General features: G+C 43.3%; 4 protein-coding genes and 1 long non-coding RNA gene across 18 annotated transcripts; 3 read left to right on the top strand and 2 right to left on the bottom strand.

Annotated features, from left to right (window-relative positions):
• Nucleotides 1–2,654: 2,654 nt before the first annotated feature.
• Nucleotides 2,655–3,794, bottom strand: Fpr2 (formyl peptide receptor 2). The gene has a single exon (XM_052712996.1). It carries the CDS (start codon nucleotides 3,749–3,751, stop codon nucleotides 2,702–2,704), a length of 1,050 nt encoding a protein of 349 aa, XP_052568956.1. The 5' UTR covers nucleotides 3,752–3,794; the 3' UTR covers nucleotides 2,655–2,701.
• An 11,417-nt stretch (nucleotides 3,795–15,211) lies between these two features.
• Fpr1 (formyl peptide receptor 1) lies at nucleotides 15,212–23,401 on the top strand. The gene is made up of 2 exons (XM_052712840.1): nucleotides 15,212–15,454; nucleotides 22,297–23,401. The coding sequence occupies exon 2, from the start codon at nucleotides 22,308–22,310 to the stop codon at nucleotides 23,397–23,399; it is 1,092 nt and encodes a 363-aa protein (XP_052568800.1). The 5' UTR covers nucleotides 15,212–15,454; nucleotides 22,297–22,307; the 3' UTR covers nucleotides 23,400–23,401.
• Nucleotides 23,402–23,423: 22 nt separating this feature from the next.
• Nucleotides 23,424–100,127, bottom strand: Spaca6 (sperm acrosome associated 6). Of its 14 annotated transcripts, XR_008212959.1 has the most exons (11): nucleotides 91,302–91,992; nucleotides 82,608–82,676; nucleotides 82,027–82,050; nucleotides 80,990–81,255; nucleotides 80,540–80,696; nucleotides 80,257–80,467; nucleotides 64,848–64,920; nucleotides 62,058–62,240; nucleotides 60,352–60,459; nucleotides 45,686–45,761; nucleotides 24,468–24,569 (listed from the first exon to the last, which is right to left on the bottom strand). XR_008212959.1 is itself a non-coding variant. In XM_052712845.1 (9 exons), exons 1-9 carry the CDS (start codon nucleotides 92,276–92,278, stop codon nucleotides 64,818–64,820), a joined length of 1,035 nt encoding a protein of 344 aa, XP_052568805.1. In that variant the 5' UTR covers nucleotides 92,279–95,953; the 3' UTR covers nucleotides 64,814–64,817. The 14 variants fall into 14 exon arrangements, 4 of the variants coding, with proteins under 4 accessions (XP_052568802.1, XP_052568805.1, XP_052568803.1 ...); XR_008212962.1 differs by lacking the exons at nucleotides 24,468–24,569; nucleotides 45,686–45,761 and adding an exon at nucleotides 23,424–23,533; XR_008212958.1 differs by having other exon boundaries at nucleotides 24,325–24,569; nucleotides 45,686–60,459.
• On the top strand, nucleotides 62,805–71,793 carry Has1 (hyaluronan synthase 1). Its single transcript, XM_052712837.1, has 4 exons — nucleotides 62,805–63,951; nucleotides 65,784–66,009; nucleotides 66,521–66,653; nucleotides 70,477–71,793. Exons 1-4 carry the CDS (start codon nucleotides 63,247–63,249, stop codon nucleotides 71,150–71,152), a joined length of 1,740 nt encoding a protein of 579 aa, XP_052568797.1. The 5' UTR covers nucleotides 62,805–63,246; the 3' UTR covers nucleotides 71,153–71,793.
• A 23,468-nt stretch (nucleotides 100,128–123,595) lies between the features above and the next one.
• Nucleotides 123,596–132,034, top strand: LOC128094450 (uncharacterized). The gene is made up of 2 exons (XR_008212967.1): nucleotides 123,596–130,519; nucleotides 130,898–132,034. It is a non-coding gene; the product is annotated as an uncharacterized LOC128094450 (long non-coding RNA).
• The last annotated feature ends 12,145 nt before the right edge of the window (nucleotides 132,035–144,179 follow it).

The following is a 144,179-nucleotide window of genomic DNA, read 5'->3' on the forward strand; positions in this document are numbered from 1 at the left end:
CAAGTTTGGCGAACTTCTGTTTCTGCATGAATGGGTCCCTCTTATTAAAGTGCCCTGAATCCAGATGAGATAAAGAAAAAAGGACTCGAGTTTAACTTATCTTTCTTTTAAAAACACTTATACATAGCTATTCTGATCATGGTCATGTACCCAAAGGTCTCCATAGCCTAGTATAGATACTTGCTCATCCATGCTTATTTCTGCTGTATTCAAAATAGCAAATAAAAGAATACAGCCTATATGTATGCAACAACAAATAACAGAGAAATAAATTAGAGGCCACAAATTTGAAAAAGGTCAAGGAATGTGTGGGAGAGTTTGGAAAAAGGAAGGGGAAGGGAGAAATGATATAATAGTATTATAATATCAGGAAGAAAAGAAAAAATGTGGGGAAGGAACATATGGGGAAATAGAAGGGGTAGTGGGTGAGACTGTCCAATGAATTTAAACAGTTTAAAAAAAAAGTGTAGGCAATGATTATAGCAAAAATTCAAAAATTATTTAATTTTCTTTCTCATTGACTCTTCTTCATTACCAAGAGGACAATTTAAACTCCTTTATTTTTTTGAAATTTTTGAGTTCTTTATTACAGCATTTCCACTACCCTGACACACAGTACTTTTTATGAGTTAAGGAACAGTGGAGAGTCCCACCTCTCAGCCTTTGTTGCTAAAACTCCTTCCCTGGGGAAACATAAACAATTTCTACCTCTTCTCTTAAGGTCTCAAACTCTCTTCAGGTCTACCCTTCTCAAAAGGTCCCAGGGCATGAGTCAGCCAAAGATAACATTGGAGAAACGATGCATGTATTGAACTTCCTCACAGATCATAGCTAATGGGCTCCTTGCAGGAGTACAGTTACTCTTTGCCCAGCCAACCTCACCTAAAAAGCCTTACCCAGCAGAGCTGAGGGTTTCCCACCACAAAATATATAAAGACCATGTTCGAGTCTTCTCCAGCCTCTGCATATTCTAGCACCTTCTCTAGGCCACATGAAGAGTTGCCAGGTGTTTAGGGATAGCTGGATACTCAGATGAGAATTATATTTCCTACTCTGCCCCCCTAAGCAGGATGTAAATTTGCCGACAAACCTAACTGGGATTATCTTATGTGTGGGGTAGCAGCTAAACTCTCCAAGATGGCAGTTGCTTGCCCAAGATGACCATGGCAATCTTCTAAGTGATGTGCATTATATCTAGACAAACCAAAGACCTGGAGACATGTTTGAATATTTTTCCACCTCTTCTTTCTTTGTTCCTTTATTTTGTCTATGTTATTGTTTCATTTGTTTTGAATTTCAAGCTTTTGTACATGTGTACATTGTTTGTTTCCTATATTCTCCTTCAAGCCCACCACCCTCCTTTTCTTACTTATCCTCACTCCTGTTACTCTCCTTCGTCTCCCTAGAAAGGCTTACACACACACACACACACACACACACACACACACACACGCACGCACGCACGCACACACGCATGCACGCACGCGCACACACACACACCCCACAAGTATAATTTTATGTTTCTATATAAAATCTAAGAACCACAAGTGAGAGATGACATATAATATCTGTCTTTCTGTGTCTGATTTAATTCATTTAATGTGCCTTTCTCCAGGTGCATCTGTTTCCCTTCAAACCACATAACTTTGTTTTGGGGGCAAGTCTTGAACTTTTCTCTCCTGCCTCTGCCTCCCAAATGAATTTGTATTATAAAATGATATTATATTATAAAATATTATTATAGGCACGCACCACAAAGCCCAGCAAAATTTTACCTGTTAATGATAAAATAATTTTGAAGGATTTATTTTATTTTTAATTATTTGTTTATGTGTGTGTGTGTGTGTGTGTGTGTGCGCGCGCGCGCGTGTGTGTAAGGGTATGTACATATGAGTATAAGTGCTTACAGAAGCCAGTGCTGTTGAATTCCCTAGAGATATCATTTCTAGCAGATGTAAGTTGAGTGATGTGAATACTTGGAACTGAACCCAGATCCTCAGCTAGAGCAGAAATTTCTCTTAGCCCCTGAAATAATATAATTTTGATTTTAATATCTACTATCTTATCTAATCCTTGCAAGTATGCATTATTATTTTTTGCTCTTGTAATTGTTAAGTTTAGCCTCCTGAAGGCCTCTCCGCCATCATCGCAACAAACCGAATCAGACCAAATCAGGAAAAGCCCAGGTTTAATGGATAAAGTGCTCCTGGGAGATTCCCTGGCCCCACAGAGAAGAGACGGGGATGTGAGACCAGAAGAATCACCAGTATGTTTTCTGAGATGCTGCTTATATAGCCCCTGTGGGAGTCGTCCTGAGCCTCCATGGGGGAAGAGCTGTGTTTGGCAGGCTCTGAAGGGGTGGGTCCAGGGAATGAGATGGGGAGGGAAGCCAAGGTGGATCTTCCACCAGACTCCTTCCAAACATTCCAGTGTCTTTGGGTATAGGGATGCCAGAATGGGTTGAGGTGGAGCTCCCACCCAAACAGTAATGTTTGGCCATCTTAGTCTTATTCCAGGCTATAAGCTTAGTTGAAAAAGCTCCAAAAGGACAGCAATGTTAGCTTTGGTTTTTATTTCTTTTCCCCAATTCAGGGGACAGAGAAATTTTTTTCAGATTAATAATGCTCTACATGACAATATAAGGTCAGGTAAAAGTGAAATGGGACTAGCATGAAACAAAAAGCATCCCCCAGCCTTCTCTTCATATTGCTTTTATTTCAATGTCTTCAGGAAGTGAATTGGTGCCTGTACCACTGATCTGGGCAGGTTCTTCACTCAGGGCTCTCTCCAGACTGGAAGGCAGGGAATGAATCAGTCGTTTTCTAAAGTCCTGGCCCATGAAAACATAGACCATCGGGTTGAGGCAGCTATTGAAGAAGGCCAATGAACTTGTTGGGTGAACCAACATGTCAAGAATTTTATAACCACCACCTAAAATCATCTCTTTGAGCCAGACTGTGCTTAAAAGGGCCACCAGTTGAAAGGGAAACCAACAGATAAAGAAGGAAGCCACAACTGCAGTAAGGACACGTAAGGGACGGCTGGAATTAACAAGGTCTCTTCTGCGGATCTTGGCAGCGATGAGTCCGTAGCAGATGGCAACAATGGACATGGGCATGCTGAAGCCAATAATGAACCTGATGATCCCTCTAGCTGTTAGCATAGTGATAGCTGTGTTCAATCGGTCCACATCAGTGTCACCCCACGACACAAAGCTGAATGTACAGTACACGTTCCCTCTTGGATCTTTAACTGTAGTCAAGAAGAGGAAAATGGGCATTGTGAGGATGAGAGCAAGAATCCAGGGTCCAATGATCACCTTCCTAGCCAGGCTCACAGTGCGGTGGTTCTGAGCCCAGACTGGATGCAGGACACAAATACAGCGGTCCAAAGCAATGAGAGCAATCAAGAAGACACTTCCAAATAGGTTTATGTCCACCACAATGTGAATTAATTTACACAAGAACCAGCCAAACGGCCATTTTTCTTTCATGGCCATTGAGGTGATGAGGAATGGTAGAGTAGCCGTGAAAGAGAAGTCAGCCAAAGCCAGGTTCAGATAACAGATAGTTGTGACAGTGTGTGCCATTCGGAATCCAGCTACCCAGATCACAAGCCCATTGCCCAGCACCCCGAGGAAAAAAGTGATGGAGAGGACCACCATTGAGAGAATCCAGAGAACTCTGGAGGTAGTAGAATCATAGACCACCAGTTCTGATGCATTCAGAGGGATGGAGTAGTTGGCTTCCATTTTGTCTGCACCTGAAAAATTTCAAAAACAGTCATTTCTCAGATGTGGCTCCATCTTACATCACCTCTATTCAGAATCCACACCACCTGCCACCATAGGAGATCCATTCTACCAGTAATATTATGAATAATAATAATAATAATAATAATAATAATAATAATAATAGTAAATAATAAGCCCCCGTGTTCCAGCAGCGACTGAACTGAGAGTGAACAAACAGCAAAACATGGGCGATAGGAGTTTAGCACTCCCAGCAAAGCAGTGGACTCAGTAGACAGTTCCTTGGTGAAGGCTTTCCCTCAGTTCTTGTGTTCACAAAAGAAATAATTCAGCTGAGAGATGCCAAAAGTTTAATTAAAAAAATTTGTTTAACAACGCAAATACCTGAACACTCCAGAGAGAGAGAAAAAGACACAGACAGACACACAGAGAGAGAGAGAGAGACAGAGACAGAGATTGAGAGAGACAGAAAAAGGCAGACAGATAGACAGAAGAGAGATATTAGAATGGTCTGAATGAAAGAGTGAGTATCAGCCCATTGGACTCTACATTGCGGATTTCAAAGAGATTTTTTTCAAAGATTTATGAGATGGGCGGTATATATACACAAATAGGGTGACCAGTTATTGTTCAAACTTGTGGTAAGCCAGATGCCAATTTCTGAGTACTGATTACTATGATACTCTTAAAATTTTACAAAGATGGGAGGTAAAAACACAGTCCAAGGATATCATAACAAAGCTGAAGTCACATTCCTACCCATTGCTAATGTGTAAGTTTAGTAACTGGTGATGCTTCTTGGTGTCTTGATTTCTTATATAGTAGAAATACCTTAACTGCAGGATAAAGAATGTTTAAACACAAAGGGGCATTCTGGAAACAGCTTCATGACAGCACAGTTTCCTTCACATCTAGCTTCTTACTTACATGTTTTCAAGTTCAAATAAGATTCTAACCAGGACTTGGCAAATGGTGCCAAGATCTCCACTTTCTAAGCTCACTACCTCCTTCCAACACGAGAATTATACAGTTTTCAAGTTTCTGTTTCTCTTCACTGTGAGGATCCTCATCCCAGTGTTTGCCTATTAATTCTGTTCATCTAAGGCATTGGCTTTAGCCCACAGTTTAAGAGGAGGTTGAATGGTTGCTACCACTGCTTGGTAATGTATACTTCCTTATGATTCTGCAAAGGAAGGAAGCTAGTGAGGGGTGGGTAGCATCTCTACCTTCAGACTAGTGCCTTCCATTGTTACTTCTTGTTATGAAGTTCCTCATTCCTTTGTATACAAAGAGTGTGCATGACTACATAGTTTAGTGTTATATGGGATATAGGGTAAGACCTAATGAATTTTGGTGGAGTTTGTGGACTTCTCTGTAAAGACCATGCATTGTGTAATTATGATGGAATTTATATTTATTTATATAAGAATTATTAAAGGTTCATTATTTTTAGTTTTTGTAAGACTAGAATGATATAAGAGAATGTAAAACCTGACATCTACACAAATAGTGATAGGACAGATTTTAGTCTAGCTGGGTCTGACCTCTGAGTCCTTCCTCTGCCATACCAAATGTGACAGATATTGCTAAATTCTCCCTCCCCAGCATCTGATCACTTGCTTCTCTCTGCTAAGCAAGTCATGTTTGGATCACGGAGGTTGTCCCTCCATCTACGCTTGAGTGTAAATCCTGATTGGTCTAGAGAGTACTTTGACTCTTCACTGCTTCATAAGGAATTGCTGAAGACATGCACATAGGACACAATTCTGGATGATAATACAGTGGGAGTAAGTCCTCAGGGAGCCTCTGTGATGGCTTTTCTAGCTTCTTAAGAACAAGACTTTCTTTTTCTATGTTGCCTGACTTCTGGTCAGATCATGTCTGTAGCCAGTTCAACCAAGAAGTCTCTGTGTCCACCCCCACCCAGGTTCAGGAAACTTGGAATATTTTCTTATGCTATAATGTGTGGGCTACAAAATATGTATACATGTCATCTGTTGAAATTTATTTATAGGCCTGAGGATGTTGTATCAGTGTAGCTATAGTTTTCCTGCCTGGCCCACAGTCAGGACAAACTCTCTCACCTGCCAGTCCCACAGCCCCTCAGACCCGACCAAGTAAACACAGAGACTTATATTGGTTACAAACTGTATGGCCGTGGCAGGCTTCTTGCTAACTGTTCTTACAGCTTAAATTAATCCATTTCCATTAATCTATACCTTGCCACATGGCTCGTGGCTTACCGGCATCTTCACATGCTCTTTCTCATCATGGTGGCTGGCAGTGTCTCTCTCTCTCTCAGCCTTCCACTTCCCAGCTTTATTCTCCTCCTTGTCCTGCCTACACTTCCTGCCTAGCCAATAGCCAATCAGTGTTTTATTTATTGACTAATTAGCAACACATTTGACATACAGACCATCCCACAGCATATCAGTAATAGAGTGCTTGTCTAGAATCTCCTATGAGGGGATGGGAGCACGGCTCAATGGTAGAGTATCTACCTGCTTAGAATCCTCCAGGGAGGAGCTCAGGCTGCAGCCCAATGGCAGAGCACTTTTCTAGTATCCAAGAAACCTTAGGTTCAATCCCCAGCAGCACCATAAAATAAAAATGCAGAAAGAATCATCTCTATTATTTATGAATCCTGCCTTAAAATGTATTTGCATAAAATCTGGGGTAATTTTGCACAACCATATAGTTTTTGACTTATCAATTCATCTTTGAAAAGGAACAATAATACTGAGCTCTTCTTTGGTTGATTGGTTGGTTACTCGGATACATGGTTGGTTGAGATAGGGTCTGGCTATGTAGCCAAGCTAACCTCATACTCCTAACCCTTCTGCTTCAACTTCCAGAATGCTAAAATTACAGATTTCTGTGAAGAAATTTCCTTGAAACTCAAGCATTCCCTTCAGAAGGCAGAAGGGAACTTCCTAGGTTCCAGAAAGTAAACAAGCTTCACATGTCTTGGAAAGTTGAAACTTAGAAAATTCAGAATTGCTTCTCTCCAAGGTTATGGAACAGTAAACCTCAGCTGGGATAGGAGACTCTGACCAGCATTGCTACCTAGAAGAGACTCCCTGACCTGTCAAGTGGTCTGTAAGTCATGTAGGATGTTGCAGAGATACAGTTTCCACAAGTCTTCACCCTTATTGGGGTGGGCTTTTTGGTGATACAACTGCATCTGAGTCATCTCTGCTCCTGTAACTCCTTACCCATACTCCTGTTGGTAAACCCAATAAAAATTGTAGATCCACCATGTTGCACTTTGATGTAATCATTACTTTGATCTGTCATGGGTTCTCTGGGGTGAGGAGACATGTGCGTGTTGTTTCCTCAGGAAAACTTACACAACACACACCCAGAAGTTTCTCACTTTTAATTCTCATAATAATATTGAGAAAAAGCAACATCCTTCTTTTATCAGGCCAAAGCCACACTCTAAGGATTTCGGTAGGGGTTTTGCTTTTGTCTGTTTTCATTAACAGCAACAAGCATTGGAACCCTAGTTAAACTAATTCCAGAGCTCCCAAATTTGCCTCACTGGTGTGCTTAATTTGACAGGACCTGCCACAATAGCTGACTATCCTCACATATGATATGAGTGATTTCCCTCCTCAGTTTCCTATTACACTTCCTTATTTTCTTTTCCTCACCTGTCACTTTTACCGAGGTCCTATGCAGAACATTGTGTAATGGAATTCAGGATTTCTCAACCCTGGCACTGTTGACATCTGCCCCTACTTAATTGTGGTTGGGTGTGGTGAAGTCCTGTACATCACAGGATGTGTAGCAGCTCTTTGACCTCATCTACTAGATTCCAGGAGCAACCCTCGTCCAGCTATAATAACCAAAAAGTGTATGCGAAAACATCCTCTGAGAGACAAAACTACCTGAAGTGGAAAACCATTGCTGTAGTATAAAGTTTTCTGGGCTCTACAATCAGATAAATATATTTTCTTTTTTTTTGTTTGTTTGTTTTGTGTGTGTGATCCACACTGGTGAAGCTGTGTACATCCATGTGCCTGTTCTTGTACTTGTGAATACCACAGGCCAATGTTTGTTATCTCCATCAACTGATGCTCCACCTTATTTTCTGAGATATGGTCTCTCACTGAACCCAAGGCTTACTGACTCAGTGCTTGCTGTCTAGTGAACTCCAGACCTCCTGCTGTCTCTGCCTCCCTAGAACTGGGGTTACAGATGGGTGTTGTTGTGCCTGGTTTTTGTTTGTTTGTTATTGTTGTTGTATTTTTTTTAATGTGGGTACTTGGGATCCAAGCTCAGATCCTCATGTTGTGAGCCATTTACCCACTAAGTCATCTTCTCAGTCCTGATCAATCTGTTTTCTAATCATATCCCGAATACTGCCAATGTCATTTCTTTGAGCCTTAGTTTCTTCATCTGCTGATCAGGAATGGTTTTATGGTGGAGAATGAATTTTCAAGTGAGGATAGAATGAGAATAAACACAGAAACTTTCCAGGTGAGTCTTTAATAAATGTCATCCCTGTCTTCACCATGTTCTGTACCGTGTTTTAGGGCTCATTTGTGGGCTATGCATTGTAGAAGTTCACATTCAGAGAAGAGCATGTTTCTGTGGCTGAGGATGTGCCTCAGTTGGGAAAGTACTTGACTAGCAAGTACTTGTCTCTGGGATTGATCTCCAGCACTGCACAAAACTGAGTATGATAGTATATATTTTTAATCCTAGCAACCTAGATGTGTAGGCATGAGGATCACAAGTTCAAGGTCATCCTTGACTATATTGAGTTCTAGAGCTATACAGAGAAGAGATGCATAGAGAAGAGCATGGTTCTGACAATAGTAACTAGTTCTTTGGACATTGTCCACACTTAAACAAGTTCATTAAGACTTTACAACTCATCCTAGCTCTTGCAGATTACAGAAATTAATGTAAAGCACTGTGTGTATTCTGAGATGTTGGATGTTGTGAGTATTGAATAATATGATTTATAATGAGAATAACCATTGAACAATTAAATGAGTTAAGATTTAGACCAATAACACTCATTATCTAAGCTCCTAGTTAGAGAGTTAGGGCCATCATTTGAGCCCAGCCCTGCTCTTACACCTGTCCCACCCTAAGTTCCTCACTGTATTCAGGTTTCCCCCCTTTCCAAGTATCTTACAAGCCACTTACAATATATGATGCACTTCATAATTTTTATATCATTGCTATAAAAATATTAACACAACAAGAAAGGACCAATGGAACGACAAGGGTGCTAAATGGTGAGCCCATCGCCCTCTTTTTGCAAAGTGGAAGACCTGTGAGACACAGAAGAAAATATGTGCTGGTTAGGATGGTCCTTGTGTGGTGAAACACTAACATATGCCAATCATTATGTTGTAACATCCTTATCTTAGAACACACATCACCTCTCTGTATGAAATGACGAAACCATGGCTCTGAACCAGAAGTGACTTTGGAGAAAGAGCACTTTTTTTCTAATTATCTCTACTATTTATTATGCTCATTTCCTGTATACAAAGTGAGTACTCAGGGCTGGGGAGATGATTCACTGTAAAGCATTTGCCATGCAATGAGGATCTGTGTTCAAATCTCCAGCATCCACATAAAAACCAGGTGTGTTAGCATACATCTTTGACTCCAGCTGTGAGAAAGAGCAGAGAGAGGAAGATCTGTGGAGCTTCCTGGACAGACTGTCTAGCCCATTAGTAAGTTACAGCCTCAAGGAGAGACTTTGCCTCAAAAAAATAAAAATAAAAAAGGCAGAGAGTAACTGAGTTAGATGCCTAATGTTGACCACTGGCCTCCATTGTGTACACTCACAAACATACATGAACACATACACACGCAAACACATATACATCCTGATTATTCTGTCCCTTTGATTTCTCCTGAAGCTATATCTTTTCCTCTGCCATTCCCAGGCTCTGCTCTTAAAAAAAAAAAAAAAAAAAAGGTACCAATTAACTGGGGAATTTTTACTGTACTATCAGCCAATTCTCTAAGCTACTACATGTGTGAGTTCCTGAGGAGAAAGAGTTGTCATTCATTTCAAATGGCCTCTCCACACACACTGTCTCTGGATCCATCTCTCACTGTCTCAGAAATTAGAATCCTGAGTTTTTCCTTCTCTTTTCTTCCAAACCAAGAAAAAACACCAGGATATACTTTCCAGTAGACCATTCTCATTGACATATGAATGTGTTGATGTCACTTCCCTTCAAGAATAATTAATTCCCAGCCAACCCTTGTCTTTCACACCAGTAATCCCAACTATTTTTGAAGGCTGAAATAAGAATTGCCTATTCAAGGCCTGGCTCAGTTACAAGACAGGTTCTAGTTCAGTAATTTACAAGGATCATGGCTCACAATAAAAAGTAGAAGGAAGGGGCCTGGAAAGACTACTCAGAAGTTAAGAGAATTGCCTGCTCTTCTAGTGGATCTGAGTTCAGTTCCCAACACTGTCATATAGGCTTATAGCCACCTGTAACTTCAATTCCAGGGGACCCAATGGTCTCTTCTGGCCTTCTCATGCACCAAGAAAGCACATGACATACAGACACACATTCATGAAAAATATCCATACACATTAAAAAAAAAAAAAAACTTTGAAAAGGGAAATACAATGGGATGTAGCTCAATGGTAGAGCACCTGCCTAGAATCCCTCAGTAGTGAGGGACCTGGCAGAGCACCTGCATATGATCCCCAGTGAGGTGCACGGTTCAGCAAGACAGCATCTGGCTAGCATATGAGAGACATTGCATTTAGTTGAGAATGGAGGAGAGAAGGAGAAAGGAGAAAGAGATCAGCTCTGTCTCAGAGAAGAGACTTCTTCCTGTGAAAAGAATTTATAGCCCAACCTTAGAACCTATAAACATTCTTTGTACTTTTCTTATCTCACCGCTTGTCATTAACCCACTACATATTGACTTGGGCCCTTGGTACTGCACAAAACTGCCCCCATCAAAGATGTGGACCCCAGGCAGCCAAACCCAATGAGCCATTCTCAGTTCTTATTCTGATATTTCCCATGGCACAGTACCAATTAGATCCCCTTTCCCTTCCTGAGTAACATTTTCCTTGTGCTTTAACATGACAAAATATGTGTATATAACACATTCTTGGTTGCCTTTATAGCTAAATGGCTGCATGTAATAATAGCCCAAGGATCAGTTTGCCTCCACTTAACTTTTTAAAGTGGCTTCAGTTCAGGCCTACATGCTTGCAAGGCACACACTTACTGACAGAGTCATCTTCCCATACCTCCACCTGTATTCTATTCTCAGCATATTCTAAATCAAGAACTGAGGAGTCATCTATTGAAAGTAAATGTGATACTGCACATCTCTGCACATAATTTTAGAAAGTGTCTATCCATATAACAGGCATTCAAAAAGGAAGTTTTCAGTTGGTGGAGTACAACTTACCACTAGCTGAGGTCCCCTTCTTATAGCTGACTCCTGTGCTCCTGTGGTGTAAGTGATGCACTTGGCTCTCATCAGAGACTTAAGAAAACACAGAGAGGAACAAGAAAGCCGGAACCAATCTGATGGCAGAAATCTAGGGTTTCTTAAGATTTCCAGAAGATATGCAAATGTGACACATTGGAGTCATTTTGTTTTACTCTAATTTATGTGTGTGGAGGTTTTGCCTGTTTGTATGTTAATGCATCCACCACACACAGGCCTGATGTCCTCAGAGGCCAGAGAGAGCACTGGATCCCTTGGAACTGGAATTAGAGGCAGTTTTGAGCCATCATGTGGGTTCTAGGAACTTAACCTGGGTCTTCTAGAAGAACAGTCAGTACTCTAACTGCTAAGTCATCTCTCTAGCCAAAGTGGAGTTCTTAGAAACATAGAAGCGTAAATGTTCTCCACCATTGATCTGTGAAACACATGAGGTCAGTACTGTCAACCTCAGGTTTCAGGCATCTGTGAACATTCAGAGTTCTAGTTCTTTGGATCCCCTGATCTGAAGTTACAGACAGTTGTGAACAGCCTTACATGAGCTTTGGTAACCAAAGTCCTTTCCTCTACAGGAGCTGTACTTGTTCTTAACCATTGAAACATCCCTCCAGGCCCTCTTTTAAAAAGGGGGGGGGGGGGGGACTTGATCGATGGCTCTGAAATTCAGAGGACTGAATGCTCTTAAAGAGGATGCAAGTTGGATTTCTATCATCTACATGGTGACTCACACCATCTGTCACTCCAAGTCTATGGGATACAATGTCCTCTTTTGGCCTCTGCAGGTACTAGACACAAACACTATGTGAAGTTATACATTTGTGCAAAACACTCATGCATTTAAAAATAAGTAAATAAATCTGCTTTTAAAACACAAAGATGAGTAGCTGAATAAATGCCTCAGTGGCTAAGAGCATTTGTTGCTCTTCCAGGGTACCCAACTTCATTTCTCAGTGCCCAAATAAAACAGCTCACAACTGCATACAACTCCAGATCCAGGGAGACTAGACATCTCCTCTTGCCTCTGTGGGTGCAGGCACATACATACATGAAGTGTGAGATGATAACCAAACAGAATCTTGCCTCTCTGTTTATTACCAGAGTTCTAACAGCACGTGTATGGGTTTCTTTCCACACAAAGAAATTCTCTAGTTTTCTGTGGACACTAACTGGATGGCCTAACAATTCAGTTCTTTAATACACTATGGGAACTGAGTAGATTTGAGGTCATCACAGAGATAGGAATCCCTGAACTAAAGCAGAATGGGTTGGTTTTTTCTAAGGCTGGCAATACAAAGCACCACTCACTGGGTATCTTAAAGCATAGCAACTGATTTTGTCACAGTTATGGATGCTGGTAGTCCAGATTGTGATGATGGTCCCAGGGCTTCTCTTTGGCTTGCAGATGGCCATCTTCTCCACTCTGTGTCCTTTCATATAAATCTCTGTAAATTTACCCAGCCCTGGTGTTTCTCTCCTCTCAAAAGGTCACCATTTATATTGGATTAGGGCCCCACCCTTATGATCTCATTTAGTTTTAATTAGTCCTTTAAATGCCTGAACTCCGAACAGCCACATTCTGAATGGAATGGGAATTCGAAATTTAACTTGAGATTGAAGGAGACCCCAGTTTATGACAGGATTAAGTGAAAAGCTGATGAGAGAAAATTCTAGAGGTGGGCCTGAAGGGACAAGTAATCCTAAAATGTGTGTGCAGTTCAAAAGCAAGGTCTGAGCTGCAGACAGTGAGTGGAGGGAGGTGTGATGCAAACATCCACACAGACAGCCTGTCAGGAGACAAGAATGTTTTCCAACTAAGATGTAGATAATATTTATTACACTGGAATCTGTGGTACGTGCTCTGCATCGGTTATCTTGTCTATTCTACTCAAATAAAAATTATTTTTGTAACTATTATGATTCTCAATTCACAGGTAAAGTAACTGAGCCTCCTAAATCACAGTCACATCCAGTCACCACCTGTTTGGTTGTTGTGGTGGTCTGTCAGAGCATCAAGTGCTCTTAACCATTTAGCCCTCTTCTCCAGTCCAACCAACAATAGGCTTAGTACAGCCTGCAAGCCAGCAATAGTTTTCTTATTAGTTATTTGTGGGTTTTTTCTGTCTGAAGAACAACAAAAGAAGAAAATATGGTCTGCAAAGTGATGTGAAAACCAATTGTTGTGTTCTTAAATGATGTACTGTTGGCAATTATCTGTGTACTCATGTAGAAAGCAGAACAGGGACCCTGAAGACTACCAGGTATTAAATATTAACTTTTTCACCGTTGATAAAATAATGCTCAGTGCTGGTTAAGTGGCTTGTCTGGTCCCCCAACGAGTGACCAAGCCAGCCCAGGTTCTAACTGAGAATCTTCACAATTCCCAAAGGGAGTTGCCTACACTACTCTATTTTCTGACAGAATAATTTGGCGTCTCAAGCAGGAATTCCTCCACCCCAGCACAGCCCAGTACCATTTTCTTTGGATTTGCCTAGATTGTGCAAATGAGGCCCATACAAAGCAGAAGTTCACCCTGGGACTTTCCTGCTTTACTTCCCTCTCTAAACTCTACCCTACACACACATGCCGCTGCATTTCCACAGGTGCTGTGTGGTAATCATAGGCCATTAGACAGCAAAGAAAAAGCCATCCTGTGCTTCAGTAAGAGGTGTGGTGAGCTGTGGAGGAGTAGGTGGGGGATTCCCATCAAACCATCTTTGAGCAGAGCAATCAGACTTCAAATGACCTCACACTCTGTTCAGCAGTTACTCTCTACCTATCCCTTTCTTGTTTTCTCTTGGGATCTGGGACCTTCACTATGTAAAATAATGTTCTTTCCCACTCAGTTCCTTGTGAGTTTGTATAACTTCACTTGCACGCTCCGTCATATTGTGGAGCAATATTTCACCTACTGAGACATTCCATCGTGAAGAGAGGATCCTTAAGATTCTGGGAAGTTAAAACTTGAAACATTTTCCCCTAGGAACAACACGTGTCAGGGAAAACAGAAACTTACACAATAAATAGGGCCCTCTACAAGGTTAAGAAAGCAGTAAGCAAATGCTTAGGAGAAGAGAGGAGGCAACGCTGCCTGGAGGAGGTTCTCAGACTAACCAGCCTACTTCTGAGAGATTCTCCAATCTGATGAGCTGCTGCAAGTTCTGCAGAGAGCTCCAGGTTTGCTACTTCACTGTCACGCAGGCTGAGGTGGGCTTTTTGGTGATGCGACAGCCTCTGAGTCAGCCTGGTTCCTGTAAGCAAACCCTCACGCACGTATACTTCTGTAAGTATCCCCAATGAGCTCACTGGTTTGTCAAATTGGACTTGGCGTGTTCATTGCTTTTCTTTGTCCCTGGTATCCGGTCTGGGGTGAATAGACATCTTTTTATGCCCTTCCAGGAAAAGTCAACTTCCTTCCTTGGAAACTTTCTAAAAGGTGCCTGTTATGAATGACCACAAAGGTGAGTTGGCAGAAGTGTAGGCTATTATGCAGTTGATCTTGGCGATTGTGGCTAAGTGTAGAATGTTTGATCGTTTCTGACTGTCTGAATTATTCACATTTATCTTCCTTTCTCTGGGTCTCTGGTTTCTATTTCTCTCCTTCCATCTCTGCATTTCACTGCTTCCCATAGGTTCTCCTTACCACAGCCTCCTCCCCTTTCTTTATGCTGACAAGGTTCCTGAACACCCAGATTCCCTCGTCTCTTGGACCTACATATATATCCCACCAACGATGAAGCAGAGAAAACTTTTCAGGCTCTTGCGGGGGTTTTTTAGTTTTGTTTTTTGTTGTTGTTTTGGTGGGCGTTTTTGTTTGTTTGCTTTGGGGGGTTGTTGTTGTTATTTTTGTTGTTGTTTGGTTTTTTGATTTTTTGAGACAGAGTTTCTCTGTGTAGAGAACTGTTCTGGAACTCGCTCTGTAGACCAGGAGGGCCTCGAACTCACAGAGATCCACCTGCCTCTGCCTCCCAAGTGCTGGGTTCAGCTCTTGAGTTTCTATAAGGATCCAGTCCAATCATCAAATGCTATTAAGAAAAAATATGATTTGGTATAATCTCAGGGTCAATGCAAGTCACAGGAAGTCCTGGTTTCCTGTTTCCTGTTTCCTAATTCTTCTCTGCTCTATTACCCCTCCCCTGTCCCTTTGTATATTTTCCATTGAGACCATTAGAGACAGCCAGCTCTCTCCAGGAGATCAGACTTAGAGCTGTCTGGAAGAAGACCCACAGCTGTTGGAAAGTGCAGGTGAGAAAACTTTGCCTGGGGGTCTGCATAACTTGGTGAGGTTGCTTTCAGCAGATTGACCTGAGTAATAGAGGGCTGGGTATGCAGTTTCGTAGGAAGTGTGCTTTCTTAGCAAGCACAAAGCCTGGGTACTAATACCACATAAACCAGACACAGTGGCCCATTCCTGCAATCTCAGCATTGGAGTTGTAGAAGCAAGAGAAGCAGAAGTCTAAAGTTATCCTTGGCTACTTATAGTAAGTTCAATGTCAGCCTGAACTACATGAGAGCCTGTTTTAAAAGATGAAAGAAAGAAAGAAAGAAAGAAAGAAAGAAAGAAAGAAAGAAAGAAAGAAAGAAAGAAAGAAAGAAAGAAAGGAAGGAAGGAAGAAAGGAAGCAAGAGAAAAAGAGAATAAGCTCAGTTGTGGAGAAATATAACATAAAGAGGTGAATACAGCAATACATGTCACTCAGGATGTTTTGCTGCAAAAGAAAGTCAAAGTCTTTTTAGTTGAGAACTAAAGGGTGGTATGAAACTGGATAATAACTTGTATGCTCAGTGTTCTGGAGCATATTGATATGCTCATTCATTGGGAGGAATCAAGAAAAAATGTTGAATGTGCACTAGTGAGGCGTAGCACTCCTGGAAAAAGTAGGTTGTGAAGGATTTGAGGGATGAGAAGAGGGAAAGTCTTAGGCTGGGATACTTGTCTTCTGGTCACAGATGTGAGGCCAGAGAAAGTGCCTCAGGAGTGTGGAGGGCAGTGGCTGTGTGAAGCATGAAGAAAGGCATGGGCTGTGTTTGGGTGGGTGGAGAAAGGGCTCAAAGCTTTAAACAAAAGAAAAAAAAAGAAGGAAGAAAATTGTTCTTATAAGTCATAAGAAATGCAAGAAAAAGGGCAAGGTTGAGGGCAGAGATGAACCTGCAAGCAGACAGGCTCACATACTTCGTGGATTCTGTTGCAAAATTCACCTCTACCTCCTCTGGAACTGCTAGTTTTGGTTGTTTTCCCATTTAGTCAAGTTCAACTTTATCAGGGTCTGAAGAAGCTGGTGATGTGGTACAGTGATTGGCAGGTTTAAAGGCCTCTCCCAAAGGTGGCTAACAACATTCCTATTCAATCCAGACCACGTTCTTCTTCCTCCAACCACAGGTGGGGCCTTATCTCATTGTTCTCCTGGTCTTGCATGTTCTGACCTGTCACTGCAAAATCTTCCTTGTTTGTTTTGTAAACTTTTTAATCATTGCCTCAATGATTCTTGAGAACAAACAGCCCTCAGAATAGCTTGGTGGTTGGTAGTTGGTGGAATGTAGGGAAAGAGAAGACAGTTCCAAATTGTTTCTCTGTTGTATATTGGGTATGGGTTCAGGAGGGTCTGTGCAATCATTACACAGAAGCACCTTAAGGATGAAATTAGCCTTTCCAGCTGCAGGGGACCAGCCTCTCAGGACTGACTCCTGCAGTTTAGCAAAGGGCTTTTCTATTGTTCTCCAATTTACATCTTTAGCAAGTTAATTTCTGTATCTCAAAATCTCTTATCTAAGCTTCCCAAAGGGACAATGCCAAATGCAAATTCTCAGTTAAGGAATACCTGTGGTTTTCAAGGTTGTCCCTCAAGCAAGTGTGCATTGGCTATGTACTTTTAGAAAACTCTCAGACAAGATTCACATAGAAGGTACCAGAAAACAAAAGATAGCAATCACAAAAGGCAGATTAAGACTAGGTGTTAACACTCCCAGAATCAAACCAGCTGCAACTCTGCAGGAATTCCCCCAACATTTCTGAAACTATAAAGCATTGAGATTCAATAAAATGTGAGCTACAGGTCTGATTTTAGACTGTCCTGTGGGTGCTTTAAAGAAATAAAGAGAATCACAGGGCTAGGGTTGTAGCTCAGTAGGAAGGGTGTGTGTCTAGCATACAAGCTCTGGACTCAAAACCCAGCATAATGTAAACTGAGTGTTGTGGATACGTGAAATCCCAGAATTTGGGAGGTGGAGGAAGGAGGACCAGAAGTTTAAGTCTGTCCTTGGCAAGTTTGGGATTCATGAGACTTTATCTCAAAAGTCTTCTCCTGTCATCAGATTGGTGACTACCCTAATTGTCATCATGGAACCTTCATCCAGTAACTGATGGAAGCAGATGAAGAGATCCACGGCCAAGCCCTGGGATCCAGTGGAAGAAAGGGAGCGGGAATTATATGAGCAAGGGGGTTCAAGATCATAATGGAGAAACCCACAGAGACAACTGACCCGAGCTATTGGAAGCTCACAGACTCTGTACTGACAGCAGGAAAACCTGCATGGGACTGAACTAGGCCGTCTGAATGTGGATGACAGTTGTGTGGCTTGGGCAGTTTGTAGGGCCCCTGGCAGTGGGACTAGGATTTATCCCAGGTGCATGAACTGGCTTTTTGAGCCAAATCCCTGTGGAGGGATCCCTTGCTCAGCCTTGATACAGGGGGAAGGGCCTTGGTCCTGCCTCAACTTGATAAGTCAGGCTTTGTTGACTCCCCATGGGAGAGGCCTTACCCTCTCTTAGGAGTGGATGGGGGTGGGGTGGGGGAGGGGTGTGGGGAGGGATCAGGAGAAAGGGAGGGAGGGGAACTATGATTGGCACTTAAAATTTAAAACAAAAAATTTAAAGGTAAAAACAAAACAGAGGAGGAGAATAGATGGAAAATCACAGCTATCTGGGCTCAACAGCACACATCGTAATCCCACCACTTGGGAAGCAGAAGCAGGAGGACTGTTATAAGTTCAAGGCCAGCCTGTTCTGCACAGAAAGTTTCACGTCAATCAGGGATACAAAAGAACTTATGTGAAACAGGAGGAAGGGAAGGAAGAGGGGAAATGGAGGAGAGAGGGGAAGGGAAGTGATAGGAAGGAATTAATTTTAATCCACTATTTGTTCAACAATTACATCAAGGACTGTAAACATTTTTAATGAGGCATTACAAGCTGCTTCCCTCACAGACTTTCAAATGTGATGGTCACTGTTGCTCTTTCCCATCTCATATTGGAGTTGATACTGTGTGAGTCAGCCCCACTTCTAACAAAGGTAGTGTGACAGAGCAGGGTCAGAAAAAGACCTTTGCTGAAATTTCAGACTGAGAAACTGAGTGACTATAAGAAGTTGATTTAATGTTTCAGGTATGGTTCCTCATTTTCACAAGTGTCAATGATAAAAAGAGTAAAACTTCTGCCTGAAGAGATGGCTCAGTCAGTTAGACCAGTGAGGACCTGTGTTCAGATCACCAGCACCCACACAAAAGCCAGGTGCAGCAGTGTGGGTCCTCACCTTCAGCACTGGGAGGAGGAGAAGAGAGGGGCAGATATCTGGAGTTCATGGCCAACCAGTGTAGCTCTAAGTTTACTGAGAGATTTGTCTCAAAACCACTAGGTGAAAAGTAATCAAGGAAGACATCCAACACTGACCTCTGACTTCTGTTCACATGTACACACACACACACACACACACACACACACACACACACACACACACCTGTCATTATTCAGTACATGCTACTTGTCAATCACTTATTCACATTCAAGGTTATTAACTCATTTTGCCTCTCTCCTCCATTTAAGGAAGTCTACAGTTAATATTAGGGAAAGCCATTTTTGACATAAGCAATACTTTGCATACTTAATCCTATGAAATCTCATACCCTTCACATATTGGAACCTCATTTCTCTCTTGCCCTTCCCCACCCTCATGCGTCTTGAGGAGATCTCATAACCAGAGAACATTCTTTCCTTCCACTAAGATAATCTCAAAGAAGAGGCTGGAGAGACAGCTCAGTGAAATACATACATATACACATGATTATATTTAATTTAAACTTTGATTTTTAAAAGATAATTTCAATTGGTTATTCAATACTAAATTGTTTGCCTTGAAAACATATAAACAAGTCACAACATATGGACTGAGCGGGTTGTATTTAAGACTGTGTGTGTGCGTGTGTGTGTGTGTGTGTGTGTGTGTGTGTGTGTGTGTGTGTGTGTAACAACAATTAATGAAAAAAGAGACTATGCATTTGAAAGGGGCAGGGAGGGGGTGGGGGAGCATATGGGACAGATGGTTTGGAGGGAGGAAAGGGAAGGGAGGAGTGATGAAATATACTATAATATCAAATATAAAAGAAATAATGTAAAAGACAATTTCAGAGATGTCACCTGAAGCCATTACTCATGTAAATGTCCTCCCTGAGCAGAAGAGAGGGGCCTGTATTGAGCCTATAGGAAAGAAGGAGGTAGGTGTGCAATGAAGTGCTTATGCAGAGTGATAGGTTCATAACTGACTCTGGGCCACTGAAGCTATCTTCTACCAATTCCCTAATGTCCACACACCATATTTTTGTGTGTGTGTGGTAAAATACACATAATAAGAAGTCTACCTGATACTTTTTTCTTGTTGGTGTTGTTGCTTGCATGAAAAAGGCCACCAACCTTAGTTTTTGAGACAAGGTCTCTCACTGGACATGGGGGTCACACACTTAGTTTGACTGGTTGCCCTAAGGAGCCTCCTCTTTCTGCTTCTCCAGCACTGAGATTTTTATATAGGCACATGCCACCTTACCAGTTCTGTATGTAGGCTGGGCATCCAAACTTAAGTCCTCGTGTTTCTGTGGCAAGCACTTTACTGACTGAGCAATTTCCTCAGTCCCTTGTTTGTTTCCCAAGACAAGGTCTTGCCATGCCTTCCAGCCTGGTCTTAAACTTACTATGGAGCCCATGCCAACCACAGAGTCAAGATCTTTCTGCCCCTGTCTCCCAAGGGCTGAGGTGACAAGGTTACACCCCCACCACACCCAGCTTACATTTTACCACTCGAAAATTAAATGTCATTAAGTGCATTTAAAATGTTTTGCAACCATACCCCTATCTAATTCTAGAATTATTGCATCACTCAAAGGAAAACAAATTCCATACCCTTTGAGCAATAATTCTTCTCTCTTCCTCCATCAGGCCTCTGTATCCACAAATATGCTGTTTCCTGTAAACTTACCTATTTTGGATATTTGTTATAAGTTGGATAATGCATCATATGACATTTTGGGTCTGGATTCTTTTGTGCTATAGCTTTAAAGTGTACCTGTCATACCATGTATTAGTTCTTCACTATTTTGTTTTGATTTTTGAGAGAGTCTCGTTGTATATCCTCTGGAATACAGGCCTCAAACTTAGCCACCCTCTTGTCATAGTACCCCTCTTCCTACTGAGAAATTGCCTCATCAGATTGGCCTGGAGACCAGTATGTATGGCATTTTCTTGATTAACAATTGATGTAGGAGGACTGGAGAGATGGCTCAGAAGTTAAGAGCACTGGCTGCTCTTCCAGAGGTCCTGAGTTCAATTTCCAGCATCCACATGGTGGCTTACAACCATCTATAATGAGGTCTGATGTCCTCTTCTGGCATGCAGGCATACATGCAAGCAGAACACTTACACATAATAAATAAATAAATCTTAAAAAATTGATGCAGGAGGGCTCAGCTTACTGTGTGTGATGCCACCCTTGGGCAGGTGGTCCTGTGTTGTAAAAGAAAGCATGCTGAGCAGCCAACAAGATCTAGCCAAAGCTCAGCACTCTTCCATGGCCTCTGCTTCAGCTCCTGCCTCCAGGTTCCTACCTCAACTTCCCTTCATTATGGAGTATAAAATATTAACTTCAGTAAACCCTTGTCTTCCCAAATTGCTGTTGGAAAATGAACTAGAATAGGTTGTCTTTATATTCTAGCTATAGTGAGAAATGCTGCTATAAAATTTGTGCACAGCTTTTGTTTGAACACAAGTTTTTAACCATAACTTTTATTTAATTTTCAACAGCTGCATATACAATTATCCTCACACTCTTGCCTCCATAACATCACCCAGCACACACCCCTCTGCCACCATGTCCTTTCCTTCTCTTTTTAACAGTCCAGTGAGGTCTGCCTGCTGGAATATTGACCCATCCTATTCACTTGTTCTTGTACTGAAATGTTGAACACAAGTTTTATTTACATACTGTTTGCCCGGTTTAGGGTTTTGTATTTTTCCTCTTGCCAGTTAAGTATCTACATCAGCTAAGTAGTTGCTTTATGGGCAGAGTGCATATTAGTAATTGTGGAAACAGAGGCACAACCTTCCCCTACCTGATAAGAGGTTGACAACATGGGTGAGCATGTCAGGCAATGGGGAGCTTGCTCTAGCTTGGGTGTGTGAGACTAGGGGGAAGGAATAGATTGGGCACAGCAATAAAAGCAAGGAAAACTGTCTTTTTTTTTTTTTGGTATTTTCAAAAACAGGTCTTAAAGAGACCACTCAATGGTTAAGGTGCTTACGCGCAAGTGTGAAGGCCTGAGTTTGTGTCCCCAGAAACCCATGTAAATGTCAGTTGGGCACAGTGGTTCACCCATAATTCCAGTCTCAGAAGGTGGGGAGAGTCAATCCCCAGAGTAATCTGACCAACAAGGTTAATTATTGATGTGAGTGCTGGATTTGACTGAGATACCCTGTCTGGATGAATAAGATGGAAGAGTAGTAGAGAATGATGCCTGACATCAACCTCAGGGCTTCACATATTGCACCTATGTGCAGAAGCATTCACACACAGGCATGAACTCATATATGCAAAGAAAACATGCACTCATGAAAAATGGGAAAATGAAGCCAGGCATGATGGCGTACACCCTTAAACCCAGCACTCAAGAGAAAGGGGTATGAAGATTTCTGTGATATTACAGCCACTTTTGTCTATAGAGAAAATTCTAGGCTAGAAAAAGGATGTGTAATGAGACCATGTCTCAAGGAGAAAAGAAAATTTAAAATAAATAAATAAATAAATAAAATCTCTGTCTCTTGATGTTCTAGGAGTGAACAAGATGGACACCAACATCTCTTTCCTCATGAACATGTCTACAGGGAACTTCATGAATGTGTCTGCAAGGACCCAGTCAGCATCTGCTGGCTACATTGCTCTGAATGTCTTCTCATATTTGATGCTTGCAGTCACCTTTGTCCTTGGAGTGCTGGGCAATGGGCTTGTGATCTGGGTGGCTGGCTTCCGCATGGTACGCACAGTCACCACCATCTCTTATTTGAACCTGGCCATTGCTGACTTCTGCTTCACCTCCACTTTACCATTTTTCATCGCCTCCAGGGCCATGGGAGGACAATGGCCATTTGGTTGGTTCATGTGCAAGTTCATATTTACCATTGTAGACATAAACCTGTTTGGAAGTGTCTTCCTGATCGCCCTCATAGCACTAGACCGATGTATTTGTGTCCTGCATCCAGTCTGGGCTCAGAACCACAGAACTGTGAGTCTGGCCAAGAAAGTAATCATTGGCCCCTGGATGTGTGCTTTCCTACTTACCTTGCCAGTTATCATTCGTGTGACTACAATCCCTGATAAACTTGGGCCAGGGAAAACAGGCTGCACTTTTGACTTCTCCCCCTGGACCACAAACCCTGTAGAGAAGCAGAAGGTGGACATCACTATGTTCACCATCAGAGGAATCATCAGGTTCATCATTGGGTTCAGCACACCCATGTCCATTGTTGCCATTTGCTATGGGCTCATAGCCACTAAAATCCACAGGCAAGGCCTGATCAAATCCAGCCGTCCCCTGCGGGTCCTCTCTTTTGTCGTGGCTGCCTTTTTCCTCTGCTGGTGCCCATTTCAGGTAGTGGCCCTCATATCCACAATCAGAATCCGTGAACGCTTGAGTGGTATGACTCCAAACCTCCAAATTGCAGTGAATGTCACAAGTTCCTTGGCTTTCTTCAACAGCTGCCTCAATCCAATGCTCTATGTCTTCATGGGCCAGGACTTCAGAGAGAGACTAATCCACTCCCTGCCTACCAGTCTAGAGAGGGCCCTGACCGAGGACTCAGCCCAGACCAGTGACACAGGCACCAATTTGGGCAACAACTCCTCTTTACCTTCTGAAGACAATGTACAGGCAATGTGAAGAGAGGGCTCCAACTTCAAGCTTCATCTGCTTTGAGTTCCACTGTGCTATAGACGTTCCCTGTTGACCTTTGAGCTACGCACTCAACTGAAAAACTTGAGATGACTTTTTGGACTTTTGTACCTCAATCTGAGCTGGTCAATAAAGAGAAAAGACAAAAAGACCATACATTTTCTTGTTAGTCTGAGATAGTTGCAAATGACAGCTAGTGCTGTTACTAATACTGTCCACTTCTAATCTCACAGGCTGAAAACTCACAATTGTCATAAGTGTCTTTCTGTGGGTAATATGTGCATGTTTCCTTTAGTAAATGAGGGAGGAAGGGGAAAGACTCCTATCCCTTGAGTTATGCAATTTCCTGATCCCTTGTGTTGAAATATTTGTCATATAGTTTGCCTTTAAAAGACAGTGTTTTCACTTACGGCTCTCAGTGTAGCTACAGCCAAATTAGTCCGGTTCGTATAGTATCTGGTATTTGAGTTACCTGCTCCAAAGTGAATGAACACAGAATGGTACTCCAGGTTTTACTCCCAGCAGCAGTCAATAAATGCCACCCACCATCCACCACTCCCTGCCCATCCCCCACCCACCCACCCACCCCCACACACACCTGCGCACATGCCAGGATTTGTAGTCATTTGGGTTCTTTTAATCTTGACCACTTTGATTATAGTAAAATGAAATCTCAAAATGGTTTTAATATGCAGTTTCCTACTGGCTAAGGATTTTTAACATTTATTTAAATGTTTTGCAACATTAGTAATTCATCCTTTGAAAAATCTGTCTTCTCTATTGCCTGTTTTTTAATTGGGTTGTTTGTTTTCTTGATGTTTAGCATTATTATTATTATTATTATTATTATTATTATTATTATTATTTAGTTATTTGTATATTTTAGATACTAACCCTCTGTCAGATATCCAGCTGGTAAAGATTTTTTTCTATTCTGTAGACTGCTTCTGGACTTGAGTGATGGTATTCTTTGCTGTATGGAAGTTCTTTTAGTGTCAATGAGTCCCATTTTTTAATTGTTTATCTTAACATCTGTTCTTTAAGGTCCTATTTAAAAAGTCTTTCCTTATGCCAATGAGTTCAAGCGTATTCCTTGCTTTATCCTATATCAGGTTCAGGGCACCATGTCTGATGTTGCAGTCCTTGATCCATTTGGAGCTGAATTTTGAACAGAGTAATTGTCAAGGTTAGCCAGCACCATTTGACGAAGATGCTATCTACTGCAACTATTATTGTGGGAGTGTGTACTTATATCTAGATCCTCAATTCTATTTCAGTGATCAATGAGTTTGCTTTTAGGCCAGGGACATGCTGTTTTTTATCAGATCTGTAGAGATCTATAGCATAGTTATATAGTGCTAGGAGTTGCTATGCATGCTACCAGAAAAGGAATCACCAGTCTTACCCATTTGTGAACACATTGAGAGCTACAGTAACAACCATCCTGGCAAGACATATCCATTGAGACAATATTGGCATAAGCATCATGAGATTAACCAACCACTTTCTTGTTGGATTTAAGGCCCACTCCAAAAATCAAAACCCATACCTGCCACCATTATCGGAGCCATGAGCCTATGACTAGAGAGGTTATAGGCCCTAGTGGAGAACCTTCTACTGCTATTCTGCTAACTGGACTTAGTGCTAACCAACTAGTAATGACTTAGTACATCTCTCACCTCTAATCAGAGAAGGAAAAAAAAAGGGAAAAAAATAAAATAAAATAAAAAAAAAGAAAAAATCAGAGAAGGTTCAGTTTCCTGGAGATAATAATGAACACAGAGCCGGGCGGTGGTGGCGCACGCCTTTAATCCCAGCACTCGGGAGGCAGAGCCAGGAGGATCTCTATGAGTTCGAGGCCAGCCTGGACTACCAAGTGAGTTCCAGGAAAGGCGCAAAGCTACACAGAGAAACCCTGTCTCGAAAAATCCAAAAAAAAAAAAAAATAAATAAAAAATAATGAATACAGAGATCCACAGTTGGGTAAGGTGTAGAAAACAAGAGATTAATGCATGCTCAGCCCTAAATGGAAAATGTATATCACACACAATCCCTCCCAGGGATCATTATGAAACAGCACAGAAAGATTGTAAGAGCCAGAGGTAGCAGCTGGCTACAAGGAAATGTGTTTTCTGGGCACAACCGTGCAGTTGCACATACAAATCCACAGGGGTTATGACAGTGTGAACAATGCCTGTGCAAGCTCAAGCCAAACCAAATCTTGGTATAGAAAGGAGGTGAGCATGAAATACCACGCCTAGCTGAGGAGCTATTAACAATTGGAAACATGTGGAAGAGTGTCTTTTTTTTTTAAGGGTATCGTATCTGGGAAATCAACCCTGCTCCACTGGAAGGCCACCCATCACAGAGTATGTGGGTGGCACAAACTTTATTAGATGGGTTTTTTAAAAGAAATAAGAGGGTGCTGGAGAGATGGCTCAGTGGTTAAGAGCACTGGCTGCTCTTCCAGAGGACTCGGGTTCACTTTCCACACCCACATGCCAGCTCACAACTGTCTGTAACTCCAGTTTCTGGGGATCTGACACCTCCACACCAATGCACATAAAATAAAGTTAAATAAATTTTAAAAAAAAGAAATAAGAGGATACAAACCAAAGTAGGGAAAGGAGGAGGGAGTAGATCTGGGAGGGGTTGTGTGAGGAGATTAATAAGATCAAAATACATTGTATGAAATCCAAAGAACTCATAAAGAAATGGGAAAAATAAAATTTTCAAAGAAAAAACATCTGAGGAAATCCTTGATTTGCAACCAAGTCAGACAGATGTGTAAGTAACTCTGTGAAAGCCCCCCCTTTTTTTTGAGACAGGATCTCATGCATTCCAAGTAAAGGATGACCTTTAACTTCTCTCTCTCTCTCTCTCTCTCTCTCTCTCTCTCTCTCTCTCTCTCTCTCTCTCTCTCTCTGTGTGTGTGTGTGTGTGTGTGTAAATGTCTGTGTCTGTGTCTGAGTCTGTATGTGCATCTGGATACCAGAGGTCAATGTTGGGTGCTTTCCTCTATTGTTTCTGCCTTATTTCGAGAATGAGTTTCTCAGTGAATCCAAAGATTATCAACTCAATAGACTTCCTAGACTTTCCAATTTACCAGATGGTCAGTGCACTCTGGAATTCTACTTGTCTCAGCCATCCCTAGCTCTGACATCATGGATGTGCTCTGTTGTCTTATCTTTTAATTGGGTTCTGGAGATCTGAAGTCAGGACCTCATGCTTCCATAGCAAGCACTTTACACAACAAGCCTTATCGCCCAGCCCATGAATAGGTCATCCTGCTTGTATGCTAGGATTATAAACATGTCACCACACTTGGTTTGTATGGTACTGGGGATGGAATCCAGAGCTTTCTTTCTACTGGGAAGCAGGCTACTAAAGGAACTATATCCCTAGCCAGAGGCTACCGAGCTGTTAATCCAGAGTAATTAGCATCTCTGGGCTGTACTAACCTAGAGTACAGTATCAGAATTGAATCAAATAGTAGGACTCTGAAAAGGTATCCACAAAAAAAAAAAAAAAAAAAAAAAAAAAAAAAAAAAAACAACAAAAAAAAAACTGGAAAATTACTTAGGACATACATCTGTTTTCACAAGTGCTATAAATAAATAGGTTTTTCCTTCAGTTCCCAACCCAAAGGATAACAAAACAACCACCAAGGTGAAGAATAAGTTGAGAAGGGAGCTACCATTATGGTGAAATTGGGAGTGTGAGGAGCTTAGGCCTGAGGGAAATGGGCAGTACCTGAGTTCCAAGTGGTTCTGTCTCAACTACTAGTTGTACTGACGCAGTAAAACCACATCCTTTCCCATTTGAAAATCAGAAGGAAATCTACTTCCTGTTACTCAAGTAGCCCCAAGCCTACTTCCCCCTTCTTTTCCTCAGTTCTGTTCAGAAATCCCTGAAGATTGAGACACACTCCACAGATGACCAGAACCCAGAGAAACCTCAGAGTAAGATCAGGAGGAAATTGCCTGTGTCAGAAATATATATTTCTAGAGTAGGGAATCTGGAAGGCCAGAAAAGAGCTGAGGGTAGAGCAGAGTCCCAGACTCTTGTATAATATTAGAAGGACCAGCCTTAATATTATACTTCTCAGGTGCTCAGTCAGGAGAGAGAAATATGAATGGCGAAGACTATTTTCGGGAAACAGAATCTTAGCACACCAAGCTCTTTAGTCCACTTGCTTTTATTTCTCTAGGATAAAATCCTATCTACCCAGCTTCAGTTCTGTTCTCATGCCTCATTCCTTTCTTGCCTGATTTCTCTCTATATTTATTTACAGTTCACCCTAAATTCTATCTTAATTCTCTCGTCTTAATTCTGCCTCATTTAGGTCCTTTTCATCTCGTTCTTACCCAGCTAGTACTTCCCCATCTGGCTCTTCCTCATCTTCCATCTCGTCCACAAGTTCTCTCTGGTCAAAATCCTCCTTATCCCTCTCAGTTCTCCGCCTCTAAGTTCTCTATGGTCCTCCCAAGTCTCCCAGGAATCCAGTTATAAACCCAAGCAATAGCAATCTTCTGGCAGAGCAAGGTCACCAGGCTTGAATTCTTACGGGGTCATAAAGGCAGGTAAGAATTTTCCTCAGGCAGTGACCACCATGCTTTCTTTTACAATCCAAAATGGGAGTGGTAAAAGAGGAGGTCAAGTGAGTGCTAATGACTGGTTAGTATATAAAAAAGGGATCTATGTGCTCAGTCTACATTCTGAGAAGTGGTTAGATAATAAGTTAGGGGGTCTATAAAGTTAGCAAACTGTAAGAAAGGAGGGACCGAGCTAAATTGTGTAAAGCTATTATTTAAAAGGTCCAGTGTCTGACCTAGGCAGTGTCTCCTTGTGGAATTTACCTTAAATCAGGAGACTTGCATGTGGACTGTTATTACTGCTAGTCCTTGAAAGTGACTAAGGGAGATATCTGATTCCAGTGCTGAAAGGGGAGAAATGGATGGGCTGGGGGGAAGGAAGCCTTTCCTGAGGCTGTTCTCCAAATACCTTGAATGTATATGTCCAGAGAGTGATCAGTCCACACTGTTAGCAATTCTTAGGGAAAAATCAATTGGGAAAACTATGAAGGCACACATGATTTTCATAACAGAAGACAGCTGATTTATAACAAGCCAAATAACACCAAATGCTCCTTGGAATTTGGCTTCCTCTGAAGGAATTCCCTGATCCCTTCAGGTAGTGGCTTTGCCATAACCAGCTGAGTTACCAGACTCCTGGGATTCAAGGCTTCATCTCTCTGAGCTTCCGTCTTCTGGTTTGTGAAATGAGTGATTGACCTATAGGTATGTCTGTAGGGTATTTTCTTAATTGGTGATAGATGTGGGAGGGCCCAGCCCCAGCCCACCATGTGCAGTGCCATCCCTGGGCCAATAGTGTTGCATTGTGTAACAGGCAAGCTGTCAGGCTGGAGAGACAGCTTAGTGGTTAAGAGCAGCTGACAGCTCTTGCAGAGGTCCTATGTTATGTTTCCAGCACCCACATGGTGATTCACAAACATCTATAACTCCAGTTCTGGGAGATCCAATGACTCCTTCTGGCCTCTGCAGGTGTCAAGCACACACATGTGATACACGTACATACATGCAGACAAAACACTCACATACATAAAACAAAATGAGTGAATTTTTAAAGAAGAAGAGATGATGGCAAGCTGAGCAAGCCATGTGAAGCAAGCAGGCTAGTATGCAACACTCCTCCATGGTCTCTGTCTGCCTCAGTTTCCGCCTCCAGATTCCTGCCTTGAGTTCTGGTCCTGAATTATTTCCCTTCACGGTGAACTGAAAGTTTTAAGATGATGGTTGTGGTGTTTATCACAGCCATAGATATGGTGATATTTTATTTGTATTAAAATGTTATTTGTATGTTAATAAATAAAGTTGCCCGGGGGTCAGAGCTATTAGCAAGCCATAGGAAAGCAGGGCAGTGGTAGCGTATGCTTGTAATTCCAGCACTTAGTAGGCAGAGCTGGGTAAGTCTCTGTGTGTTCAGGGATACAGCCATTATTGGATACACATGCCTTTAATCTTAATACCAATCATGGAAAACCTGGAGGCCTATATAGACAGGCTGTGAGGAGGCGGTCATGTGGTTGGGTTTACAACCAATGAGAAGGCAGGACAGGAACTCTATATAAAGACTTTAACACAGGGGTAGCTCTGGTTTGGAGAGGTAGGACCACTGCAGGAGGAAGGGTAAGGTTTTGGCTCTTGGCTCTGACCTCTTGGCTTTCTTCTTTGCATTGGTTCTGTGTTTATTGTTTGATGGGAAGGTTGGATACATCTACATTTGGCGCCCAACGTGACAAGAATTCATTAAAAACCGATTGGCTTGGCTTGGCGGCAGGTCCGGTTTCCAGCCTGGGCGGCCCGGCTGCCTAGCTTGGGCCCAGGCCTGACTGACCCGCAGCTGGAACTGCTACAAACAACTCAGACCTGCCCTGCTGAACAGGGCCCCTGCCTGTAAAGCCAAGGCTTGACTCGGCTCAAGCGGCTACACTTTTCTCTCTCTCTCTCTCTCTCTCTCTCTCTCTCTCTCTCTCTCTCTCTCTCTCTCGCTGGATTCACACCTCGAACACCAGGTGGCTGTGAAATTCCCTGGGATTCTACTGTTCTACCCAGACTTGGTAAGTCAATTAACATATCTATTTAAAAGAGAATTTTTTTCTACATTAAAAAAAAAAATGGGCTTTATGTGTACATTGGAAGAAAATTGGGCTTTGTTTGAAATTTTAGGCACTCTGACAATGGAACAACTATATGAAAAGATTAATATTGATCGAATTATTCAGTTTATTACTTTTCTTATCCTCATTTTACTATTTAAAAAGATCGTCAACTTAAGTGCCAGGATAACAGTCTTAGAAAAACTTGTTAAACCGGTAAAAATGAATTATAGAGAAATTCAAATTCAGACAGAAGAAATAAATAGTGAAGTTGTTTCAAAATTGGATCGTAAGGTTACAGAAAGAAAGCCAGTTTTCACACAATCACCCTTAATTTATCCAGTAGCCGTACAGCAGCTACCTGATGAAGAGAATGAACAAAATACTTGGGTTCCAGTTGAAATGTTAGACTTACGAAGATTTAAGGAGGCAATAGCATCTTATGGCATGCACTCCCCATATGTAAAGCAAATGTTAAACACCTGGTCAACTTGTAATAGGATTATACCAAAGGACTGGCGGGAATTGGCACAGGCTGTTCTTGAACCCGGACAAAATCTCCAGTGGAAAATGTGGTTCAGTAATGAGGCTAAAAATATAGAAAGACAATGGAGGGATAGCGGAATACAAGTCTGCCAGGATCAGCTTATTGGCGAAGGCCAATATGCTTCAGTACAAACACAATGTTCATATGATGTCCAAACCCTACTTCTATGTAAAACGGCAGCTTTGAATGCATGGGACAGAGTTGAAGAACCAGGAAAAAAAACTGAGTCATTTACAAAGGTTATACAGGGCCCCAAAGAATCTTTCACAGACTTCTTACAAAGATTGACTTCAGCAGTACAAAAAATGGTCCCGAATTCAGAGGCTAGTCAGATAATAATTGAATCTTTGGCCTTTGAGAATGCAAATGCAGCGTGCAAAAGAATAATTAGGCCGTTAAAGGCAAGATCTGCACCTTTGGAAGATTGGATTAGAGATACAGTTAATGTAGAGGCTTATGACCATGATGATATGTGGGTAGGAAAAGCAATTTCAAAAGGTTTGAGCAATGTTAGATGTTTTGGATGTGGAAAGCAAGGACATTTGAAAAGGGATTGTAAACAGGTCATTCCTAGAAATAATGTTTATTCAAGGAACACTGGCAACAGAATGCCCCTTCCTTCTGGAGTATGCAGAAGGTGTGGTAAGGGAAAACACTGGACTAACGAATGTAGATCAACAAGGGACAGACAGGGTAACCCTCTGCCTCGACCTTCGGGAAACTCCCAGAGGGGCCTCAGGCAGGCCCCCACAGTAAATCCAGTTCAAACCTTTCCTGCAGTTGTAGAGGAAACCCCTACTCAAAGCAACTAAATAACCAAATGTCTATTGGAATAAATCATGTTAGTCGAGATGATGAAACAGAGAAAATAGGAAATACAGGAAAAAACATAAAGAAAATTTTTTGGCAAACTTCTATTAATGAACAAAGACCAAAACTAACAATAAAAATAAATGGTGTTTTGTTGTCTGGTCTGGTAGACACAGGTGCTGACATTACCATAATTGCACCAGAATTTTGGCATCCAACTTGGCCTCTTCAGGAGGTAAACATTCAACTCTTAGGAATTGGGACATTATCTAGAGTGAAACAAAGTGTAAGATGGCTTGAATGTATAGGTCCAGAAGGACAGAAAGGAAAATTAAAACCATATATGGCTAACATAGCTATGAACCTGTGGGATCGAGACTTGTTACAACAGTGGAATACTCAGATTAATATCCCTCCAATCTCAGAAACAAATCATAAATTAGTACGTGTTTCTGAGAGAAATATTAAAAGATATTATTCTAATGAGTGCTCACCAGCCATCCATGTCATACAAGAACAGGGCACAACAACTGATAATCTTCCAAAAACATTAACAGCTCTACCTTTAAAATGGTCAACAGACAAGCCTGTATGGGTTCAGCAATGGCCTTTAACAACAGAGAAACTCCAGGCTTTACAAGAGCTGGTGGAAGAACAGTTAAATGCTCATCATATTGAAGAATCAACCAGCCCTTGGAATTCTCCTGTATTTGTTATAAAAAAAAAAAATCTGGTAAATGGAGAATGGTAACAGACCTTAGAGCAATTAACAAAGTAATTCAGCCAATGGGCTCTTTACAATCTGGAATTCCTTTACCTATTCTGTTACCAAAAGGCTGGCCTCTCATAGTTATTGATTTAAAAGACTGTTTCTTTTCAATACCCTTACAAGAAAAAGACAGAGAAAGATTTGCTTTCACAGTGCCTACTTATAATAATTCTCAACCGGTTAAAAGATTTCAATGGAGGGTTCTCCCACAGGGAATGTTGAATAGCCCAACTTTGTGCCAATATTTTGTAAAACAGCCATTAGAAGTGGTACGTAAAAAATTTCCTAAATCTATAATTTATCATTATATGGATGACATTTTATTAGCTGATTCAAATGCAGATACTTTAGAAAGAATGTTTGAAAAAGTAAAGAAAATTTTGCCTTGCTGGGGATTACAAATTGCTTTAGAAAAGGTACAAAGAGGAGATTCTATTAATTATTTAGGATATAAAATAGAACTTCAAAAAATTAGACCTCAAAAAGTGCAAATTAGGAGAGATCGACTACAGACTCTTAATGACTTTCAAAGATTATTTGGAGACATTTCTCATCTAAGAACTATTGTTGGGGTAAAAAATGATGAACTGAATAATTTGTTTAAAACCTTAGAAGGTGATAAGGACTTAAATAGTCCAAGAGAATTATCACCTGAAGCTGAGAAAGAATTGGCCTTGGTAGAAAAGAAAGTACATGAAGGGCACGTAGATCGTATTGATCCAAAGCTGGATTGCATTTTGGTTATTTTACCTTCTAGGCATTCCCCAACAGGAATATTAATGCAAAGGGAAGATATTATATTGGAATGGATATTTTTACCAAATAAACCAAATAAAAAATTAAAAACTTATGTGGAAAAAATCTCTGACTTGATTTGGAAAGGAAAATTGAGACTTCGTCAATTAGCAGGAATAGACCCAGCAGAAATTGTCGTACCTTTAACTAAGGAGGACATTGAAAAATTATGGATAGAAAATGAAGCTTGGCAAAAAGCTTGTAGTAATTTTTTGGGAGAAATTAACAGCAAATATCCCAAAAGCAATAGAATTGATCTTATAAAGAGAGCTGATTGGATCTTGCCTCAAATTGTGAGGAAAAAACCCATATCTGGAGTTCGTACATTTTATACAGATGCCAACAAACAAGGAAAGGCAGGTTACAAATCAGAAAATTTAAGTAAAGTGGTTCAAAGTCCTTATAATTCAGTTCAAAAATCAGAATTGTATGCTATTCTGTTGGTATTAATGGATTTTTCAGAACCTCTCAATATAGTAACTGACTCTCAGTATGCTGAAAGAGTAGTATTACATATTGAGACTGCAGAATTTATCCACGATGCTTCAGAATTAACTTCATTATTTATTCAATTACAAGATACAATCAGAAAACGGAGTCATCCTTTATATATAACTCACATCCGATCCCATACTGGTCTGCCAGGCCCTCTAGCACAAGGCAATGATGAGATTGATAAATTATTGATAGGAAATGTGCTGGAGGCCTCAGAATTTCATAAAAAACATCATGTAAATAGTAAAGGTTTAAAAAAGGATTTTTCCATAACCTGGCAACAAGCCAAAGAAATAGTAAAGAAATGTCCTACTTGTTCCTTCTACAATCAAACACCATTACCAGCAGGATGTAACCCAAAGGGTACTCAGAGGAATGAAATCTGGCAGATGGACGTGTTTCACTTTGCAGAATTTGGAAAACTGAAATATGTACACCACACTATCGATACTTATTCAGGATTTCAATGGGCAACTGCTTTGAGTTCTGAAAAAGCTGATTCTGTAATCACTCATTTGCTAGAAGTTATGGCCATTATGGGTATACCTGCACAAATCAAAACTGATAATGCTCCATCATATGTCTCTGTTAAAATGAAACAGTTTTTTGCTTATTATAATATAAACCATGTTACAGGTATTCCACATAATCCTACAGGTCAAGCAGTTATAGAAAGATCAAACAGAACTCTAAAGGATATGCTAAATAAACAAAAAGGAGTAACAAAAAACCCCAGAAATAGACTACATAATGCTCTATTAACTTTGAATTTTCTCAATGCCAATGAGAAAGGAACAACAGCTGCAGAGAGACATTGGATAATAGAAAAAACTACAGAATTAAATCAACCTATATACTTTAAGGATGTGCTGACCTCAGAATGGAAACCAGGGTATGTGTTACGTTGGGGACGAGGTTTTGCTTTTATTTCTACAGGAGAAGATAAGCTGTGGGTACCATCAAAATTGATAAAGGTTCGATTTGAACAAGAGAGACCTCTTAATTAGAGGAGGTGATAGTTCATCAACTATCGTAAACATCCAATTTAAACTAACTTACACCAGTAACACATGCCTTTTCATTTAATCAGATAACTTGTCAAAAAGGAACATCCCCAAAAAACCTTGGGGAAAGGTTTTTGTTTTTGTCTTTTAGGAGAATGAAGGTTAACGAATTTGAAGAACACTGGACAAATGAGACAACTGAAGAAAAGGAACAAATCATCTATCCTAAGAAACAGAGTGAAATGGCGTATGGGTATGTTATCTAAAAAAATTTTATGTCTTCCTAAATGTTTGTTTCTGCTTTTCTTTAAAGATTTAACACTATTTAACTTCTAATAGTCCCAGTTCAATTAAAATTTAAAGCTGACTTTGGAGTTGGAGAATGGCTCTCTCCTTCTTTAAACTCAAGCATGTTGTTAAAAGGAAAATGCAAACTCCCTGTATCATGCCAGAGGAAAAGAGCCATCTTCTGCTATGGGACAGGAGAAAAGCCAAATTAATTAAGGGGCTATTCTATTACTAATCTCAACTCTTTGATTCTATTCTGATTCTTTAAACTTTTCTTAAAGTATGAATTTTATATCAAAATTTACAAGATCAATATATATAGATATATATACATTTTAAACTTTGTTAAGATATAAATGGTCATATAGAGTACTAACTAATTCTAAAAAGTCGCATATATAGTCTTTGTGTTCGAGTCTCTTATCAGTTTTTTGCAGGAAATCACGGTTAGGCCTAACATCAACTGAAGTCTCCAGGAAGAAGATGGGGCCCCACAACAACAACAATTCCACGTGGACAATAATAACATCACTAAGCTGACAAACATCATCTACAGATCAGCTTTGAACTACAAAGTGCTCAGAGCAATTTTGAGAAGAGCTAGCTGAGATGATCCAGTCTCAAAGACTACTTGAATAAGGATTTGAGATAAACCCTGAATTTTGGCATTATACACAGACTGGATAACGAAGGATATATTTACCTTTCCTAGAATTTGACAATTAACCTAAAATTTTTCTTTCAGGATAAAGATACCTTCGCCCATACCCAGCAGGAAGCAATTTCAAGAATACGACGCCCACATTCCCAAGGAGGTGGTGTGGGGCGGTTGGTTTTTTTGGTCTTTTAATGGGTTTTGGGTCTGGGATAATTTTCATTGATTAGGGGGGTTGGTTACAAGTTGTTGTCAAGGGTTAGGAAAAAGGCTAAGCAAAGGAGATTAGATTTAAGGTTCTTATTAAAAAAAAAAAAGAAAGAAAAGAAAAATGTAAATACTTTACATTGGATTGGATTGTTTTATATTGTATACAAATTATATATATTGAAATTGATATTGTTAGAAAATGTTATATATATTTTTCTAATTGTACCGTTCATCTAACAATGTAATGCAATTTTCTGATCCTTGAATGTTATTACCAACTATTAGGATATAAAGAAATGAAAGTTAGTAGTTAGATATTATAATAGAACTTGTAGTTATATTAGGTATGTTTTCAAGATTGAGTAGATATATTTTAGATAGACAGGTTATCTTCAAACCCTTCAGAGATCTACAGAATATGGCATTTAAAATGTTTTAATAATTTAGAAAATTTTTCTTTTTTGTTATGACTATGAGACATGTCGACTCCTGGCAGTACCAATCTACTTCAGAGAAAATATGGGCATTGAAGAAACTGCATATGGAGTTAACTTTCATTGTGGCAAAAGTTAGCCACTGGACAACAAAGTATCCTCGAATCAACAGGACAAAATGGACAAACAGGACATAAAACAAAGGATTACTGATTCTTGCCAAAACAAGTGTAGTTATGGCTTTATCAAAAGGCATCTTCAGAGGCCAGGACAATATGGCACCATCCCTGAAGTGGCCTTCGCAATTCGAAAAAGGTACAGTGCCCTTTTCTTCGAAGGCAGCTGAACAGGCAGTGGGCCGATGGCCTCTGATGTGCAATGGAACAGCAGCTGAAACAGTTATTCTTGAAGAGTAACTAAGCTCACGCCTCTCAATAGTAGACTGGCATTTGATGGAGGGATATGGAGAAGAATGGGATGCTGAGATGAAGCCATATATACACAGCCAGGAAGAATGGACAGCTGAGTTGGAAAACCATCAGCAATTTCCAGAATTTGAAATCCTGAATCATGACATGACACTGGTGGAATTCAGGTGTTTCTGGTACATGGACTACTCTCACTCAATGTGAGGTTGAACTGTTGACCTTGTGTACATCCTGCTTCACAAATGAGTCTGTCGGATATGCTGGGCCTATAGGCTGAAGATGATGCCCCAGCACTTCGGAGAAACCTCAGGTGACTGTCCAGACAGCTGTCTGTTTCTGTCAACTCACAAATTTTTTGGAGGTTGCTTATGTGCACTTCCTGTTTTTATTTTTGTTAGCTAATATTATTTCCTTCTTGGGTCTCTGAGGGAGTTGAAGATTAGTTAGTTATAGTTGAAGGTTAGTTAGTTATAGTTGAAGATTAATTAGGATACATTTTGAACTTACCAAAATAGGATAGATAATGAAATTATTTTCTCTGAATTTGTCAAATACAAATGGACTAGACATTGTTTAGGTATTTATTACTTGTATATATTGTATATAGTTATTATCCTTTTGTATATAGTTTTTCTTATATTAGTTATAAGCTTTTTCTTTTTTTTCCTTTTTATTAAAATAGAAAAGGGGAAATATGGTGATATTTTATTTGTATTAAAATGTTATTTGTATGTTAATAAATAAAGTTGCCCGGGGGTCAGAGCTATTAGCAAGCCATAGGAAAGCAGGGCAGTGGTAGCGTATGCTTGTAATTCCAGCACTTAGTAGGCAGAGCTGGGTAAGTCTCTGTGTGTTCAGGGATACAGCCATTATTGGATACACATGCCTTTAATCTTAATACCAATCATGGAAAACCTGGAGGCCTATATAGACAGGCTGTGAGGAGGCGGTCATGTGGTTGGGTTTACAACCAATGAGAAGGCAGGACAGGAACTCTATATAAAGACTTTAACACAGGGGTAGCTCTGGTTCGGAGAGGTAGGACCACTGCAGGAGGAAGGGTAAGGTTTTGGCTCTTGGCTCTGACCTCTTGGCTTTCTTCTTTGCATTGGTTCTGTGTTTATTGTTTGATGGGAAGGTTGGATACATCTACACATAGATACCACCTAGGACAGAGAGTGTACTAACAATCCCTCCCAGACAGACTTGCATAATACACAGACAGAATTCATTATTTTATAGGATAGGGGAGTAAATTGCTACTTCATTAGCTACTGTGGATATACCTCACAGACATAAAGTGATGAAAGACACAAAGAGCAAACATAGACACCCTAGGTAGCTCCACCTACATATGGCTGAAAAATAAGGCAGGTAGGGGTCTACAAGATGGTTCAGGAAGGAAGGGTGCTTGCTGCCAAGTCTTCCATCCTGAGTTCAGTTCCAGGAACTCACCTGGTGAAATAACAGAACTGACTCTTGACCTCCATACACACATTGTCACACACACACACACACACACACACACACACACACACACACACACACATACACACACACACACACACACTCAAAAATAAATGTCAATAAAAGGAGGCAAATAATACATGCTGTGCGGCCTCTGGGTTTTTTATTTTATTTTATTTTATTTTTAGGTTTTATGATTATTTGGTTGCTTTTCTTGTTTTTGTTTCAGTTCTTTGTTTGTGTTGTGGGTGGGGGGTCAGTACAACAGTACAGAGAATAAAAAGCAGACCTCTGTGTGTGGTGAACAAAATGCCCTACTCTCTACAATGAGCCACACCCCCAGACCCTCACTGTGGATTCTAGACAGGGATTCTACTACTGAGCCACCTCAGCCCCTGATTGGGAGATTCTAAGTAAGGGCTCTACCATCAAGTCATGCTGCAGCCTCTCATTGGGCATATATAAGGAATTTTTCTGCTACTGAGCTAGATTTTGCAGCCCTCATTATAGTCCCATTTTGTAATTAACTAGTTAATTAATTAATCGGTCTTTGGTGACAGGGTCTCTCTATGTATTCCTGCTGTCCTGGAGATCACTATGTAGACCAGGCTGTCCTGAAATTACGGAGATCATCCTGTGTTTGCCAGCCGGTGCTAAGATTAATAGTGTGTGCCACCACACCTGACTCCAGTCCCTTTTTTATTTTTATTTTTTATTTTCAGGTAGGATCTCACTAAGTTGCTCGGGATAGCCTTGAACTCATTCTACAGCCTGCTCTGGCTAGAATTCCCTATCCTTCTGCCTCAACTGCCTAAGTATCTGCAGGCCTGGCCCTAGGGAAACACATATCAAGCATAGCTAAGGCAACGCTTACACTTATAATGGGGACTGAAGAGGGGTGCTCTTCTCCCTCACCCAGAGCTGTTTACATGGCATGTTAACACAGGCATGTTGACACGGGCATGTTAACTCTGCGAACATTTATCAAGAAATCCTCTCTACTAAGTACATTCTCTGTGTACACTATACTTCAATTTATATATGTGTGTGTGTGTGTGTGTGTGTGTGTGTATGTTTATTTACTTACTTATTTTTACTGGGAATAGAGAGAATGGAGGGACAGAAAGGACAAAGATGAAGAGAGGATGGGGAGGGAGAAACAGAAATAGGCAGAGAAGGAGGAAGAGAGCATTTCCTGGTATGTAGGAAACGAAAGCTGGCTTTTAGAACTATTTTGTGTCTGAGCAGGTAAGATGGGATGAGCTGGTACAGGGATCACAACCACTGAAAAACCATTTCTGGGGGCTAAGGTGCTTCAGCAGGCCTTGTCACCAAGCCTGGTAACCTGAGTTCCATCCCAAGAATCCCTGGAAAGAGAGAACTAATTCATTCAAGTTATCCTCTGTGGCACTGTGTCCACTGTGGTACAGCATGCTCCAACACACAAATAAACAAATAAATGAAAAAAAAGTTCTAAAATCACTTTCCTACCCCCTCCTTCATCTGAGGTACAGAGGGGAGGCTGGGAAGAGGCCTGCTGTGAGGACACAGGAACATCTGGACACAGAACATCTCTGTGCCAGGTATCTGGGGCATGTGGATTGCACCTAGGGTAGAGATGTCACATCTGACAAATTTAATCTATCACCCTATTATTTCCATGAACGTCTGTAGCTGATTTTCCTGGTCCTGCCTGGCCCACGGTCAGGACAAATCTCTCTCACCCACCAGTCCTGCAGCTGCTCCGACCCAACCAAATAAACACACAGAGACATATTATTTACAAACTTTATGGTCTAATGGCTCAGGTTTCTAGCTAGCTGTTCTTATATCTTTAATTAACCCATTTCTATTAATCTATAAGTTGCCACGTGGCTCGTGGCTTACTGGTACCTCACATCTCATTTGTCATGGCGGCGGCTGGCAGCGTCTCTCTGCTTCAGCCTTCCAACCTCCCAGAATTCTTCTCTTCCTTGTCACACCTATCCTATCCTTCCTGCCTGGCTACTGGCCAATCAGAGTTTTATTTATTCACAACATACAGGACATCCCACAGCAGTGGTCTTCCTGATAGGTTTCTGTACCCTGATAATAGGTTTCTTGGCCAATGCTGAAAGCCAGACGAAGCCAAATTCAAAGTAAAAGACCAGGTATATTTGAGCAAAGCACTCCCTTGTGACTCTCCAGCCCCCTGAGATGAGGTGGGGGAAGACTGCTCTGAAGGAAGGAGCTTAAACACCCTGTAGGCATGGGGCGATGGCATATCCTCCACAAGCTGGGTTTGTGCCCCATCATGGTATGTGGAGTCTTGAGAAGCTAGCAGCCTCTAGGAGGAGCTGCCACTGCTAGGAATTCAGAAATGGACTCCCTGCAGCTTTTCTGGAGGCTGGGGTTTGGAGAGGGAGGAATGGCCAGATCAATCAGGGGTGAGCTGGAGATTCCAGCCAAACACTTCCTACCTTCCATACCACAGCTGGAAATCAGAATGAAAAGACCCCCAAATTTCTCTTTCTTACAGATACTCAGGAAGTCCCTCCCAGTGAGGTTCTGTAATGGTTCAGAGCAGGCTGCTACAGTTTGAACAATTTTATGTATCTCTTCTCTGCCCCCCCCCCTTGTCCTTGCATTCTCAGGAAAACTTTTGAAGTATAATATGCATACAAAATATTACACCTATTACTTAAATATTGCTCAATGAGATAAGTGAAATAAACACACAGTAGCTGTATTAAACCCCCCAGGCTCAGAGAACATCGTGGAAGAGTCCGGGCTGAAAGAATGTTAGAACTGGAAGGTGGGGAGGAGTGTTGTGAAGTGCTGGCTTCTGGATACGGCATGGCTGTTGCACCTGTGTACTCACAGCAGCTGTACTTACGTATCCTGAAAATCAAGCCAATAAAACATCCCAGCATGGAGTGGGGATGGGCTCCCGAGGCCACGCCAACGGCAGAGAAGCTATTGGCAGTCCATAGCTGTTGAGCAATGGAGAGTCACTTTCCTTTCTCTTTCTCTTTAAAGATTTATTTTACTTTATCTATCTGAGTATTTTCTTCGTGTGCATTTGTGCACCATATGCATGCCCGGTGCCCACAGAAGTCAGATGGTGGCATTGGATTCCCTGGAACTGGACTCACAAATGGTTGTAAACAGCCACGGGGGCGCTGGAAATTGAACCCAGGTCTTCCAAAAGAGCAGCGAGTGCTCTTAACTGCTGAGCCTCTCTCCAGCCCTGTGCAATGTGATTTGATATTTGTGGTTTGATACTGTGACAGGATCGTTGGCCACAGCATTAGAAAAATTAATGTTGAATCTGCAGATAATACTAAGTTGGTACAGTGCTTACTTAGCATTCACAAATCCTCAAATTTCATCCCCAGTACCAAATAATCCAGGCATGGTGGTATATGTCTGTCATCCCAGCACTCTGAAGATAAAAGCAGGAAAATCTGTTCAAGATCATCTTCAGCTACCTAGAGAGATCTAGGCCAGCTTGGGCTACACGAGACCATAATTCAAATTAAAGAAGAAATGAGAAGAAGACAGAAAAGAGAAAAGAGAGGTGAGGATGGGAGGGGAGGGACAGAGACGGGGAGAAGAGAAATTTGATAAATTTTCTAAGAAACTCTCTCCTTTCCTCCCTCCCTGCCTCCCTCCCTCCCTCTCTTCCTCCCTTCATCCTTCCCTGCCTCCCTCCTTTCCTCCCTTTCTTTCTCCTTTCCTCCCTCCCTGCCTCCCTTCCTCCTTCTCTTCCTCCCTCCCTCTTTCTTCCTCTCCCCCTCCCCTCTCCTTCTCTCTTATCTCTCGCTCCTTCCTTCCCTCCCTTGCTCTCTCCCCCACCTCAAGAAATGCCCCCGGAGGTCATAGTTGCATGAATTTACAATATAAGAATCATATGTTGTGTCTACATTCACAAACTGCTGTAGTCTAAAATTAAAATGCAAAAGACCTGAGTTTGATTCCTAGCACCTATATCAGGTATCTCACAGCCACCTATAACTCTATCTCCAGGGCAATCTGATACCGATTTCTAGCCTCCACAGGTACCTGCATCCATAAGCACATACAGACATACACATACACATAACAGCAATTGATAAAAAAAAAAGTAAGTCTTTAAAATTAGCAAGTTTTATTGTACACATACATATTTATACATACACACATTTTTTTTCTCTGTAGAGGCCAATTGTTAATCGTTTTCCAGCATGCCACAATATAGATAGCACATATGTTTTTGGAATCCATAAGAGTCATGTTTAAACCCTCGCTTCCTCACTACTCATGCGACTTCAGTCCAATTGCTTTTCTCTTCAGACCTCCATTTTCTTCAGCCTGGCTGCTATCTATCATAACTATCACTGGAGATCTTTCAAATACAGCTTATAAATACTGAGGGCGCAGCCAGGACCTTAGCATGAATCACAACCACCATCAACATTAAGCAAGCTTCCACCTGCTGGAGACAACCTGTTCTTGCTCTGTCTTCTGGATCCTCTGAGCCCCGACCTCACTGCACTAACACTTCCCATATCCTCCTGTCTCATTCTCATGCTTTCTTGTCATATCTGTTTAGGCCAGTGACTTTCAACCTTCCTAATGCTGCAACCCTTTAATACAGTTCCTCATGTGATGGTGACCCCTAACCATAAAATTACTTCATTGTTAACTCATAACTGTGATTTGCCTACTGTTATGAATCATAATGCAAATATCTGATATGCCAGATGTATTTTCACCATTACAAATTGACCCAAAGGGGTGGCAACCCACAAGTTGAGAAATGCTGGTTAAGGCAATCAACAATTCGGAGGATTATTCTGAAATCTTTGGACTTGGGGTTTGGGGGAAAAGAAACTTCCCTGTGATCCATTTTGGCCTTGAGAACCTTAGAGGAGGAAGATCTCTGTGAATGGTCCAGGGAAAAGGTCAGAGACTGGTTCACACTTAGAAATATTTTGTCTCACACTTTCGAAACCAGAAGTCTGAAACTGAGGTTTCACCAGAGTTGGTTCTGCTTTGAAATCTCTGTGGGGAAAAACCACACCCCTTCCCTAGCTGCAGGCCCCTTCTGGGCAGTTCCACCACCTCTCCTGGGTGGAAGCCTGAATCCACAGGGCCTCAGAATGTCACCTGTTTGCATACTGGACCGTTGCAGATATAGTTATTTAAGTTAAGACTGCATCACACCAGGGAAGGGTAGAGCTGTAATCCAGTATGGCCGGAATTCTTATGTAAAGGGAAATCTGGACATTCACACACACACACACACACACACACACACACACACACACACACACACAGGAAAAACAGCATGTGCTGAAGAAGCGAGGAACCTTGGGAAAGACTGTCAACATGCAACAGCTGAGTTATGGGCTTGGAACAGATCCTCTCTCACAGAGTCAGGGGAACCAGTTCAGCTAACACCTTAATCTTGAATTTATAACTTCCAGAACTGGGCAGTAGCAACTTTCTGTTGTCTCACCAGCCTTCGTTACCATGGAAGCTATAACAAATGAATACGCTTAGCTCATAGATGCGTCACAGCTCAGCCTGTCTTCCCGTCATCGCTTTCTCGGCAAGTGTCGGCATTTAGGACCCACCCTGCACACAGGATGAGTTCATCTCAGAGTCCTTAACTTCATTATGTCTGCAAATGGGACCAGTGTCCTCAGATTCTGGGCAATGAAACTTAAAGCTAGCTTTGGGAGGCCATCAACTGGCTTACTACATACCGAGGTCGTTGTATATTCTGTGATGTAATCTTTGTTCCAAGAGTCACAGCAGAGAAATTGAGGCTCAGAGAGAATGTCATATACTCTCTGATGTCATATGCATATTCAGATTGGAGGTGGTGTTCTAGTTTGATACTTACTACTCAAATAGCCCCCACTTATGCTCTCATAGCATTTATTCCATTACCCTTTCTCTCCTCCCCTTTCCCTGTGCACCCCTAAGATCTTTTATACCCTCTCCTACCTCCAAGAACTTCTGGATTTCTCCGTGACACTGAATATAACAGAGTCTTGGTTTCTTTTTCTGTAAAATGGGCATTATATCACTTCCCTAGGATATTTCTGGAGGATGCTAAATCAGAAATTGGACCCAGATCAATGTCATTTATAAATTAATACACTGGATTATGCTATTTTTACCTCAGGACCCATTTTCCCTAGTCATGTGATCTCCACATTTTATAGCACATGAAGAGTTCTGGGGTTCCACGCTCACAGAAACATAAAACAGAAGTTCTTTAATCTGAATCTTAACAAATGTAACAGAGCTTTAGATGATTTAGGGATGCAGAATCAAGAGCACTGGCTGGTCTTCTAGAGGTCTTGATTCAGTTCCCAGCATCCACATGGTGGCTCACAACCATCTGTAATTCCAGGTCCAGGGAATCCAATGACCCCTTCTGGCTTCTGGAGGCACTGTACTCAGGTACACATGCACACACAAACACACACACACACACACACACACACACACACACACACACACACACACATATATATATATATATAATACTTTTTTTAATAGCTACTTTGGATCTCATAGGGTGATATGCAAAATTGTTAGATAAGAAATCAAGAGCTGCTGGGACTGTGCCTCATTTGGTAGGGGATTAGTTAGCATGGGTGAAGCCTTGAGTTTGATCCCTAGCACCTCGTGAACTGGGCAAGGTAGTGTACATTTGTTATCCCAACACTCTCTGGGGAGTAGAGGCAGGAGGATCAGTAACTAAAAGTCTTTGGATATACTGAGAGTCTGAGGCCAACCTGGCTATAAGATACCTGTCTCAGAGAAGAAAGGAAGGAAGGAAGGAAGGAAGGAAGGAAGGAAGGAAGGAAGGAAGGAAGGAAGGAAGGAAGGAAGGAAGGAAGGAAGGGGAAGGGAAGGGAGGGAGGGAGGGAGGGAGGGAGGGAGGGAGGGAGGGAGGGAGGGAGAAAAAGAGAGAAACAGAGAGGGGGGAAAAACTTTCTTTTCTGATGAATAAAAAAGGAAATAAAAAAGCAGACATAAATGTTCCTAGGTATGGTGGAGGAGGTTTATTGTAGATAGAAGAGAGATCATAGCAGATCCCCCCCCAGAGGCAGGGACATCTCAGAGAGTCCAGAATGAACACGACCCTGAGCCATACCATGTGAGAAGAGGAGGAAGAGGAGAGGGGAGAGCAAGGAGACCAAGGAGGGTAAAAGGTAGACAAAAAGGGTCAGATAACCAAAATGGCAGGATTATATAGGAAAGAGTAGCCCTGTTTCTGGACTGGAGAAGTCTAGGGTAGGGGGCAGGTATGCCAACCATACACTGTAACAAGTAGGCACTGAGGGATGCTGGGAGAACCTAGAGGCCAGGTTCACTTTGATATGTTATATAGGCACCTCAGTTGGCCATTTGTCCTGGGTTTGGGACCTAGCATCCTAGCCTTCTTGTTGACAATAACAGATCAGGGGTGGTGTGATCTTTTTATGATTTACTTCCTGCTGACACCGAAGCATCTTTGTTGGGGACCCAAGAAAGCTAGAATCCTGGACAAGGCTAGGAAGAAAGAGAGAAGGGAATGCAGGCTGTTTCATTTGCTGTCCAGGCTCTGTGGAACCATCCGGGGCCAGGGAAGTCCAGGCCACATTGGAGCAGTCAGTATGGTGGACCACCTGGGGCTAGCTGCTTTGGAGCCCTCTAGGATGTAGCTCACCTTTTTGGAAATTCCATCAGAAGAACCTAGGGCTGGTGAGTTTGGAGCAGTTTGCAGTCTTTAGTTGATTGGGAATCTGCTGGGACAGATATAGATTAGAGACCGAAGGTCAAGTTGACATTTGAATTTCAGAAATAATCAAACAGTAGACAAATTAGCAGAAAAAAAGACAATCACCTTTGTTCCAGGCATACCCAAGGAGGCATCCTGAGAATGAAAAGTGAGTATCCTATAAGATTTAGAATTGTATATGCCCTTCCTTATAGCAAAATGGAAGTGAAGGCTGTAGGCCATTTAGAGGAAGAGAAAATGACTTTCACAGGACATGAGGATTCCTGAAGGGTAGACAGTGTTGAGGAAGAACACTTACCTAATCTTCAGTGTGGCTCTCATCCCTCACTCTCTTCTCTGATGATAGTTTAATTTTCCTTGGTTGATGAAATAACAGAGGAGTTTGTGTATAATTGTATTCCTTTCTGGTAGAGTCTGTCTTTAGGCAGACAAGGGAAGCTGGAATAAAAGCCCTACCTACTCTGTTACACTGACACTGTGTGCAATCCAAAGTGATGGTTTTGTGTTATTTTTCAAATCTCAACCATAGAGAAGAAATGATGGCAACACTATTTCCCTTTTTCTGTCTCAATGGAAATGTCATTGTTGTGACTTTGGACCACTGTCCTATGGGTAACTAAAGCATTGCCACAAATGAGGCCTCTAGGTCTCTGACCTAGCATCTTCTGCTTGGTCCTTCCCATGCACCCCTTTTAAGGATCCATTGTCTATGCTGCAAACTCTCTGGCTAGTCCCTAAAACATTCCAAGATTCCCACTGAGCAATCTCCTCTAGTAGCCCTGGGAAGAACGGCCTCCTTACCCCACACTCTAGAAGTGAGAATGATGAGTCCAGGAACTGAGGCTGTCCACATACATAAACATAGTGACTAGATCCTGTGGTCAAAGGTGGATAAAGACAAGAGTTGGGGTATGAAGGTGGCTGGCCCAAGGCAACCAGTCTTGGAATCCAGTGTGACCCAGAACCCAGGCTCTTGTCAGTTTCCACTGGGATGACTCTTCTGATAAGAGCTGATTTAGTAAAGGAAGAAAGAGTTCTGTCTCTGCTCCCACCCCAGGACATTCATCAGCCTCCCAATGACTGCTGGTTTAGCTTAATGCTATAGTTCCAATATGAAATGTCTCCACTTGTCTCCTAGATAGTGATGCTAATTTGGAAGGCTGTCAACATTTAGGAGATAGGGGCTTGTTTTAGCATGAGTCTTAAAAGTTCTTATTAATAAAATCAAATCCAGAGCCAGGTATTAGGGTGAATGCTGGAAGATCAGAGAAGCAGAACAAGCCACAGCTACCTCACCTCACCAGTTCTCAGCTGATCCTGTTTCCTCAGACTGGAAGCTTCTGTGTCCTCAATCCCAATGACTCTCAGCTGAACTGCTCCTCGAAAGCCTGAAGCTTAACCAGCTAAAAGCTTCTTGTTTCTGGTCTTCACACCTTATATATCTTTCTGTTTTTGCCATCATTCCCTGGGATTAAAGGCTCACTTCTTGGGATTAAAGGCGTGAGTCACCATGCCTGGCTGTTTCCAATGTGGCCTTGAACTCACAGAGATCCAGAGGGATTTCTACCTCTGGAATGCTAGGATTAAAGGTGTGAGTGCCACCATTTTCTAGCCTTTGTATCTAGTGGCTATTCTGTCTCTGACCCCAGATAAGTTTATTAGGGTACACAATATTTTGGGGAACATGATACCACCACAGGCATGTGATAGTGTTGACTGCCAACTTCAAAGAATATGTATTACTTAAGAGATAAACCTCCACACATTCCTGTGAGAGATTATTCAGATTAGGTCAGCCTCTGGCCATGCCTGTAGGGGCTAGGTCAACTGAGGTGGGAAGATCTTGCTATTGTGAGCTACACAATTGAACAGCATTCATCACCCTCTGCCTCCCTACTGTATTGCAATGTGACTAGCTGCTTCAAGCTCGTGCTACTGTGAGTTCCCTCCATGATGGATGGTACTTTGCAACTATGAACCAAGATAAAAAAAAAAAAAACTTTCCTTCATTAAATTGCTTTTTCAGAGTATTTCATCACAGCCACAGAAAATAGCTTATGTAGCCCTAGCAAGTGGAGATATGTCACCAGGGCAAGATTTTGCAGGTTATACACCGACCCTGCTCCCCCCATGCCTTCCTTGTCTGCCATAATACAGTCAGACTCTACCACTTGGCTGCCATGAACTGAGCTGCTCTGACCGGCTTTCCCCACTGTGACAGACTGAAACCTTTGAAAACTGTGAGCCAAAGTAAATCTTTCCTCCCTTGAGTTTGTTTTGTCTGGTATTGTGGTCACAGGAAGGCAAAAGCAATGACCGCAAACAAATAACATCACTTCATAACCTCCGTTGCTGTAGGGAGACTCTTGCTTGCTTAAGGGTTATGCCATGAGGGATGACTTGAAATAATCTCATTTTATAGATGATGAAAGAGAGGTTCTGGGGAATGAGCCTTTCAAATAACAAATGCAAGCAACTATGATACAACCAGGGTTTGTGGGAATCCTAAGCAACAAGGTAATGGTCCATTGGGAAGAGGGAGCCCTGCAGACAGACAATAAGTCTAATTTCATTTCTGTTGCTGTGAAAGACACCCAGACAAAAACTATTTTGAGGGGAAAAAGGGTATGTTTGGCTTACAAATTCAGGTCACAGGCTATCACTTAGGGAATTCATGGTAAGAACTTGAAGGCAAGCATGCTACAACCTTAACCACACAGCATTACCTACAACTAAGAAGCTCACTTGACCACTATAGTGTGACAGGAACCACAAGGATGCTGCTAGCAGGCAGGTTCATGTTCAGCTAGCTTTCTTGTACAGCCTAGAATCACATGCCCAGGGAATGGTAACTCCCCTAGTAGGATGCCTGGGGCCAATGTGGTGAAAGCAGAGAATTAGCTACTGCAGACCATCCTCTGACCTTCACCTGTGCGCCCTGGCAAGCATGCACAAATCCCCAGTATATATACAAAATTTTACAAGCAAAGAGTAAAAATAATTTCAAAAGGAACCAGGGTTTCTTTTCTTTCCAATATCAAGGCCCTCTTCCTTCAGGCCAGAAGTCCAGACCCTAACCCTCCTCCCACAGACACGGAGGTCCAAGTTCTAGTCCTCCTCCCTCACACCCAGAGATCCAGGCCCCATCTCTCCTCCCTCAGACTCAAGTGTCCAGGTCCCAGCCTCCTCCCTGAGGTCATGGGTCCAGACCTTGTCCCTTCTTCCCTCACACACAGAGGTACAGGCTCAGTCTCCTACATAGAAAAAGACCTAATTCGCAACACCTGCTTGGTCACCTGGCCCAACTAGCCCACATCCTGTCTGGCTGGGTTACTAGTTTTCCTGGGCCTTCGTTGTTCTTTTCTATGGCAACCAAGATCCCTCCTCTCTTGCTTGTCTGAGCAGAAACAGAGAGGTCTGATGAAATTCCCTGTTCTCTTTCTTTCCCTTGTCTGTTCTCTTTCCTCCGAAAATTCCTAGAGAATGAATGTCTAGGCACAGGAGCCTCTGTCTGGGCCAGCTACCTTCCAGAGGCAAGCAGCCAAACTCCCTCCATTGGGTTTTTTCCTAGGACTCTTTCCTGAAGGTCTAGGTGTTTCCTGGAATCTTGAGTGTGGGGGAGGAATGGCTCAGTGAGGCCCCATTGGCAGCCTAAGGATCTAAGCCCTCCCCCGTTCCTGGAAGTCAGACTGCTTGCATGTCCGGGATCTGTGCCCATCAGGGGACTCCTTGCCTCAGGTCCCACTTCTCCAGAAGGGAGTAACACACCCTGCCCAACTGAGTGGTAGCCACAGAGCTGTGGAGTGTGGGCCTCCCAGCTGCTGGGCCCCCTCCTCCTCCTGTCCCTTTCCCCCTTCCTTCCTCTCTGCTGTCATCCCTCCTCCCCCATCCTGTCTCTCCCTTCTCTTCTGCCTCCCAGGGAAATCCCAGTGTGTGAGGAATTGACTCTGCTACAGGAGTACAAGGAGTACAGCCCAGGAGAGGTGGTGCAGCAGGCCAATGAAAGACAAGAGAGAGCAGAGGGAAGCGGTGGGGGGTTGGGGCATGGGGGGAGAGAGAGAGAGAGAGAGAGAGAGAGAGAGAGAGAGAGAGAGAGAGAGAGAGAGAGAGAGGAGAGAGAAAGAGGAGAGAGAGAATATGTATGAGAATAAAGACAGCGGCAGATCAATAGACAAACACAAGTCAGAAAGGGCAGGCATTAGGGAAACCCACACACCCTTTATTTCCTTAATCTAGCACTTCCTAGGCCACATGAAGAGGCAAGCTGGAGAGTAAACTGGGCTACAGGGTGAGTTCAAGGCTAGTCTGGGCTGCACAGAGAGACAATGTCAGATGGGAAGGGGCGGTGGGCAGAGAGAAAAAAAGAAAGTGAAGAGAGAGAAAGAGGATGGAAGGAAGGATTGAAGGAAGAGAGGGAGACAGAATGATTACTTAAGGGTTAGAAGTTTAGAGAGGCACAAACTTTACCCTTCCTCTTTTGTTTCCCCTCTCCCCCATTCTTACTTTTCATCCTGACTAAACTCAATCATTCAACACCTGTTGATCCCAGGAACTGGCCTAGGCTCTAAGAGCAGACATATGTGTAGAATGGATAAGGACCACTGTCTATGGAGAGCTTACATTCTAACAAGAGAGGCCCTCATGACACCAAAGAAGATGCTCAGCAATTGAGTCTATACATTATATAGAAAGCTGATCAATGCTGTGGGGGGAAAGGGAAAACAGAGAATCAGGGTCTATGGTCCATAATGGTGAAAAAAGTGTGAGAGTTGAATGACTCAACCCATGACAGCAGGAGCTCAAGAGATGGTTTGTTCACATTTTGGTGGATCAGTAGAGGGTGGATCAGAAAGAGAGACCTGGCTTCTAACACTCAAAGCCCTTCACCTACCCACTGTCTGCTAATTCTGAGTAGACAAGGAGTTCAATATGAGGTGTCCTGGTTTCTTTTGTGTGGTAAAACACTGATCAGAAGCAATATGGGAGAGGAAAGGATTCATTTGGCTTATAATTTCAAGTCACCATTGATCATTAACAGAACTCAAGTAGGAGCATAAGGAAGAAACCATGAGAGAATGCTGCTTGAAGCTGTAGTCTACAGCCTGGGGTCACGCGCCTTGACGTGGCTGGGCCCTCCTACATCATCAGTCAAGAGCCTGTCAGACATGGCCACAGGCTAATATGACCTAGAAGCTCCCCTCTCAAATACCTGTAGGCTGCGTAAAGTTGACACGCTAAGCAAACTAGGATGTGAGGTTAACTGGGGGAAAAGGTATGTCTCCCTGTGGTCAGAACTTCTTTGTGGTTAAACATCCTGGAAGCAGCTAGATTGTTCTGTTATATCAGAAACTAAGTCACCTAGAAATTCTCTAACACGTGTACAGTATCCAAGGGTCTACACACTCAAAACACACTTAAATTACCTGATGTGATATATATCACTAGAATGCTGGATGTTATTGGTTTGTTTCTTTGCTTTTTTTTTTTTTTTTTTTTTTTTTGGACTGTTCTAGAGGATCATGGAATGAAATACCTTAAAAAGGAAACACAGTCCACCACAATTCGAGAAAGAGAAAAGGGTTACTTAATTCCATGAATATGTCACACACCTCATAAATATTCCTTACAATTTCTTTAAAATCTGCAACATAGGACCCTCTGAACTACTCCTCCTCCTTCAGGTAGTCCAGTTCAGTCTCCCTCTATAGTTTGTTTATTTGCTGCTTTGTTTAGCTTTGCAAAATAAACCTTTGCTCTAACTATGTCACTTGACTGAGCAGTTGTCAAGAACTGAGAGATATCCCCTCCCCGCCCCCAAACTATCACACTCCATGACAGCTCCTCAACCTTTAAAACAGCGCCACTAGCTGGTTACCAACTGTACAAACACATGGTCCTGGGAGTGATTCTGCCCTCCATCTCTCCTTTGTCTCTCAAGTATCTGGATTTCTTCAAAGTATTTCCTTTCCAAGCCAGAACACTTCATAGAGTGAGCAACCACCACCTAGCTCAACAGACACATTTAAGAAAATGCCGATTTCTCCAAGTTAACTTTTCAGTGGTCATTTACCCTCCTTAATTCTCCAGGAAGGAAGTTCAAACATCTCTTACAGTAACCTGGGGCTGTAGTTCAGTTGGGGTGCTTGCTTAGCACGCACAAAACTCTGGATTCCCTCCCCTGCACTGCACAAGTCAGTCATGGTATCATATGTCTGCAGTCCTAGCACTTGAGAAGTGCAGGCATGAGGATCCGTAACTCAATGTCATTCTCAGCTATACAGAAAGTTAGAACCTAACCTGGGTTCAGAGATGTTAGGTTTAAACCCAGGACAATGGGCTGAGGTGCCTACTTAACATATCAAAGCAGACCTGGCTGCCAGGTTCTCCCAGCTTCCCTCAGCACCTACCTGTTGCAGGACCCTCCTGGCTGGCATACCCCTCCTCCCCCCCACTAAACTTTGCAGCCCAGAGGCTGGTCTGCCCTTCCCCCAGCTGCCCTTCTCTATATAATCTGTTTTGGTTACCTGGTCATTTTGTCTACTCTCTTTTGGGCCTCTCTTTTGCTACACCTTGTTCCTCTTTCTCCCCCTTCTCCCTTCCCCTCCCCTCTCTCCTTACGTGGCTCAGGGTCATATCCACTCTGGACTCTCCCAGATGTCCTTGCCTCTGACTATGTCTGTTTCCCTTTTATCCACAACAGACTTTCTCCTCCACCATACCTAGGGGTAGTCATGTTCCTTTCTTATTTCTTTTTTTTCATTCATGAGAGACCCTCCCTCAAAACACCAACAAAATCCCCCCCTCAGTTATTCAAGGACCATATTTTTCTTTTTTTTTTCTTTTTTTTTATTTATTTATTATGTAGACAGCATTCTGTCTGCATGTCTGCCTGCAGGTCAGAAGAGGGCGCCAGATCTCATTACAGATGGTTGTGAGCCACCATGTGGTTGCTGGGATTGAACTCAGGACCTCTGGAAGAACAGTCAGTGCTCTTAACCGCTGAGCCATCTCTCCAGCCCCTTTTTTTGTTTTTTGAGACAGGGTTTCTCTGTGTACCTTTGCAACTTCCCTGGAACTCACTCTGTAGCCCAGGCTGGCCTCAAACTCACAGAGAACTGTCTGGCTGAGATTAAAGGCGTGCGCCACCACCGCCCAGCCTCAAGGATCATATTTTTCAAGACCCTTATTGAATGCCTGAAACTATACATAGCACCCAGTTCTACACACAAACTAAGAACCTTGCACTGAATGATTTCTTTTTAGTACACCCGAGTTGCCGTTGTTGTGTGATCTTAGCCAAAAAGAGAAATGGTCAAAGGTGAACTTTTAAGTAAAATAAGAACATTGGAATTCAAATACAATATATGGCAATACTGAATCCTATAAATAAATGACTAAGTTACTAAGGGGCTGGTCACATATGCAGCATGCATATCCTGGGCCAAAGGAAGATTCACATCCAGGACAAGACAAACAGGAGAGCATTAGATTTCATTGTGCTGCTTAGGAATAACACACAATTGAACCCAGCAGGTTTTATATATATATATTTTTCTTATATTATGTTATAATATAGTATAATATATTATGCTCATTATATAGTTATATGATATATAATACTTATTATATTTATTAAAATATATATTTATAATATATTATAAACATAAATTCATTATACACATATTTAACAATGATAATTAAAGAAAAAGAGGTCATGAATTTGAGGTGGACTATGGCAACATTAGAGGGAGGAGAGGGAGGCCAGAATGATGCTATTATTTTATAATTTAAAAAAATTATTGTTTTCTTGTGTGGCTTGTTGGCCTGGAGAGATGGCTCAGTGGTTAAGAACACTGGGTGCTCTCACAGAGGACCTGGATTTGATTCCTAGACAGGCAGACAGTCAAGTCACCTATGCATACAAAATAATAAAATAAAAATAGGTTTTTAAAATTACAAATTGTTTATTCCCAGGATTTTTCCATTTGGTATTTTTGGACTTTGATTGATGAAGCTAACTGCAACCTCATAAAGAGAAACCAGATAAGGGGGGGGGCCTATGTTATTTGAGAACAGTGTTTGACAAAATGGGCAGGGAGTGGGGCAGCCAGAGTAGCATGGATGAGCTTTGATGAAGGGTTCCATTCATTTGAGGCTGTGTCTGAGCCACCTCTCAGTCCCCACTCCTCAAAGGATTATATCCAGCAGCTCTGCCATACTCACTCACACTTCCTTGGTGTCCCACCAGTTCCAAACCTTCAACTCTTTCAAAGCTCATGTTCAGCCAACAACCCCTAGCCTGAAGGAAATTCTGGAATCTCTGACATAGCCACCCACTGAGTTACCTGACCAAGAATCCCTTGTCTCTCTACCTACTTAGTAGATCACATAGACCTAGAGCTGATCCTTTATCTCCACAGCTCCCAGTTCTCTTGTAGTTCTCTAGTTAGTTAGCCCTTGAGTCTGGCATTCAAAACTCTGTATATTGCACATGCTATAATAGCTTGATTTTGTCATAAAGAAATGATGTCGTATCCTTGACTTTACTAATATACAATTTAAACCTTTTTCAAAGTTTTATTACATTTATTTTAGGAGCTGAATGCCATGATTTGCACATGGAGGTCAGAGGACAAGTTGCAGAAGTCTGTTCTCTCCTCCCACCATGTGGGTTCTGAAGAATGAACTCAGGTTTTCAGACATAGTAGCAAATGTCTTTATGCACTGAATTATCCCATCTGTCCCTACTTGTTTATTTTGAGACAGGCTCTGATATAGCCCATGACAGCCTCAAATTTCCTTTGTAGTCTAAGATGGCCATGAACTTCTGAGCTTCCTGCCTCTACTTCCCAAGTGCTGACATTGCAAACATACAACACCATGCCCAGGGTGTGTTATGTATCAAACACACAGTCTAAATGCAATCACTCCGCAACTGAGCTACATCCTCATCCTGAATATATAATTTTGCATTTCAATCTAAAAGTCATTTTTAAAGATTTATTATGTATAAAGTATTTGGCTTGCATATATGGCTGTGCATCATGTATATGCAGTGCCCACAGAGATTCAGAAGAGGGCATAGATCCACTGTACCGGGAGTCACAGGCAATTGTGAGCTACCATGGGAGTGCTGGAAACTGAACCCAGGTCCTTTGCAAAAGTATCAAGTACTTGCCGGGCGGTGGTGGCGCACGCCTTTAATCCCAGCACTCGGGAGGCAGAGCCAGGCGGATCTCTGTGAGTTCGAGGCCAGCCTGGGCTACCAAGTGAGTTCCATGAAAAGGCGCAAAGCTACACAGAGAAACCCTGTCTCGAAAAACCAAAAAAAAAAAAAGTATCAAGTACTCTTACCACTGAGTCATCTCTACAGCCATCCATACCCCCACTTTATAAAAGATTTATTTTATTTTTATGTGTATGTTGCATGTGTACAGGTGTCCACAGAGGCCAGAAGAAGCCACCAGATACGCTAGAGCTGGAGTTACAGGTGGTTGTAAGCCACCGGACCTGAGTCCTGGGGCCCCAACCCAGGTCCTCTGCAAGAGCATCAAGCACTCTTAACTACTGAGTCATCTGTCCATCCCCCAAAACTATTTTTAGAGCAATCTTACCTTCATGTACCTCATTACTTCTCAACTACTTCGTGCTTCCACAGCACCACTCAGTCAGCGTGTGATTTGTAAACTGGCCACACCATGTCTTTCCTTGGGTACCTTTTCTCTCCTTTACTTTCCACTCCACTATGTCCTCATCAGTTAGGACCACCTTCTCCAGGAAGCCCTTCCTGCCTTTCAGTTGGGTGGAACTATTACTCCATCAGTGCCCAGTCCTCTATTTACACAGCTGTCTTCTCAGAGACAGGGCCCCCTGCTGAGTCATTTGTGTGTGCCTGCCATCACTTAGTCTAGGGTCCCACCCATCAGCAGCTCAAGAGGTGTCCCTGTAATGAATATATGTTTTTCCTCTGTTTCTTCTCCATTTATGACTACCACCCCTACCTTTCCCCGTCTTCTCATCTTGAAGTTAAATGACAGCCCCCATCTGGAGAAGAAAGGACACTGTGGACTAGGCAGGAACCAGTTATAAGCTACCATTAGAGGGGAGGGAACTGGGAAAGAGTGCTCAGCTTCATCTGTCTTTGTCATCTTGTCTTTGATACATTCTGTCCTGATCATCTGTGCTTGCACTGAATTATGGGAAACTAGACCTCTGTGTCTGAGGGACGAGGGTTAGGCCTGTACTCCTTTTCTGAGAGAGGAAAGCTGATTTCCAGACTCCTGAGTCTAAAGGAGAGTACACTGGACTTCTGGGTCTGAGGGGGAAGTGCTTTGGCTTGGACACCTGGGTCTAACGGAGGAAGGCTGGGGTCTGGGGTCTGGGGTCCAAGGAAGGGGAGCTAGGGTCCGTACCCCTGGATCTAACAAGGGACTGAGGCCTGGACACCTGGGTCTAAAGGAGGAGTCTGGGCTGTGGCCAGGTCTCTAGTGTCCTGGCAGAGAAAACTCCCAGGGTTTGAAATCCTGGTCTTTCTCTCATGCACACTCTGGTTTTAGAAACATCTGGTTTTATACAGCTGCTCCACCCAGTCAGGGCGGTGTTCAGGCTAGTCAAATGCCCAGCTCCTTGGGTGGAGCTTGGGTTATCCCTTTCTAGCCACAGGAACTCCTCATATCCCCTGCTCTGGGCTTGACTCCATCAATGGATCCATCATCCTGACACAGCCAGACACTAAGCATCAGAGGCTCCCGGCAATAGCGTCAGACACAGCTTTCCCTGCCCTGATGGGTGGGTGGTGCCCAGGTTCCCACCACCAGGGACCTTCTCAGTGGCCAGGCTCAAACAAAGATTCAACCTGGCACTGCCCCTACACCGTGTCTAGCGAGGTTCCCACACCCTGGATGTGAGAACCTGGCTCTGTTCAGGAGGAGTCCCGAATGGCTAGGAGAGATGACGAAGCCGCAGGAGAAAGGAAAAACAGAGAGACATAAAAAGTCAGAGGGGGAGAGGAGAGTGAGAGAGTCTCACAAAGAGACAGGCAGGTAGGCAGATGTTAGTTAAAGACATAGAGGGACAGAGGAATAGATAGATGATAGATCCAGAGATGGCAGGTCAGCAGAAGATGATAGATGACAGACAGATAGGTGAGAGGTGGTAATTAGAAATAGACATGAGAGAGGGAGACGTGGAGGAGGATTGGAAGAAATGGGAATACAGATGGGTAGACAAACAGAGTCAGGGGGTCAAGCACAATGAGAGAGCACGAGAACAAGGGAGACAAAGAGAAAGAAAGAATATAATTGTCAGCATCTACCACACAGAAGGATGTAGGAACAGACAGTTACTGGACACTACCCACCATAAGTTCACAGTGAGAGGAACTTTGAGAAAGATAGTCTTAGAGCTAACAACAACAAAAACCCTTATAAAAAGAATATAAAATAGTGGCAGGGATCACTGGCCTTCTGGCCCCAAGGAGCTGGGGTACACACACCCTGGGACCCCATCTCTTCCCAGCTATGTTCTGACCCAGTCTCAGGGATGTGTATCAGAACACTGAGCTGAGGCCATTCCCTGAAGTCACTGAAATCCTTCAGAAGACAGATCCCAGTATTCCAGTCCTTAGCCCCAGCCAGATCTTGACATGGACACATGTATGTACACACACACACCCCACAGACACACAATAGACAGACACCAGCCCAGCAAAAAGCAGGCAATTCTGGCTGTAGCTCCAGGCTGCTGTGAAAACACATGCCAGCAACACAGTCACACCCACAGACATGCTCGTGTGTGCACTTTATCTATCTGCCAGTTGCTGATATATGTTCCTGCAGGACCCATTGTAGAGAGTCTGGGGAGATGATGAGTAAGTGAGGAAGAAGTAAGAAGCGAGGGGGGGGGGGAGTGAGTCAGAGTGGGTGATAGAAAGTAATACGACAAATGGGGCGAGATGGAGACAGAAATACAGACAAAACACAAGAGAAGCAGCTGAGGGAGATGCGAAAGACAGAAATGGGGGAAAGTTGGAAAGAAATATACAGACGGAACAAATGAAAGGTAAAGTGAACTTAACGCAAGAGAAAAGGGGAGAAAGAGAAAAGAGAGAGGAAGGGCTGGAAGAAAAGGGGGAGTGAAGGACCAGCTTGAGGGGCTGTGAAGGGAGGTCCTATCTGGCGAGGGGGATGGGGGCAATGTCGGGAATCGAAGAGGGTGGAGTCATGGGATTGTGTGACCTCAGAGCCCCTGGACAGGCTAGTTCTCTGACGTCAGCTCTCCTCCACCCCCGCATTTGCTGGTCTTCAAATGGCCCCCCTCCAGCTAGCTCCAGACACACACGGATTGCAGAGCAAGCCGGAGAGGAGAGAATCCAGCAGGACCCACAGCCATGAGACATGTATGTACGTGTGTGCGTGTGTGCGTGTGTGCGTGTGTGTGTGTGTGTGTGTGTGTGTGTGTGTGTGTGTGTGTGTGTGTATTTTCTGCTGCCATAAAGGGTAATTACTACCATATGTGAGACCATGTGTATTGGGGACTATTGAGAAGGAGTTCGTGTACGTGTGTATCTACTTGTGACAGCAACTGTATGTGTTCAGTGAGCTTGTAAGGTGGAGTGAGTTTCCTTCTCTATGTTCATTGCTATATGGTTTGTCATCCATACATGTCTGTGATTCTATAAATGTGTGTTGGTATTCCCAAAGAAGACTTTGCATGTAAATGATGTATGCATTTCGGTTTCACTTTTATGGGTTCAGAATCTACTTAGCTGAACTACATGCATTCACCAATATTCAACCTCTCTTGACCTGTAAAAAGAGCAATTTCATATGGCTGGGGTCTATTTGAACCAGCGGTTCTCAACTTGTGGGTCATGACCACTTTTATCAATTTGTAACAATGAAGATACATCCTGCCTATCAGATATTTACATTACTATTCATAACAGTAGCAAACTAAGTTATAAAGTAGCAACTAAAATAATTTTATGTTTGGGAGTCACCACAACATGAGGAACTGAATTAAAGGATGGCAGCATTAGGAAGGTTGAGAACCACTGATTTTAACTGTTGACTATTTCTTCTGAAACCTTCTACTTCTGTTCCTTTATCCCAGTCCCTTGGTGGCTGTCTGTGTGGCTATTGGCATATTTTTTATCATCTTGATATTGTTTCTTCCTGACACTGAGGGCTTGTGTCCTCAGGTCCCCTGCATGACCATCAGTGGGAGGTCACAGGACGCCATGCTCAGCCTGAGACAGGGTATATGAGGTCGTCTTGTGGAACATGGGTGTTTTCAGTCTGTGTGGTTCTTAATGTTGCGAGTACAGCTGTAGGTGGAGGTGTCCATAACTTCCTCATAATCTGAGCCACCCCAGGAGCCCAGGCAGAGCTGTATTTGAGGCAAAAAGACAGTAATGAAGGGGTCTGAAAGAAAGAATAATTGTTACTGAGTACTTAAAAGTTCTTTCTCAAATTTGGTACCATGTACTCGAGGTCCCAAATACTTTGGAGTCTGAGACTGGAGGATGCTTGAGTCTAGGAATTTGAGGCCAGTCTGGGCAACACAGGGAAACCCTGCATGTTCTTTTAAAATCCCCCAAATCCCTAACTCACCTCTACTGTTCAGAAACATAACGTGAATTACCACATAATTTTTAAATCCTCTTTTAAAAGTAAAGTGGGTCCTACAAGATGGCTCTGGGGGTAAAGGTGCTTGCACTAAGCCTAATAATCTGAGTTTGGTCTCTGAGACCCAAATACTGGGAAGAAAGAACCTAGTCCCATAACTATCCCCCAACCTACACACACACACACACACACACACACACACACACACACACACACACACACACACACACACACACACACATACACTGGGGCAAATGCTCTGTGACATGCATATGCCCACACACAAAATAAACAAATAAGTGTAATTTTTAAATGAAATTAATTTTGGTAATTTATTTGCTTTGACCCACTGTGTGAGAAGACTGTAAACTTTTCTACCAGACACCAAACAGTAAACACTTGAGGACTAGAAGACATTGCGTTCTCTGCCAGAACTACTCAGTCTTGGTATGCTACAGCAGACTCAGCATAGATAATGGGTGCAATGTGAAGAACACTGGGGTTTGAACTGTAAGTAACTTTCATGCTCCACAAAATATTTTTGTTTCACTTTCAGCTTAAAACAATTTGCAAATGTGAAAAGATATTGGTTTGCAAGTAGAAGTGAAATCTGTGTACTGACCACTACTGTACATTTAAAAATATGGTTCTTTGGGGCTGGCAACCTGGCTCAAAGAGCAAAGGTGCTTGCTGCTAAGCTTGATTACCTGAGTTTGCTCCCCAACAGGGTGGAAGGAGAGAATTAACTCCTAAAAGTTGCCCTGACTGCCACACACACGCACCATGGCATGTGTGCATGCACATACGCACAAATAAAAAATAACTAAACAAACAAACAAACAAATATTTTGAAACGTGATTGTTTTAGGGACTTGGGATGTAGCTCAGCTGGTAGAGTGCTTGCTCAGCACACACAAAGCCTAGGTTCAATCCCCTGCACCAAATAAACTGAATGTGGTAGCCTACCTCTGTCATGTTATCACTCAGAAGGCAGAGGAAGAAGGATCAGAAATTCAGTGTCATTCTCAGCCATGTAGTGAAGCTAAAACCAGCCCAGGCTTCATGCAACCCTGTCTGGAAAACAAAATGATCATTTCAGTGTTACCAATACAAAAATATTAATGAGATCTTTTGTTTTTTCACCCACCCCTGACTAAATCTATAAGATGGCTTATCTTTTTGTAAAATTTATAGTTAAAAAGAGTCATGCATCACATTTGTTTGAAACATATTTAAAAGTTTTTCTATAATTGAATGGGACTAAATGGAATATTTATTTTAATTTACATATTTAAATTGTGCATTTATAGTTGTGTGTGTGTGTGTGTGTGTGCATTCATATGTAAAAAGTGCTGGGAACTGAATCCAGGGCCTCCTGTGTCTTTGGCAAATGTTCCACCACTTATACTCACCATCTTTTTTTTCTTTTTTTTAACATTTGTGTGTGTGTGTGTGTGTGTGTGTGTGTGTGTGTGTGTGTGTGTGTGTGCCTATGTGCTTGCTCAATCAAATGTGGAGGTCAGAGGACAACTTCCCAGAGTCTGTTCTCTCCTTCCTCCAGGTGAGTTTCGGCGATCAAACTGGGGTCCTCAAGCTTGGTAGCAAGTACCTTTACCTACTTAGCCATCTTGCTAGTGTCTTCATTTCTACTTTGATAGAGGGTTAAACACTATGTTAACCAGGCGGGCCTTGAACTTGAGATCCTCTTACATTATTCAGCCTCAAAAGTAGCTAGGATGACAGGCTTATGTCATCAGACCTTTCATTTTAATGTCTCTGGGTGTAATGCTGTAGGGGTGTGCTCAGTTGTGCCTGCTCCTATGGACATCAGAGGTTAACATGAATGTCTTCTTCTGTTCTTTAGTCTTTGTCTTAAAGATAGGGTTTCCACTGAACACGGAACTGACAATTTCAGCTATAATGGCTGGCCAGCAAGCCCCAGGCATCTACCTGTTTGCCTGCCAGGCGCTGGGATTACAGATGGGCACTCAGCTATTTTGTGTATGCTGAGCCAGCTTCTTAATGTTAAATTAAGATTAGAAACTCACACACTGGTCATACTGGCTGCATTTCAGCTATGGACAGTGTTGCCGACCTTATGTTGAGGGCTTATCCCACAGTCAGCTTGGGAGGGAGGATCTGACAGCTTAAGACAGAGAAAGCATCACAGCCAGACTGTTTGTGTTTGAACCCTAAGTCCTCTGCTTACTGTCTGAATGACCTTAGTGAGAGAATTCATCTCTTTGGGCCTCAGAAACAGGACACAGCAATAGTACCCACTGCGGAGGGCTGCTGTAGAAGAATGTCTGGCTGTGGAAGCTGCTACTCACCTATTTCATGGATGAGAAAACTCCACTGATGTGTAAATGCACATGGCCCTGCCAAGTCACTGAATAGTGGAAAAGGGGCACACATCAGGCCTCTGGGAAGTCAGAGGTGCCATACTGTTGCCTGTGGCTGCTCACCGGTCACAAGCTTCTGACCACCCTGCTTTGCTATCTACACTATGACTGCAATGTTGTTGCTGGAGAGGGGAAAGCAGTCTAGGAAGACTGTGATTAGTGACTGGAATCCTGGGTTCAGCTCCTATCATCTCAGGTGTAACCTTGGGACTTCAAATTTCTGTGACTCGGCAGCTCTGCCTGGAAAATGGTGGTGATAAGAGTACTTACCTGGGACTGGAAATATAGCTCAGTGGGCAGCACAGGTGCCTAGCATTGCTCTACCTCCAGCACTGCACGAACTGGGCTGCGTGCCTGTCATCCCAGCACTCCAGACGTTGAGACAGTAGGATCAGAAGTTCAAGTCATCCTTGGCTACTTGTAGGACAGGCTGGGCTACAGGAGATCTTGTCTCTAAAACAAACAAGTTCATATATAAAAGGGTTAGAACAACACTTGGTACACATTTTGAATATACTGTTTAGTACATAGTATTAGTGTCTTGACACAGAGAAACTTTTGTTTGTACAGTTATTCTTAACTTTATTATTATTTTTTTCTAATTTTTAAAGTTACTTTTTGGGAAAGAACATGCCAAAGCATGTGTTTTAATCAAAGAACAGCAAGTTGATTTCTCTCCTTTCATCCTGTCGGTTCCAAGGATCAAACTCAGTTGTCAGACTTGGAGGCAGGCACCTTTAACCCACTGAGCCACCCACCAGCCAGCACCATTTTATGGGCCACTAACAAAAAAGAGGGAAAGCCTGAAAGCCTGGGGAGTTGCATTGTGTAATTCTTTTGTAAAGAAGAGATGCTAAAGCTGGGGGAGGAAGAGGCATAATAACTTACTTTAGAAGGCACCGTGTAAAAGCCTGGCTGGGTGACTCACTCCTGTCTTCCCAGCACTCAGGAGCCTGAGGCTGAAGGATTGGGTGTTCTAGACTGACTGGGGCTACATAGACTCTTTCTACTAAAAAAAAAAAAGGGGGGGGGTAATTAGTAAAATAAGGCATTAAGCCGAGATAAGAGCCACAATTGCTTCAAATGTGGTGCTCAGGGGATCTTCTTTCTAAGAACTACTGGGGTAACTAGAGAGGGAGCTGTCACCGTGGTAAGGGCACTTGCTGTCCTTGCAGAGGACCTGAGCCAACCGGTCTCACAATTGCCTGTAACTCCAACTCCAGGGCATTTGAGGCCCTCTTCCGGCTTCCATGGGCACCAGGCACATGGTGCACAGGCATATATGCAGAAAAAACATCCAAACAAATAAAATAAAAATAAATAAATAAACCTTTAAAATATGAGAGATCATTTAAAAGTTCTGAGATGTTATCATCCAGCTTAGAAGGGGATCCCCAGGAGTAAGGTCATCTCCAGAAAGCCCTCAGGACTGATCCTTCTCCTTGGCTCCCCACAGAACATGTCAAAGCCCTCAGAGGCAGCACGTCGCTGCTCCGGCCTGGCCCGGCGGGCACTCACGATTACGTTCGCACTGCTCATACTGGGCCTCATGACATGGGCCTACGCCGCGGGCGTCCCTCTCGCCTCCGATCGCTACGGCCTCCTGGCCTTCGGCCTCTACGGGGCATTCCTCAGCGCGCACCTGGTGGCGCAGAGCCTCTTCGCTTACCTGGAGCATCGGAGGGTGGCGGAGGCAGCACGGCGCGCCTCGGCGAAGGGACCCCTAGACGCGGCCACTGCACGCAGCGTGGCGCTCACCATCTCCGCCTACCAGGAGGATCCCTCGTACCTGCGCCAGTGTCTGACCTCAGCACGCGCTCTGATGTACCCTCGCGCGCGGTTGCGCGTCCTTATGGTGGTGGACGGCAACCGTGCAGAGGATCTGTACATGGTGGACATGTTCCGTGAAGTCTTCGCTGATGAGGACCCCGCCACCTACGTGTGGGATGGCAACTATCATCAGCCCTGGGAGTCGGCGGAGGGGGCAGGAGCAGTGAGTACCGGTGTATACCGCGAGGTGGAGGCTGAGGACCCAGGGCGGCTGGCAGTGGAGGCGCTGGTGAGGACACGCAGGTGCGTGTGTGTGGCGCAGCGCTGGGGCGGTAAGCGCGAGGTCATGTACACGGCTTTCAAGGCGCTGGGAGACTCCGTGGACTACGTGCAGGTGAGTGCAAGGCGCCCCGTGCCACCTCTGAGTGTGATCTCACACCCTCCACTTCAGAAAGAGTAGGGTGCACCTCAGGCCTTGGGAGGTGGAGGCAGGAAGATCAGAAGTTCAAAGTCAGGCTTTGAACTTTGAAACAGGAGATGCTGTTTCAAACAGATTTGAAGAAACCTCTTCTTTTCCTCTTTTCTTTATTCATTTGGTGAAAAGATCTTTCTATAGTTATTCGTGGTTTTATCCATCCTCCAATAGATCATTAATTTCTTCAATGTATCGTCAATCCTGTCTTCTCTTATTTATATGTACGTGTGTGGGCGTGGGGTGTGTGTGCTTGCTGTGAATAACTGAGAAAGACATCCTATGTCCTGCTCTTTCATTTTCCTCCTCCCTCATTCCTTTGAGACATGTCCTCTCACTGAAAGACTAGGCTGTCAGTCAGTAAGCTCCAGTGATCCTCTTGTACACACACACACACACACACAAAGAGAGCGCACACTATGTTACAGGCAGGCACATGCATCCACACCTAGCTTTTTACATGGAGGATGAGGATTCAAATCTGGGTCCACCTAGCTATCCCTCCTGCCTTAAATCCTTTCCTCTTTCCTCACTTACCACACATTCAGACAAAAACTCTAATTCATCCATTCACTCATTCATTCATTAACCATTGATGAACTGATTTAATATGGATATTTAGTCAATCTTATCCATCCATATGATACAATGCTTCCTCCTTTTTTATTCCTTTGGTGTGTTTCTTTCATTAAACGGTACATGCATTTGCATACACACCCAATACAGTGCTCATTCACTCTATCCATATGTATATTTGTTGCTGCCACAGAACACCAGACCAAAGCAACTTAAAGAAAGAAGGGTTTATTCTCGCTCACAGTTTGAGGGTGCAGTCCATCATGATAGGGAAAGAATGGATTCAGGAGCTTGAGAAAGCTGGTCACATTGCTCCTGCAGATAGGAAGCAGAAAGAGAAAAGGAAGTGAGACCCACTAGCTGGCCCCCATCTCCTAAAGGTTATATAACCTTCCAAAACAGTGCCACCAGCTATGAGACCAAGTGTTCAAACACATGAACCTATGGGGAACATTTCACATCCAACCACAACCCTGAATGAAGAAAACTATTCCCCTCTTTCATTCATGCAACCACTTAAGACAGAAGGAAACTCTATTTGAGCATACATTCATTCATCCTTCCATGCAACTACTCGTCCATTTGATACAGAGATTCATTCGCTTAACCACTCACCCATTAATCTATCCAGATATTCAACATGTTAATTACTTTTTTCTTCATGCAATATGGAAATTCTTTCCTTCACTATTCTCTGTACCCATGGATCTACATCCAGTGTGGACCTCATCCACTTATTTATTCATTCACTTACTTTCTATATAGCAGTTTGTTCCCCCACCCTTTTTTTCCCTTTCTTTCCTTCATGTTGAGATTTTTGTCATCCATCCATCTATAGACCTTTATTTCATCATGCATTCATCCATTCAGTGTGGCCATTCACTAACATGCTACTGTCTTAGTTCCTTCTCCTGCTGCTGTGAGAAAATATTCTGACAAAAAACACCATAAGGGAGAAAGGGGCTTACTTTAGCTCAGGGTTCAAGGTAAAGTTCTTCATGAATGGGAATTCAATTCACAGGAGCTAGAAGTATCCTGAATTTGTGTTCAGCTCACTTTCTCCTTTCTATATAATCCAGAATCCCAGCCCAGGGAATGGTGTAAACAATCTACACGCCCTTTCAAACCCCAGCCCTGTGTAAGTTTCTGGTCTGATCCTGGTCCCGTCCTTTTCACAGGTCTGTGACTCAGACACAAGGCTAGACCCCATGGCACTGCTGGAGCTTGTGCGAGTGCTGGATGAAGAACCCCGGGTAGGAGCTGTTGGAGGAGACGTAAGAATCCTTAACCCTCTGGATTCCTGGGTCAGCTTCTTGAGCAGCCTGCGATACTGGGTAGCCTTCAATGTGGAGCGAGCTTGTCAGAGCTACTTCCACTGTGTGTCCTGCATCAGTGGTCCTCTGGGTGAGTGAAAGTGGGGCTTGGAAGGCTTGTGGGTGGGTGACAATCAGGAAAGGGAGCCAGCGACAGGGTAAAGGTGTGGAAAAGTAGGGCTAGGGTTGGGATTACAGATAACGTAAGATTGGGGAGTGGGGAGATGGTGTTAGAGCTGCTGGAGAGGAATGAAGCTGGGAAAGGGAAAAGGATGGAGACTGGGGAAGTTGCTGCAAAAGGGCTCCTGGAAGTGAGTGAGATGAGGTTGGGGTGGAGACGGGGTTGAACCAGGGCACTGAGAATGCTGTGGCATTGTGGGGGGAGTGATGACATTACAGTGCATGGTCAGGTGACAGACACACTGGAATGGGCAAGGGGGTTCAGTTAAGACTGGGGCTGTATTTGGGAGTGATGAGGGGCCAGGCTGAGACTAGGATGGAGATGAGGAAGCACAGGGTGGGAAACAGAGATGTGTTGAGCACAATATGGACCACATCAGAGGCTGATGCTTAGGTACTCCCCCCCCCCAACCCCCACCTAGGCCTGTACAGGAACAATCTCCTGCAGCAGTTCCTGGAAGCCTGGTACAACCAGAAGTTCTTGGGCACCCACTGCACTTTCGGGGATGACAGGCACCTCACCAACCGCATGCTCAGTATGGGCTACGCTACCAAGTAAGTTGAGGGGACCACATGTTTGTGTCTGTGAAGAGTGTCCCTGAGTGAGAGAGACAAAGGGAGAGACAGGGAGAGGCAGAGGATAAATATCATAAGAGGCAGAGGAGTCATGTGTACTCAGCCAATGGCCTTCAAAGAGTTTGATATTAGGAGAGAATTGGGGGTACCAGAAAGGTTGTAAAGGGCTTTGTGAACACTCTTCCCCTCTACCAAAGGTGACGGTGAGCAATTTCACACAGAAGGAACAAGGTGGACAGGGTAAGTGGGCTGTACCATGGAGACCAAGCGTAGACCACTCGGAAGGGAAATGAGAAGGGTGAGATAAGTAGATGGGGTGGGTTAAAACCAGTGAGAGAAGCAACAAGAAAAGAGGCAACTGAGGAGGAGAGTACCTGATCTCCACTAAGCACTCTGGACAAAGTCTTTTAGTGACAGTACGAAATTGGTCACTAAGTCTCTGTTGGATGCTCTAGAGGCACAGTAGTAGGCAAAAGGGGCATATATTCCTCCTTACACTGAGGACACAATATATCTATTAAGTGTGGTAAACTAGGTAGTATATTGTGTGACTTCTCCTGGGGAAGAAGTGGTGTCCAAATTTAATATCCTTGCCCAAAAGTAATGCAAGGGAGGGATTGTTTATTTGGCTTACAATTCCAGATCACGGTCCATCACTGACAGAAAGTCAAGGCAGGAACTCAAGCAGCCAGTTGTATTGCATCCACCGTCAAAAGCAGAGAGAAATGAATGGACCCTAGCAAGCTGCCGACCTCTGCTTAAGTGTTTAGCTAGCCTTCTCTACACTTAACACTATTCAGTACCTACCCTGTGAAGTAGGGCTACTCAAATTCAGGGTGAATCTTCCCACCTCAATGAACAATCAAGACAGTTCCCCCAGACATGCCCACAGGTCAGCTTGATCTAGACAGCTCCTCAGTGGAGGCTTTCTTCTCAAGTGATGCTAGGTTGTGGCAAGTTGACAGTTAAAACTAACTAGCGGAGATGTAAACAAACATCCATTCATCCCAGACAGGGCACAAATGCAGACCAAAACCAAGTAAATTAAAAAATAAAATAAAATAAAATTCTACCTGTCATTTGATGTTGGTCATAGGGGCCAAAGTAGAGAGGGAAGCTCACCAAGATGCTAAGCCCTCATTTTCCAAAGGAGCAGAGGGGTTCGGTCTTCTTGAAAAAGACTGACTCCCCAGCTAGCTCATTACAGTTACTTTATTCAAACATATACAAGGTTAATAAGGGCTAGGAAAGGTTCCAACTATCAAAGTTAACTTGCTTTTGCTGCCTGTGAGAGCAGAAAACCCATACAAATCTCAGTTCCTTTTGCCATAACCGAAAGAAAGAACTCCAGGTCAGCCTTAGAACTTAGGCTGTTTTAGGACTAAGGTTGGTGCAGCTACAAGCTCTCCTGTAGCACCAAGTGCAGATTCTGCAGAAAGACAGTATTTTTTCAAGGTTGAAACAGTCTCAAAACAATTTCACAGTATCTACTGATTAACCTAAAGGTAGCAAAGGCTTTGCTGAAACATTTCTCCCAAAGCCAGACATGAGGCTTTACTATATGTTTCACTTAAAGCCAGACACAAAGTCTAACTTGATGCCAGTGAGTTTATTGGGTGTACTTATGCATGAATGATTCTGAGTCAGCTTTAACTGCTCACAAAAGCTGCACTTTGCAGGCAGCTCCACTGAAGGGTCAGTCACCACCCCCCCACCCCTCACCCCTCCACAGTTTTTCACCTCCTTGAGGAGGACTCTCCTCAATCTTGTAACGTTGTAACATTTTAAGCTTCCTGGGTCTTGTAAATTCCTTGAACTTCCATTATGTTTTTAAGTCTTCCCTCCTCCCTCCAAGAGGAAATGTTTCAATTTGGAGGAAACAGCTAGAGCTGGAGCTATAATCTCATTTTAGCCAAGAGCACCAGGAGAGAGGACTGAGGGCCAGCAGGGGTCCCCTTGTGAAAGACTCATAGGACCTTTGCTAAAATGAATCATGAAGGGCTTTGAGCAGAGACTGGCATGGAACAGCAACCTCCAGGCAGATGTTTTGGGTACAAACAGCAAAGGCAGAAGCAAGCAGAACACTGAGGGTGCCAAATGACACAAACACTGTCAAGTACTGCCCTTGGTGACAGACTAGTTTGACGCTGTCTAATGAACTAACTGCTGATGGCCACCTGTGACTTCCTTAACTGGGAGTCTAGCTACCCTGCATGGGTACGGCTAAGCCACGTAGGGACAGATTAATGGTTTCTGACTTGGTCACAGGAAGGGGTCCAACTGTTCTTTTGAGAACTTCTCACATAGAGACTAACCTGGGTAGTGGCCAGTCTTGTCTTACTCCTCATGCCAGGACCTGCCAATTTAGTCAGCACTTAGTCATGTCACTGATGGTGTTTGTGTCAATGACTAATATTAGTCATGCTTGTAGTAACAGTGTTAGTCACAGTAAAAACAGCAGTAGCTTACACGGACTGAGCAATTACTAGAAACTGCCTGGCGTACAAACTTCATGCAGTCGTAGCTGTTGCAAATATTAAACGATGATAAAGGACCATAGAAAGGACGCTGAGGAGGCTGGAGAGGTGGTCCATTGGTTAAGAGGACCTCTTCTAGAGGAGCCAAGCTGAATTCCAGCACCTTCATCTAGTGGCTCACAGTTGCCTGTAACTCCATCTCCAGGGGACCTGAGACACTTTTCAGGCTTCCTTGTGCATCCATATACTTAGGCATACTCATACACACACACACACACATACACACACACCACACACACCATACATACCCCCTATACCCCCATACCCCACACCCCCACACCACACGCACCCCTACACCACACACACCACATATACACACACCACACATACCCCCACACACACCCCACACCTCACATTACCCCCACCCCACACCACATGCACCCCCACACCACACCCCCACACCACATATACACACACCACATATCACACACTACACATAACCCCACACCCCCATACCACACACACACCTCACATAACCCCCACACTCCCACACCACACACACACACACACACTACACATACCCCCCACACCACACACACATACACACACCACACATACCCCCACACCCTCCCCCCCACACACACTACACATACCCCCCACACCACACACACACACACACACACACACACCCCCACCACATACCCCCCCCACACTACCACACCACACGCACCCCCACAACATACACACACCTACACACCACATACCCCCCACACCCCCACACCACACACACCCCAGGATTCATTCCCCTCTGCTTCCTGTCCATGGATTCAGTGTGATCAGTTGCCTCGTATTCCTGCCTGCATGCTTTCCCTCCCAGGCCAGACTTTACCTTTGAACTATGAGCCATAATAAAACCCTTATTTCCTTTACCTGTTGTCGTCAGGTATTTTGCCACAACGACAAGAAAACAAATACAAAAAAAGAAAAAACCCTTTACCCAACAGCAGTCAAAGTGGTCACTTCGAAATTCTGCTCACTGGACTACAGAGGTAGCTCAGCTAATTCAGAGTACTGGCTGCTCTTGCAGAGGACCTGAGTCCGATTCCCAGCACCCACATGACAGGTCATAAGCATCTGTAACTCCAGTTCCAAGGGCTGTGATGCCCTCTTCTAACTTCCTTAGGCACCAGGAACACATGAAGCACACGTACATACATGCAAGCAAAACATCCATGCCCATGAAATGATCTTAAAATTTAAAGGTTCTGCACAAGCCCCAGGGAGAACCACACTGATGTCCTCTCTTGTTTCTCTGCGCCTGTCAGATACACCTCGCGCTCCAGATGCTATTCGGAGACACCCTCTTCCTTCCTGCGCTGGCTGAGCCAACAGACCCGCTGGTCCAAGTCTTACTTCCGCGAGTGGCTATACAACGCCCTGTGGTGGCACCACCACCATGCATGGATGACCTATGAAGCGGTGGTCTCGGGCCTCTTTCCTTTCTTCGTGGCTGCCACAGTGCTGCGGCTCTTCTACGCTGGGCGCCCGTGGGCTCTGCTCTGGGTGCTGCTGTGTGTGCAGGGTGTGGCGCTGGCTAAGGCGGCCTTTGCAGCCTGGCTACGAGGCTGCCTCCGCATGGTGCTGCTGTCACTCTATGCACCACTCTACATGTGTGGCCTGCTGCCTGCCAAGTTCCTGGCATTGGTTACCATGAATCAAAGTGGCTGGGGCACCTCAGGCCGGAAGAAGCTGGCTGCTAACTATGTTCCGGTGCTACCCCTGGCACTCTGGGCTCTGCTGCTGCTTGGAGGCCTGGTCCGCAGTGTTGCCCAGGAAGCACAGGCCGACTGGAGTGGCCCATCCCGGGCAGCTGAGGCCTACCATCTCGCTGCTGGAGCAGGCGCCTATGTAGCCTACTGGGTGGTAATGTTGACTCTCTATTGGGTGGTTGTGCGGAGGCTCTGCAGGCGTCGGAGCGGTGGCTATCGTGTTCAGGTGTGAGTCTGGCCATAAACATGCCCACTGAGGGCTGTAGGGGAGGCAAGAGGAGTCCTGCGGGGTAGCTGCAGGAGCCATGAATTCCATGGGGACTCCCTGGCCTCAGTTTCCCTTCTCCTTGAAATGAGGGAGCCATCCAAGATTCTTGGAATGCATTATTGGAATATATCCAATGGACTGTATTGGAACTCAAAGACTTGTGGGTCTCTGGGGAGGGGTAATTTATTGATCAGGGTGTGTGTTTGTAGGACCAGGGCCAGAAGGTCCCTGTTTTCTCCCTGTTGCTATTTAATGTTTGTACTGTGATTAAGATATAATAAATTTTTTATTTATTTTCTTCCAAGCACCTCTTCCCATTTTTCTTGTCATTGAGAATTAGGGACACAGGGCCCAATAAAGGGTGATGGATTTTGAGCCTCCACTGGGCACTCTTCCTGGGAACATAGGTTCTGTCTTCACACAATACAGGTACTGGAGCTGGGAGATGGCTCAGCAGTTAAGAGCACTGGCTTCTCTTTCAGAGGACCTGAGTTCAATTTCCAGCACTCACATGGTGGCTCACAACCTCTGGAACTTCATTTTAGGGGATCTGGCCTCCGTGGGTGTAGTGCACAGGCATACATGCAGGCAAAGCACCCATACATCTTAAATAAAAATTAAAGAAAACACAAGTATTAGGCAGATGATGTGAGTGAGGCACACCTATAATCCCCATCACCTGGAAGTTGAAGGCAGGAGGATCATGGTCATTCCTATTAGTTTTGTTTCCTGTGGCTGTGAGAAAACACCCTGGCAAAAGCAGCGAAGAAGAAAGGGTTTATTTGGCTAATTCCAGGCCACTGTCCATTTTAACAGGGAAGTCAAGCCAGCAGGAACCTGAAGCAGCTACTCCATCACATCCACAGTCAAGAGCAATAGATTACTGCATACATGCTGGTGGTCAGCTCAGTCTCCTTTTCAATCAGTCTAAGCCCATCCCATAAAATGGAGTCATACAATGTCAATTCACCCAGTTAAAATCACTCACAGTCATACCTAAAGGTAACTCCAACCCAGGTAATTCTATGTGTCAAGTGGACAATCAAAACTAAACATCACACTCTGCTACATAAGGAGTTCAAGGCCACCCTGGTTACACAGAATCTTGTCTCAAAAACCTCCTAAGACTCTCTTGACCTCAATTTCCTCCTAAACTACTGTGCCACTTCCCTTTCTGTGGATAGCAATATTCCATAAAAAACCTTCAATTTCAGTAAGTTGATCATTAAGTAGCCATAGCCAGAATCTAACTTTATATTTTCATCTCTCCCCAGGGGATCCCATACCCACTGGTGGTCACGCCTCATCCCACTGCCCCTCCCACACACACTCAAGGCAGCCACTCATCCTTTGTGAACTTACCTGTTCTAGATCATATAAATGGAAGCGGGCAGTCTGTGGCCTTTTGTGACTTGATTTAGCATAACACTTTCAAAGCTCACCTTAGCCATTGAATCTCTGATTCATTCCTTTTTATTGTTAAGCAGTATACCGTAACAGGACACAAACTATTTTTATCTATCCTATTATCAGTAGATAGATATTTAGGTTGTCTCCAATTTGGGACCTATGATGTTCTTTGGTAGTTTTTTGTGTAGAGTTAAAACTTTAACTCTTGAGTGTACATTTAGGAAAAGAACTGCTGGGTCTTCTAGTTCAATTATTATTTTTTAATATTTCAAAACATTTATTATGTAATAATCATTCATTGTTTTTAAAATAATAATTTATTATTGTTATTATTATTATTATTTTGAGACAGGCTCTCATAGGGCACAGGTTAGCCTCAAACTTGGCAAGGATAACCTTGAGCTTCTGATCCTCCAGCCTTCATCTCCCAGGTTCTGGAATTATAGACATAAAGCAGCACGCTGTGTTCAGGGAGTTCTGAGGATGGAAGCTGGGGCTTTAAATGTGCTAGGCAATTACGCCACTAACTCAGCCACACTTACAGCCTCAGCCATTGCTTTAATTTTGTGTTATCTTTGTGTGTATGCTCATGTATGTGACTGTGACATAGGTGGGGGTCAAAGGACATGTCACCCGAGCATCCAGTCCTTGCTGTCCATCTTCTTTGAGGTAGGGTCTCTAATTCGCCACTACATCTACAAGCCTTGGTGGCTCACAAACGTCTTTGGATTCTCCTGGCTCCATCTCTCATCTTGCCATAGGAGAGCTGGGATACAGAAGCTCAGTGTCTTGTGCCGTTTTACAAAGGTTCTGGGGATCCGAACTCAGGTCCTCATGATTCACTGCAAGTCTTTTGCTCACCAAGACAGCTTTCCAGATCCTAATTCTGGGAAGAAATCACAGATTTTTCCACAGAGGCAACTCCACTTTACCTCATTGCTAGCAAACGTGATGAGGTTTTTGATCTCTCCACCTTCTTGCTAACCTTATTATGTAACACTTTAATTACAAGCTATCCCCGTGGCTGTGGTTTGGTTTCTTTGTAGTTTTGATTTCCATTTTCCTAATGACTAATTTTGACTCCTGTTGTTGGGAAAACCAAACCAATCACATGACCAGCCCTCCCTCCTCACCTCTCCCCCATTCCACAAAATTGGTCATTAAGTTCATTAATGATATCTCCACTGCTAAAACCACGAGCCTCCCATTGAGGTGGCAACTTCTGCAGTCGGTCTGTCGGCTTTCCTCACCCCTCCACGCCCCATGTATGTGTAGGGGTGCATATTGGTTTTTTTGTTCTTTTTGGTTTGATTTGTTTTCTTTTGCTTCTGAGACAGGGTCTCTCTATGAAGCTCTGGATGGCCTGGAACTCACTATGTAGATCAGACTGGCCTTAAGCTCAGAGGTTTCCTGAGTGCTGGGATTCAAGGCATGTGCTATCATAACCTGGCATGGAATGTTTGTCGGGAAGAAACAGGAGCCTCAGCAAACCCCACTCCTCTGTTTTTTTTTTTCCTGGTTCTGTGCTAAAGATGTTGCTTAACTCTTACAGTGCTTCTGAGCATGCATGAAACTGACTTTGACCCAGCACTGCATAAACTAAGAATGTTAGTGTAGACCTTGATCCCTGTACTTGTAATCACTGCACTCGGAGGTCGAAGGATCAGGAGTTCAAGGTTATCTTTGTCCAACCTAGCCAAGGAAATACAAGCTCCAGATTCAGGGAGAAAGTTGGCCTCACAGTAATAGATGGCAAGTGACAGAGCAGGACATCTCAGACTCTCTCTTGGACTCCAGATGCACAGACAGGCAAGCACACCTATTTGCATAATAAAATGGTCATACTCTCACCCAATATAAATATGAAAATGTTTCAAAGCCTTTCTTTGGGTTCCTTTTCATGCAGTCATTAGAGAACCACTTTTCTCATCTGCCTACACGTGGCCTGTTAGTTACTCACCATTATGGCTCTAAGCACCCTAATTACACTTTCCACCTAGAGACAGAATTCCAAAATAGTGTCTAAATTCTAGACTAGTGTATCCAACAGCCTCTGAGATGTTTCCACTTAATAGTTAACTGGCATCTCACACCCAACTCCAAACTTTCCTCCTCTTAATCCATCTCCCTGTCTCAGCCAACACAATAGCATCATCCTAGCTCCCTGGGCCACAGAGTCAAGCTGGAGTAACCACTATAGCTTTCCACTGGCTCGCTGATGCAGTCAGAAACCCATTGGCCAAGTACATTATCAATTCGCAAGGAAAGAGATATAGATAAGCTCACAAGAGAGTCCTAGCCAACACACCAACTATGTTCTGCAATTAAGAATACCAGCATGGTGGCCTAATGCAGAGGTTCTCAACCTTCCTAATGCTACAACCCTTTAATACAGTTTCTTGTGTTGTGGTGATACCTAACCATAAAATTATTTCATTGCTACTTCATAACTGTAATTTTTCTACTGTTATGTAAATGTAAATATCTGATATGTCACCCCTAGGAAAGGGTCATTCAACCCCAAAGGGGTTGCAACCTACAAGTTGAGAAAGCCTGGCCTAGTGGGGAAAGGCTCTTGCCATCAAGTCTGGTAACCTGACCTCAATCCCCAGTACCCACAAAGTAGGAGAGTCCACCCCTGTAGGTTGTACTTTAGCCTCCATGGAAATAAATGAATTAATTTTAAAAATTTAAAAAGACTCCCCAGAAGTGGCAGGCATGGTAGTACACACCTAAAATCCAAGCACTTTGGAAACCAAGATAAGACCCCAAGCTCCAGGCCAGTCTAGGTTAGACACAGAGACCCTGTTCCCAAATTAAAACAAATAAAAATAGTTAAGAGTACCTGCATATTGAATGTGATGTCACATAGATTCTCCCAGCGTTTAGGGAGGATGAAGAAAGAAAATCTTGAGTCTCAGGACAGCTTTGGCTACAAAATAAGACTCTCAACAAAAAATAATAATATTAAGAAGGTGTCTCAGTTGGTAAAGTGCTTGCTGCCTACACACAGAGACCTCAGTCCCTCCTCCATAATCTATGTAAAAACCCAGGCGCAGTAGTGCATGTCTGCAATTTCAGATTTGGGGAGGTAGAGATAAGTGGGGATACCTGGAGGCCAGCAAGTCTAGTTAAGTGGGTGAGTTCCAGGTTCAGTCAGAAACTCTGCCTCAAAAATATTAGCAGGTTTGATTGAAGGAGATGCCCAGCATCAATCTCTGGCATACATGCAGACCAAAAAGAAGGAAAATCCCAGACACACGTGCCTCTGTGACTTCTGTTGCCCTGGAGCAAGTCCTGTACTAATTATAGTTACCTCCAGCTGTAAACACATGCAGCAAGACTTGTCCCTTTCAAGTCATTTGCAGACAGTGGGTAGCTGGTACAGCTCTGGACAGACCAGAATTAGGTCAGGTCCATTACAGAGAATGCGACTGAGCTTTCCTTAGGGTCTTCTTGTCTCTTAGACTCTGCATTCCCATCTGTTGCTGGGTCCATCTTCTGGATAGAATGGAGTTCTGGTTTAACTGAGATATGTTCCCCATGTATTTGAACACTTAATCCCTAGTTGGTGCTATTTGGGGGAGGTTATGGAATCTTCAAGAGGTGGAATCTTGCAGTCAGGCTTTGAGTGGTTCTAGCCTCTCTGCTTTTTCTATTCTCTTCACTGCCTATGTGTAGATGAAACTATGATCAGCCAGCTTCCTGTTCCTGCCTCCATGCCTTTCCCTGACTGCTAACAGGCTTTCCCCACCATAAGGGACTGCCAGTTAGCCTGGAATCATAAGCTAAAATAACTTTCTTCCTTAGGTTGCTTTTGGTCATGGTGTTTTATAACAGCAAAAGAAATGTAATTCTTAGACTGGAGTTACTCCCCCTTCACCCTTGTCCCAGATCTTTGGTTTTTACCTGGTTTCTGCAGCACCTCAAAGTGACACCTCCAAGACTTGAATTTGAAACACCATCCACAGACTTGTATTGCTTGCTCCCTAGAAGATCTCAACATTTGGGAAGACTATGGAGCCTTTCATGAGGTGTGTGGCCCACCAGAATAGTTCACTGGAGACAGGCTCTAAAGGTTTATTAGCCAGACCCCTGATTCCTGTAACTATCCACTTGCTGGCAGGCCACAAACCTGTAATCACACATTCCTACTGCCTCAGATGGAGCTCTTTAACCCTGCCAAAACCTAAGAGATCCAAAACCATGCTGGAGCTCCTCAGCCCTACCCAAACCTAAGAGATTTGAAACCAGAAGCCAAAATAAAGCAGCCCTTTCTTGTTTTTGCTGGGTACTGTGGTTACAGAAACAGGGAAGTAGCTGATACAGTAGCTGTGTAGTGTATGACCTTCCATGGCTCAGTGTGGTGATTCAAATGAGGAATGTCCCCCATACGTTCACACATATTGGTTCCCTTATTCCTGTTGTTGGTGCTGTTTGGGGAATGTTATGGAACTTTGGGGGTAAAGCCTTGCTGGAGGATGCATGTCGCTGTCGATGGCCTTCCTGAACCTATAACCTCATCCATCTCCCAGTTGGCTCCCTTGGCTTCCTCTGCGCATTGAGATGTGATCTCTCATCTGCCTGCTGCCATATATCCCCTGTCCTCATGGCCTATCCCCCTGGAACTGTAGGCTAAACTGAACTTTCTTCTATAAGTTGCTGTTGTCCATGTTTTGTCGTAGCAACAGAAAATTAACTAACACACTCAGAAAACTGTCGGTGGCTCAAGGCAGAGGAAAATTGAAACCTTGCACTGGGAAATATCCTGCACAACCTGCTCCACCTTTCCCTTTCCCTCCAGGCTTTCTGACCTCACAGTGTGTTCATTTCCAAAAACTCTGCTTCAGCCTCTTCTACATCCCTGCAACTGCTGCACCGGAGCTCACAAATATGTACATAGCTTGAGCCTCCCAGTCCTTCCTCAAATGTCTCTTTCCCAGTCAGTCTCCAGAGCCAACTGCCACTGTTCTTCAATGTTCCAAAACTCTCCCTTATCTTTCCCTCACAAATATTGTGTTTTACTTCATTCTTGTCTACTGTCCATGACATAAGCAATACAGAGGTTTGGGAAATGGCTCAGTCAGAAAGTGCTTAGTATGCAGCAGGAGGACGTGAACCCAGATGCCCATCGACTAGGAATACCAGCACATGTAATCCCAACTATGGGGAGGCAAAGCCACAGTGTGCCTGAGAAGTACTGGCAGGCCTGTCTAGATTAATCTTAAAGGTCCAGAGACCTTGTTTCAAATTATAAAGTGGAAATCAACTGAGGAAGACCCTTGATATCAACCGCTGTCCTCCACATGTACTGTGTACCCACACACATGTGCACAGAGCACATTCAGAAAACGAAAGAAGGGTAGATGGAAGGAAGGACACTAGTGATATAGAGCATTGTCACTAGCAAGACTAAGCCATGTTTAGAAGAAGACTCAGCCTTTCCTATCATCATAGGAGGGGAAAAAGACCTGGGGGGTGCTTAATAATCGTGTCTAGGGCTAGGAGCATATACCTAGTTGGCACAGTACATACCTAACAGGCGCAGAGCATTCCGTTCTGCCTCCAGAACTGTATAAAACTGGGACCAACGGTGCACACCAGTCTTACCACTACTTGGGAGGTGGAGGCCAGAGGATCAAAAGTTCAAGGTTATCTGAGTTTTAGGTGATCCTTGACTACAGGAGACTGCATCTCAAAAACTAGCCTTCTATCATGCCTATGTGGAACAGGGACACACACACACACACACACACACAGACGGACAACATAAGGAGTAGGCACTAGCCAGAGAGAGTGCCTGTGCAATGGGCAGGAAGTGAGGTCATAAAGTTCGAAGAGAAGTCATTTCAAGATGGAGGAAGAGCCTTGGTGAATGTTCAGACATGGAACACATCTCTCAAAGTTCAGGGGACCAAGGCTGAGGCCACCCGAGCTGAAATGAAACAAAGAAGACATGAGAGGACATAGAAGCTATATAATAAAACAGTGTTGGTTTTGGATGGTTGTCATGGGTATTTACTGGGCCAATGTAATGGTAGAAATGAGCAGGGGGCAGGAGGGATAAGAAAAAAGGAGGTCATGAGGAAAGAAGGGGGGAAACAAACACATTATTGTGAATAGGAAACATGTACCAAGACCATGGGGGAGGCTGAGAATTTTAAAGGATACCACAGGCAGAAAAGGGAACTGCAGGGTAGGATGGGAAGCTCTCTTCCTTGGTAGGCACAAGGCTAGGAAGACCAATATGGGACAGAATCTTGAGCTTTGGAAATTTTAACAAGTAGGTTTGATTCCAGTGACAACAGAAGCCACTGATGGGTTTAGGGCAGAGAAGTAACCCATTGTGACAAAATACTAGATTGGAAACTAGTGGGGATCTGAGTACATGCCCCAGAACCTGGGTGTAAAAAGCATGCAGTTGTAATTCTAGGGCTGGTGAGGTAGTGGCATGTTGATTCTTAGGACTTGCTGGTCAGCTAGCCTCATCAGGCAAGTCCGAGCTATTGAGAAATGCTGTCTCCAAAACAGAGTGGATCGTGCCTGCAGACTGACACTTGAGGTTGACCTCTGGCCTCCACATGCACATGAATGTACACAAAAGTACCCCACCACACCCACACATAGCAAGAAACCAGACTAGGCATGTAACTCACCTCTACAGTACCTGTCTAAAATGCACAGTAAGGGGCTGGAGGTGTGCCCCAGTGCTAGAGACACTGCCTAGTGACAGGGGCTGAGGGTGCACCTCAGTGGTAAAGCCCTATCTAAAATATTCCAGTAAGTAGCTGGGGTGTGGCTCAGTAGTAGAGCTCCTACCTAGAATCCCCCAGTGTGGAGCTAGGGCTGTCATCCCAGTGGTTTCTGCATTAAACTGCTAGAAGGCTATAGGTGCTTTTTCTTAAAAGAAGAAAGCCTTGTTTGACCTTTTTTTTTTTTGAGGGGGTTTGGGGAGAAGGATACCATATATACTCTGAGAGTATCTTCTACAGATGGAAATGTCAAGGAGTCTGCAAGAGAACGGATAAGGGTCTGCGCTGGTGGTGCCCAATGGTGCCAACGAAGAGCCCCACAAACCGATAGCTTGCGTCCTGTCACATGGGTCCATACACCTAAGCATTTGGGGGTATTTTGTCTGTCTTCCTCCGCAGGTAAGCAGTGACCTCGTCAAAAAAAGAGAGAGAGAATCCAGAACTAACTGAAATACATTCTTTATTTCAGGGATGAATGTCAGATCAGGACAGATACCCTTGTTAGTCGCCACTTAAGTACCATCGAAAAAACACCCTGGGAAAACAATGGAATGTGTGCTGTAGGAGGGCCCAGGGACAGAAACACATTTGGGTTTCAAAGTGCAAAGAGCCTAGACCTGAGTCTGCACGAAGGCCTGGTGTCAGGACCATATAAGGTTATGAGACATAAGGACAGAGACCTGGATTTCTCAGCCTGAGCAAGAAGGGCTAGGATCTCAGAAGGAAGGGCTTGGATCTCAGAAAAAAAGGGTTAGGACTCCTAGGTCTTGGAGGGTGGGGACTAGACTCCCTAGGTCTGAGATAAGACCTGAGTACGACTGAGGGAGGAGGCTGGGGTCGTGGGGCGGAGGCCTGAGGCGTGGACAAGAGGAGCTGGGGGAGGGGAGGGTGGAAGCTGGCACTCACCACACTAGCACAGTGACACTAGCAGACACGAATGCAGCGGTAGCCGCGATCAGGAACAGGTTGCCAAGCGTCAGAGCCGAGGGCCTGGCAAGCAGTTCGCCTAGGCTGGGCCTCCAGGGCTCGATTGTTTCCGCCTCCCGCGGTGTCCAATTCATCACTTCCCGGAACGTGACCTGGAGCTCAGTCTCCCCAGGAGGAGGAGGGCCAGTCACTGCCGGGGCACGCAAGTTAGGGGGCGGAGTCCCGCCCTTGGCCCCACCTCACATCCTCGCCCCGCCCGCACCGTTCAGATAGAAGTAGAGCCGCGCCAGGGGGCGCTGGTCGTGCAGGATCACGCAGGAGAAGGTCCCCCGGTGCGTGGGTTGCACTGGCCGGATTCGCGCCAGGTACCCGTGGGCGCCTGGCACATCACGGAAGTAGGACACGTCCTGAGTCCGGAGCTGCGAGATGGAGGAGCTCAAACGCACCCGGACTCAGCCAGAACGGCAAGCCCCTCCCAGACCTGACTCAGCTCACAAGCCTGACTCTTTTGGCTGCCCTAAGCAACCCTTCCCGGCATCCCTTAAAGTCTGACTCATAATGCACATCTAAGCACCGGTCTTCCATATACTTAACCTTGGTCTCTCTTCTCACACTAAACCCAAACCCTACGCCCAGTGCTCTGAACTTAGCCTCCTCTTTCCCTGGAGCAGAGCCGACCCCTTAAACCCGCCAGCTGGCCGTCTCGACTCACACCTCCTGCCGCGAATTTCCAGGAGTAAGTGAGCTCCGATTCTGGCAATTGGAAGCCCACGATACAAGAAAACAAAGCCTGATCCCCTCGCTTCACCGTCACGTCCTGAACTGGAGAGAGGCAAGGTGATCCTGGTAGGCCTGCACAAGCCTCGCCCTTTCCCTGGCATCCCGGCGCCGCCCCCTCACCTGGACAGTCTAGAGGGAGGTCACAGACTGTGGAGAAGCAGCCCCAGCAGTGGAAACGCCTAGTGGCCTCCTGGACGCCTGTGAGCCGAGACCAGGAGCGTTGGGCTCCCCTCCTGTCGTCCTCCCCCCCACCCCCCCCCACCCCCCGCAGTCTCCTGACCAAGTTTCTGAACCTTCTTGAATCTATGGGGAATCCCAGGGTTCTACTGGGAGGTGGAAGATAGATCGCACCTTTTCTGCATTGTTTAGATCAGTCTGTCCAGTCGGCCCCTGGGCTACTTACTGGCTTGTTAGCCTGTTTTCTATACAGCAGCATTTACCTGGTGTGTGTGTGTGTGTGTGTTATAACCACTGGGAATGGGATTATGCATGCTAGCTAAACTCTCGACCACTGTACCATGCTCCCAGTCCCCACTTGGGAATTCTAGTAAAGTCTACCACTAAGAACCCAGAACCCCCCAGGAGTCTAGGCAGGGCATCTACCACTGACCCACGCCCCCAGCCCCTGGCTGGGAGATTCTAAACAAGTGCTCCACTGCTAAGCTATATATACCTTCAGAATTCTTTTTAGAATTTTGTTTTGAGACGGGGTGCCCCTAAGTTGTCCCACATGGCCTAACTCAGTGTAGCCCAGGCTGGCCTTGGATGTGTGATCTTCCTGTCTAGGCCTCTGGAGTAGCTAGGATGACAGGCCTTCACCAGCAGTGCCTGCTTCTATGAAGTTTGTGAATACCTAGATGATGCACTTTTCTATTGGTTTTCTTTGGATCTAAGGCCTACTCCATCTTAAGTTCCAGATTTCCACCCCAGCTTCCCCTGCTGTTTTTAGGTTTGGGACTAAGTCCTTACCACAAGGGAGGATGCAGTCCTGGACTGTGGAGAGAAAAGAGGCATTAGGACCCAGGTAGTTGACAGACCTACCTAAAGCCCCTCCAGAAGGTATTAGAGGCAGGGAATCCTCTCCTCTGGAAAACAGGCCTAGGCTACTAATGGAGCACTTGGAGGGGAGAATAGAGCATGTAGTTCCTACAGGGCAGGGCCAAGTCCACAGTACTTCATGTTTAAGGCTTGTAGCTAATCATCTATGAAAAGGGAAATGGGGGGAGGGGAGACCGAGGAAACAGGAGACTTGAGGAGGAATGAGCCTTGAGGTATTAATTACCCCTGGGGGTGGGAGTAGATCTCAGGCAGTCCTTCAAGGAGTGAGCACCTAATTAGTAGGCCCAGTTAGAGAAGCACCAACTTGAGAGGATGCTTTTGAGCACAGGGAGAGAAGCAGATCCCAGAAGAGGCCTGGGCAGATATGGGGTAGGACTGTCACATGATCTGTCCTGGGATAGGAAATCCACTGGTCCCAGGGCTTAGGCTGGATTCAGAGTGTGTGTGGTGTATTGTGTGTCTTCAGGGCTTGGAAGTGGAGGCTGGTTTACCTTTTTTAAGGTGATGAATGGTCCTCTTCATTTTTGCTGCAGCACTAGGGAACGCAGCCTTAAAGGACCCTGGAGGATGAAGCAGGGTGGATATACTAACAGTGCTTTCCCTATGGCTGAATAGTCAGGACTTGTTGTCTCTCCCATAAGCACATGCTGTGTTTCTGCCTCCCACAGGTCCAAAGCGAAGGCTGGCAAACTTCTACAAGGTGTTCTTTCTGCCTCCTGAGAGCACCATACATTTATATCTTAGTGGGAAGGGGAGGATAATGATCAACTCTTCTGCAGGGCTTACTAAGCCCTACAGTGATGGCTGTCTCCTCTTTCTCTGCTACAGCTGCTCTTGTCCACTTTCAATCTCCAGGTTACCTGGCACCGTTAATTTGTTTATAAACATCTTTGCCCAGCTCTCCATTATTCTACATATCTTACCATCTCATGTGTCACTGCAAGGGTTTGATTACCCCAAATCTTTACTAAAGTCACCGACTTTTATCTCTCATTGTGCCTCATTCACAGTGTACATAGGCTTCACCAGTTTGCAATTACACATATGCCAATTAGATTGTGTATGTAAATTAGGCGTGTAAATTAAATGTTTACATATGGTAACAGCATAAATCCATGTTATTAGTATTTTGTTTTGTTAAGACCACTGGCTGCTCTTCCAGAGGACCCAGGTTCAATTTCCAGCACCCACATTGCAGCTCATAACTGGTACTCCAGTTCCAGGGGATCTGACACCTTCACAACAATGCATATAAAAATAAGGTTAAATATAAATAGATAGACAGACAGACAGATAGATAGATAGATTTTAAAAAGTGGCTCACTATGTTCCAGGCTAGCCTAGACCTCTCCATGTCGACCAAGGAGGCCTTGAACTCAAGAGATCTGCCTACTTCTGCCTCCCCAGTGTTGGGATTAACGGTACACAGAACCACACCTGGCTCCTTTTTTTTTTTTTTTTTTTTTTTTTGGTTTTTCGAGACAGGGTTTCTCTGTGTAGCTTTGCGCCTTTCCTGAAACTCACTTGGTAGCCCAGGCTGGCCTCGAACTCACAGAGATCCGCCTGGCTCTGCCTCCCGAGTGCTGGGATTAAAGGCGTGTGCCACCACTGCCCGGCCTTTGTTATGTTTTTAATTAATGATTTTTGTTCTCTGAGAATTTCATACATGCATGGACTGGAGCACGGTGAACCTACCAACCTACCAGGGACTGCATGTACCTTTGAAGACAACTGGCTCTCCCTCCTCCCTATCAGTAGCACCTCCGTTTGGGGAGGCTTGTGAGCCCCTCCCCCACAGCACTGGAATGTTGACCGACTTGATCTTGTGCAGGCAACCACAGCTGCAGTGAGCTCAGGAGTACATTGGTCCTGTCATGTCCAGAACACACCACTTAGTCTAGTCCTCCCCAACCTCTGACTCTTCACGTTTCAACCCTCTCTTCTCAATGTTCCCCAAGCTTCCACCTCTTGAATTCTCAGCATTCTCAGAAACACACAGGAGGGCCCCAGGTCTTACAAAACAGCTCAGTAAGTGTATGTTGAGTGAATTCTAGAGTCCAGCAGGAACTGTAGGTCACGAGCAGTGGCCTTAGACCCAAATGCATCACCTGGATGTGGTAAAAATCAGACAGGAAAGTGTTCCTTTTCCTCTTCTTTCTTTCCTTTTTTCAAGATAGAGTTTCTCTGTGTAGCCCTGGTTATCCTAGAACTCACTTTATAGACCAGTTGGGTGGGCCTTGAACTTGGAGATCCACCTGCCTATGCCTCCCAAGTGTTGGGATTATAAAGGTGTGCACAGTGATCGCTGGCTTGTTTCTTTTTCTATATACGAACTGGTTACCAATATATATCTTTGGGACAGTCATACAAAATTTTGATATCTTTGCCAGGCGCCGATGGTGCACACCTTTAATCCCAGCACTCAAGAGGCAGAGCCAGGCTGATCTCTGTGAGTTCAAGGCCAGCCTGGTCTACAGAGTGAGATCCAGGACAAGCACTAAAACTACACAGAGAAACCCTGTCTGGATAAACCAAAAAAAAAAAAAAAAAAAAAGTTTGATATCTCAGCCGGGAGGTGGTGTTACATGCCTTGAATCCCAGCAATTAGGAGGCAAAGGCAGGAGGATCTCTGAGTTCAAAGCCAGCCTGGTCTACAAAGTGAGTTCCAGGACAGCCAAGGCTACACAAAGAAATCCTGTCTAAAAAATAAAAAAAAATGAAAAAAGGGGGTGGAGCAAGGGGAGCTGAAGAGATGGCTCTGCAGTTAAGCCAATGTCTTGTAGAAGATCCAATTTTATTTCCCATCACCCATGTCAGGAGTTTCACAACCATCTGTAACTCCAACTTCAGGTCATCTGATGCCCTCTTCAGGCGTTCAAAGGCTCCTGCTTCTGCACTCACATGCACCAACACCCCAGCCCCCATCCATATAATTAAAAATAAAATAAATCTTAAAATATAACTAAATGAACTGATTGCCAACACACAAAACAGGTCACAAAAATGCTTAGCATCTTTTAAAAAAAAAATGCACAAAGCTAGAAAACATAACCCACAGTGCCATAAGGCAGCAATTAGCAGGTCAATGACCAGCACTCCCTTTAAACAGAGCATTTCCCAGTCCTTCCCCAACCACCATTCATTTCTACTCCTCCACTCTTTTATGTTCTGAGTCCTTGATTCTTACCACCAAGTACCCTCCAGATCATGAGGTGGAGCTCACCAGAGACCAGCAACAAGGTCGGCAGGCCTTCTGGTGGAAATGGTTCTATGACAGTGTTCACCCCACCCCACTCATATGTGAAATCCTAATCCCCAGTGCAGTATGGAAGAATGAGACAACATTCTCAGAAGGGTTAAAATGATGTCATTTAGGTGCACCTTAGACTCGTACAATAGTTCATCTTTATTGTCAATTTCACAGAATTAAGAATCACCATGGAAACAAACCTCTGGGCCTGTCAAGGGGTAGGAAAACCCACTCTGTATGTGGCTGGTACCATTTCATTGCCTGGGGGCCCAGATGGAATCAAAAGGAGAAAGCTGAACACACCCGCATTCAACTCTCTCTGCTTCTGGACTGTGTATGCAATGTGGTCAGCCACCTCAGGCTCCTGCTGTGTCTTGCTGTCACAATACACCAGTAGTTCTCAATCTTCCTGATGCTGCGACCCTTTAATACAGTTCCTCATGCTGTGGTGACCCCCAATCATAGAATTATTTTTGTTGCTACTTTGTAACTGTAATTTTGCTACTGCTGTAAATTGTCATGTAAACATCTGTGTGTTCTAATGGCCTTAGGCGACCCTTGTGAAAGGATCCCAAAGAGGTCATGCCCCACAGGTTGAGAACCACTGGACTACTCTAAAACAGTGATCTAGAATAAGTGTTTTCACCATTAAGGTGATTGTCAAGTATTCTGTCACAGCAGTGAGGGCGATGACCAAAATATACATGTGTATGAAACTGTCAAAGAATTGAAGGTATTACGGAAAAGATGGTACATTGTTGTCTACAAGGAGAATACCACCAAAGCCAAGAAGCTAGTTCAAAATGAACAATCTGAGGTCATTCTCCTAACCACAAGAGCAGGAATATGATCTAGAGATGGTAGTACTGTAAGGAGGATATAGTCAGAGTGGAGCCCTCAATGAGAGGCCTGGATGCTGAAGGCCTTACCCAAGATACATCTAGGAGCCAAATCAATGACTCACAGGAGGGTGCCAGTGGGTGGGACATATCAAGTGCACCAGAGACCTGTGAGGTGGACAAGGGTAGGAGAGGTTTATATATATCTTGTACACATGGGGGGTCAGGAGTAAAGGGAAATATCCTAAACAGGGTAAATGGAACATGCAATATGCCAACTGAATCATAATGGTACAAAAGGTGCTGCAGTTTCCCTGGTGAGGGGCATGTGTTAGGAGCTCTGACACTGGATTTCAGTCCTGGCATGTACAGCTGTTGAGTACATCTGTTTCACACTGAGGTACATCTATCCACAGATCATAAGTCTGCCTCCACATGTGAGGCTGATCAGGTGACAACTCTCTGGTTCTCAGTTTCCCCATGCATAAAACAGCAATGGTGGCAGTGTCTACCATAAAGACATGGGCGGTGATGGTGCATGCCTTTAATCCCAACACTCAGAAGGCAGAGGCAAGCAGATCTCTGTGAGTTCAAGGCCAGCCTGGTCTACAAAGTGAGTTCCAGGACAGGCTCCAAAGTTACACAGAGAAATTGTCTCACACACACGCCCCCCCCCCCCGCCCCCCAAAAAAAAGATGTGTGGGCAGGATTGAATGCTATGAGCAACGGAATCTTTCATTCTCAGCTGTCCTGTAGTCTGCTTTGGAGTATAAGCCTTGAGTCTAAGAGCTTCTGCCTATACAGAGAATCATCTACTACTACCCCCTTCAAATCTGAGATTCGGAAACTGAGGCATGAAGAGGTTAGAGAAGTTAGATGTCGTGACACAGGCTCTTGGGGAGGCTAGGAGGATCATGAGATCAAGGCCAGCCTGGACTATGTAGTGAGACCTTCCCTCAAAGCAAACAAAAAGGATAAACAAACATCAAGGCCACATAATCACTTGTAAAACTCGGACCTCCATACTTCGCCATTCACGCACTGTTTTTAAAAATGACTTACTTTTGTGTCTGTCTGTGTGAGTGTGTGCATAAACGTGCAGGACACGCATCTGTTCATACCTAGTAAGTCACAACGCAGTGTCAGGTGTCCACCTATGTTACCCTGCCTATTCCTCTGAGGCAGGGTCTCTCTGATGCTCTAATTAATGTGTTCTCAGGGAAGCCAGCAAGCCCCACCAAGGCTCTTGCCTTCATTTACTTTGGGCCTGGGGTTGTAAGAGTGTAAGGGTACACCACACTTGATGGTGCTGGGACTAAAACTAGTCCACATGACTGCACATCAGGCACTCTGAACCACTGAACCATCTCTCGATAACCCCACCCCACCCCTCTTTGTTGACAGGGTCTCACGTAGCCCAGAGTAGTCTCCAGTAAATTCATGTACATATACACATGATAAAAAATAAAACAGCCTGGAGACATGGCTAAGCAGTTAAGAGTACTTGCTGTTTTGGCAGAGGACCCAGGTTCAGCCAATATCCACATGGTGGCTCATGACCACATGTAACTACAACTCCAGGGGATCTGACACCCTTTTCTGGCCTCTTCAGGCACCAGGCATGAATGTGGTACACAGACATGAGTGTAGGCAAACATTCATACACATAAACAAGTAAGTAAAAATGGAAATTCATTTGTTTCATAATGTTTTACAGTCTGAAGGTTGAGTTCACACTATTTTGAGTGGGCCTGAGTTTTACCTGTGGCCTGTCATGTGATGTTATGTGGAGCTGAGATGACATTCAAAAAGGCTTTGTATTTTGAAACATTTCGCGCGCGCGCACGCACACACACACACACACACACACACACACACACACACGTATGTCACTGTTTTATTTTGTCTGTTTTTTTTTACTCTGTGTATGTAACCTAGGCTCCTTCAACCCTACTGCCTCAGCCTCCCAAATACTGGTATTGTGTGAGCCACTGCCACACCTGGATAATTATTTTTCTTTAAGACAGGGTCTCTTGTATGCTGGGCTGGCTTCAAATTCACAACATAACCGAGGATGATCCTCCTGCCTGCCTCCACTGAGTGCTGAGATCACAGACATGTGGGACCAAGAAGTATACTAGCGTCTGGGGATAAAACCCATGACTCGTGTATAACAGGCAAGTACTCTACCAACTGAGCTACATCCCTAGCCTTTAAAAATTCTTTTCCACTTTGTAGTCAAAGGTGCTCTCAACTCTTGACCTTTCTGCTTCATCCACTGCCCTGACATTGGAGTGATGAGCCACATCTAGCTTAGAAACAGTTCAGCTTTCAGATTACTGTACTAAGGATATCCAACCTATACTCACATTATAAGCTTATGGTGTGTGTATATAGAGACATTATCATCTGTATAACCTCCAAGAAACGGTACTAGTCTGACTCATCCAATGCACAATTATCCTAATTCCTGACTACACATCTTCAAGCCCAGCTCAGTCCTAACTTTTCCAATTGGAAGGTAGGGCTGTGAAACTCCACATCACAGGGGTGATAATGGAATATCCCTTAGGAGAATAATTAGCATAAATGACGATGCAGGAGTGTGGGAGCCCGTTCTCGGGTTCCTCGTGGCTTTACCCAGCAGGTCCACATAGAGGATGATTAGACCACAGGCCTAAGTGCAGGTGTCTGGGATGGTCTGCACTTGGCTGTGCTGGGGGAGGAGGTCTTTTGCTCCACCCCTTGACGTCTCTATAAAAACCCTGGAGCAGAGACAGTCGGGGCCCGTTGGAATAGGTTCCAGGCCCTCTCGAGGCTATCCTTTATTTTCTATCTGTTTATCTCCGTGATATTCTCCGCAATAAATCCTTCTATCTAATATTTCCTGCTGCTCGCACTCAAGAAAACTCTGGGGAACTGTGGGGGTGGTTGGGTAAACGCCCCACACAGGAGACACAGACCTCTAGGCAAATGCTCTACAGCCTAGCCATAGCTCCAGCCCTTCGCTGCTGGATTCTACGTGAGGGCTTTATTACAAAGCCATAACCCTAGAACCTCACTGGTGGATTCTACACAGGTTGTCTACCCCGAGCCACACTCTCAACCTCACACTTTATTGGCTGTTTTTATTGTCTGTGCTCTGCCCTTAAATACAAGCATCTCTAGAACAGAACATTTGCAGTTTTGGTCCCAGCTCTGACTCTACAGGTAGTTCTGGAATATTCCATCAGCCTCTGTCTGAGGAACTTACTAGGCTAGTCTCTCCCAGTTTTCAGTCTTTCCTTCTGTGGGGTCCCAGAATCTCTGTCTACACCTAGAGCAGCAGAAGCTCCTCTACCCTGCTTATATCACTCTGTGCTTTTCCAGGTCCCTCAGGACATCTTGACTGATCCGACATCCAGGTTTCTAGATCCCTTGTGGATGTCACCAGGATCCCTGTGTGGTTACTGTGTTATAACCCTAATCATCTGTCCGCAGTCCAGCTCTGGCGTCCATGCACCCCATCTTAGAGATGTCACTCCTAAGAAGTCAGACCCTAGGTGAAGGCACTCCTATAACCCCACCTTTTTCCTTTCCCTGTCATAGACCACCAGATCTTGGCCCACTTTTCTATTTCCTAGTCCCTCCTCTTCACGATGGTCTCAGATCTGTGTCACAGGCCTCCTCTCTAACCCCAGCTTCCATCTGCCCCCAAGTCTCTGTGCCACACTAGAAAGATCTTCTACTCCTAGGTATGCACTTGGTAGCTTTTTCCAAGTTTCAAAAAGGAGACAAGCCCAGGTAAGAACAGACAGCATCCCCCAGAATCCTGCATTTCTTCCATCTCTCAGTTTCCTCAAATTCTTCTTTGGGATTGGGGACACACAGAAAATCCTCTTCCATGATGGTCCTGGACACCCACTGAATCAATGGGCCCTTTGTTTGGGAGGGTTTTGATATCAAACTTAGTAGGAACAACATGAACCATTGAAGATGAAAAAAAAAAAAAAAAAAAAAGGCCATGAACTCCCAGATCCTTGGGAGCGGCCAATTTATTCTTAAATTAAACAAAAATGACTTCTCACACTGCCATACATACAACTACATAGAAGACTGTGTGCTCTGTGGCTGGGGTGACCTGGTGTGATTGTGTTTACATGTCCCCAGAGCCTTAAGGGCTGCTCCATACAGCTACATGGGCATGCTCTTCCCTGATGTCCCAAGCAGCAGTCTGGCTGACTCTCCAAGTCTGTGCCCTGAATGGCTAGCTCTACTGCTCTTACCTGTCTTTGTTAGCCATGAAAAATATATGTGTTTGTGTCTTGTCTAGATTTTTTTTTGTTTTGTTTTTGTTTTTGTTTTTGGAGACAGGGTTTCTCTGTGTAGCTTTGCGCCTTTTTTTTTCTGGAACTCACTCTGTAGCCCAGCCTGGCCTCGAATTCACAGAGATCTGCCTGCCTCTGCTCCAGAGTGCTGGGATTAAAGGCATGCGCCACCACCGACCGGCAGGAAGGATTTTTTTTTTTTTTTTTGGTTTTTTTTTGAGACAGGGTTTCTCTGTGGTAGCTTTGCGCCTTTCCTGGAACTCGCTTTGGAGACCAGACTGGCCTCGAACTTACAGAGATCTGCCTGCCTCTGTCTCCCGAGTGCTGGGACTAAAGGCGTGAGCCACCACCGCCCAGCTGTGTCTTGTCTTAACAAATTACGTCCTCCATAACACCTGTCTCAAAAAGACCCATTCCCTCCCAATGAGCTCTGAGTACTCTGGGAGATAAAGAGAACATCTCACCCTAGGAGATGAGAATGTTCTACCTTATAGGTAAGTGGAGCCCAGGTGAGAGGCAGGGACACACCCAGACTTCAGAGCCCAAATGTGAGAACACAGATAGGTCACATGGACTTGACCCCACAGGGCTTCAGACTTTGTGACTTCTACGCCTCCCTGGGTTCCTTGCTGTCTTTGACTCTACTCACCTCTGCACTTTCCCCAACAAATAATCTAATTCACACAGGCTTCCAGTATCACTCCCTCCAACCAGAGGAATCACTTATGCCTTCACATAGTCCTGGGCAAGGGGGTGGGAGGGGAAGCCAAATTCCATAAAAACACTCACCATGAGCTGCAGCCACCTCCTGGAGGGAGAGGGTCATCTGTGTAAATGCATCATGCAGGTGGCTCCGCTCATCATAGTCTGAGGGTGGACGAGAAGCAGGCTGAGGAAGCACTGTGGCACACATCTGGTGCCGGGTACTTTCTATGTCTGACTCGTGGCTGAAAGTATTCACCCCACCCCCACCCCAGGGTCTAGGTGCCCTCTCTGGAGAGAGAATACTTTCTCTCTCTGGGTTTCTATTCCCAGCTCTAAGCCCCAGTCTGGATATCTGTCCCTCCCTCTCTCTAGTCTTTCCTTATCTTTCTCTCTAGGTCTCTGTCTCTGTCACACCACCCTGGATCTGTTTCTCCCTGTCAGTCTCTACTCCAACCTGTCCTACCTCTGGATCACTGTCTCTCTCTAGGTCCCTGGCCACCTCTCTGTCAGCCCCTTTCTCCCTCACTCTGGGTCTCTCTGTCTATCTTCAGGTCTCTGATCTCCCCACTCATCTGTGTCCCCATCCATACCCTCCTCTCTCTGAGCAATGCTCCTCCTACTCTTTCTAGTTTTCCATCTCTTTTCTTGTAATTCTGTCAAGGCCCTCACTGTCCTTAGTCTCGCTCTGAGGCACTGTCTCCGCCCCTCTCTGAATATGTTTCCTTCCATTGCTTCCCCCTGTCTCTCTTCCCTGCGTCTCTGCCATGATCCTGTACTTAGCTTTTCTTCTTGGAGTCGCTCAAGGTCTCTCCTGCCCCTCCCCATGGCCCTGGATCAGGGAGGAGGGTCTCCTCACTGATTTCCATGTCTGAGAGACCCTCAAAGGCAGCTGTGAGAGCATCTTTACACTGGCCCAGCTTGGAGCCCTCTGTGCCCACAAACATCTGGCAGACACGGAGGCGTTCCTCATGGGTAGTGAAGCAGAAGAGGCAGGCCCACGTGGATGCCCTGAAGATCAGTGGGAACAGGACACTGCTCCCCATCAGGGCAACAAGGGCCATCTCAGAGGGTCTCTGGATCTGAGGAGAAGCTAGTAACCTTTGTGAGGTCACTGTGGGGGAGGGGGAGCTGTGGCCTAAGATCAGAGATCCTCTTTCAGCTGGTGGTCAAGTGCCAGGCTCCATCTAGAGGAAGGTTGTCAGGGGTCACTTGCAATCCCTACATTTGTGGCTGAGCCAGGCGCCAGGCTCCCAAGAACCTCACCTGTGACCCTGGACGTCCTCACAGGTTAAAGGGTCTCAGGGACCCAGAGGCCGGCAATTTAGCTATGGTGGACCAGAAAAGCTCTCTTCCCCAGAGGTGGGAGCAGGGAAATGAGAAAAAAACACAGATACACGGAGTCCCTGAAGACAGAAAACGAGCAAAAAAGACAGAGAATCCAGGAGAGATATCAAGAGGCCTTGAGACCCACAATGTCACAGAGATAGATTCACAGCACTAGAGAAACAGAAGCTTCTAGAACCCCGGAGACAGTGGGGTAAGAGACAGAGACAGAAAACGTGGAAATCTGATGGCAGAGAGACGGCAAAGAAAAGGGCTAGGACACAGGGTGTGGACAGAGAAGACACCCCAGCTCCTCCTAGGAACTCTGGGGCAGTGGTGTGGACTTGAGGTCCCCGCCGGCCCCTTCCCGTGCTGGGCGCAGCCTGGGGAAAGCTAGGAGGCCGTATAGTGATCTCCTCGGGTGTCTTCCTCAACTATACAACCTCCTACCTCAGCCCGGGGGGCGCGGCAGGTGGGCAGATTGACAGATGGAATGATGGGGGACCAAGAGAAGTAAGGAGGGTGGGGAGGGCCGGGGAGGTCCCAGCCGCGATGGTGAGCCCCCGACACGGACCCACAGACACGAGCTTGTGTGCGGCGAAGGCCCCGCAAGGTCGGTTCTACGGGTGGGTGCCAGGACCCAGGAGTCCGGGCCCCCGGCCCCCTCCTCCTCCCCAAGGAACCCAGGAATTCAGTCCCAGCTCTTCTCGCACAATCTAGGCCCCATTCCCCCTCCTTCAAAGCCAGGGATCCAGACTCCAGGCCCCCTCAGATCCAGGTGTACTGGCTCCAGACTTCCTACCACAGAGTCAGAGGTCCAGGTCCCCGTCCTCCCTCAGATCCAGTGCTCCACACCCAAGAGCCCTCAGACTCAGTTCTCTGTCACACACAGGGGTCCAATTCCTAACACTCTTACCTCAGACTCAGGGGTCAATCCCCCACCCCAGACCCTGGGTACAACCACAGGAATGTTCCTTAGAGGCGGCACCCTGGGAAGAGAGCTGGCTTTTGGAGTGCTGGAGGGAGAGGGCCTCGTTTGTCTTGGTAATCTGCCCCCCTCCTGAAACCCCTCAAGGTTTCGGACCCCCAGACCTGAGTTTCAGGGCTCCTGGGTACCAGGAATGCTCATGAGCCTCTCAGAACAATCCGTCCCTTCTACCTTCCCCCCACTCTGAACCTTTAGGGTGACAGCTATGACCCAGGAGTAATGACACCAACCAGGGTCCTGTCTCCTAGACTCCTCCAACTCAGGGATGAGGCTGTTACCTGCACCCCTGAGCCCGGAAACCACTTGGCCAAAGTCGGTCGGCTGCAGGTGGGAGGGGCCCTAGGATATGCACCCACCCTGAGGCTGAGCTCAGAACTGGTCCTCTGGGGCTCCCAGGTTCCATGTCCATCTTGTTTCTCTCCGCCCGTTTTTTCTTACCCTGCCCATTCCCAGTTCTCCCTCTTTCTTTCTCAGTGTGTATCTTCCTTGTCTAGGCTCTCCTCTCCTGCCATATCTGCACGCCTGGTCCTCACTCGTCTCTGTTCTGGCTGCCCCTCTCCTCTTCCTCATCTCCTATCTTCCATATCTACCTCTCACGTCTCTCCCTCTCTTTCACTGTCTTCTTTCGCCTCCTCCTTTCCTGGCTTTGTCTCTCATTTTCTCTATCTGAATTCGTCTCCCTCTTCTCTTTTCCTCCCCGCTTTTTTATTCAGTCTAGCCTCCACACTCCTCGCATCTTCCAGTCTCCTCTCCAGGGTCTCTCTCTTTCTCCCTTTCTCTCCCCCTTTTCCCCTTCCCTCCCAGGTCTCCTGCTCTCTCCTCCCTCCCCTCCCCCATCCCCTCTCTTTTTCTCCTTCCCTCTCTCCCTCCCTCCCCCTCGCTGCTCAGAGCCAGGTCTGGAGCTGGGAGTGGAGTGGGGGTGGGTCGAGAAGGGGCCCTGGGCCGGGGTAGCGACCTGCTGAGGAGGGGGGAGGAGAGGCGGGAAGGGGGCGGAGAAGCAAAGCGGGAGGCGGGGGCCTGAGACGGGTCTTCGGCCCCAGCTCAAGTCTTCCTTTCCCTCCTTCCCAACCTCCCAGACCCTCAGGCGGGGCGAGAGTCAGGCCAAGGTGGGGAGGAAGGGGAAGGGAGGAGGCTTCCCCCCCCAACCAACCTGGCCCAGAGCCCAGGCCTGGGTTCCCAGCATGCCCCGGGGCTGCCTGGGGCCTGAGGAGGGGGGTGAGGAAAGCGGGGAAACGAGAATCTTAAAGATTCTCCAGACCAGAGCATCTCTCCCACACCCAGTAAGTTTCTCCTCAAAGGGGAAACTGAGGCTCAGAGAGAAGGTTCCAGGCTGGTTCAAGGTCACTGCCCCAGGCATGGGTGCATCTCCCTTGGGTTCACAGGCTTGCTTTGGGGAAGAGGTAGGCACTGGACTTTCCCCTGGGCCTGGGTCCCCTCCCCCTCTTTGCAGACCCTAGGGAGCCCCCAAGGGTCAGAGAGCAGACCCAAACAGTCTGGCACCATAGCAACCACTGGCCCCGCCCCCTTAACCCCCGGAGTGCTGGACTCCAGCTGGGGCTAAGAAGGGGTGGGGAAACTCGTGGTTCCTGGTAAGGAGCCCCCCACCTATCCCCCAGTCCTGGCAGCTAAGAAGAAAAATGCTTGGGGCTCTGACTCTCAGGTTCTAAAGGAGGAGGGAATGGGAGGGTGGCCTATGCTTCTGGGCAGGAGGTGGTGGCCGGTCTCGGGTCAGAGCCAAGAAGCAGCTGGGTGGCCCAGGCTCCTGGGTCCTGGGCACACCTCAGCTAGAGCTTCGGATTGTGGAATTTTGGTAAGCGGCTGAAGGTGGACTCTGAGGGAGGAGGGGGCCGAGGCCTGGAATCCCGAGTCCCCAGAGGAACCTGGACGCTGGGCCTCTCCACTACCAGACATCCCCTGCCCCGGGCTCTGACCCGGGCCCGTCTGGCAGCCCAGACAACCTCCCCCTCCTCCTGACACCCTCCCACTCATACGGCTCACCCTTGACCCCGCAAAGCCCCGCAGCCCCATCTCTGCCCCTCCCCCTCCCTTCCAGCCAGACGTTAACCCTTGGGCCGCCGGAGGCACTTCCAAAGCCAGACAGTCTTCCTCCACCTCCTTGCGGTCTCTGGCATCTGGTCCCCAGTCCCTTACACTCTGGGATCCTACATCCTTCCTTTAGAATCTCAGATCCTCCCAGCTTCTGTAACCCAGGGACCCCTGAATCTAGACCTCCAGCCCCCTCCATCAAAGATTGAGGAGTCCCGACACCCAGCTCACCACCACCACCACCACCCCCAACCACAACCGCCACCACCACTTCTCCGCCATCCAAGTGAGAACCCAGAAATCCAGGCCCAGGCTGGCTGCCTCCTCCCTTGGGGACCCTGGAGTCCGGCCCAGGTCCCATCCCCCTCCGGTTCCGCAGACTCACCGCTCCGCCGCTCCAGCGTCGCGGGGACCCAGTGTCCTCCTCCAGCCCCAGCCCCAGGTTCTCCATCCTCTCCCTCCTCTGCCGCCCGCGGCCTCTCTCCTTCCTCCCGCCAGCCCCGCCATCCTCCGCCCCCGGTAGCCTGCTGCCTCCGGCCGGTGTCTCCTCCCGGCACTGCGCGCCGGGGCTCCTCCACCCCAGACCCCGCGGGCAGCGTGGCCTCGGACCGGCCCCCTCCCCGGGGGGCCCCTGCCCAGCCCCTCCCCACCGCCCAACCCAGTCCGGCCAGGCTTCCCCCCCACCCCCCTGCCCCGAAGCTGGCCCGCGTCCAGGGGAAAAAATTCCATCCAGCCCTAGGGAGGAGGAGCAGGGCGGAGGAGGGAGCGGGAGGGGAGGCCGGGCTAGGGGAGCATGACGCAGGGAGAAGGGAAGGGACAAAAGAGAGGCCGGGAGGCAGTGGAGGCAGGCTCCCTCCCTCCCTCCCTCCTCCTTGGCTAGGGCCCGCTCAGTCTCTGCGGCTTTCTACCCTTCGGTTCCCTCCATCTCACCTCCCTTCCCGGCTCTCGGCCTCCTCCCTCTTTTCCCTCCCCCATGTCATTCTTTTCTCTGGCCTCCCTTCTTTCTATCTGACCTCCCTTTCTGCCTTTCCCAGTCTCTGCATCTTCACCTTTTTCTTTCTTTCTTTTTTTTTTTTTTTTTTTTTGCTAGCGACTAGTCTTGCATTTTCTGTTTTTATCCTTTTTCTGGCTGGATGTTTTCTCTTTCGTCTCTTTCTCAGAGCACCTTCCTCAACCAGGGGCTGCATTCCCACCCACCCCTTTCGGCTCTCCCAGTCCTCCGCCCCCCTTCTCCTGCGCTGTTTCTCCCCTCCCCGGCACTGGTACTCAAAAGGTGAATTAGACCCCCATATCTACCCTGGCACACTGAGCTCACGGACTGATGAAGGAATCAGACCCAGCCGCAGAATGTCCCGTTCCAGGGTGAAGGAGTGTGACGGGGGTGGGGGTGTCGAGACCAGAGACTCAAGAGATAGGGGGTGGGTGGGGCCGCGGATGGAAACCCACCCTACAGTAGTCAGCAGACGACCCACCAAGAAGGCGTGGTTGCTGGTGCTACCTCAGAGAATCAGAAGTTAGACCTGAATTATTGTGAGGAAGGTCCAGGCCGAGGGCACAGTTTAGGCAAAAGCCCAATGGCAGCAACCAGGGTGATAGGGGAGGGTAACAAAGCAATCCCATATGATTAGGGGCCAAGAGCCAGGAGCGCAGCAGATAGGATGAGTGGGCGGGCAATTCTGAGTGTGTTCAAGGCCAAACTCAGAATGAAGTTGCCTGAGGCTAAGTAGGAGCCTTGGAGCTTTTTGAGCAAAAGGAGGAGAAGGGTCAGACCTGCTTGTCAGACCTTTCTGGGGCCGGGGTGAGCTGGAAAGAAAGAGATGGTGGACTCTGAGAAGCAGGCCTCCTCTCGCTTGGGTAGGGACTAGGACCGCTTGGGTAGGGACTAGGACCGAGGAGGAAGGAGTGGGGAGGAAAATGTGAGGAGCTAGTGGGGACTGTAGGGCTGGTGGACTGTCAGGGGAGAAGCGGCAAAGAGACATGAAGCTGGCGGTCTGAACCAGGAGAGAGAGGAGAGGCCAGAGAATATGAACGAAAATATTGTGAGCAGCCTATTAGGACCTAAAAACATTTGAGGGGTACATAGGGAATTTTGTATGCATGTGGTGCACTATCACTTTTCTCCCCGGGTAGGATCACTTTTGTCTCCACCTGTTTTAGCAGCATAACCCCAAAGGTACCCTCATACCCATTCATTTTAATGACTATTTATTTAGCGTTTTATTTTCATTATTGTATAATTAAAATAACTAATCTGTGATATAAAATGTTAATTATTTTATAATTTATAAATCCAAACAAGAGATCGGGCCTTTTTTTTTTTAAACACATGTGCCTATTCAAATATTCTAGGGTTATTTTTTCTAGTACTGGGGATGAATACAGAAAATCAGACATGCTGGACAAGAGCTCTGTTACTGGCAGCCCCTCCTAATAGTTGCTGGGTTTTGTTTTGTTTTTAGACAGGATCTCACTATGTCCTGAAACTCAGTTTGACTAAGATGCATGTGAGTACATGTGCCTTCAGAGACCAGGAAAGTGCATCAGATACCCAAATCTGGAGTTACAGGCAGCTGTGAACCATCTGGGGTTGGTTCTGGGAACTGAACACCAGTTGTCTTCAAGAGCAATACATGTTAAGCTTTAAGCTGTACCTCTAGCCCCTCTTATTATTTTTTATTTCAAGATAGCGTCTCACTAAGTTGTCTAGGCTGGCCTCAATTTAAGTTTTCCTGCTTCAGCTTTCTAGAGTTTTCTTTCTTACTGTACCTAAACCATAAATTAAACTTTGCCATAAATATATATGACAAAGAAATAAATACAAGGTTCAGTACTAATGGTTTCAGGTAAGTATGTTGGAACATACTTCATTTCCCCACCAATAAGAGTGAATACTGCTGGCATTGACAATTACCACACACACTCCTTGTTGAGAGATTCGAACACTTCCTGGGTTTAGTAGTCTCTATAGAGCAGAGTCTCTCAACATGTAAGTCTCGACCCCTTGAGGGTCAAATGACCCTTTCCTAGCAGAATCACCTAAGACCATCCTGCATGTCAGATATCTACATTACAATTTGTAACAGTAGCAAAACTATAGTTTGAAGTAGAAATGAAAATAATATTATGGTTCAGGGTCACTACATCATAAAGAACTGTATTAAAGGGTCATAGCATTAGGAAGGTTGAGAACTACTGCTGTAAAGTATATCATTTAACACACATCTTATTGTCAGCCATGGGTATTAGTCTCCATGTAAAGATGAGGGACCCAGATTCTGCCATGGTAGGGATAGAAATCAGGGCCTCATGTATTCAAGGAAAGCACTCTATCAGTGAGTTAAAACCCCATCTAGGACTTGAGGTTCTTAATAGGGAAAAGCACAGACTCAAAATAAGCCAGAGACTTGAGCCCAGGCCCCTTTGTCACTAAATTCTATGTTCCTCCTTTGGAGGTGTGATGTGTCTGTAAAAATATGTGAGTACTGGGGACCAGCACTGGCACATTTTTACTTCTGCACACAGAATCACGTGATTTAAAAGCACACTTTTTATCAGTCCCTATGCATAGAGTAGGTGTCTGGGACTGCTGTCACACATCCACAGTCCTGATGGCCAATCTCTTGTCCTGGCTGGGATTCAGCTGTGTTCTGTTGTGACTGGGTCTGACTGTGAGCACTGTTTGAGGTAACAGCCTATATCTGAGTCACCTCTTGGTCCTCAGTGTCACTCAACACAGGCATGGCTCGGAGTAGGGACGAGGAAGATGTTTGTAAGTGAGTAAATGGAGGGATGGGTGGGTGTCAAAGGGGTTATTTAGAGATTAGTCTGGCACTTGCTTTAGCCTGTGGGATAAGGGAACATAATTCCTGAGACATGACCCCTTTATTACCATCAGAAGTCATGGGGGCAACTGCTCCTGTCCTCTGCTTCAGAAAATTCCAATTCACACAGAACCTAAGAATCATACCTGAAATTCCTACAAATCCCTGAAACTTAGGACCCATCATTTATATCATTCTTGGAGACAGGAGTGTCCATTTTCAACTCCTGGTGTTCAAGATCTGCCACTCCCATCATCCATCCCCTGGGCTAAGTTGCTTGGCACAAAGCATACCCATGCACACACCCATACATATACACATAATTAAAAGATTTTTTAGAGTACTTAAAATTTCAAATGTATTTATTAGTTAAGGGCTAGGAAGAAGATTCAATGGGTAAAAAGCATTTGCCATGCAAGCTTGATGATTCAAGTTTTCAGAACCCACATAAAAAAGCCAAATGTGATATAGTCTCACAACTATATCTCTGCAATCTTTTTTGTTTGTTTGTTTTCAAGACAGGGTTTCTCTGTGTAGCTTTGCGCCTTTTCCTGGAACTCAATCTGTAGCCCAGGCTGGCCTCGAATTCACAGAGATCCACCTGCCTCTGCCTCCCGAGTGCTGGGATTAAAGGTGTGCGCCACCACCACCTGGCTAATATCTCAGCAATCTTAAAAGCCAGATACGAAACAAAGGAGAAACTTCCTGAAGCTTGTGGACACATGAGTGTCCCGCACAATGATATTAAATGAATAAAATTTAAAATAAAGATATATATATATATATATATATATATATATATATATATATATATATATATATATATATATATATATATATATATATATATATATATATATATATATATATATTTTGGTTTTTCGAGACAGGGTTTCTCTGTGTTGCTTTGCGCCTTTCCTGGAACTCACTATTTTTTAATCGGCTCAGTTTTATCCTCTCTGTTTACATTGACCTCACCTAAGTCTTTTGAAACAGGCTGTGCTGCTCCCATCACCTCACTCCACACGTCGATATGTTATTTCCTAACTAGCATATAGTTGTTGGATGAAAGGCCAGGTTTCGTTGTGATATTTTTGTCTAAGTTTGTCATATTTTGCTCATATTCACCTCCTTGTTGCCCTCTTTAGCTGCCTTTCCTCCCTGCTTCTTCCTCATGGTTCCCTTCTTGATTGTATCCATTTTACATTTTTATGCATGTGTGTACATACATGCTTTTGCATAAGAGTGGGTGCATGCAGGGGCTCGAGGTTGACGGCACAAATTATCCTCTATTGATGGTCTACCTTATTTATTGACGCAGGAGCTGTCAGCCAACCCTAGAGCTCACAGATACAGCTAGTCTCAATAGCGAGCTTGACCTGTCTCTGCCTTATGAGGCTGGAATTACAGGCAGGCTGCCATGACCACTTGGTCCCCAGGTTTGCAGAATAAGCTCTTCACCACTGAGCTGTCTTCCTCAGCCCCTTTTTACTTAAAAATGTTAGTTTTCTTTTAAGAGTTATTTTATTTGTATGAGTCTTTTGTCTGCATGTATATCTGTGCTCCACATGTATGCCTGGTGCCTGCGGAGGTGAGACAGAGACTATTGTGGGTCACCAGGTAGGTGCTAGGAATTAAATCCAAGTCTTCTTTCTGCAAGAGCAGCTAGTACTCTGAAATGATGAGCCATTCCTGCAGCTCTGCTGTCTTTTTAGCCTTTCAGTGTACTAAATAATGGGATTCATTATGACATTTGCTTATACCTATGCCATGGACTCTGTTCACATTCACCTCTACTTTACTTCATTTAGCGCCCTCCCCACCTCCCACTGGCCTCCTACCCCAAACAGCAAACAGTCCCCCTTCTTTCATATCCTCTGTGTGTGTAGATAGATTCTACATATATGAAAAAACATGCCATATTTGTCTCGCCTGACACTGTCCTCTCTTCTTCCCTCTTCCTCTTCAAAATACTCCCCCTTCTGTGTTCCCATCATATACTTCAAATATATGTTTGTGGATCAGTGGAAAGATGTAATGTTTTATGGCGAGAAATCCACAGAGTCTGTTTAAAGGGAAAAGGAATTATTAAGGGGAAAACTCATTGTATAGTACAGAATAATTGCAGGCTCTGGACTGCTGTTCTGGCTGCCTAAGTCAGTCTTAAGACCTGCATCTCAGGTCTTAAGGATCTTCGAGAGGCCATGCCCCATGGACATGTACTTCAAGGTCATAGGCAGGTAGTGCAGTAACCTGCTGCATCTCTAGGGACGATGCATCAAGGTCATAGATAGAACAGTTACCCACTACAATGTTTGTCTTCCAAATCTGGCAATTTTGCTTGACATGATGACATCCAGGTTCATCCACTTTCCTGTAGATGATATAATTTCTTTCTTCTTTGTAAATGTTTAATTACGTTTTCTTATGTGAGGACAGTAAATGTGTGCCACAGTCAGAGCACAAGCTGAAGGAGTCCATTTTCTCCTTCCACCACATGGGGCTTGGGGATCAAACTCCGCATGTCAGGTGACTTCATGACAAGATTCTGTACCCTCTGAGACATTTTCCAGAAGTTTGTTCATTATTTAGTTTGAGATAGGACTTACATAGCCCAGGCTGGACTTGAACTGTCTATGTAGCTGACAAAAACTTTAAACATCTTATCCTACTGCCTCTATATCCCAGATGCTGGGATACAGATATGGACTATCGTGCTGTTGTACACAGTGCTGGTAATTAAACCCTGGACCCTGTAATGATAGGCAAGCACTCTACCAACTGAGCTGCATCACTGGTCCATATTTTTTTCTTATACCTAATAAAAACAATGTTTATTTTGTCAACATGTTTTGTGTTTATTCAATGTCAACATGTTTTCATTCAGGTGAAGTGTTTTTGTTATGTAATGGCAGGAGCAAAAGGCTAGAATCATCAGTAATGCTTGGAAAAGCAAATGGCTCTTCAGGAGTGTGACTCCAAAGCAGAGATCAGAGTTCATAGGATAAAGTGGGCAGCTCTCAGATCCATAGGGGGGGACAAAGCAAAGAGAACAGGACCTGGCAATGGAAAACCCAAGTTGCCCAGCAATCACAACAGAGGCTTTAGCCAATTCATCCGGTGATTGCACTGAATCTTGACAAAAAGATTGTGTCTGAACACTGCACACTGATGAGTTATGAAAATAACTTTAGGCCAATGAGATGATTCCAGGAGTGATTACCAATGCTTGCTGCCAAGCCTGATGACTTGAGTGTGATCCCTGAGATCAATTTTGTGGAAGGAGAGAACAGATATAGCATTGTGACATAGACACATTGTGCACACACAAAATAATAACCTAAGACATATCAAATTTCTGTATTTAGAGATGTGTGTGTGTGTGTGTGTGTGTGTGTGTGCGTGTGTGTTTACAAGTGTGCATACATGCAGAGGCACACGTGTGTGGGTCAGGAGACAACTTTTAGAAGTTGGTTATTCCTTCTATTATGTGATTCCCAGAGATGGACTTCAAGTTGTCAAGCTTGGTGGAACATACTTTTACATACTCACTGAGACATCTCACTGGCTTTAACAAATTAAAATTATGATTCTCATTTGAACAAAGAATGATCCATGCATCAGGCAGTGCTAAAAACTAGAATTTTAAGAGCTTCTTCACCTAGCAGGGATCAGGGAGCTTCACACCCTGAACAAAAGCCAAACAGGGAAACTGCTGATTGGCCAAGCCTGACAGCTAAGTCTGCCTTATTTGGCTGTGACATGGTTGGACATACCCCAGACAGAGAGCTGCCTAAGATCTGCCGAAACTTCTCGATTTGCAACTAGTAGAAATATGCCTATTTGTTTACACACACACACACACACACACACACACACACACACACACACACACGCACACACACACACACACACACACACAAAGTTAGTGTGATTGCAAATGAGTCCCACCTTTAAAAGTCTGCTTTTGAAGTTCTGTCTTCAATGCAGCAGAGTTGGGAAGAGGGGCCTGAAGGACAAAGTTGTGAGGAAAGACCTAAAGACAGTGTTGCTTGGAGCAGCCTTGTGGACAGAGTTGGGAGGAGAGACTTCACAGACAAGGTTAGGAGGAGTGATTTCATGGATAAGATCAGGAGGAGTAGCCTCAAGGACAAAGATAGAAAGAGGGGCCATATGGACACGATTGGGAAGAGGGGGTTTGGTAGTTTGAATGTAATTGGCCCCCATAATCTCATAGGGAGTGGCACTATTAGGAGGTGTGGCTTTGCAGGAGTAGGTGTGTTCTTGTTGGAGGAAGTGTGTCACTGTTGAGGCTGGCTTTGAGGTCTCATATATGCTCAAGCCACACCCAGTGAGTCAGTCCACTTCCTGTTGCCTTCTGATCAAGATGTAGCCAACACCATGTCTGCATGCATGCTGCCATGCTCCCCACCATGATGATAATGGAATGAACCTCTGAAACAAAGTGAGCCACCCCAATTAAATATTTTCCTTATAGGAGTTGCAATGGTCATGGTGTCTCTTCTAATTAAAACAAGGGGCTTCATAAACAAAGTTGGGGGGAGGGCTCATGGATAAGATTCGGGGGGGAGTGCTCAAGGACAAGGGTAGGATGATGAACCTGATGGACAGAGCTGGGATCAGGGGCCTGATGTGAGTTGTTTAGGTCATGAGAATTCCAGATTCATGAACGTCTTCAGGTTATAAAGCCGATTTCTCTCCTCTTTTATCCTCTCACCTTACACCATGAGTTTCAGGAGCAAGGACTCCTATGCTAGAAGCCAGAATCTAGACATAGAATTTCCCAAAACAGAGAAGAACAAATCTTTTTCTTCTCTGCTCTGTTTTATTCTTTATTATCATGCAGGTATATCCTATGTGTTTAGCACATCCTTCCCATTCTCTTCTAACCTCCATTTTCTTACCCTCTTCCCACTCTTGTTTCTCAAGACAATTTTCATTCTTTCATTTTTAAAAAAGATTGTTTTTTGTGTGTATGTCCATGTGCCACATATATGCAAGTGACCAGGGAGGCCAGGAGAAGATGTTGATCCCTTGGACACAGGGTGGAACCAAGGGGTGGGTCAGAATATTAACAGGTGCTGGGAACAAAATCTGCCCTTTGAAAGAGCAGCAAGGGCCCTTAAGCACTGAATCATAGCTCCAGTTCTGGTATTTGTCTTTCTAGACTGACGTATATGATTATGTCCTGCTTTTTAAATTTTGTTTTATTTTGCTTCTTTTTGAATCAGGGTCTCACACTGTCCAGGTTGCATCCAGACTCACTATGTAGCTGAGGATGAACTTTCTTCCTGCCTCCACCTCCCAAGAATTAGCATGGCAGGCATGTGCCACCATGCTACGCTCAGAACAAGTACCTTTAATGAGAATGTTTTGTACTCTTGGGACGAGAAGGGGTAGAAAAAAAATGAAGGGAAAAAAACTGTAAAAAGATATAAGGTGGAAATAGATGGGTTTTATGATAGGCAGACTTCTTTGTAGAATTGTTTACGGTTTTGGCTTTTATATCATTAAAGAAAATAATCTTTAATAGCAGTATTTAATGTTACTTAATTCCATTTAGGCCATGCATCTTTTAAGAAAAGGTATTATTTGAAAAGCCTTCACATCTGTGAGGTGAGTTTTGAACAGTGATTGACAGCTTTCTTGAAGTAGAAGTAAAATCATGTATAAAAATCTCTGTGGTAAATTATTTTTTGTCCAGACAAAGTAAATGCAGAGAGAGGGAAAGCAAGAAAGCACTGAAGTGTATTGCCCCAACAATATTGTTTCTCACTAATTAAACTTCAAAGCAATTGAGTTGATTAGAAAAATTACATAAGTTTGTCATAGTTCCATGTCTATCAAAGATAAAAGCTTGAACAAAAAGCATCAAATTGATTGTATAATATCAAGCATTTCCAGAACAGGAAGATGAGACATTTTTATAATGTGCTCAAGTTGTGATCCTTAGAAGTTCTTTCAAGAAGGAAAAAAAATTAGGAAAAGTATATTGGTTACTTTTCTATTGCTATGATAAAACACTATGGTCAAGGCAACAGTTTCTTTTGTCTTATGGATCCAAAGAATTACAAGTCCATCATGGTCAGAAGACAAGACAGCAGGCAGACAGGAAGCAGAGAGTTCAGTCTTCAAATGCAAGCAGGAATCAGAGAGCAAAGTAGAAGTCGGGGAAAGTATGTATAACTTCAAAGCTCACCCTCAGTGATATGTTCATTCCAGCGAGGCTGGACTTCCTAAACTTCTGCAAATAGTATCTCAAATTGGAGGCTAAGTGTTCAAATGCATGAGCCTGTGAGGAGTGTTTCTCATTCAAACCAACACAGAATGGAAAATGACTCATTTGATACATTGATTGCTGCAGATGCAAGAGCCTGAGTTTGATGGCCAGAACCAATGTTAACATCAAAGAAAGCAAGAAAGTAAAAAAGCAGAGAGAGAGAGAGAGAGAGAGAGAGAGAGAGAGAGAGAGAGAGAGAGAGAGAGAGAGAGAGAGAATAGTGCTAGGGGACAGAGACTGCTGAATCCCTGAGGCGTTGACTGCCAGCTAGCCTAACCTGCCTGGCAAGTTCCAGGTCAGTGAAAAATCTCATCTAAAAGACAACAACAAATAGGATGAGCTGACCAAAAGCAATTTAGTAAAGAAAAGGTTTGCTGTAGCTCACAATTCCTGGTTACAGTCCTTTATTTCAGGGAAGTCGAGGCAGAAACTTCAAGCTCATGGTCACATCACATTCAGAGAGAATCAATGCATAATGCTTAGTACTAACCTAGCTTTCTTTACTCTGTACAAGTTAGACCCCAAACACAAGGAATAACGCCACCTACTTTCAGTCTTCCCACTTCAGTTAAGGCTATCAACACAATCCACACAGACATACTCATGGGATAACTTGATCTAGACAGTTCCTGAGAAAACACCCCGCCCCCAGGTGATTCTAGGTTATGTCAAACTGAAAATTAAAACCAGCACAGCTTCCTTGTCATTTTATCTATCAGGTGGGAGAAGCAAGAAGGACAAGTCCTCTACTTTTTGGACTTGTCAGTGTAGACTCGGGCCCTGATTGTGCATAGAGTGTGATGGCTTCAAGCCACTCTCTCTGTTAGACTTTTCATAGCCTCACCAGGTGAGTGTTCACTTCCACAGTCTGCAATCGGTCACTCCACCAATGCAATGAGCCATCTGTTTCTGCCTCAGTTGGTCATAATTTCTTCTCTTCTCTAGTTTAGTGTAAAGGACCTAGAAGGATCATGTCTCTGGTTGAACTGGCTCTAGTAGATTCTCTTAAGGCAGTCACAGAGAGTTTTTGTATTTCCAACACATGTCTAAAGGTGGGAATGCAGAGGTTGCTCTTCATCTTCCTATTGTTTGGTCCCCAAGTCAGTGGGCGGCAGCCAGTCCACCACAGGGTTCTTAGTGGCCTTTGTCACCAAGGTGTCACTTAATCTCTCCCAACGCTTTGCCCTCTCTACCTGCCCTCCATCCTCTCCCACTATTGGTAATAATTTGCATCAGTTAAGCTCGGCTAGTTGGCCAGAGAGCCACCTTGATGCTCTTGTTTCTGGCTCCTCAGTGCTGGGATTACAGATGCACATCGCCATACCAGGCTGTTTGCCATAGGCACTAAAGACCGGAACCCCGGTCCTCATGCTTGTCCAGCAAGCACTTTACTCACTGACCCGTCTCCTCAATCCCTGGAGACATTTTCTTTTGGTTATAACTGAGACATGACATTTTACTCTGTCCCCACAACAAATTATTATCTTTTTTTTTTTTTTTTTTTTTTTTTTTTTTTTTAAAGATTTATTTATTGTGTATACAATGTTCTGCCTGCATGTATCCCTGCAGGCCAGAAGAGGGCACCAGATCTCACTACAGATGGTTGTGAGCCACCATGTGGTTGCTGGGAATTGAACTCAGGACCTCTAGAAGAGCAGTCAGTGCTCTTAACCTCTGAGCCATCTCTCCAGCCCCACAAATTATTATCTTGTTCCAAATGTAAATAGTGATAAGTTAAAATGTTTTGGTGTGACCAGACATGATCATGAGTTACTGTATGATTTTGAGTTTTTTTCCTGGTTAATTTCACATTTTCTAGGTATAGAAACATGTTAAATGCACATACTAAAGACATATCCTTTCCATCATTAATACTTTTTAATTGTTCTGTTTGTAACTCTATTTGAATTTTTTCAAAAATAGTTTTTAAAAGGTATTTATTTTATTTTAAATCTTGTATGTGTGTATGTGTGTGTAAGTGTGTCTATGTGTGTATGTATGTGCCAATGAGTACAGGTACCTGAGGAGGCCAGAGTCGTTTGATTCCCTGGAGCTGGAGTTAGAGGTAGTTGTGAGCAATCCAAGATGGGAGCTGGGAAGTGAACTCCTCTCTTCTGCAAGAACAGTGTGCACTCTTAACCCCTAAGCCATCTCTCCATCCCAGAAAATTGTTTTCAGTGAGAAGTTGAACTATCATCCCCCTTTTGGAGAGTTCATCATTTTGTGAACGCTCGTGAGGAGTCCTACATCAAACGACTTGGAACCTAAATGCTAGATACTTGTCTTCCAGTATAACAGGGCCCCAGACCTTAGCACAACTGACTCCATGATGGAAGTACCATCCAAGTCATAAAACTCAGGACACAGAGAATACCACTTGCCAAAATGAAAATAAAGACCCAATATATTAAAGACCATAGCTCTGGGGAAATCTCTAAACATACTAACCTTACTTTTTGGCGTTTGTAGTTCTCTTTCTGGCTAACTGTTCTTGTTAACTGAAGTACGACAACCCAGGATATGTTTTCTGTGCTTAAAAACTCACCCTGAGGAAGGTTTCAGTCTACTCTGGGATTCTGAACACCCAATGTAGTCTCTGGCTGGCTAATGAAGACTTCCTATTGGCTCAAATCCATGTCATAGCAGTCTTCTCTGGTGGATACCCCACAACACCAGGGAGCTTACTGGCTAGTGTGGTGTCATGCTAAACTCACCCTGAGATTTTATCATGGCACGAAGAAGAGTTTGGTGCTCATTTTCACAGCCTTGGCACTTAACAAATGAGACTGTCCCTAGGAAAACTTGGCAGTGGTTCTGCTGTCATTGTTTACTTGAGTTGTGACCCAGTTTCTGAACTCCATATTTTAGCTATTGCATGTTGTCAAGTACCCCGAATCCTGTAATAGATTCTTTTTTGATTGTTTAAGTCAACCCAATCAGTTAACTTTGAAAACAAGTATCCTGCTGTTTGAATGTTAAATTATATGATAGTGCCAGACTGTAACCCTTACTGCCTAGAAGGCTCAGACAGGAAAATTCCAAATTCCATGCTTTCCTGGGCTACAGGGTAAGTTCAGGGTCAACTTGAAACTTAGCAAGATTCTGCCTCAAAATTAAAAGTAAGTGGACTGGGGATGTGGCTCAGCAGCAGAGCACTTGCCTAGCATGAGAAATGTCCTGAGATCCCCAGTACTACAAATAGGAAAAGGTAAACAAGAATGTTTGGGAGGAGAGGTGTGGTAGTTTGAATAGGAATGATCCCCATAGATTCATGTGTTTGAATGCTTGGACCATAGGGGTTGGCACTATTAGGAGGTGTGGCACTGTTGGAGGAGGTGTGGTCTTGTTGGATAAAATGTGTCATGGTGGGGGAGGACTTTGAGGTCTTATATGCTCAAGCTATAGCCAGTGTGATACACAGTCATCACTTCTGCTGTCTGCTGATCAAAATGTAGAACTCTCAGCTTCTTATCACCATGTCTGCCTGCATGCTGCCATGCTTCCTGCCATGATGATAATGGACTAAATCTCTGAAACTGTAAGCTAGACCTAATTAAATGTTTCCCTTATAAGAGTTGCCACAGTCATGGTGTCTCTTCACAGCAATAGAAATCCTAATTAAGACAAGAGGTCATTTGCATTCATTCTTAAACAAATGTTGAAATTCATACCTTTGGATATCCTGGCACACCCAGCTCTACCAGAGGCCCTGCCAGTACTTGGAACCCCAAGTAAGGCCCCACCCTCGAACCCCAAATAAGACCCCACCCACAAACCACCAATACTCTTCAGAGCCCACCCAGTTTTTCCACAACAGCCCCCTTCTCCTTGTTACCATATCCTGGCCCCAATTCTGGCAGAAGTCCCCTGCTCTACCAGAGGCCACACAGGCACTCAGAACCTCAATTAAGACCCTGCCCATAGACTGCCAACACTCCTCAGAGCCCAACCAGCTTTCCACCAACATATCCCACCCCACACCATATCCCAGTCCACAACTCTGGCAGAAGCCCCCTGCTCTATCAGAGGTCACTCAAGTACCCAGAACCCCAGGTAAGCCCCCTACTGGAAGACCACCAACACTTTCTCAGAGCCAGTGCAGGCTTCCCCCCCACAGCTCCCTCCCCATCCTCGTCACCAGCTCCTGGACCACAACTCTGGCAGAAGCCCCCTGCACTATTAGAGGCCTTGCTGGTACCCAGAATCCCAGTCCCCTGCTCTTCCAGAGGCTATGCCAGTTCCCAGAAACCCAGACGCCACACAGACCACCAAAACCTCACCAGAGGCAACCTCCTAGAATACAGGACTGCCTATCACCAGAATGACAGGCCCCTCAGGCCAGAAGACTAGAGAGGAAACAAAAAACCAAGGCAAAAAACACTGATCCAACAAAGACAAACTCAGAAATCAACACTTACACCTATAATTAGCCCAAACCCAAAGCTAGAGGCCAGCTTAAGAGCACAGTTGACAACAACCAGGGCAATATGGCATCACCAGAGCCCAGCTATCCTACCACAGCAAACCCTGAACATTCCAACACAGTTGAAATGCAAGAAAATGACCTTAAAACTAACATTATGAAGATGATAGAGCTCCTTAAAGAAATCCAGGAAAACACAATTGGTGAGTAGAAATGAATCAATTCCTTAAAGAAAGCCAAGAAGAAGAAACAAACAGGTGAAATAAATTAATGAAACTGTTCAAGACCTGAAAAGGGAAATAACAGCAATAAAGAAAACACAAACTGAGAGAATCCTAGAGACAGAAAATCTAGGTAAGTGAACAAGAACTTCAGATGCAAGCATCACCAATAGAATATAAGAGATGGAAAAGAGAATCTCAGGCATGGAAAATACAGTAGAAGAAATTGATACATCCATCAAAGAAAATGTTAAATCTAAAAACCATCCTGACACAAGCATCATGGAAACACGAGATACTATGAAAAGACCAAACCTAAGAATAATAGGAGTAGAAAAAGAAGAATCCCAGCTCAATGGCCCGCAAAGTATTTTAAACACAATCATAGAAGAAAATTTCCCTAACCTTAAGAAGACCATGCCTATAAAGGTACAAGACGTTTACAGGAAACTGATAGATTGGACCAGAAAAAAAAGTCCCCCTGCCCCATTAAAAAAAAATAAATAAATAAAAATAAAAATAAAAATAAAAAAGAAGGAAGAGGGGAAGGAGGAAGAGTGTGATGTGAATAGAAGCTGTGGGTTTTTTTCTTTTGTTTCTTGTTTTTTGGAGTTAGTCTCAGTACTACAGTTGACATATCGTTATTTTTCTATTTCCTTTCATTTAGGCTCCTATTTTCTCTTTTTGCTAACTTGATAAATTGAATGATAATTTCTTAATGTTCAGCCTTTCTTCATTAAAATTAAAAAAAGAGGGGTTAGGGATTTAGCTCAGTGGTAGAGCACTTGCCTAGCAAGCACAAGGCCCTGGGTTTGGTCCTCAGCTCTGAAAAAAAAAAAAGACATAAAATTAAAAAATATTGTAAGTTCCAACTCAAGAATCTGTGTAGTCTACAATCTCAGAACTTAGGAGACTGAGACAGGAGGATTGCTGTAAGTTTGAGGCCAGCCTAGGTAACAGAGTGAGACCCTGTCTCAAGAAACAAAACAATAAGCTAGGCATGGTGACACATGCCTTAAACTCCAGAACTTAGGAGGCAAAGGCAGGAGATCTCTCTAAGTTTAAGACCAGCCTGGTCTACATAGTGAGTTCAAGGCCACCCAGGGCTACATGACAAAACTCTGCCTCAAAACAAAACGACAAAACAAAAAATAATAAAACAAAACACACACACACACACACACACACATACACACACACACACACACACACACACACACACACACACACACACACACACACAGATGTTTCTAAGTGGGACTAGAGAGACCACTCAGCGGTTAAGAGCACTTCCTGATCTTCCAGAGGTCCTGAGTTCAAATCCTGGCACCCACATGGTGGCTCACAACCATCGATAATGAGATCTGATGTCCTCTTCTGTCATGAAGGCATACATGTAAATAAAGTCCTCATATACATACATACATACATACATACATACATACATACATAAATAAATAAAAACCATCCTGACACAAAACATCATGGAAACATGAGATACTATGAAAAGACCAAACCTAAGAATAATAGGAGTAGAAGAAGAAGAATCCCAGCTCAATGGCCCACAAAGTATTTTAAACACAATCATAGAAGAAAATTTCCCTAACCTTAAGAATGCCATGCCTATAAAGGTACAAGACGTTTACAGGAAACTGATAGATTAGACCAGAAAAAAAAGTCCCCCCAGGCCCCCCCCCCCCGCCCCGCCCCGTTCCCTCGCACATGCTAATCAAAATACTGAACATACAGAACAAAAAAAGAATATTAAAAGCTGCAAGGGAAGAAGGCCAAGTAAAATACAAAGGCAGACTTACTAGAATGATACCAGACTTCACTGGAGACTCTAAAAGCCAGAAGGGCCTGGACAGATGTCTTACAGACTCTAAGAGATCACAGATTCCAGCCCATGCTAGAAGGAAAACTCCAACCCAAGGAGGCTAACTACACCCATGTAAAAACAGAAAATAATCTCATACTAGCAAAACCAAAAGACGGGAAAAGCACACATCCAGCACCACCACCACCACCACCACCACCACCACCACCACCACCACCACCACCACCGCACAACTACCACCATCACCATCACCAAAATAACAGGAATTAACAATAATTTGTCTTTACCCTCTCTCAATATCAATGAACTCAATTTCCCAATAAAAAGCAAAGGCTAACATAATAGATTCAGGATCCATCCTCCTGTTGCACACAAGAAACATACCACAAAATTAAAGACAGACATTACCTCAGAGTAAAGGGTCGGAAAAAGATTTTCCAATTAAATGGACCTGGGAAGCAAGTTGGTGTAGCTATCTCAATATCTAACAAAATAGACTTAAAACCAAAATTAACCAAAAGAGATGGAGAAGGACATTTCATATTCATCAAAGGACAAATCCAAATCCACCAGGATAATGTCTCCATTCTGAGCATCTATGTCCCAAATACGAGGGCATCCACATTTATAAAGGAAATATCACTAAAACTTAAATCACATATCAAACCCTACACATTAATAGTGGGAAACTTCAACAGGAAACTCTAACCAATCTGTGAACAGATCATCCACACAAAACTAAACAGAGGAATACTGGAGCTGTGCTTGGTTGATACCCTGGGAGACCTGCTTTTTTATAAAGAGAAACAAAGGTAGGTGGGTGTGTGTGCTGGAGAGGGAAGGTAGTGGAAAGGGACTGGAAGGAGAGGAGAGAGGAGAATCAGCACTCAAGGGAAGAGTTTTTTTTTTTTAAAAAAAAAAAGGGGAAAGAAATGATACCTTTGCCTCTTTGATACCAGTTCCCATTCACTACCATATAGATCATCATTAAGTGTAAATCCCTTCTCTGAGATTGGGAAACATTTCCCATTTCCTGGAAAGTATTTGCTATAATATACAACTGGTCCTTCATCTTACCACTGTTGTCCAGAGCGGCTGTGTCCTTACCCTGCCTGGCTCTGCTTCTCCACACTTCGATGCTCATTCATTAACTGGGGAAGCTCTCTCATCACATGACTCAGGCTCTGGCACCATTCCCTCTTATGGACCTAACTCTTTTCATTGGCAATTTTTGTTACAAACTATCCCTATTACCTTGAGGGCATCCTGTGGCATGTCATCTTTCTGCAAAGACACTTCCTTTGCCTGTTGGTTAGGACTCCTTTGTCAGAAAAGGAGAGAAAAGGCAGATAGGGAAAAAAAAGAAAAAGGAAAGGAGAGAAACGGGGGAAAAGGAAGTGTGGGGGAAAGAATGGGGAGGACAAAGAGGGGGTGGGGGAAGAGGAGACAGAAAATAAGGATGAAGAAAAAAGAGGATGAAAAAAGAAATGGGGAAGGAGAATGATAAGGAAGTAAAGAGACAGAAAATGGAAGAAGAGAAGGAAGTAGAGAGGCAGAAGGGTGGAAGAAAGAGGCAGAAGAGGAAGAATAGGAGGCAGAGGAGATGGAGGAGGAGAGGCACAGCAAGAGGAAAAGGCTGAGGGAGTGGAGGGGGAAGCGGAAGTGCAGTGGTAGGTGTTTGTTCTTGTTCTGGATCTGTTTTGAATGTTAAGCTCTGAGGATTTCTGGCTGGATGTGTTGTAAGTGGGAAATGGAGGCAAGAATGACTATAAGACCTTTTGGCCAGGGACTCCCGAAGATGGAGCCTATATCCACTGGAGTAAGAAAAAAGCCTGGAGTGGAAACCTAGAGCAAGGCTTGGGCATGGTGAGTTTAAGGTGTATGCTTGGTACCTCTGCAGACATCAGTGTTTATATGGAGCTCTAGAGAAAGGGCCAGGAGGAAGGTGGCTACTGGGCAGTGGCAGTATTCGACAGCATTTGCAGCCTTTGACGTGGGGGACATTGCTCTGTGTTGAGTCAAGACAAAAAAGAAACTGGCTGAAGGTGGCTGGGAGCAGGCCATTGTATTATTTATGTACAAGCATTTAATTTGCTTAGGGCTCTAGGCTTTGCACAACTATGTAATTACAAGGATAGAATCATAGGTTGAGGAGATGATTTTACATAAGGAGTTTGTTAGGAAAAGTATTTGAATTTTAAGGGATGTTCTTTGAGTCTCTAACCAGGCGGTATGTTTAGTCTTCTTTGGTTTTTTGTATGATTATTTTAATAGATTTTTCTAATAATACTATTTGTATTGCTAAATAAGGGTGTATGTATGTATATATGTATGCACATACATGCATATGAACACAGGTATGTAATAGAACTCATGTGGAAATCTGAGGACATCTTGAGGGACTCAGTTCTGCCCTCTCATCCTATGGATCCTGGAAAGGGAACTTAGGTCATCAGGTTTGACAAGGAGGTATTTATCCACTAAGCCATTTTGTGGCACCTAAATCAGGGCTGCTTCTTCTTCTTCTTCTTCTTCTTCTTCTTCTTCTTCTTCTTCTTCTTCTTCTTCTTCTTCTTCTTCTTCTTCTTCTTCTTCTTCTTCTCCTTCTTCTTCTTCTTCTCCTCCTCCTTCTCCTCCTCCTCCTCCTCCTCCTCCTCCTTCTTCTTCTTCTTCTGCTTCTCCTTTTCCTCTTCTTCCTTCTCCTCCTCCTCCTCCTCCTCCTTCTTCTTCTTCTTCTGCTTCTCCTTTTCCTCTTCTTCCTTCTCCTCCTCCTCCTTCTTCTCCTTTTTTCCAAAGATTTTATTATATATGTATATATATTAATTTATTTTATTTTATGTATATGAATGTTTTGCTTGCATAGATACATGCACACCACACATGTGCCTGGTACTTGCCAAGGTTAGAAAAGGGCATCAGATCCCCTGTTATTGAAGTTACGGATGTGTGTGAGCTGTCATGTAGGTTCAGGGAACCAAACTTGGGTTCCCTGTAAAAGCAGCAAGTTCTCACAACTGCTGAGCAGTCCCTAAGATTATATATCTTATCATGTGTACATTTGTTTGCTATGTATGAGTTTGGGTATGTGAGTACAGTGCCCAAGAAGGCTAGAAAAGGATCAGATTCCCTGGAGATAACATTCAGGAGGCTCTGAGCTACCAGACATGGGTTCTGGGAACTGAACTTGAGCCCTCAAGGAGAGCAGTAATGCTCTTAACCACTGAGTCATGTCTTTAGCCTCAGTGGAGGTTTCTTAAATCTTTTCATTCACAATTTCTTTCTTCCCAAGAATTTATTCCACAACCTTGAGTATATGTGTGTACAAAGTAGAGATATAAATTAAATACTAACTGATAACTATAAAGACATTTGCTTTGACACAATTATTTAGTATGTATGTAACTATACTTTTTTTAAGGATGCAAGTAAATTTGCAAAATTGTGAGGTGGATATGTTTATTCTTATATAAATAACTAAATTTTGGCTAAATATTTTTGATACTTCAGGATGTAAAGCATCCTTGATGCCATGGTGGCTTGAATAAAAATGGCCCCCATAGGCCCATAGGCAGTGCCACTATTAGGAGGTGTAGCCTTGTTGGAGTAGCTTTGGCTTTCTTGGAGAAAAATGTGTTGCTGCAGGGGTGTGCTTTGAGGTTTCCAAAACTCAGACCAGGCCTAGTGGCTCATTGTCTCTTCCTGTTCCCTGTAGATACAGATGTAGAATTCTCAGTTTCTTCTCCAGCATGCCACCATGCTTTCTGCCATGATGATGATGGACTAAACCTCTAAAACTGTAAGCCAACCCCAACTAAATGTTTTGCTTTATAAGATTTTATGTGGTCATGCTGTCTCTGCCCAGCAACAAAACCCTAAGACAGAAGTTTTTTTCTTTCTTCTTTCTTTCTTTCTTTCTTTCTTTCTTTCTTTCTTTCTTTCTTTCTTTCTTTCTTTCTTTCTTTTTCTTTCTCTCTTTTTTGCCCTGACCACAATTTCCCCTCCCTCTTCTCCTCCCTCAATCCACTCCTCCTCTGTTTCTGTTCAGAAAGGGGCAGGCCTCCCATGGGTATCAACAAAGCATGGCATATCAGGTTGCTGTAAGACTACACTCTTCCCCTTGTATTAAGGCTCAGTAAGTTAATCCAGTATGAGGAATAGGTTCCCAAGAGACAGCCAAAGTATTAGGAACAGCCCCTGTTCCCATTGTTGGAAGTCCCACAACTAGACCAAGCTACACACTGTCACATATATGTAGAGGACCTAGGTTGGTCCCATGCAGGATCCCTGGTTGTTGGTTCAGATTTACAGAAATTTTTTTAAAATTATTTTATTTTTGTCTATGTGTCTGTGTGAGAGTGGTTGCCTGCAGAAGCCAGAAGAGGTCTCAAATCCACTGGAGCTAGAATCACTGGTGGTTGTGAGCTCCCTGAGGTAAGATTTCTGGGAACCAACTCAGGTCCTCTGTAAGAGCAGTAAGCACTTTTTTCCTTCCTTCTTTCCTTTCCTTTCCTTTCCTTTCCTTTCCTTTCCTTTCCTTTCCTTTCCTTTCTTTCTTTCTTTTTTTTTCTTTTTTTTTTGAGACAGGGTTTTTCTGTGTAACCCTCACTGTTCTGGAGCTCACTCTATAGAGCAGGCTGGCCTTGAACTCAGGTATTCACCTGTGTTTGTCTACTGAGTGCTGGGATTAAAGGTATATGCCACACTACCTGGCAGTAGTAAGCGCTCTTAACCATGAAGTCATCTTTCCAACCTATCTTCCATGCTTTCCAAAGATAATTGTTTTTATTTTTAAAATTAAATTAATTTATTTATTTACTTTACATCCAGACTACAGGTTCCCCCTCCTCCTCTCCTTCCATTCCCTACACCCCCACCTCTCTCCCATCAATCCACTCCTCCTCTGTGTCTGTTCAAAAAGGGGCAGGCCTCCTATGGTATCAGTAAAGCATGGTACATCAAGTTGCAGTAAAACTAAGCACCTCCCATTGTATTAAAGGTGGGCAAGACAATCTTGTATGAGGAATAGGTTCCCAAGAGCCAGCCAAAGCATGAGGGACAACCCCTGCTCCCATGTTAGGAGTCCCACAAGTAGATCAAGCTACACAACTGTCACATATCTGTAGATGGCCTAAGTTGGTCCTATCCAGGCTCCCTGATTGTTAGTTCAGACTGTGAATTTCTATGAGCGAGGTTAGTTGTTTCTGTGGGTTTGCTTGTGATATCCTTGACCTACCTGGCTCCTACAACCCTTTGTCCCTCTGTTCAGCAGGATTCTCAAAGGTTGGCCTAATGTTTTTTGCTGTGGGTCTCTGCATCTGTTTCCATCAGTTACTGGATGAAGGATCTCTGATGACAATTGGGGTAATCACCAGTCTGATCACAGAAGATGGAGAGTTTAGGTTAGGTATCCATGATTGCTAGGAGTCTTAGGTGGTGCCATCCTTTTAGATTCCTGGAAGTTTCCCTTGTATCAGGTTTCTACTTGACCCAAGATGCATGCCCTTTCCAGTCATCTTTCAGTACTCTCCCCATTCATCCAACCCCCAACCTGATCCCTCCAGTTTCCATCTTCACCCACCCCCAATCTAGCCATGAGAACCCTTCTATTTCCCCTTCCCAGGGAGATCCGTGTGGCTTCCCTTGGGGACCTCCTTGTTACCTAGCCTCTTTGGATCTGTGGATTGTAGCCTGGTTATTCTTTATTTTACACCTAACATCCACTTGTGATTGAGTACATACCATGTTTGTCTTCTAGGTCTGGGCTACCTCACCCAGGATGATTCTTTCTAGTTCCATCCATTTGCCTACAAAATTTCACAATGTCATTGGTTTTTTTTGTTTTGTTTTGTTTTTACTGCTGAGTGACACTCCAATGTGTGAATGTACCACATTTTCTTATCCATTCTTTGGTTGAGAGGCATATACATTGTTTCCAGGTTTGGATATTATGAGTAAAGCTGCTTTGAACATAGGTAAACAAGTGTCCTTGTGGTATGATTGAGCATCCTTTGGGTATATGCCCAAGAGTGGTAAAGCTGAGTCTTGAGGTAGATTGATTTCTAGGAATTGATATTTCTGCTTTATGATTTTCTATACATTAGGAATTGCTCTTATAGTACAAAATCTGAGCACTGTACTTAAGGGTCCATTGTTGAATATTCTGTCCTAATCAAAAGTCCAAAATTTAGTTAGCAATTGTTGATGAATCTCAAGTCAGAACCTCAAATTTTTTTTAAAAAAAATTAAACATCTGAATGCAATACAATCCAAAGGTACATTTATTTGACATTTGCATAGCAAAATAAAGGTAGGAAAATATAAAAAACTTTTATTCTTTGTAAGTAAGCGTTATCTTTGAATATGTAGTAAAAACCCCTCAATAAATAACATACCAAAGTGTGAGAACTGAGCCTAGGTGTTTGAGGCAGTGTTTGTTGGCCAAGTGTGTGTGCTGTGTTCAGAACCAACAATGTAGAAATGTAACCAGGTTGAAACCTACCAGATCTCAAACTCATTATTTTAGTTAATTGAGACATGGTCTCACTCAATAGGTTACCCTGGACTGCCTGGAAACTCTCTATGTGGACCACGCTGACTTCAAACTCACGGAGATCCACCCGCCTCCCCCCTCCCACCCCCAGCCCCAGCTCGCCCCCTAGGTGCTGGACTTAAAGGAATGAACCACCATGTCTGGAACCATGCATTTGATTTTTAATTAAGTTTTGATCCTTATATGTTCATAAACTTTTTGCCCTTGTCTCATTTTTTTCTATCTGCTACATTGAGTTACATGAGCCCAAATGGGATCAAACCCAATTTAAGAAGTTGCTATCAAGATAGTATCCATATGGCCACAGCATTGTGTTTGTGTGTGCATACAGTCATGAAAGTGCAAGTGCATGTGTGGGTCCTGTACCTGTACAGAGAAGAAACTCATTGTTCTTTAGGCACTGCCATTTATCTGTCCTCTCTCTCTCTCTCTCTCTCTCTCTCTCTCTCTCTCTCTCTCTCTCTCTCTCACACACACACACACACACACACACACACACACACACACACACACACATTTCTAGATAGCCCAGGCTGGCCTCAGACTCACTGTGTACCCCAACACTGGACCCCATCACAGGATCCTCTTTCTTCAGCTAGTAGTCTCTTCTTCCGGTTATAGGCATGTACACCCTAGTTTAACTTCCAGGCATTGAAACATTGTTATGTTTCTAGGGTAGTTTATTTTTTTTCATTGTTTAATTTTCCCCTTAACCTATTTTTTTAACCTTCATTTTTATATTATCTGATTGCTTATATCTTAGAGAAAAACATTTTTACATGTGAGAAGCTGTCAGTCTACCATTTTTTCATATATTCAAAAAATTTATTTCATATATTCAATCAATGAAGATGTTCTTTTAATTACTTCCATGTTATATTAAAATTTGACATTGTTGTATGTCAAAACTTGATTTGAGAAAGGAAGCTGGCATGTTGGGTTTTTAACTCTGAATATCTGAGCTTTATCTAACAGGGCAGATGTGGACTGAGATTGACCTAAATTGGCTCCACTGCTACAAAATTAAGTTGCACAATAAACTTTAAGGAGGTGGTAGATCACTTTTTGTTGTATCTGTGTACCTGCTTTCACAGAAGGAACAAAATCAAGTACCAACAGAACACAGAAAGGCATAGAAAATACATGTCGTAGGCCTAGGGTAACATAAGCAATGGGCCAAGAATCCTGTCCAGGGTTACCTGAATGAACTTGGTATCAAGAACAGTTAACACCAGTGGACATGCTAAATTGAATAGGGAAAAAACCTTGCGGTCTTAACCTACCCCCAACAAAGAACTGAGGAAAGCTGGGGTTGGAAGAGGTAGTCTTTCCCCATGGAAAATCACACTAGTTTGTTGTCAGTGCTAAACTGTTAACCCTGAAAACATACACACAAGTAACATATACAGTCTGAGCAAGATGTATTTAGGAATATATATAATACCAATTAGTTTAAAAAAAAAAAAAAGAATGTGCCAGGTGATGGTAATGCAAGCCTTTAGTCCCAGAACTTGGGAGGCAGAGGCAGGCAGATCTCAATGAGTTGGAGGCCAGTCTGGTCTACAAAGTGAGTTCCAGAACAGCTAGGACTGTTGCACAGAGAAATCCTGTCTCAAAACAACAACAACAACAACAACAACAAAACAGGAGGCAGTGAGTTTGAAGGAGAGTGGGGGTGGGGTATCCTACCAGGAGTGTTTGGAGAGATGAGAGAAATGTTATAATTAAATTATAATGTCAAAATAAAAAAAAGAAAACAGGATAAAGTGGAGCAGTCCCTGCTCATCTCTAGCTGAACAGTGCCACTATTTAAATACTTTGATAGCATCTTCTCACAGAGGTAGAAAAACTACCTGGCTTTTCCTGGGAGAGGGCCCTTAAAGATACCAAACAAAGGGTTGCAGGCAGGACAAGTGATCCTTATCATGTCACACCCTAACCAGACCTAGGGATCTCTCAGACAGACCTTATCCAGTAATGTCCTGGTGAACTTCCCAACACCTACTTCAGCCAGAAACAGGAGAAAACATAATATCCCTGAGTCAACCTTCAGTGATGTCAGCTGACCTTGAGCCCCTTTCCTTAGAACACACTTTTCTCTCCCCACTAATCCCTCAAGGAGACCCGTAAAAGAACAGGTTCTGATTCTTCTTCTTCTCCTCTTCCTCCTCCTTCTTCTTCTGTGCATTGGTGTTTTGCCTGATGTAGGTCTGTGTGAGGATGCCAGATCTCCTGGTACTGGAGTTACAGTCAGTTGTGAGCTGCCGTTTTGACACTGGGAAATAAACCCAGGTCCTCTGGAAGAACAGCCAGTGCTCGTAACCACTGAGCCATCTCTCCAGCCCCCAAGAATAGAATCTTCCATTCCTAAGCAAATTGAAGCTTTTATTTGTTTAACTTAGACTCCACCATTCTGCCTAAGCCTAATGAATTTTTTTTGCCTCAAGTTTGCTTGCACTCTGTCTCTGTCTGTCTCTCCTCTCTTCTCCTCTCCTCTCCTCTTCTCTCTTTCTCTCTCTCTCTCTCTCTCTCTCTCTCTCTCTCTCTCTCTCTCTCTCTCTCTCTCTCTTTCTCTCTCTCTCTCTCCCAACAAATAAGAACTAGGCCTTCAGATTATTGGGAAATATCTGCAAATTTGAACTTGAGACCAATGAATTAAAAATATTTTGATTCAGTGGGAACCTGAAAGCTAGTCCAGCCCCGCAGGAAACAGGTAGGCTAACCGCAGATCTTTACCTCTCCCTCTGCTCTTCCAAATCTAATTTCCCAATCTCATTCCTAGCTCTGTAGCAAAATACTCACTGCAGCCTCTGTTCTCCCATTACTCCATACCCAGTCTATCACACAGGGCGTCCGCAACTTCCCTTCCCCCACTTTATCCCAGCCTGCAACTCCAGCAGGCATTCCCTGGGAAACCTAGGCCACTTTGACTAGGGAAGCAAGAGGCTAATTGCAGATCTTCACCTTCCTCTCCATTCCTCCAAATCCATCCCCACTCTCATCCCTAGCTCTGTAGCAGACCTGCTTGACCCTCTCCTCACTATCTCTCTCATTTCCAGGGGACTAAGCAGACTTGGGTGGAGCACTTTGCTCTTCTCCCTGCTGTGGCCCCCCTAAGCTCCTTCACCCCCATTCCTAAGTGTCAGTTCTAAATGCCCAGAAACACATTTTTACCTGAACCCCTAGTGTCCAAGCTTGTCAAGACTCTAGAATTTCCTATTAGGAAACACAGCCACCATATACTCTTAGAAACCAGTGTAGCTAGAGTTTTCCTGCCTGGCCCACAGTCAGGACAAATCTCTCTCACCTGCCAGTCCCAAAGCCGCTCAGACCCAACCAAGTAAACACAGAGACTTATATTGCTTACAAACTGTATGGCTGTGGCAGGCTTCTTGCTAACTGTTCTTACAGCTTAAATTAATGCATTTCTATAAATCTATACCTTGCCACGTGGCTTGTGGCTTCCCGGCATCTTCACATGCTTCTTGTCATGGTGGTGGCTGGCAGTCTCTCCCACCTTCCTGTTCTCTCAATTCTCCTCTCTGTTAGTCCCGCCTATACATCCTGCCTGGCCACTGGCCAATCAGTGTTTTATTTATTGACCAATCAGAGCAACAGATTTGACATACAGATCATCCCACAGCAAACCAGAGAAGAAACAGACACCAAGGAACAAAACGCTCACCCAACAAAGACAAGACCAGATATCAGCACCTAGAATTTTAATTTTCCCAACTGCAGATGTCTAGATGCCAGCATAAAAACACAATGATGATAGCTATGCCAATATGTATCCACTAGAGCTTAGCAACCCTACCAACAACAGGCCCAGAGTACTCCAACAGAGCTAAAGCACAAGGACAAGACCTTAAAACAGCCTTTATGAAGAGGATAGAGGTCCTTAAAGAGGAAATGAATAAATATTTTAAAGAAATCTATGAGAACACAAACAGTAGAAAGAAATGAATAAAACAGTTCAAGACCTAAAAGTGGAAGTAGAATCAATAAAGACAACCAAACCTGAAGGACAGTTGCAAGTGAGAAATTTAGGAACTCATACAGGAACCACAGAGAGAAGCCTCATCAACAGAAAACAAGGGATAGAAGAAAGAAACACAGACATTGAAGACACTACAGAAGAAATGGATACATTAGTCGAAGAAAATGTTAAATCTAAAAACAAACAAACAAACAAAAAAACAAGGAATCTGGAATACTATGGAAAGACCAAATCGGAGAATAATAGGAATTGAGCAAGGAGAAGACTCCCAGCTCAAAGGTGCAAAAAAATATTTTCAACAAAATCATAGAAGAAAATTTTCCTTCCCCAAAGAAGGAGATGTCTGTCAAGGTAAAAGAAGCATACAGAACACAAAATAAATTGGGCCAGAAAAGAAATTCCCCTTTGGCACATAATAATAAAAACACTGAAGTTAATAAAAAGGAATATTAAGAAGGAAAGGAAAAAAGACATATATAAAGGCAGACCTATTAGAATTACACCTGACTTCTCAATACAGACTCTAAAAGCCAGATGTGTTGGTGCAGATGTGCTAAAGATTCTAAGAGACCATAGATCCCAACCCAGACTACAACACCATGTAAAGCATTCAATCCCCACAGAGGGAAAAAACAAGACAGTCCATGATAAAAACCAGATAGATAGCAGTATCTATCTCCAAATCTAGGCCTGGAACAAGTGCTAGAGGGAAAATTCCAACCTAGGGACATCAACTACACCCAAGAAAACATGGGGAGTAAAAAAATCCCAGACCAGCAAATCTAATGAGGGGAAACACACACACACACACACACACACACACACACACACACACACACACACACACATACACACACACACACACACACACACACACACACACACACACACACACACTGCTACTACCACCACCAACAGCAACAGAACCACCAAAATAATAGAAATCAACAAATACTGCTTATTCATATTTCTCAACATCAATGGTTTAAATTCCCAGTAAAAGTACATTGACTAACAGAATGGATATGAAAACAGCATCTATCCTTCTGCTGCATCCAAAAAATACACCTTAACATCAGTGGTTAAAGGGTAAAAGAGTAGACAATGATATTTCAAGAAAATGGACCTAAGCAGCAATGGACTTTAGCTGGTTTAACAACTTTAATATCTGACAAAATTGACTTTAGAATAAAATGAATATGGATAGCTAAGGATGAATACTACATACCCATCAAAGGAACAATCCACCAATGGTGCATTGCAATTCTTAACATCTATACACTAAACACAAGTTTATCCAAGTTTGTAAAAGAAACACTACTATAGCTTAAATCACAGTTTGACTCCCACACATTGATAGTGGGAGACTTCCGTGTCCCACTTATATTAGTCAGGTCTCTCTTGAGTCACAAAACTTATGGAATGAGCATCTATCTATCTATGGGAACTTATTGGAATAACATAGAGGTGGCCATCCAATAATGGTTAGCTGTGAACGGAAAGTCCAAGAATCTAGTAGTTGCTCAGTCCCAGGAGGCTGAGTATCTCAGCTGGTCTTCATATGCTGGAATCCTAAAAAAGTAGGCTCCCATGCCAGTTAAGAAATGGATATGCTGACGAGGGGAGGGCAGACAGGCGAAAAATGAACTAAATCTTCCTTCTTCTATGTCTTTACATAGGTTTCCAGTAGAAGGTATAGCCCAGATTAAAGATGTGCCTTCCTGGCTCAAGGTCTGGATTAAAGGCGTATGTCATCTCATCATCCAATTTTAAGATCTAGATTAGAGGCAAGTTGTCTTTCTGCCTCAAGATCAGGATCACAACTCTGCTCTCCATTTCTGGATTATAGTTCATTTCAGATACAGTCAAGTTGACAACCAAGAATAGTCATCACAGTCCATCCCTTGTCAACTTGACACACAATCACACCTCCTTCTGTCATAATTAACTTCCAAATGAAAACAATAACCTGGTCATAACAATGCCTAAACATAACTATCATGTAGACAATCACAAATGCATTATATATTTAACCAGGTCATAATTAAGCCTAACATGATATAACTATCCATTGAACAACTGCAAATGCTTTATAAATTTCAAATAGGTGGCAATGTCCCTTGGGGGACAGCCTATTAGTATTCTTTTCATTGATATTACAACATATAATAAGGAAATTGAAAGAAAACACAAATATCTGTACAAGTACATTCTTTTTTGGAAGGAAAGGGTTTATTTGGCTTACACTTCACATTATCACAGTCCATTATTGAAGGACTCAGAGTAGGAACCTGGAGGTAGGTACTGAACAAGAAGCCATGGAGGAACACTTTTAATTGTGTTTTTTTTTTAATTTAACATAATTTCTTTATTGAATCTTTGGTAATTTCACATCATGCATCCAAATTCTGCTCAACTCCCAGTCCCTCCATATCCTCCCTTCACCCTTACAGCATCCTGCAAAAATAAAATTAAAAAAAAAATCAAAACAAAACAAAACTGGTGTGGATCACATGGCAACTATTACTGCCTGACAAAGTTCCATCATTTCAACATTGCTGACCACACTTCTGCAGTACCTTTTAAATTTTATTTTTAATGATTCTCAATATTAATATCTTTTTCTTTGGGAAATTTTGTGTGGCCTTTGGTAAAGAATGAAAATGTATACAATGGTAGCCTCTCTAAACAAAATAATAATTCTTTGGGAAAAAAAATCCTTGCCATCATGGAACCATGAATCCCATTGTGCCCTCCTAATTATATCAAGAATAGGAAAGTTAGAGATTTACTAGACACACCTGATCCCAAGGAGAAATGTCTACAATTCAGATTCAGAGCCTGAGGCCATTTAGGACAAGAGTTCAGTTCATAAATATAGGGAAATCAGAATGGTTCAGTTTAATGGGGAAAGAGTTAGGCATCAGGATCTTCCCTTTTGGGAGCATTATGAGGGGAGCATACCCATATACCAAGACTGAGAAATTGTACTATGGTATCTGGTCCGCAAGTAAGGCATTTGGATAAGGGTCTTCATTCTCTCCAGTGCTTGAGGAAAGTTTCTGTTTGCTAAAGCAATCATCCTCCTTATCTCTGGCAAAAGGAACTTGTGGCCATTTAACTAACATATGACTGGTACCTATTGCCAAGGTCAAGGTTACTCAAACCCTGATTTCAAGCCACACTCCAGCTCACATGCCCTCGGTGTATTCTTTTTTTTTTTTTTTTTTCAATTAAATTCTCCTGTCAGCCATCCTGATTCACCCTCAGATCCTGTCCTGTTTCCTCCCCCAACTCCACACATCCTCTTTGGGACCTGAACCCCTCTGCTGAAGCAGGTCTTCAGCACAAAACAAAATAAGCAAGCAAACAAAAAAGAAAACAAAACCAAAAACAAAATTTCTCTTCGATCCTCCATCTTTTCTGACTCTCCAACACCTCTTCATTTGTTCTGGTGGCATTGAGAACCATGATGTGTCACATAGTATACCCTTTTGTTAAATCAGCCATACATGCAAATGTTCATTGCAATGTGTCATAGGTTCAAGGCCTCTGGTTTCTGGTACACCAATATCACTAAATCCTCACCTAAACTCCCCTCAGATATCTCTTGGCTGCCTGGATTCATAGAAATCCTGTGGGTATCATTCCACAGAACCCACCCCTTCATGAGCATCCAGAGGTAGATGTTAAGGTAGACCAAGGCAAGGACTAGGCTGTGGGCCTGAGTGGTAGTTGAGCTGGACAGTCCTCCCTATGTCAATGTTGTCATGGTCAATTCTCCCTCACCCCTGTTGAGTGGTGGCACCATCTCTCCCAAGTGCCAGGGACAGCTCTTCCATGAGGGTTGGGACCAGCTTTCTTGTTGCAGTGTTCAGCAAGGTGCAGGACCAGCTATCCCAGGGCCAGTGAATGATGCGGCTGGCTCAGCATGACCCTCTGATTTTATCACTCATGGTCCCTATGGCCCCCTGAGGTGACTCGGACCACATACATCAATACAGACCACAGCTGCAACAGGATCATGGACCCAGACATGGCCCTTGGCATCAGCTTGGGCCCAGATGACATCCTGATTCTGGTGGAAGCACAGGCCACTCAGAACAGGATGGTTTTTCTGGCAATATGGCCCCCAGACACCAGTTGGTTGTGGCCCAACTCCAGGCTTTCCTGTAACCTTTGGTGGCAACATGGACCTTGGACCTCAACACAGACCCCAGTTGTGGTAGGACAATGAACCCAGACAGGGTCCTCAGCACCAGCTGGGCCTGGATATCACCATTACCCTGGGTGGCAGTGCAGTACAAATACATTCTTAACAAAATACAACAAAAGCACTCGTGTCTGTTGTCCTCATTTCTGCAACTGGTCACATGACCTTACATGGTATTTATATCTACCTTTCTCTACTACCCACATGTATTTCCTCTACTCTCTTCAAGTAACTTCAACAGGTCTTGGCTCTTCTTATGTAGTATTCATATCTTCATTCCTCATGGGTCTGTGAACTTTGTCATCCTGCCTAGATTAGGCTGTAGTAGCTTCCATTGACTTTAATCATAGGACATGGTGGCATCAAGAGATGCCCTAAAGATCACCTGTATTCCAGACATAATCCTTATCTCAGTGTGGAGAGGCAATTCAATTTCTACATGATAATCTACATATATCATCCCTCCTAACACTGTTTGTTGTTCTGTTCTTAGCCTGTTGGGTTAAGAGAGTTAAAAGCCCAAAGTGACTAAGGGGAAGTCTGAATTTCCAGTTCAATGGAATGTTTGTTATGACTCCTAGCAGGGGCACTCCCCGCTCCAGAACCAAAACTTCTAGGACAGTAGAACTTGGAGTTGTGGGAATAGGAAGAAAAAACTTTCCTAGTGGGTCACTAGGGGTGATGGGGAGAGGAACTATCCCCTTTCCACCTCTTAGTTCCTGGACCTGTGGATCCTGGCTATGGGAGAAACAATACCATATATTGGATGTTGATTCAAAGCATGTACTGGCTTCTGGAGTACCCTGCTCAAGCCCTCTATGCTGCTGACACCTAGTTGGCACTGTAACTGTGTCCACAAAAGGTCATTCCATCTTTCTATTGAGCCAGCTGCTTCAGGATTGTGGGGAAAATTGTAAGGCTAGTGGATTCCATAATCATGGGCCCATAGTCACACTGCTCTGATTATGAATTGAATTCCCTGGTCAGAAGCAATACTGTATGGAATACCGTTTCAATGGATAAGGCATTCTATAAGTCCATAAGTAGTTTTGGCAGAAACACTATGTGTAGGAAAGGCTAATCCATAACCAGTATCTACTCCAGGGCAAAGCATTGTCTTTTCCACAAAGGAAGTGGTCCAGTGTAGACAACCTGCCACCAACTTGCTGGTTGGTCATCCTGGGGAATGGTGCCATATCTGGGGCTCAGTGTTCGTCTCTGTTGTTGGAGGTTTTGGCACTCAGCAGCAGGTGTAGCCAAGTCAGCCTCGGTGTGTAGAAATCTATGTTGGGGAGCCCAGGCATAGCCCCCATCTCTGCCACCATGGCCACTTTGTTCATGGGCCCATTGGGCAATGACAGGAATGGCTGGAGAAAGAGGCTGACTGTCTACAGAATGGGTCATCCTATCTACTTTTTTATTAACTCCTCCTCACTTGAAGTACCTTTGGTCAGCATTTACATGGAACACAAGTATCTTCACATCCTTTGCCCATTTGGACAGATCTATCCACATACTTGTTCCCTCGATGTCTTTCTCACCAATTTTCCAATCATGCTCTTTCCATGTCCCTGACCATCCAGTGAATCCATTGGCTATAAGCCATGAATCAGTGAACAGTTGCACATCTGGCCATTTCTCTTTCCAAACAAACTGTATTACCACATGTAGTACCTAAAGTTCTACCCACTTTGAAGATTTCCCTTTACCAGTATCTTTCAGGGTTGTCTCAGAAATGGGTTGAAAGTCTATAGCTTTCTACTTCTGGGTAGTGCCTGCATAACATACAGCAGCATCAGTAAACCAGGCTCTAATCTTCTCTTCTTCAGTCAACTGATCATAGGAAACATTCTATGAGTGTAACAGGTCTTTCTTTGGACAGCCAGTGTTATGGAATAATCCTTTTGTACACTGTGAAGATGTGTCACTCTAATTGGCTTAATAAAAAGTTGAATGACCAATAGCTAGGAAGGATTTTCAGGGCAGAGAAGGTGCTGAGGAAAAGAAGAGAGTAACCAAGAGACACAGAGCAAGCAGGATGGGCAATACGAAGATAAGGTAATAAAGCCATGAGGCAGAAAGTAAATTAATTAAAATAGGTTAATTTAAGTTAGAAGAGCTAGTTAGAAATAAGTCTAAGCTATTGGATGAGCTCTCATAATTAATAATGTGTCCATGTTATTGTGGAACCAATGGTCCCAAGGAAAAAGTCCAACTACAAATGACATCCAACATGGGGGCACATATTTCCACGTAAGACCTGAGACAGCATAAGAAAAAAAAAGATTACAAACACACGAAAATGGAGCCAAACATGGCTTCCTAGTCCCACAGTCTTTCATACAACTGTGGTATAGAGAGGCATCTCCCAGCCGCTGCTTGCAGACTTAAGTCATCAGCATTCTATGAGCTAAGCTGGGCATGGCTTGAATTTTTCTCATGCAGACAGAAAAGGTTACAGATATGCAGTGAAGCAGGTTCAGACAGAAAATGCCTCTAAACAGGTTACAGTGCATTTATCAATATGAGTAGGCTAAAGGGTAGACAGTCATAAAAACTAGTGCAGAAATAATAAGGTAAAATCTTTAAAAAGAGAAGCAAAGTAATCCAAAAAAAGCCATGTAAGGGTGAAAAATTTTATAACACAGGAAGTTTGGACCTTATATGATACTTTATTAATTTTGAATTTTTTGAATGCTAATAAACACACAACAGCTGCCAAGAGACATTGGATTGTGGAAGGGACTGCTGAATTAAACCAACCTATATATTTTAAAAATGTCTCAACTTAAAAATGGAAGTCAAATAAAATGTATTATGTTTGGGAAGAGGTTATGCTTTTGTTTCCATAGGAAAAGAAAAGCTGTGGATTCCTTCCAGGTTAATAGAGATCAGATTTGACTTGGGAAGACCTCTTCAGTATCTTGGCTATAGACATAGGGGAGGAACCAAGAAAGACTACAGGATAGGTGATGGGTAAGCTGATCTCTCTACACAGGAACAGCTTGGAGACAAGATGATGTATGATGAATATTGTTAGCTACAGAGTCCTCATGACTAATTATCACATGCCATTCTTTCATATGGCATGGATAGAGATTTATATTACAGTTTGGTTATGCAGGCCAAATGAACTTATAAATTTGAGAGATGTCTTTAACCTTTTCAAACATAGAACAAAAAACATCTTTAATTGACTTGTGCACATTGTATATTCCATACTTGTGTTAATGCAGATATATATTTTTGAAAGTTTATGCATTTTCAGAGGAAGAGGACCACAACACCAATGAAAATGGGTGACCCAGAGGATCCAGTCTCCCAGAGTACCTCTGTTACAGATTCCTTAGAGTTCTACATCCAGAACAGCTTCAAAGACTGCTGACTGAGATGGTCACAGACTATTCCAGTCAGACTTAAGACAAGCCCTACATTTTCCTGCTGTACTGGGACTAGAAAACAGCTAGCTTTCCCAGGACTTGACCATTATCTTAATTTTTTTCAGGGTCCCTTAAAGATGTCAGCACCCCAAGACAACAGGAAGCAGTCTAGAGAACACAATGCCCATATACCCAAGAGGTAGGGTGGGTGGTTGTGGTCATTCAGTGTGATATGGATGTTTATCATCATTTGAGTTGGAGGTTACAAATTGTTACTTGTTATGGTCAGGGAGAAAGCTAAACAAAAGAGATTAGATTCAGAGATCTCTTTCTGAAGGGAAAAAGAGGGATATAGTATAGAAATGATGGGGTAAAGAACGGACTGTTGAATCTACTTTTAAACAACCAATAGTCTAAAATATTTTACATTGGCAAGGATTTTTATTTATTGATACAAATGTAAGTTTATTTCTGTTATACTGTATATATATATTTCTACTCTTGTTTAAGATATTTTTGTATATCAATACATATTTAAAGTTATTTTTGTTGGAACCCCCACCTGTCACTGCCCCAGTTGCTGGCCAGCAAGGAAGACTCCTGTGGGCAGGCTCTCCTATCAAAACCCCCTATCGGACCATGCAATCTACAAGATCTATGCCCTACCCAAAACCTACCCACCCTCCGGTGACTCTGGTGGCTTCCTGAGACACAGAATTTACCAGCATTCATTGGACCAAGAGTGGCTCCCTGAGACAAAGAATCTGCCAGCTCTCATTAGACCAAGAGCAGCTACCTGAGACACCAACACAGCTAGCACAAATTAGAACAAGAGAGCTCGCTCAGAAACAGGCACCTCTTGTACCTATTGGAGGAAGAGATGGGTAGGCAGACACCAGTGCAAAAATACATGAAATAACATAAAAAGCAATATGGCATCACCAGAACCTAGCCCTTCTACAACAGCAAGACCTGAACATCACAACATAGAAGAAGCAGAAGAAAGTAACCTTAAAAATAACTTTATGAAGATGATAGAGGTCTTTAAAGAGGAAATGAGAAGTTCTCTTAAAGAAATTGAGGAAAAGATAAACAAAAAATAGGAAAAAAAAATCAATACATCCCTTAAAGAAAGCCAAGAAAACCATGAAAAAGCAATTAAATTTGTGAGGGAAACAGTTCAAGACCTAAAAAGGGAAATAGAAACAATGAAGAAGACACAAACACAGGGAATGCTGGAAATAGAAAAACTGAGTAAATGAACAGGAACTACAGATGCAAGCATAATCAACAAAATATAAGAGATGGAAGAGAGAATCTCTGGCATAGAGGATAATAATAGAAGAAATAGATTCATTTGTCAAAGAAAGGACCAAAGCCAAAAATGTCACAAAACAAAATATCCAGGAAATCTGGTACATCATGAAAAGGTCAAACCTAAGAATGACAGGGATAGAAGAAGGAGAAGAATACTAACTCAAAGGCACAGAAAAATGTATTCAACAAAATCATGGAAGAAAACTTTCCCAACTTAAAGAAGGAAATGCCTATGAAGATACAAGAAGCTTATAGAACACCAAATAGACTAGACCCCCCAAAAAGTTCCCTCATCACATAATAATTAAACCACTAAACATACATGTGGTGGTATTTTACTTGTACTGAAATGTGATTTTAATTGTATGTTAATAAATAAAGTTGTCTGGGGGTCAGAGCTATTAGAGTCATAGCAAGTGCATGGCGGCGGTGGCGCACGCCTTTAAGGACCTGGAGGGCGGTACATTCAGGCAGTGACGAGGCAGTCACATGTTTGGGTTTACAACCAATGACAAGGCAGAACAGGAAGACTTTAAAGACAGACACACAGGAAGTAGGTCCTTTTCGGAGAGCTCTCTTGGCTGGAGAGGATCCCTGAATCAGGAAGGGTGAGGCTCTTAGCTCTGACCTCTTGGCTTTCTTCTCTGAATTGGCTCTGTGTTTCTTATTTTATAAGACCGTTGGTTACATCTACATTTGGCGCCCAACGTGACAAGAATCCATTAAAAACCGCTTAACTTGGCTTGGCGGCAGGTCCGGTCTCCCGCCAGGGCGGCCGGCAGGTCCGTTTCCGCCAGGGCTGCCGGCAGGTCCCATTTTCCGCCAGGGCGGCCGGCTCCCTAGCCTGGGCCCAGGTCGGCTTGGCCTCAGGCCAGACTAACTTTGAGCTACTTGCTTAAAGCCGGTGCTACAGACAATTCAGGCCTGCCCTGCCGAACAGGGCCCCTGCCTGTAAAGCCAACGCACGTGGTTGGAGCTTAAGGTAGCCAGAGCCAAGGCTTGACTAGGCTCAAGCGGGAACACGTGGCTGGATTCAAGTTCTTAGGCAGAACTTGTGGCTACGGTTCTTGCGTGTTCTCTCTCTCTCTCTCTCTCTCTCTCTCTCTCTCTCTCTCTGGATTCATACCTCGGACACTAGGAGGCTGTTTTGAAATTCCCTCGGATTGGTATTGTTCTACGAGGACTTGGTAAGTCACTTAACATATCAAATATTTTAAAGGAAACTATTTAAAAGAGAAATTTTTTCCACATTTTAAAAAAAATGGGTTTTCTGTGTTCATTGGAAGAAAATTGGGCTTTGTTTGCAATTTTAGACAGTCTGACAATGGAACAGCTATATGAGAAGATTAATGTTGACCGAATTATGCATTTTATTACTATGCTTATTCTCATTTTACTATTTAAAAAGATAGTCAATTTAAGTGCCAGGATGACAGCTTTAGAAAAACTTGTTAAACCTGTAAAAACTCAGACAGAACTAACAGTGAAGTTGCTTCAAGATTGGATCATAGGGTTACAGAAAGAAAGCCTGTGTTCACACAGTCACCCTTAGTTTGTCCAGTAACCATACAGCAGTTGCCTGATCAAATGACTACACAAAATATTTGGGCTCCAATTGAAATGTTAGATTTACGAAGGTTTAAGGAGGCAATAGTATCTTATGGCATGCATTCCCCATATGTAAAGCAAATGTTAAACTCTTGGTCAACATATAATAGGATTGTACCACAGGATTGGCGGGAGCTGGCACAAGCTGTTCTTGAACCCAGTCAAAGGCTTCAGTGGCTAACTTGGTTCAAGGATGAAGCTAAAAACATAGAAAAACAGTGGAGGGATAAAGGAATACAAGTCTGCCAGGATCAGCTTATTGGAGAAGGTCAATATGCTTCAGCACAAGCACAATGTTTATATGATGTCCAAACCCTAATTTTATGTCGAACAGCAGCCTTGAATGCATGGGACAGAGTTGAGGAACCAGGAAAAAAAACTGAGTCATTTACAAAGGTTGTACAAGGCCCAAAAGAATCTTTCACAGATTTTTTACAAAGACTGGCTTCAGCAGTAAAGAGAATGGTCCTGGATTCAGAAGCTAGTAAGATAATAATTGAGTCTTTGGCTTTTGAGAATGCGAATGCAGCATGCAAAACAATAATCAGGCCGTTAAAGGCAAGATCTGCACCTTTGGAAGATTGGATTAGAGACACGGTTAATGTTGAAGCTCATGAGCATGATGATACCTGGGTAGGAGAAGCAATTTCAAGAGGTTTGAGGAATGTTAGATGTTTTGGATGTGGAAAGCAAGGACATTTGAAAAGGGACTGTAAACAGGTCATTCCTAGAAACAATGTTTCTTCAAGGAAAAATGGCAACAGACTGCCCCTTCCTTCTGGAGTATGAAGAAGGTGTGGTAAGGGAAAACACTGGACCAACGAGTGTAGATCAACAAGGGACAGACAGGGTAATCCTTTGCCTCAGTCTTCGGGAAACTCCCAGAGGGGCCTCATGCAGGACCCAATAGCAAATCCAGTTCAAACCTTTCCTGCAGTCATAGAGGAAACCCCAACTCAGAGCAATTAAATAACCAAATGCCTATTGGAATAAGTCATGCTGGTCAGGATGATGAAACAGAGAGAATAGAAAATTCAGGAGAAAACATAAAGAAAATTTTTTGGCAAACTTCTATTAATGAACAAAGACCAAAATTATCGATAAAAATAAATGGTGTTTTGTTGTCTGGTCTGGTAGACACAGGTGTGGACGTTACCATAATTGCACCAGAATTTTGGCATCCAACTTGGCCTCTTCAGGAGGTAAACATTCAACTGTTAGGAATTGGGACATTATCTCAGGTGAAACAGAGTGCAAGATGGCTCGAATGTATAGGTCCAGAAGGACAGAGAGCAAAATTAAAACCATATGTGGCTAACATAGCTATGAATCTGTGGGGTCGAGACTTGTTACAACAATGGAATACTCAGATTAACATCCCTCCAATCTCAGAAACAAATCATAAACTAGCACATGTTTCTGAGAGAAATATTAGAAGGCATTATTCTGAGTGGTCACCAGCCATCCATATTATACAAGAACAGGGCACAACAACTGATGATCTTCCAAAGACATCAACAGCTCTACCTTTAAAATGGTTAACAGACAAGCCTGTATGGGTCCAGCAATGGCCTTTAACAACAGAGAAACTCCAGGCTTTAGAAGAGCTGGTAGAAGAACAGTTAAATGCTCAGCATATTGAAGAATCAACCAGCCCTTGGAATTCTCCTGTATTTGTTATTAAGAAGAAATCTGGTAAATGGAGAATGGTAACAGACCTTAGAGCAATTAACAAAGTAATTCAGCCAATGGGCTCTCTACAATCTGGAATTCCTTTGCCTACTCTGTTACCAAAAGGATGGCCTCTCATAGTTATTGATTTAAAAGACTGTTTCTTTTCAATACCCTTACAAGAAAAAGACAGAGAAAGATTTGCTTTCACAGTGCCTACTTACAATAATTCTCAACCGGTTAAAAGATTTCAATGGAGAGTCCTCCCACAGGGAATGTTGAATAGCCCAACTCTGTGCCAATATTTTGTACAACAGCCATTGGAAGTGATACGTAAAAAATTTCCTAAATCTATAATTTATCATTATATGGATGATATTTTACTAGCTGACTCAAATGCAGATACTTTAGAAAGAATGTTTGAAGAAGTAAAGAAAATTTTGCCTTGCTGGGGATTACAAATTGCTCCTGAAAAGATACAAAGAGGAGATTCTATTAATTATTTAGGATATAAAATAGAGCTACAAAAAATTAGACCCCAAAAGGTGCAAATTAGGAGAGATAGACTACAGACTCTTAATGACTTTCCAAGATTATTTGGAGATATTTCTCATCTAAGAACTATTGTTGGGGTAAAAAATGATGAACTGCATAATTTGTTCAAAACCTTAGAAGGTGACAAGGACTTAAATAGTCCAAGAGAATTATCACCTGAAGTTGAGAAAGAATTGGCCTTGGTAGAAAAGAAAGTACATGAAGGACACGTGGATCGTATTGATCCAAAGCTGGATTGCATTTTGGTTATTTTACCTTCTAGACATTCTCCTACAGGAATATTAATGCAGAGGGAAGATATTATATTAGAATGGATATTTTTACCAAATAAACCAAATAAAAAATTAAAAACTTATGTGGAAAAAATCTCTGACTTGATTTGGAAAGGAAAATTGAGACTTCGTCAATTAGCAGGAATAGACCCAGCAGAAATTGTCGTACCTTTAACTAAGGAGGATATTGAAAAATTATGGACAGAAAGTGAACCTTGGCAAAGAGCTTGCAGTAATTTTTTGGGAGAAATTAACAGCAAATATCCCAAAAGCGATAGAATTGATCTTATAAAGAGAGCTGATTGGATCTTGCCTCGAATTGTATGGGAAAAGCCCATATCTGGAGTTCGTACATTTTATACAGATGCCAACAAACAAGGAAAGGCAGGTTACAAATCAGAAAATTTAAGTAAAGTGGTTCAAAGTCCTTATAATTCAGTTCAAAAATCAGAATTGTATGCTATTCTGTTGGTATTAATGGATTTTTCAGAACCTCTCAACATAGTAACCGACTCTCAGTATGCTGAAAGAGTAGTATTACATATTGAAACTGCAGAATTTATCCCTGATGCTTCAGAATTAACTTCACTATTTATTCAATTACAAGATACAATCAGGAAAAGGAGGCATCCTTTATATATAACTCACATTCGATCCCATACTGGTCTGCCAGGCCCTCTAGCACAAGGCAATGATGAGATTGATAAATTATTGATAGGAAATGTGCTGGAGGCCTCAGAATTTCATAAAAAACATCATGTCAATAGTAAAGGTTTAAAAAAGGATTTTTCCATAACCTGGCAACAAGCCAAAGAAATAGTAAAGAAATGTCCTACTTGTTCCTTCTACAATCAAACGCCATTACCAGCTGGATGTAACCCAAAAGGTACTCAAAGGAATGAAATCTGGCAGATGGACGTGTTTCACTTTGCAGAATTTGGAAAACTGAAATATGTACACCACACTATCGATACTTATTCAGGATTTCAGTGGGCAACTGCTTTGAGTTCTGAAAAAGCTGATTCTGTAATCACTCATTTGCTCGAAGTTATGGCCATCATGGGTATACCTGCACAAATCAAAACTGATAATGCTCCATCATATGTCTCTATTAAAATGAAACAGTTTTTTGCTTATTACAATATAAAGCATATTACAGGCATACCACATAATCCTACAGGTCAAGCAATTGTAGAAAGATCAAACAGAACTCTAAAGGATATGCTAAATGAACAAAAAGGGGTAACAAAAACCCCCAGAAACAGACTGCATAATGCTCTATTAACTTTGAATTTTCTTAATGCCAATGAGAAAGGAACAACAGCTGCAGAGAGACATTGGATAATAGAAAAAACTACAGAATTAAATCAGCCTATATACTTTAAGGATGTGCTGACCTCAGAATGGAAACCAGGGTATGTGTTACGTTGGGGACGAGGTTTTGCTTTTGTTTCTACAGGAGAAGATAAACTGTGGGTACCATCAAAATTGATAAAGGTTCGATTTGAACAAGAGAAACCTCTTAATTAGAGGAGGTGATAGTTCTTCAACAAGCATGAACATCCAATTTAAACTAACTTATACCAGTAACACATGTCTTTTCATTTAATCAGATAATAACTTGCCACAAAGGAACATCCCCAAAATTAGTCTTGGGGAAAGGTTTTTGTTTTTGTCTTTTAGGAGAATGAAGGTTAAGGAATCTGAAGAACACTGGACAAATGAGACAACTGAAGAAAAGGGACAAATCATCTATCCCAAGAAACAGAGTGAAACGGCATATGGGTATATATTATCTAAAAAATTTTATGTCTTCCTAAATGTTTGTTTCTGCTTTTCTCTAAAAATTTAACACTATTGGTCTTCTAATAGTCCCAGTTCAATTAAAATTTAAAGCTGACTTTAGAGTTGGAGAATGGCTCTCTCCTTCTTTAAACTCAAGCATGTTGTTAAAAGGAAAATGCAAACCCCCTGTATCATGCCAGAATAAAAGAGCCATCTTCTGCTATGGGACAGGAGAAAAGCCAAATTAACTAAGGGACTATTCTATTACTAATCTCAACTCTTTGATTCTATTCTGATTCTTTAAAACTTTTCTTAAAGTATAAATTTTATATCAAAATTTACAAGATTAATATATATAGATATATATACATTTTAACCTTTGTTAAGATATGAATGGTCATATAGAGTATTAATTAATTCTAGAAAAAAGGCTTCAATTAGCTGCATATATATGTCTTTGTGTTCGAGTCTCTTATCAGTTTTCTGCAGGAAATCACGGCCAGGCCTAACATCAACTGAAGTCTCCAGGAAGAAGTTGGGGCCCCACAACAACAACAATTCCACGTGGACAATAATAACATCATTAAGCTGACAAACATCATCTACAGATCAGCTTTGAACTACAAGTTGCTCATAGCAATTTTGAGATGACTAGCTGAGATGATCCAGTCTCAAAGACTACTTGAATAAGGACTTGAGATAAACCCTGAAGTTTGGCATTATACACAGACTGGATAATGAAGGATATGGTTACCTTTCCTAGAATTTGACAATTAACCTAAAATTTTTCTTTTAGGATAAAGATAACTTCGCCCATACCCAGCAGGAAGCAATTTTAAGAATACGACGCCCACATTCCCAAAGAGGTGGTGTGGGGCAGGTGGTTTTTTGGTCTTTTTAATGGGTTTTGGGTCTGGGATAATTTTCATTGTTTAGGGGAGTTGGTTACAAGTTGTTGTCAAGGGTTAGGAAAAAGGCTAAGCAAAGGAGATTAGATTTAAGGTTCTTGTTTAAAAAAAAAAGAGAAGGAAAGAAGAAGAAAAAGACAATTACTAGTTTTAAATACTTTACATTGGATTGTATTGTTTTATATTGTATACAAATTATATATATTGAAATTGATATTGTTAGAAAATGCTATATGTATATTTCTAATTGTACTTATACTGTTCATTTAACAATGCAATTTTCTGATCCTTGAATGTTATTATTACCAACTATTAGGATATAAAGAAATGAAAGTTAGTAGTTAGACATTACAATAGAACTTGTAGTCATATTAGATATGTTTTAAAAATTGAGCAGATACATTTTAGACAGGTCATCTTCAAACCCTTCAGAGATCTACAGAATATGGCATTTAAAATGTTTTAATAACTTAGAAAATTTTTCTTTTTTGTTATGATTATGAGACATGTCGGCTCCTGGCAGTACCAATCTACTTCAGAGAAAATATGGGCATTGAAGAAACTGCATATGGAGTTAACTTTCATTGTGGCAAAAGTTAGCCACTGGACAACAAAGTATCCTTGAATCAACTGCTGACAAAATGGACAGACAGGACATGAAACAAAGGACTACCGATTCTTGCCAAAACAAGTGTGGTTATAGCTTTATCAAAAGGCATCTTCTGAGGCCAGGACAATATGGCACCATCCCTGAAATGGCCTTCGCAATTCGGAAAAGGTACAGTGCCCTTTTCTTCGAAGGCAGCTGAATAGGCAGTGGGCCGATGACTTCTGATGTGCAATGAAACAGCAGCTGAAACAGTTATTCTTGAAGAGTATCTAAGCTCACGCCTCGCAATAGTAAACTGGCATTTGACAGAGGGATGTGGAGAAGAACGGGATGCTGAGATGATGCCATATATACACAGCCAAGAAGAATGGACAGCTGAATTAAAAAACCAACAACAATTTCCAGAATTTAAAATCCTGAATCATGGCATGACACTAGTGGAATTCAGGTGTTTCTGGTACATGGACTGCTCTCACCCAATGTGAGGTTGAACTGTTGACCTTGTGTACATCTTACTTCACAAATGAGTCTGTCAGATACGCTAAGCCTATAGGCTGAAGATGATGCCCCAGCACTGAGGAGAAACCTCAGGTGACTGTCCCGGCAGCTGGCTGTTTCTGTCAACTCACAAATTTTTTGGAAGTTGCTTGCATGCACTTTCTGTTTTTATTTTTATTAGCTAATATTATTTCCTTCTTGGGTCTCTGAGGGAGTTGAAGATTAGTCAGTTATAGTTGAAGGTTAGTTAGTTATAGTTGAAGATTAATTAGGATAGAAAGTGAATTAGATACATTTTGGACTTAACAAAATAGGATAGATAATGAAATTATTTTCTCTGAATTTGTGAAATACAAATGGACTAGACATTGTTTAGACATTTATTACTTGTATATATTGTATATAGTCATTGTACTTTTGTATATAGTTTTTCTTTTGTTAGTTATAACCTTTTTCTTTTTTTTCCTTTTTATTAAAATAGAAAAGGGGAAATGTGGTGGTATTTTACTTGTACTGAAATGTGATTTTAATTGTATGTTAATAAATAAAGTTGTCTGGGGGTCAGAGCTATTAGAGTCATAGCAAGTGCATGGCGGCGGTGGCGCACGCCTTTAAGGACCTGGAGGGCGGTACATTCAGGCAGTGACGAGGCAGTCACATGTTTGGGTTTACAACCAATGACAAGGCAGAACAGGAAGACTTTAAAGACAGACACACAGGAAGTAGGTCCTTTTCGGAGAGCTCTCTTGGCTGGAGAGGATCCCTGAATCAGGAAGGGTGAGGCTCTTAGCTCTGACCTCTTGGCTTTCTTCTCTGAATTGGCTCTGTGTTTCTTATTTTATAAGACCGTTGGTTACATCTACACATACAGAATAAAGAAAGAATATTAAGAGCAGCAAAAGAAAAAGGCCAAGTGATTTATAAAGGCAGACCCATCAGACTAATACCCAAATTCTCAATGGAGACTTTGAAAGCCAGAAGGTGCTGGACAGATGTAAATGCAAACACTTACAGACCACAGATGTCAGCCCAGGCTACTATACCCAGCAAAACTTTCACTCATCGTAGATGGAGTGGACAAGACATTCCAAGACAAAACCTGATTTAAACCATACCTATGCACAAATCCAGCCCTACAGAAATCACTAGAAGGAAAACCCCAAATTTAAGGATGACAGATACACCCATGAAAACACAGGCAATAGATAACTCCACAGTAGCAAATCCCAAAGAAGGGAAATACACACACACTACCACCAAAAGATAACAGTAATTAAAAATCACATGTCATTAATATCCCTTAATATAAATGAACACAAAAGATACAGGATAACAGAATGAATACAAAAACAGGATCCATTCCTCTGCGGCATACAAGAAACACACCTCAACTTCAAAGACAGACACTACCTCAGAGTAAAAGGCTGGGAAAAGAATTCCCAATCAAACGGACTTAAGCAAGCTGGTGTAGCTATCCTAATATCTAACAAAATAGACCTTAAACTAAAACCAGTCAAAAGAGATCAGGAAAGACATTACATATTCATCACAGCAAAAAATTCATCAAGATGAAGTCTCAATTCTGAACATTTATGCCTTAAATACAGGGGCTTCCACATAAGTAAAAGAAACGTTACTAAAGTTTAAATCACACATCAAACCCAACACATTAATAGTGGGAGATTTCAACACCCCACTCTCACCAATGGACAGATCTGCTAGACAGAAACTTAACAGAGAAATAAGGGATCTCATAGACATTATGTTAGACCAAATGGACTTAAAAGATATCTACAGAACATTCCACCCTAACAAAAAAGAATATAGCTTCTTCTCAGCACCCCATGGAACCTTCTCTAAAATTAACCACATATTCAGTCACAAAGCAAATCTCAACATACACCAAAAAAATTGGAATAATTTTCTATATTTTATCAGACCACAATGGCCTAAAGCTAGATTTCAACAATAACAAAAATTATAGAAAGCCTACAATCTCATGGAAACTGAAGAATGTTCAACTGAATCATCAGTGAGTCAAGGAAGAAATAAAGAAGGAAATTAAAGACTTCCTAGAATTCAATGAAAATGAATGTACTACATACCCAAACTTATGGGACACTATGAAAGCAGTACTAAGGGGAATATCCATAGTACTAAATGACCACATAAAGAAGTTGGAGAAATCTTACACTAGCAACTTAACAGCACACCTAAAAGCTCTAGAACAAAAAAGAAGCAAACTCATCCAGGAGGAATAGATGCCAGTAAATAATCAAATTGAGAGCTGAAATCAATAAAATTGAAATAAAGAGAACAATACAAAGAATCAATGAAACAAAGAGTTGGTTCTTTGAGAAAATAAACAAGATAGAGAGACCCTTATCCAAACTAACTAAAAGGCAGAGAGAGAGCATCCAAATTAACAAAATAGGAAATGAAAAGGGGGAAATAACAACAGACAACAAGGAAATCCAGAGAATCATCAGGTCATACTTCAAAAAACTGTACTCCACAAAATTGGAAAATCTAAAAGAAATGGGGACAATTTTCTGGATAGGTACCATATACCAAAATTAAATCAAGACCAGATAAACAATTTAAATAAGACCTATAACCCTAAGGAAATAGAAACAGTCATTAAAAGTCTCCCAACCAAAAAAAGCCCAGGACCAGATGGTTTCAGTGCAGATTTTACCAGAATTTCAAAGAAGAGCGAATACCAATACTCTTCAAATTGTTCCAAACAATAGAAACAGAAGGAACATTACCAAACTCTTTTTATGAGACTACAGGTACCCTGATACCCAAACCACACAGAAATACAACAAAGAAATAGAATTACAGACCAATCTCCCTCATGAACATTGATGCAAAAATGATCAATAAAATACTGGCAAACCAAATCCAAGAACACATCAAAGAAATTATCCACCATGATCAAGTAGGCTTCATCCCACAGATGAAAGGATGGTTCAACATGAGAAAAAAATCTGTCAATGTGATCCACCATATAAACAAACTGAAAGAACAAATCCCCATAATCATCTCATTAGATGCTGAAAAAGCCTTCAACAAAATCCAACACCTCTTCATGATCAAGGTCTTGGAGAGATCAGGAATACAAGGAAAATACCACAATGACAATTACAGCAAGGCAATAGCTAAAATCAAATTAAATGGACAGAAACTCAAAGTGATTCCAATAAAATCAGGAACAAGAAAAGACTGTCCACTTTCCTCATATCTATTCAATATAGTACTTGAAGTCCTAGCTAGGGCAATAAGATAACTAAAGGAAATAAAGGGGATACAAATTAAAAAGGAAGAAGTCAAACTTTTGCTATTTGCAAACAATATGATAGTGCACATAAATGACCCCCAAAATTCTACCAGAGAACTCCTACAGCTGATAAACACCTTCAGTAATATGGCCAGGTACAAGATTAACTGAAAAAAAATTAGTAACTCTCCTATATACAAATGATAAACAGGCTGAGAAAGAAATCAGAGAAACATCACCCTTTGCAATAGCCACAAATAATACAAAATACCTTAAGGTAACTCTAACTAAGCAAGTAAAAGACCTGTAAGACAAGAACTTGAAATTTCTGAAGAAAGTAATTGAAGAAGGTATCAGAAAATGGAAAGATCTCCCATGCTCACAGATAGGAAGGATTAACATAATAAAAATGGCAATCTTACCAAAAGCAATCTACAGATTCAATGCAATCCCCATCAAAATCCCAACACAATTCTTCACAGACCTGGAAAGAACAATATTAAACTCCACATAGAAAAAGAAAAAACTCAAGATAGCTAAAACAATGCTGTACAATAAAGCAACCTCTGAAGGCATCACCATCCTGACCTCAAGTTCTACTATAGAGCTATAGTAGTAAAAACAGCTTGGTACTGGCATAAAAACTGACATGTGGACAAATGGAATTGGACTGAAGACTCTGACATTAACCCACACACCTATGAAGACCTGATTTTTGACAAAGAAGACAAAACTGTACAATGAAAAAAAGAAAGCAACTTTAACAAATAATGGTGCTGGCATAACTGGATGTCAACATGTAGAAGATTACAAATAGATCCATATCTATCATCATGCACAAAACTCAAGTCCAAGAGGATCAAAGATTTCAACATAAAGCCAATTACACTGAACCTGATAGAAGAGAAAGTAGAAAGTAGTCTTGAATGCATTGACACAGGTGTAGCTAGAGTTTTCCTGCCTGGCCCACAGTCAGGACAAATCTCTGACACCTGCCAGTCCCATAGCCATTCAGACCCAACCAAATAAACACAGAGACTTATATTGGTTACAAACTGTATGGCCGTGGCAGGCTTCTTGCTAACTGTTCTTACAGCTTAAATTAATCCATTTCTATTAATCTATACCTTGCCACGTGGCTTGTGGCTTACAGGTACTTTACATCTTCCTTGTCCTGATGGCAGCTGGCAGTGTCTCCCTCACCCAGCTTCCTGTTCTCTCAATTCTCCTCTTTGTTAGTCCCACCTATACTTCCTGCCTGGCCACTGACCAATCAGTGATTTATTCATTGACCAATCAGCAACACATTTGACATACAGACCATCCCACAGCACTTCCCCTTTTCTTTTCTT

Source organism: Peromyscus californicus, unplaced genomic scaffold (genome assembly GCF_007827085.1).
Source record: "Peromyscus californicus insignis strain IS unplaced genomic scaffold, ASM782708v3 Scaffold_4__1_contigs__length_199733344, whole genome shotgun sequence".
Lineage (NCBI taxonomy): Eukaryota > Metazoa > Chordata > Mammalia > Rodentia > Cricetidae > Peromyscus > Peromyscus californicus.

Bases quoted from the DNA above. Each gene is read 5' to 3' on its own strand.
- Spaca6 (XM_052712845.1), bottom strand. From the start codon at position 92,278: ATGGCCCTTGTTGCCCTGATGGGGAGCAGTGTCCTGTTCCCACTGATC. The intron at 91,380-92,073 runs GTGAGGAGACCC...GTCCACCCTCAG, and splicing joins TCTCTCAGACATGGAAATCA to ACTATGATGAGCGGAGCCAC. The intron at 80,697-80,989 runs GTGAGTCGAGAC...TCCATCTCGCAG, and splicing joins GGAAATTCGCGGCAGGAGGT to CTCCGGACTCAGGACGTGTC.
- Fpr1 (XM_052712840.1), top strand. From the start codon at position 22,308: ATGGACACCAACATCTCTTTCCTCATGAACATGTCTACAGGGAACTTC.
- Fpr2 (XM_052712996.1), bottom strand. From the start codon at position 3,751: ATGGAAGCCAACTACTCCATCCCTCTGAATGCATCAGAACTGGTGGTC.
- Has1 (XM_052712837.1), top strand. From the start codon at position 63,247: ATGTCAAAGCCCTCAGAGGCAGCACGTCGCTGCTCCGGCCTGGCCCGG. The intron at 63,952-65,783 runs GTGAGTGCAAGG...TCCTTTTCACAG, and splicing joins ACTCCGTGGACTACGTGCAG to GTCTGTGACTCAGACACAAG. The intron at 66,654-70,476 runs GTAAGTTGAGGG...TGCGCCTGTCAG, and splicing joins AGTATGGGCTACGCTACCAA to ATACACCTCGCGCTCCAGAT.